The sequence below is a fragment of the Papio anubis genome, chromosome 6 (genome assembly GCF_008728515.1).
Source record: "Papio anubis isolate 15944 chromosome 6, Panubis1.0, whole genome shotgun sequence".
Taxonomy (NCBI): Eukaryota; Metazoa; Chordata; class Mammalia; order Primates; family Cercopithecidae; genus Papio; species Papio anubis.
This window is the reverse complement of record NC_044981.1, coordinates 45502600-45646778: the sequence shown is the minus strand read 5'-3', so window position 1 is coordinate 45646778 and position 144179 is coordinate 45502600. Positions and strand designations below refer to the sequence as shown.

The 144179-nt window shown below is 41.4% G+C and overlaps 1 protein-coding gene across 1 annotated transcript; it reads left to right on the top strand.

Moving 5' to 3' along the window:
• The first annotated feature begins 24426 nt into the window (after positions 1-24426).
• On the top strand, positions 24427-98865 carry TNFRSF21 (TNF receptor superfamily member 21). The gene is made up of 6 exons (XM_003897699.3): positions 24427-25016; positions 46931-47582; positions 49085-49579; positions 75374-75639; positions 95092-95320; positions 97440-98865. Exons 1-6 carry the CDS (start codon positions 24921-24923, stop codon positions 97667-97669), a joined length of 1968 nt encoding a protein of 655 aa, XP_003897748.2. The 5' UTR covers positions 24427-24920; the 3' UTR covers positions 97670-98865.
• The last annotated feature ends 45314 nt before the right edge of the window (positions 98866-144179 follow it).

The following is a 144179-nucleotide window of genomic DNA, read 5'->3' as shown; positions in this document are numbered from 1 at the left end:
TTAAGGCAGAAAATTCTCTCTCTCTCTCTCCTTAAAACAACACAAATTTATTCTCTTACAGTTTTAGGGGTCAGAAATTCGAAATCAGTCTTACTGGACTACAGTCAAGGCATAGGCTGGGCTGCATTCTGCTGGAGGCTCTAGGGGAGAATCTCTTTCCTTGCTTTTTTCAGCTTCCAGAAGCCACCTACATTCCTGGCTTCATAGCTTTCCTCCTCCGTCTTCAAAGGGCATCACTCTTGTTGCTGCTTCCATCAACATATCTTCTTCTTCCTTTGACCTTCTGTCCCCCGTCTTATAAGAACCCTTGTGATTACATTTATAGTCCACTAGATAACTCAGGATAATCTCATCTCAAGATCCTAAGCTCAGTTACACCTGCAAAGTCTCCTTGTCTATATAAAGTAACATTCATGGGATCTGGCCATTTAAGACGTGAATATTTTAGGGGGAGGTTATTCAGTTTACCACAACCATCCATGGCCTGTCCCCACTTCCACACTTCCTCAGGTAGACTTCACAATCTGTCTTTGTGAATCTTCCACTGCATGCACCCTTAACACGCTTGCCCTTCCCTCTTTCTGTTGTAAGCTTCACCCCTGGGTAACCTAGCCCTCCACCTACTACAGGTCTGCACCCAGGCAGCTCAACAAGTCTGGACTGAAACACAATTATGCCAGTGTGTCCACCTGACATTTTAAACCCCAGATCTCAGGCAGGTTCTCAGTGCTAAGGCAGAATTCTTGACATAGGCAGGGCGCAGACAGTCTGGGGTGAGGAGAATAATTCAGGCTTGAGATAATTCACAAAGCCAATGTATGATAGATAGGAAGGGTTAAACAGGGTAGGAAAATCCCATGTGGATTTAAAAAATGAATTTTGAGAAACATTTGCTCTGATTGTGAAGACTTTGTGTGTGAAGGCTTCTTGGTGATGAAATTCTAAGGCAAAAAAATTGTGCAGTCAGCCCAAAACAAAGGAATCAATTCCAAGTCTGCTAAGAAGCTTGTGGAAAAAGGTCTTGTAAGTACAGGGCTTAACTTCTTATGGGGGAAGACAGAAAATGATAAGATAAACACAGAAAGAAAAAATGTAATACCAGGTAGAGAAAAATGCTGATAAAGGCAAAATAGGACAGTGGATGGAGAATGACAGGGATTGCTCTTTTAGAACGGTGGCCAGAGAGGGCTTCTCTGAAGTGATGACTGTGAGTGCAGAATACAGTGAAAGAGTGAGAAAAGAGGTCGGCAGGCAGAGAGAACAGCAAGTGCAAAATCCTCAAGGCAAGGTTTGTTTGGCAAGTTTAAGGAAGAGCACGGAAGTCAGTGTGGCTGGAGCAGAGTGAGCACAGAAGGGAGTGATACATGAAGTTGGAGGGGATTCCAGAGGTCACACCATGGAGGGGCTTTGAGGACTTCACGTCATTGTTTGGCTGCTCCTTTGATGTAGGAGACAGATGCCCTTCTCCCTGTATCCACTGGAGAGTCATACTGCATTCAGCAATAGCCTGCTCATGTGTCACCTCTGCCGAGAAGCCATCTGGTATCTCCTAGAGGCGTTACCGACAGGCCTCCTGCATTCTCGCCTGGCTCTGGGAGTATGTGATGGAAAACCAAGTGTTTTTCTTACACACCCAATATAGAATACATTACCTCTGGTCACCAAAATGTGTGTGGGGATTTTTTTTCTCACACACCAAAAGCAATTTTCCAGTGAACACTGTTAAAGCAAACTCAATATGGGCTGAGAAGGACTCTGTAATTTTATATTTGAGACCTGGTGGATGAACTGTAACCTTATTAAGATAAGCAGACAAGACTGAAAACCTAACTTAGGAGTATGTGCCTGTAACAATAGCTGAGTCTTGACCAATCCCAGAGGCCATACTTCAACCACTCATAGACTGTTAAGTGTTCAAACTGTGTTCAAATAAGGCAAACACCAACCTGTAACCAATCCAGCTGTTTCCGTACCTCACTTCTGATTTCTGTACGTCACTTCCCTTTTTTGTCTGTAAATTTGTTCTGACCACGAGGCATGCTTGGAGTCTCTCTGAATCTGCTGAGTCTGAGGGCAGCCCTATCCGCGGATCATTCATTGCTCAATTAAACTCCTTTAAATTTAATTCAGCTGAAGTTTTTCTTTTAACACCACCAACTGGGTGTCCTATAATTCAATAATGACACTATCTACCTGGAATTAGAGTCAGATTTCACAGGTTAAGAGCACAGTCCCACAAAACTGCCCTCCAACTTCAGATGCCCATCACAAGGAGTAGGTCACCTATACTTCTGACCAAATGGCTGTAAATCGGAGTTCCTCCTCCTTGAGTTTGATTAATTTGCTAGAGGCTTACAGAACTCAAGGAAACACCCTACTTAATCTCTCCATTTATTATAATGGATATTACAAAATATACAGATGAAGAGCCAGATGGAAGAGATGCATACATAGGGCAAGGCGTGCGGGAAGGGACACAGAGCTTCCAGGCCCTTACTGGGCAGGAGCCTCTACCTATTCAGCCACCTGGAAGCTCTCTAAAACATAGTCCCTTTGGATTTATATTGGATCTTCATTGCATAGATATAATTGATTACATTTCTGGTCATCGAGGATCCATTCAACCTTCAGCCCCTCTTGCCTCCTCTGAGATCAGGGGATGGGGCTTAAAGTTTCAACCTTTAGTCATATGATTGGTTCCCCCTGCAAACAGCCTCCATCCTGAGGCTATCCAGAAGCCCACCAAAAGTTGCCTGCCTCACTAGAACAAAAGATGCTCCTATTACCCAGGAAGTTCTGAAGGATTTAGGAGCTCTGTATCAGACACTCCTATCACTCAGGAAATTACAAAGGGTTTAGAAGTTCTGTGTCAGGAACTAGGGTCAAAGACCAAATATTAGAACAAAAGATTCTCCTAGTACCTCTATCTACAAGATAGAGCACTTCTATCAAATCAGGAACAGAGACCAAACACATGTTTCTAACTAGATGGCGGTATCACAAGTACCTTACCTTGGGGGAAGTTAACACTTCTCAAGATCACAGTCTCTGTATAGGACAAAGTTACCTTCCTGTGAGAGTTGAAATGACCCATCCCTCCCCAAGCCCCAGTATCTGAGTCACCACCATGTAATAGGATCTTTTAGAGGATTTGTTTTTTCCTCCTTTATTTGAAAAGCTATTTTGCTTCCTTCTCCATTGTCTGATTCTGTTTACATCTCATATTTTTGCCCTTTTACATAATTCACATTCTTGGCATTTGGGGTGGTAAGGAGTTCACAAGTATAGGAGGGGTCAGGTGGGAGGAGCTTGGACAAAGAAGCTGAGAGCATAAGATCAAAAGAAGAGTAAAGAAATGAAATAGAAAAAAAGAAGGGGCAGTCTGATCCCTGGGAAGTCAGCCCTCACGCCATTGCTGTCCATGGGAGTGGGCCTCCTTGACTCCTGCCTGCTGTAGCTAAAATGCCAGAGGGCTGCGGGGCTCATATTTGAGGATATGAAGGGTGAAAATAAGCCTCGTGTTTTAAATGCAGTCATTAAACTGGCTAACATTAAGGACTAAAAAGGCAAAATCCAATGTTAAAAATAATAAAGATAATATATAACTTTTTTTTGATGGATCTCATCACTCTGATGTATTTTTTTATTATTATTATACTTTAAGTTCTAGGGTACATGTGCACAACATGCAGGTTTGATACATAGGTATACATGTGCCATGTTAATTTGCTGCACCAATAAACTCATTTATATTAGGTGTTTCTCCTAATGCTATCCCTTCCCAAGCCCCCCACCCCCAACAGGCCCCAGTGTGTGATGTTCCCCGCCCTGTGTCCAAGTGTTCTCATTGTTCAGTTCCCCACTATGAGTGAGAACATGTGGTGTTTGGTTTTCTGTTCCTGTGTTAGTTTGCTGAGAATGATGGTTTCCAGCTTCATCCATGTCCCTGCAAAGGACATGAGCTCATCCTTTTTTATGGCTGCATAGTATTCCATGGTGTATCTGTGCCACATTTTCTTTTTTTTCTTCCATATCTTGGCTTTTATTAATAATGCTGCAAAGAACATGGGAGTTCAAATATTTTTCAACATATCAATTGTATTTGCTTTGTATTTATACCCACTAGTGGGATTGCTGAATAACATAGTTCTTTTTTTTTATATATATATACTTTAAGTTCTAGGGTACATGTGCACAATGTGCAGGTTTGTTACATATATATACCTGTGCCATGTAGGTGTGCTGCACCCATTAACTCGTCATTTACATTAGGTATATCTCCTAATGCTATCCCTCCCTCTTCCCTGCACTCCACAACAGGCCCTGGTGTGTGATGTTCCCCTTCCTGTGTCAAAGTGTTCTCATTGTTCAATTTCCACCTATGAGTGAGAACATGTGGTGTTTGGTTTTTTGTCCTTGTGATAGTTTGCTGAGAATGATGGTTTCCAGCTGCATCCATGTCCCTACAAAGGACTTGAACTCATCCTTTTTTATGGCTGCATAGTATTCCATGGTGTATATGTGGCTCATTTTCTTAATCCAGTCTATCATTGATGGGCATTTGGGTTGATTCCAAGTCTTTGCTTTTGTGAACAGTGCTGCAATAAACATACATGTGCATGTGTCTTTACAGTAGCATGACTTATAATCCTTTGGGTGTATACCCAGTAATGGGATGGCTGGGTCAAATAGTATTTCTAGCTCTAGATCCTTGAGGAATCGCCACACTGTCTTCCATAATGGTTGAACTAATTTACATTCCCACCAACAGTGTAAAAGCATTCCTATCTTTCCACATCCTCTCCAACATCTGTTGTTTCCTCACTTTTTAATGATTGCCATTCTAACTGGCATGAGATGATATCTCATTGTGGTTTTGATTTGCATTTCTCTGATGACCAGTGATAATGAGCATTTTTTCATGTGTCTGTTGGCTGCATAAATATCTTCTTTTGAGAAGTGTCTGTTCATATCCTTTGCCCACTTTTTGACGGGGTTGTTTTTCTTGTAAATTTGTTTGAATTCTTTGTAGATTCTGGATATTAGCCCTTTGTCAGATGGGTAGATTGCAAAAACTTTCTCCCATTCCATAGGTTGCCTGTTCACTCTGATGATAGTTTCTTTTGCCATGCAGAAGCTCTGTAGTTTAATTAGATCCTATTTGCCAATTTTGGCTTTTGTTGCAATTGCTTTTGGTGTTTTAGTCATGAAGTCCTTGCCCGTGCCTATGTCCTGAATGGTATTGCCTAGGTTTTCTTCTAGAGTTCTTATGGTTTTAGGTCTAACATTTAAGTCTTTAATCCATCTTGAATTAATTTTTGTATAAGGTATAAGGAAGGGATCCAGTTTCAGCTTTCTACATACAGCTAGCCAGTTTTCTCAGCATGATTTATTAAATAGGGAATCCTTTCCCCATTGCTTGTTTTCGTCCGGTTTGTCAAAGATCAGATGGTTGTAGATGTGTGGTGTTATTTCTGAGGCCTCTGTTTGGTTCCATTGGTCTATATATCAGTTTTGGTACCAGTACCATGCTGTTTTGGTTACTGTAGCCTTGTAGTATAGTTTGAAGTTGGGTAGTGTGATGCCTCCAGCTTTGTTGTTTTTGCTTAGGATTGTCTTGGCAATGCAGGTTCTTTTTGGTTCCATATGAACTTTAAAGTAGTTTTTCCAATTCTGTGAAGAAAGTCTTTGGTAGCTTGATAGGGATGGCATTGAATTGATAAATTACCTTGGGTAGTATGACCATTTTCATGATATCGATTCTTCCTGTCCATGAGCATGGAATATACTTACGTTTGTTTGTGTCCTCTTTTATTTCACTGAGCAGTGGTTTGTAGTTCTCCTTGAAGAGGTCCTTCACATCCCTTGTAAGTTGGATTCCTAGGTATTTTATTTTCTTTGTAGTAATTGTGAACGGGAGTTCACTCACGATTTGGCTCTCTGTTTGTCTGTTATTGGTGTATAGGAATGCTTGTGATTTTTGCACACTGATTTTGTATCCTGAGACTGCTGAAGTTGCTTATCTGCTTAAGGAGATTTGGGGCTGAGATGATAGGGTTTTCTAAATACACAATCATGTCATCTGCAAACAGGGACAATTTGACTTCCTCTTTTTCTAATTGAATACCCTTTATTTCTTTATCTTGCCTGGTTGCCCTGGCCAGAACTTCTAACATGATGTTGAATAGGCATGGTGAGAGAGGGCATCCTTGTCTTGTGCCAGTTTTCAAAGAGAGTGCTTCCAGTTTTTGCCCATTCAGTGTGATACTGGCTGTGGGTTTGTGACAAATAGCTCTTATTGTTTTGAGATACGTTCCATCAATACCTAGCTTATTGAGAGTTTTTAGCATGAAGTTTGTTGAAATTTGTTGTAGGCCTTTTCTGCATCTATTGAGATAATCATGTGGTTTTTGTCGTTGGTTTTGTTTATGTGATGGATTATATTTATTGATTTGTGTATGTTGAACCAGCCTTGCATCCCAGGAATAAAGCTGACTTGATTGTGGTGGATAAGCTTTTTGATGTGCTGCTGGATTTGACTTGCAAGTATTTTATTGAGGATTTTCACATCAATGTTCATCAGGGATATTGGTCTAAAATTCTCTTTTTTTGTGTGTGTCTCTGCTAGGCTTTTGTATCAGGATGATACTGGCCTCATTTTATGAGTTAGGGAGAATTCCCTCTTTTTCTATTGATTGGAATAGTTTCAGAAGGAATGGTACCAGCTCCTCTTTGTACCTCTGGTAGAATTCGGCTGTGAATCCATCTGGTCCCGCACTTTTTTTTGTTGGTGGGCTATTAATTATTGCCTCAATTTCAGAGCCTGTTATTGTTCTATTCAAAGATTCAACTTCTTTCCGGTTTAATCTTAGGAGGTTGTACGTGTCCAGGAATTTATCCATTTCTTCTAGATTTTCTAATTTATTTGCATAGAGGTGTTTACAGTATTCTCTGATGGTAGTTTGTATTTCTGTGGGATCAGTGGTGATATCCCCTTTATCCTTTTTTATTGCGTCTGTTTGATTCTTCTCTCTTTTCTTCTTTATTAGTCTTGCTAGCGGTCTATCAATTTTGTTGATCTTTTCAAAAAACCAGCTCCTGGATTCATTGATTTTTTGAAGGGTTTTTTGTGTCTCTATCTCTTTCAGTTCTGCTCTGATTTTAGTTATTTCTTGCCTTCTGGTAGCTTTTGAATGTGTTTGCTCTTGCTCCTCTAGTTCTTCTAATTATGATGTTAGGGTGTCAATTTTAGATCTTTCCTGCTTTCTCTTGTGGGCATTTAGTGCTATAAATTTCCCTCTAAACACTGCTTTAAATGTGTCCCAGAGATTCTGATACATTGTGTCTTTGTTCTCATTGGTTTCAAAGAACATCTTTATTTCTGTCTTCATTTTATTATTTCTCCAGTAGTCATTCAGGAGCAGGTTGTTCGGTTTCCATGTAGTTGTGCAAGGTTTTGAGTGAGTTTCTTAATCCTGAGATCTAATTTGATTGCACTGTGGTCTGAGAGACAGTTTGTTGTGATTTCTGTTCTTTTATATTTGCTGAGGAGTGCTTTACTTCCAATTATGTGGTCAATTTTAAAATAAGTGTAATGTGGTGCTGAGAAGAATGTATATTCTGTTGATTTGGGATGGAGAGTTCTGTAGATATCTACTAGGTCTGCTTGTTGCAGTGCTGAGTTCAAGTCCTAAATATCCTTGTTAACCTTCTGTCTTATTGACCTGTCTAATATTGACAGAGGGATGCTACAGTCTCCCATTATTATTGTGTGGGAGTCTAAGTCTCTTTGTAGGTCTCTAAGGACTTGCTGGGTGCTTCTCTATCGGGTGCATATATATTTAGGATATTTGACTCTTCCTGTTGAATTGATCCCTTTACCATTATGTAATGGCCTTCTTTGTCTCTTTGTTGGTTTAAAGTCTGTTTTATCAGAGACTAGGATTGCAACCCCTGTTTTTCTTTTTGCTTTCCATTTGCTTGGTAGATCTTCCTCTGTCCCCTTATTTTGAGCCTATGTGATCTCTGCACATGAGATGGGTCTCCTGAATACAGCATGCTGATGGGTCTTGACTCTTTATGCAATTTGCCAGTCTGTGTCTTTTAATTGGGGCATTTAGCCCATTTCCATTTACGGTTAATATTGTTATGTGTGAATTTGATCAATCATTATAATGTTAGCTGGTTATTTTGCCTGTTAATTGATGCAGTGTCTTCATAGCATCAATGATCTTCACAATTTGGCATGTTTTTGCAGTGACTGGTACTGGTTTTCTTTTCATGTTTAGTGCTTCCTTCAGGAGCTCTTGTAAGGCAGGCCTGGTGGTGACAAAATCTCTCAGCATTTGCTTGTCTGTAAAGGATTTTATTTCTGCTTCACATATGAAACTTAGTTTGGCTGGATATGAAATTCTGGGTTGAAAATTCTTTTCTAAGAATGTTGAATAAGAATGTTGAATATTGGCCCCCACTCTCTTCTGGCTTATAGTGTTTCTATCAAGAGATCTGCTGTTAGTCTGATAGGCCTCCCTTTGTGGGTAACCTGACCTTTCTCTCTGGATGCCCTTAACATTTTTCCTTCATTTCAACCTTGACGAATCTGACAATTATGTGCCTTGGGGTTGCCCTTCTCGAGGAGTATCTTTGTGGTGGTCTCTATATTTCCTGAATTTGAATGTTGCCCTGCCTTGCTAGGTTGAAGAAATTCTCCTGGATAATATCCTGAAGAGTGTTTTCCAACTTGGTTCCATTCTCCCCATCACTTTCAGGTACACCAATCAAACGTAGATTTTTGTCTTTTCACATAGTCCCATATTTCTTGGAGACATCGTTCATTTCTTTTTACTCTTTTTTCTCTAACCTTGTCATCTTGCTTTATTTCATTAATTTGATCTTCAATCACTGATACCCTTTCTTCCACTTGATCAAATCAGCTCTTGAAGCTTGTGCATGCATTACAAAATTCTCGTACCATGGTTTTCAGCTCTATCAGGTTATTTAAGGTCTTCTCTACACTGTTTATTCTAGTTAGCCATTCATCTAACCTTTTTTCAAGGTTTTTATCTTCCTTGCAATGGTTTCAAACATGCTCCTTTAGCTTGGAGAAGTTTGTTATTACTGACCTTCTTAAGCCTACTTCTGTCAACTCGTCAAAGTCATTCTCTGTCCTGCTTTGTTCTGTTGTTGGCAAGGAGCTGTGATCCTTTGGAGGAGAAGAGACACTCTGGTTTTTAGAATTTTCAGTTTTTCTGCTCTAATTTCTCCCCATCTTTGTGGTTTTACCTACCTATGGTCTTTGATGTTGGTGACCTACAGATGGGGTTTTGGTGTAGATGTCCTTTTTGTTGATGTTGATGCTATTCCATTCTGTTTTTTAGTTTTCCTTCTAACAGTCAGGTCCCTCAGCTGCAGGTCTGTTGGAGTTTGCTGGAGGTCCACTCCAGACCCTGTTTGCCTGGGTATCCCCAGCAGAGATTGCAGAACAGCAAATATTGCTGCCTGATCCTTCTGCTGGAAGCTTCGGCCCAGAGGGGCACCTGCCTATATGAGGTGTCTGTTGGCCTCTGCTCAGAGGTGTCTCCCAATTAGGCTACATGGGGATCAGGGACCCACTTGAGGAGGTAGTCTGTCCCTTCTCAGAGCTCAAACACCATGGTGGGAGAACCACTGCTCTCTTCAGAGCTGTCAGACAGGGACATTTAAGTCTGCAGAAGTTGTCTGCTGCCTGTTGTTCAGCTATGCCCTGCCCATCGAGGTGGAGTCTATAGAGGCAGTAGGCCTTGCTTAGCTGCAGTGCCTCCACCCAGTTTGAGCTTCCTGGCCGCTTTGCTTACCTACTCAAGCCTTAGCAATGGTGGACACCCCTCTCCCAGCCAGGTTGCCACCTCATAGTTAGATCTCAGACTGCTGTGCTAGCAGTGAGCAAGGCTCCGTGGGCATGGGACCCACTGAGCCAGGCATGGGGGAGAATCTCCTTGTCTGTCAGTTGCTAAGACCTTGGGAAAAGTGCAGTATTTGGGTGGAAGTGTCCCGTTTTTCCAGGTACAGTCTGTCACAGCTTCCCTTGGCTAGGAAAGGGAAATCCCTGACCCCTTGCACTTCCCGTGTGAGATGATGCCCTGCCCTGATTCAGCTTGCCCTCAGTGGGCTGCACCCACTGTCCAACCAACCAGTCCCACTGAGATGAACCAGGTACCTCAGTTGGAAATGCAGAAATCACTCATCTTCTGCGTCGATCATGCTGGGAGCTGTAGACCAGAGCTGTTCCTATTCGGCCATCTTGGGACCAATTGACCCACTCTGGTGTATTTTTAAAAAACAGTATAAAGCCAGGCACAGTGCCTCACACCTGTAATCCCAGTACTGTGGGAGATTGAGGCAGAAGGATCACTTGAGGCCAGGAGTTCAAGACCAACCTGAGCAACATAGGGAGTCTACATCTCTGCAAAAATTTTTAAAATTTAGCTGAGCATGGTGACTCACACCTGTGGTCTCAGCTACTGTGGAGGCCGAAGTCAGAGGATTGCTTGGGCCTAGGAGTTTGAGGCTGAAATAAGCTGTGATTGAGCCACTGTACTCCAACCTGGGCAACAGAGCAAGACCCTGACTCAAAACAAAAACAAACAAGCAAATGAAGGGCACAAATTTTCCAGTTAGGCAGACCTGGGTTCAAGTTTTTTCTTCTTTTAAAAATTTATTTATTTATTTGTAGAGGCAGGGTCTCAATATGTTGACCAGACTGGTTTTCCACTCCTGGCCTCAAGTGATTCCCCCCTGCCTTGGCCTCCCAAAGTGCTAGGATTACAGATTTGAGCCACTGCACTGAGGCTTAAATATATTTGTTATTAAATGACAGATAAAATTTTATGTATTTTTATTTACAACATGATATTTTGAAATATATATATATACACACAAACACATGTATGTGTATATGTATGCATATGTATATATACATATATGTATACATGTACATATATGTGTGTGTATATATATGCACACACACACAAGCACGCACACATGTATATACACAGTGGAATGACTAAATCCAGCTAATGAACATGCATGACCTCACTAAGCTGTCATTTTTGTGAAGAGAATACATTCACACTCAGCATTTTTTAGGAGTACCATATATTAATAACTGTAGTCACTGTGTTGTACAATTGAGCTCTTGAACTTATTCCTCCTATCTAAATGAAATTTTGTATTCCTTTACCAACATTCCCCAATCCACCCTTCCCCACTACCCAAGGCCCTGGTAACTTCTATAACTTTCCACTTATATGAGATCAACTTTTTTAGGTTCCACATATGGGTGAGATCATGCAGTATTTGTCTTTCTGGGCCTGATTTATTTACCATAATGTCCTCCAGCTTCATTTATGTTGCTGCAAATGATAAGATTTTCTTCTTTTTTATGACTTAATAGTTTTCCATTATGTGCATTTATTTTCTTTATGTGTTCATCCACTGATGGACACTTAGGTGGATTCCATATCTTAGCTATTGTGAATAATGCTGCAATAAACATGGGAGGGCAGACATCTCTTCAACACATCGATTTCATTTCCTTTCCATATATACCCAGTAGGGGCATTGCTGGGACATATAGTCATTCTATGTTTAGTTTTTTAGGGAACCTCCATGCCGTTTTCCATAATGACTGTGCTAATTTACATTCCCACCAGCAGTGTGCAAGGGTTTCCTTCCTCCACATCCTGGCCAACATTTGTAATCTTTTGTCTTTTTGATGCTAGCCCTTCCAACAGGTGTAAATTGATGTCTCACTGCAGTTTTAATTTGCATTTTTCTGATGATATGTGATGTTGAGTATTTTTTTCATATGCCTGCTGGCCATTTGTATGTCTTAAGAAATATCTGTTCAGATCTTTTTGACCATTTTTAAATTGGGTTGTTTGTTTTCTTGCTATTGAGTTGTTTGAGGTCCTTAGATATTTTGGATATAAACCCTTATCAGATGCATAGTTTACAAATATTTTCTCCTATTCTGTAGGTTGTTTCTTCACTCTGTCAATTGTTTCCTTGGCTGTGCAGAAGCTTTTTAGCTTGATATATCCCATTTGACTGTCGATTTTTGCTTTTGTTGCCTTTACTTTTGAGGTCACATCCAAAAAGCCATCACCCAGACCAATATCATGAGACTTTCCCCTAAGTTTTCTTCTAATAGTTATATAATTTCAGGTCTTACATTTAAGTGTTTCATCTATTTTGAGTCTATTTTTGTATAGGATATGGGATAATAATCTAATTTTATTCTTCTGCATAAGGATATTCGATTTTCCCAGCATCATTTATTGAAAAGAGTGTTATTTCCCCTTGTGTGTTCTTGGTACCTTTGTCAAAAATCAGTTGCCTGTAAATACATGGATTTATTCCTGGGCTCTCTATCCTGTTTCATTGGTCTATATGTCTGTTCTTATGCCAATACCATGCTCTTTTCATTACTATCTCTTTGTAGTGTAATTTTGAAGTCAGGTAGTGTGAGGTCTCCAGCTTAGTTCTTTTCATTCAAGATTGCTTTGGCTATTTGGGATCTTTTGTGGTTCTGTGTGAATTTTAGGACTGTTTTTTGCTCTTTTAGTGAATAATGTTCTTGCTATTTTGAAAGGGATTGCATTGAATCTGTAGAATGCTTTGGGTAGTGCAGACATTTTAACAATATTAATTATTCCAGTCCATAGAATATATTTTCATTTATTTATGTCTTCTTCAATTTCTTTTATCAAGGTTTTATAGTTTTCAGTGTAGAGGTCTTCAACCTCTTTTGTTCAACTATTCGTAACTTTTCTTGTAGCTATCATAAATGGTATTGTTTTCTTTTTTTTTTTAGGCAGTTTGCTGTTAGTGTGTAGAAATGCTGTATGTTGATTTCATATACTGCAACTTTACCAAATTCATTTATTGGTTTTAACTTTTTAATGATGTCCTTAAAATTTTCTATATATAAGATCATGTCATCTGCAAGTGGGGCAATTTAAGTTCTTCCTTTTTAATTTGGATGCCTTTTATTTCTTTCTTTTATTTAATTGCTCTGGCCAGGACCTCCAATAGTAACTTGAATAGAACTGGCAAGAGTGGGTGTCTTTGTCTTATACTGGATCTTAGAGGAAACGCTTGCAACTTTTTCCCACTGAGTACAGTGTTAGCTATGGATTTGTCATAAATGGCCCTTGTTTTGTTGAGGTACATTCCATCTAAACCTAATTTGTTGAGAGTTTTTTTTTTTTTTATCATAAAAGGATGTTGAATTTTATCAAATGCCTTTTCTGCATCTATTGAAATGATCATACGGTTTTAGTCCTTCATCCTGTTAATGTATCACATTTGCTGACTTACATATGTTGAACCATTCTTGAATCCCTGGGATGAATCGCACTTGTTCATTACATTTTTATTACTTAAATGACTCTGGATCCAGTTTTTTTTAATTGCTAATAAAGCTGTTTCTTGTTCATTTGTCAGAGGCTTTAACTGATGCCCTTACCAATTATAAAGGCTAACAATAGTGCTCGAGAGAGTAGGTGTAGTACCTGTTTATCCACAGGATCTTCTACAATAACCAACAACCAACAACCTATTACTGTGAGGCAGTTCTCCATGCATTAGCTAAAGAGATGAGCTATATAAAGCCACAAGACTTCGGTTTAAATTTTGTCCCCATCAGTGCCTTACATTTGTCAGAAAATCTCTTTAGGCCTCAATTTGCCCATCTACAAAATGGGAATGATGATACTAATAACACATATTGCAAAAGTTTGCGGTGTGGATCAAATGAGATAATGTATGTAAAGGACTTATATGGTGCCTGATACATAGTAAATGTTTCATATATGTGGTGATTAGTAGTACTTCAAACTATACTACCCTAAAGCTTTTCCTAGCTCTCATCATAAATAGAGTCAGATTTCTTCATTTGGAGTTAGCAAAAGGGAAAAACTACTCCTTTGTTTTGCAAAATGTCTAATTGAAAGGCACGCTTCATGGTATCAAGACAAAGGAAGTCAAGGAACTCTGTATAACAAAGTAAAACTTTCTTTTCTAGTATATAAAGGTTTTTCTACACAAAACAATTTGGAATTTTCTTGGGACACATCCCAGAAAGGTTTGGGGAAGTCCTGAATGCTGGGAAGAAGAAAGATGTGAGGTAGAATTCTATAGAGAGGGCAGGCTGGAGAAACACTGTGAGAATCTTCTGGAGAGAGAAGGTTGTTTCTTCCAGGCTCTCTTTATCAGGCAGATGGTTTTCAGAACAACAGCATCTAATTTAACTTTCTGTCAAGCCTGTGGTCTTACCTACTAGACTGCAGAGCCTCCCTCTGCTGGAAATCCAACTTCTTCTTTAGGCTTTCCCAGGTGGTGTCTCAGTTGAATGAATCCTTACTTCATGTATGCTGGTATTGCACTATTTGCATCTCATAAAATGCTTAATTATTCAATCATTCTACAAATCTGTGTGGGATAATCTCTGTGGCAGGCTCTATGCTAGACATTCATTACAGAACATGAAAATATGAAGATATTTATATATATGGCTGTCTTCCCAATATTGTTCCCAGTGCTCAAAGGTATGAGCACACCTCTGTATGGCACGCATTGCATAGAAAGTCCTTAATCAATGTTTGCTGAATTGAATGGAATCAATAATAGAGAAATATTAAAGGGAGAAATATTAAAATGAGTTTTGCTTGATAATGTTAACTGGTAGAGATTCCACACAGAGAAAATGGACTAAACAAAATCACTTAGTAGGAAAATGCAAGGTATTCTCTGGGGACAGTGAGATATTCATGTTTTCTGTAGCTGAGAGTGGTGGATAATGAGTTTGAAGCTATATTGTGAAGAGCCCTGAATGCTACCTTGACAATTTCATACATAGTTTTCAATCAATAGGGAGCTATTGAGGGTTCTTGAACAACTGTGAGAAATAATCAAGTCTGTTACTTAGGAAGATTAATTTAGCCATGGTGTTTAAGTGTCTTAGAGGAGAGGGACTAGTGAGGAGTAGCCCAGGTATAAAGCTAATGAATTTAACTAAGCAACGTTGTTCAAAACTTCAATGAGTTTGTTGCTAGAAAGAAATGGAAAGGCATATAAAGATATAACAGTCTTTGTTAAAGTACAGGTCTTAGCAGCAGAGTAGAGGTAGGAGGTATGAGAAAGCAAAGAAAACGAGGACTCAGAGACAATTCTGGGAACCAGGCCTATGAGTGGGGAAGAAATGTGTTGTCACTAAAAACAAACAAACCAATGAAAAAACAAAACAAAACAGAAACAGTGATCGCAAAAAGAGCTGTTGGTTTATTTAGAGCTGTGACCTTGTTAACAGGAGAATGGCTTCAGAGATGTTGAGTTTTTTTTTGTTTGTTTTTGTTTTTTGACGGAGTTTCACTCTTCTTGCCAGGCTGGAGTGCAATGGTGCAATCTTGGCTCACTGCAACCTCCGCCTCCCAGGTAGGTTCAAGCGGTTCTCCTGCCTCAGCCTCCTGAGTAGCTGGGATTACAGGCATGCACCACCATGCCTGGTTAGATTTGTATTTTTTAGTAGAGATGGAGTTTCTCCATGTTGGTCAGGCTGGTCTCGAACTCCCGACCTCAGGTGATCCACCAGCCTCTGCCTCCCAAAGGGCTGGGATTACAGGTGAGAACCACTGCGCCTGGCTGAGATGTTGAGTTTGAGGGCCATTTCCATACTGCAGAAGTGGCATTGAGCAAACTGCTAGAAATGAAAATGGGTCTTGACTGAATGATAGAGCCAGAGGTGAAGAGTTGAGAGTTAAAGGAATAGAAACAGCTGAAACTGTGATAATAAATACATAACCAAGGAGAAGGCATGGAGAGAAAAGAAAGGGCTGAAAAAAGAACATCGGGGGATGTCTATATTTTTAGGGAGAAAGAAAACTGAAACAAATAATAAGGCAGAAACAGAGAGAAAATTAGACACCTCAAGGTAATGCTACAACAGCAAAAGCCAATAGATGGCAATGCATACTCAGGAGGAAGATGGATTCAGCAGCACAAATGCTGAAGGATGTGTGGAGCAGGAGTACTGGGGACATGACAGGGGGTGGGGAGGTGGGGACTGCGGTTTGATGAAAGGAAATCTCAAGAGAGATAAAAAAACCGACTTGGAAGAAAACAGTTACTTTTCCAAAATGTTGATTCCTAAAAAGAAGAGGAAAGACCAAGGAGTAACTTGAAGAGGTTGCAGGGTAAAGTGTAAGGGATCTTACACTTTTATTTGTTTACATGCTTGTTTGTTTGTTTATTTATTTATTTATGATGGAGTCTTGCTCTGTCACCCAGGCTGGAGTGCAGTGGTGCAATCTTGGCTTACTGCAACCTCCGCCTCCCGGGTTCAAGCGATTCTCCTGCCTCAGCCTCCTGAGTAGCTGGGATACCAGGTGTGTGCCACCGTGCCCAGCTAATTTTTTTGTATTTGTAGTAGAGATGGGGTTTCACCATGTTAGCTGGGATGGTCTCGATCTCTCCTCCTCCTGATGCACCTGCCTTGGCCTCCCAAAGTGCTGGGATTACAGGCATGAGCCACCATTCCAGGCCTACTTAGACTTGTAAAGAAGGAAGTGGAGGGAGCTTACATTACAGAATCATGATCATCAAGATTACCTGATGAGAGTGAAAGGGCAAAGGAGGGTGGGTAGAGGAGTTGAGAAAAACAGAAAGAGGTTGGGGCAATCAACATAAGACAAAAGCTTGATTGTGGCTGGATGCAGTGGTTCATGCCTATAATCCCAGCACTTTGGGAGGCTGAGGTGGGTGGATCACTTGAGGTCAGGAGTTGGAGATCGGCCTGGCCAACATGGTGAAACCCTGTTGCCAAGACCAGCTTGGTCAGGGAGACCCTAACCCAGCGGCACTAGAGGAATTAAAGACACACACAGAAATATAGAAGTGTGAAGTGGGAAATCAGGGGTCTCATAGACTTCAGAGCTGAGAGCCCTGAACAAAGATTTGCCCACATATTTATTAACAGCAAGCCAGTCATTAGCATTGTTTCTATAGACATTAAATTAACTAAAAGTATCCCTTACGGGAAACGAAAGGATGGGCTGAATTAAAGGAATAGGTTGGGCTAGTTAACTGCAGCAGGAACACGCCCTTAAAGATGCAGATCACTCATGCTTTTGTTTGTGGCTTAAGAATGCCTTTAAGCGGTTTTCCACCCTGGGTAGGCCAGGTGTTCCTTGCCCTCATTACTATAAACCCACAACCTTCCAGCTTGGGCTGGAAGGCCATTATGGACATACCAGAGTGCTGCAGAGATTTTGTTTATGGCCAGTTTTGGAGCCAGTTTATGACCGGATTTTGGGGGGCTTGCTCCCAACACCCCGTCTCTACTAAAAATACAAAAATTAGCCAGGTGTGGTGGTGTGCACCTATAATCCCAGTTACTCTGGAGGCTGAAGCAGGAGAATTGCTTGAACCCAGGAGGCAGAGATTGCAGTGAGCTGAGATTGTGCCATTGCACTCCAGCCTGGGTGACACAGCAAGACTCTGTCTAAAAAGAAAAAAAAAAACACTTGATTTTCACAGAGCAGTGAGGACCAAGTTCAGTTAAATAGCATGGAGTTCTGTTAGTGTAGACAAGATTTCTTTAACAAGCCTGAATGTTCACAGGGTAAGATCTGAGAAAATAAAGGCAGGGCTATGCCAACCAGGATGAACCTCGTAAGATAGGAATGGTAGGCCACAGGGAGAAGACTTGTAGCATGGCTCTGGGGCAAGTGACTTGACAATAGGAGAAGGGATAACTAACAGGGAAAGCAGAGAGGTAGATAGATCAGAAACCATGATAAGAATACATGTCAGGCTCAGCAGGGCTGAAGGACAGAGAAAAGGGCATAGTGTTTGGTTAGATAGGAAACAGCTTAGAGTGTCAAATGGCAATGTCGTGTCTTCCTTGTTTCTGCACCTTTGCTTATTTTGCTTCATTGGCTCAGAAACCCAACTGATTTCTTCCAATACAAAATTTCCCCATATTCAAGAATAACTATTCTGCCTTGCCTAAGTACTCCAACCCTCAATAATCTTTTTTTTTTTTTTTTAAATCCTTCTCTATGCATATAACTTGGGTCACATATCTCGGTACTAAATTATGGGTCTGTACCATATGCTTTCATGTATGTTAATCTCATCAATCTGGTTTTGTTGAAAGCTTCTGGAAGGCAGAGACCTTGCCTGATATTCTGCTTGCAACTCTGCCTCTTACCACAGCACTCGGCCAAAGCGAGCCCTCAGTAACTACTTGGTGATTGCGCAGATGAAAGGAGATCAGAGAGAGATAACAAGTAAAAAGTTTGGAGATGACAATGACTTGATAACTCCTAAACTGGACAAACAGCTCCTGAACAGAAGCTAATTATGTTCCATGATCCCTCTACACTTCAAAGCATCTGCTTGGACCTCCCACTCCCCAAATAATTCCTTCTTCAATCTACTCTTTTCCTACTTCAAACAGCCCACAATTCTCATAATCAAGAGAAATATACCACATGATCCAATTAGTATCCTAGCACTTCAGTGACAGAAAAGGATCATAAAAGATCATTTAGTCCACTTTTATCATTTTTCACATGAGGGAGCTTAAAAATCCAAGCAGATACAGTGAAGTACAGTGACTTGTCCAAAATCACACTACTGGTTAATGCCAGAGCCAAGACCAGAAGTGAGATCTCCTGGCTATTACACCTTTTATGACATCACATTGCATCAATATCGAAGTAAGCAATTTTTCTATTTATCATAACCCTAAATTCTAATGTGTCTGAAGAAATTTCTAACTTTCCAACCCAATGTTTCTTCTTTAATCTGAGTAGTTTATAAAAGACTATACTTTCAAAAAGGGATTTCAGAAAGGAAGGTTAATTTATTGAGTAAATACTAAGGGACAAGTCCTGTGCTGGAAATTTTATAGATTTTGTCTCATTTATTCCTCATATCTCCACTATGAGATAGTTTTTGACTGCCTTACGAGTGAAGAGATGCAAAAAGATTAAGATACTTGCTTAAATTTACACAGTTAATAAGTAGTATAATGGAGATTTGATCCAATACCTGGTGGCTCCCCAAGCCCACTGCCTTTTGAGTAAACTTAAAATTTCTTTTAGCTAGAGCAGGGAAGGGTGAAGAACAAGGTCTATTTTCATACCAACTCTTGCAGTAAGGGACAAATGATTTAGGATTGTGAGAAAAGCTTATGGCAAAATGAAAACATTACACATACAGACTCCAAAGCAGATGGGGAATGGGCAATTCCAGATGAGCTCCCTTTTCCACAGTGCTTTGTATTTTGCAGCTTCTTTCCTAAGAGAAGGGAAATAAATGGCCCCACTGTTCTTGGGATTGGGATAGAAGTATCTTATCCTCAAGGGACTGGCCATCTTAGTTTTCAAATTATTCCTTTCTTATCATCCAAGAGAGAAGGAAGCTTCTGGAACTGTGCCTGCTTTGCAATTCTGTCCCCATTTTATCTTATCCAAGAGTGCCATCTTTGTAGCATGTCACCATGGAGACTTGATCAAACGCATGCTCATGCAGTTAATCTTGCAATCTGTTGCTCACTGACTGATGTTCCTTCTTAGGCCAAAGAACAGCAGGTTCTTAAATGAATTCTTCTAAAGAACCAGACTGCTGACAAATGTTTAACCCAAGTCTGGTACATAGCACTTTAGTAATACACAATATTAAATCTGTTATTGTTTGGATAGCACAACTCAGGATGTTTGAATTAAGACTTGGAAAAAGAAAAGGCACATCATGTGTGTTAACTCTTATGCTGCTTGTCAAACTTTCCAAGTTTGTTTCATTCAGCAAATATTTATTGAGCTAGGTAACTATCTCAAATCTCGAGTATGGAGATATGAAGATAACTAAGACATGAACTTTGACCCCAAAGAGCTCAAAGTCTGGCTTGGGACACACAGAAATAAGGCAACTACAGTATAATATCACATATGCTATAACAGACACACATGGAACTCACAAGAGGAACAGCTAGTTCCAAATGGAGGTAGAATAGGTGAAGAGAGAGCAATAGGAACGGCTTCTCAGATGAGATGCCATTTGAGTTTAATCTTAAAGGGTTGATTCATGCGAAGGGAAATGAAAAGAAAACAACTCCAACAAAGGCTTGGAAGCACAACAGGAAAAACGTAGTTAAGGAACAGAATAATCAAATCGGATTACTGTGCAGAATTTGGGGTAGGGATCCCCGGAGATTGGCAGGCAGTGGGAATGGAAAACTAAACTGGATATAGTAAGTAAAGGCTCTATGTGCCATATTGTAGCAATGCAGAGGGTTCAATCATAAGCAGTGATCAGAATATGGGTAGTTTTACTAGGACTTTGAACTTCAAATTGAGGATAATGAAGACTCTGCTGGATTTTTGGTGAGAAAAGAACATGATCAGTTTTGGATTCTGAAAAGCTCATTTTCCTTAGCATATGAAGAAGAGATTTTTGCAGGACTAAGAGGTCCAGACAACACTAGAGGCAGGGAGAACAATCATGAGGTTTGTGTACTCATCTAGGAAAAAGACCTAGGGCAGAAGGGATATTGTGAAGGGGCAGGGGACATAACTGGTAGAGATATAATTAAATTAGACTCGATTGAGATAAAATTATCAGGTCTCGATGACACATGGAATGAGAGGGATAATGGATAATTAAGTCTTAGCCAATGAGAAGGCTTCCCAGAAGGCACATATGACAATTCAGCTTGACCAGAACTTCAGTCACATGGCCATGCATAGCACAATTGGAAGCTGGGAAATGTAGTCTTTTTTTCTGGGGAGTCATGGGATCAGCTGAAAATAGGTATACACTTATCAAGTGGGATAAGGGCAATCTCTGCCACCCGTATCTGTATTATAGCTGCAGTATTTGAATCATCCTTTTATTTTCTCTTCTCTGGAGACGTTGAAGATTAGGCTTTTCAAGGGGAGATATTGTATCTGCAGTAGCCAATAGTGCCGGACACACAGCAGATACATAGATACTTAGTATGCATTGCAATGAAACAATCTTGCCACTGCCTAGATACATATCTTTTTCTTTTCTCCTTCCTTTTCTTTTCTTTTTTCTTTCTCTCTCTCTCTCTCTCTCTTTCTTTCTTTCTTTCTTTTTTTTTTTTTTTTGACAGAGTTTCAGTCTTGTCTCCAGGCTGGAGTGCAGTGGCACAATCTCGGCTCACTGCAACTTCTGCCTCCTGGGTTCAAGCGGTTCTCCTGCCTCAGCCTCCTGAGCAACTGGGATTACAGCTGCTTGCCAGGATGCCTGGCTAATTTTTGTATTTTTAGTAGAGATGGGTTTTCACCATGTTGGCCAGGCTGGTCTCGAACTCCTGACCTTCCAAAGTGCTGGGATTACAGGTGTTAGCCACCCTGTCCAGCCTTGCTTAGACATATTTCAAGTTCTTCCCTTTGAGCTTAAATTCAGCTAATCCATGCACCTTTTCTATGCTCACACCTTTTCCCATCAACTTTCTGTCATTCCTTCATAGATCAGCTCAGGATGTTTGTCATGCAGCAGTCACTTCTCAAAATGTGGACAATTGTTATTTTCATTATAAAGAATGAGTACTTAGATTTTTTAAAAATGAAATTTTACTAGAACTTCTGAAAGTGTGCAGGATAAGTTAAAAAAAAAATAAAGAGGTAAGATGGTAAATCTGGTGATTTCTTCAGTGTCCAGATGTGTATATCAGGTTTTTAACAAGAAAGACAGATAAAATAGAAAAAAATGGAAGGTTAGAAAAGCATTAATTGGAATGCACTGAGGAAGAGGAAAGAATTAGCAATGATTTTTGAGGCTGGAAAACTAGGACAATTGTACAACATTGGCAGAAAGACAGAAAGTCCACAGTTAGGATGGAGGGTGGAGACAGAGTAATTTTTATGGCAAAGATGACATTGGATTAACTCACTTAGGCCTTACTTTAAAATTTAGCTATAATTATGATTTATCAACACATATCTCCTCCTTCCTTGGAACTTGGGAAGGAACTTCCTTATGTATCATTGAATTTTTATCCTTTCCCAGAAAACAGACATCTTAAGTTACCATATTGAAAATGTGGCCGGGCGCGGTGGCTCAAGCCTGTAATCCCAGCACTTTGGGAGGCCGAGACGGGCGGATCACGAGGTCAGGAGATCGAGACCATCCTGGCTAACACAGTGAAACCCCGTCTCTACTAAAAAATACAAAAAAAATAGCCGGGCGAGGTGGTGGGCGCCTGTAGTCCCAGCTATAGGGAGGCTGAGGCAGGAGAATGGCGTAAACCTGGGAGGCGGAGCTTGCAGTGAGCTGAGATCCGGCCACTGCACTCCAGCCTGGGCGACAGTGCGAGACTCCCTCTCAAAAAAAAAAAAAAAAAAAAAAAAAAGAAAATGTGGTAGTGAGTTATTCAATGGTTGCAGCATTGTTACTTCAAAATGGAAGGCATTTATATATTTCAATTCAAAATAATAAAATTTCACACTGCATCTAGATTCAAATTATCTATAATCTGTCACTCTATAGAGGGACATGTATTTAAATGTTAGTAGTAAACAAAATTGAGTAGGTTTTTTCATCTCTCAAAATGTATATTAAATTTCAACTTGATGTGATCAATGGAACACCAGGAATTCATGAAGTTTCAAAGTGGTCCAAGCACAAGTGAACCATTTTTTTTTTTTTTTTTTTAGTTTTAGGAAGATAAATAGTTGAGAACTTCTTATACCTGCATAGTAACCCAGACACTAAACTCTAAACTTGCCCAACTTTTTAGAGCAAATCCATCAGATATTACTCAGATATGAAAAATGTGAGTTTGGATGCAAGGAGTAAAATGGACTAAATAAAAACGTATTTGAAACGCCTCCTCCTCTTTAATACCTATGTAACTTCTTAAAAAAAAAAAACAGCCTTATAATAGTATTGGCCAGTCATTTGAATTTTTGAAGAAAAAATTGATACTGTTATGCATGAAAACACAGCACCTATCCCTCATTCTTTCAACTTCTGAAAATAGCTAGAGAGTGGCAAGTGCAACCATCATCCTCTCCCCAAAACTCCATATTTAGTGGTAATATTTTCTAAAACTTCTTTGAATTTCACTAGAGGTTATATATTGTAGCTTTTTACCCACTCGAACATTTATAGACAATACTGACACATGTTTGAAATAATAGATTGGAATTAACCCTCATATTAATTTTAGTTTCTTCCAAAGTGTGCATAGAACAAAGAACCAAAGGACAACATGTTAACTAATAAAGTAAATCATTGGTACTTATGACTTAGCAAGTTACCTTCAGAAGCATTGGGTGTTGGATCTTGAAGCTGATAGTTTAAAGAGTGTGATTCTTTTGAAATGGGACCAAAGAAGGCTAAGATAAGCCCAGCGCCACAGGGCTCCCAACTTAGGGGTGTTGACTGGATGGCTGAAGAGGTAATATCAATACAGTGTGCCGTGTGCTGTCAGTACCTAGATGATGGATAACACTATACTAGAAATGGTGGACACAGTCAGGAGACTCGGCCTTCCTGCAGTTGAAACAAAGAAAGGGATAATAGGTGCTCTCTCACATTCAGAAGTGTGTGAGATGCCAGCATCCACGAGAATATTCCATTTCTCCTTCTGAAGCAGAGTGCTACCTCTTCTACCATCCACATCCTGACAAGGCCTTTGGAAATCAACTCAAAAATTCTTAGCATTATTTTTTGGGGAAAGTTTGATTTAAAAAAATCTCAGTGATAATCCGATTCTAAATTCTTGATTTTTAAATTAGGAAAATGCATCTTTGACACATTTCAAGGAGTCTCTCCAAGACCATCCATGGACCCAAAATCACTGACTCTGGGTTTTAAATCCTGTTAGTTTGGATTTCCTTAATTGCATTCATAAGCCCAGAGGTTCTCAAACTTTGCCCCATATTAAAATCACCTTGAAAACTTAAAAAACAAACCAACAACAGCAACAAATTTCAATGCCCAGACCAGGTCATGTCCTGTTCCAATTAAATCAGAGTCTCTAGAGGTGGGGCCCAGGAATAAATATATATGTTTTAAACTCTCCAGGTGATTCCACAGCGCAGCAAAGTTGGGGAAGCAACGCATAGGTCTCCTTTTTTGTCACGCAGTTGATCTAAGTGCTCTGTGGTCTATTCACCACCGCCGTCTGATTTAGTCATCGTGTCCGAAACAATGGAAAGGCGTCTGCAGCTGAAATAATTTAGTTGGAATTATCTTGGAAAAAAGAAGTAAAGTTAGACTAGGGGTGTAATGCTTTCTCAGCGCTTTCCCTGGGCCAACAGGAGAGTGCAATTCTCTCAGCGAACGCCAAGGGGCACCCTCTCCCTCCCCGCTGTACCTGGAACGCCTTCCTCTTTCCAACCGCACAAAGAGCCCGGCCTCCTCCCGGGTGACATCACAAAGGGCCGCTCCCCCGCCCCTTCGGCGCCACCACGTGTGTCCCTGCGCCCGGTGGCCACCGACTCAGTCCTCGCCGGCCAGTCTGGGCAGCGGAGGAGGGTGGTTGGCAGTGGCTGGAAGCTTCGCTATGGGAAGTTGTTTCTTTGATCTCTCGCGCCCAGCCCTCCTCCCTGGTTCTCCGCAGCCGCTGTCGGAGGAGAGCACCCGGAGGCGCGGGCTGCAGTCGCGGCGGCTTCTCCCCGCCTGGGCGGCCGCGCCGCTGGGCAGGTGCTGAGCGCCCCTAGAGCCTCCCTTGCCGCCTCCCTCCTCTGCCCGGCTGCAGCAGTGCACATGGGGTGCTGGAGGTAGATGGGCTCCCGGCCCGGGAGGCGGCGGTGGATGCGGCGCTGGGCAGAAGCAGCCGCCGATTCCAGCTGCCGTGGGGCCGCGCGCCCCGGGCGCCCCTGCGAGTCCCCGGCTCAGCCATGGGGACCTCTGCGAGCAGCAGCACCGCCCTCGCCTCCTGCAGCCGCATCGCCCGCCAAGCTAGAGCCACGATGATCGCGGGCTCCCTTCTGCTGGTGAGCGCTTGCGGGGACCAGGGGTGGCGGCGGCGCCGGAGCAGAAGGAACCGCTCTCCGGGAGCCGGGCGGATCTCCGAGCCGGGGCTTCGGGAGGCGCGGGGCCCGGCCGACTGGGTTACGGGCACTGAGGGGTTTGCAAGGGAAGGCAACACACCGGAGGGCCTCGACTAGGTTATTTAGGGGAATCACAGGGCTCAGCCGGGGCTGGGGAATGAAGACGAATTGTTTTCCTTGCAGTCTGGCTTTGCTGGAGGAGGCGCTAGAGGTGGCCGCCAGGCTTCTGCGCATTTGAGGGCTTTTCCCCCTACTCGGCCTACCTCGAGCTCCCCACGCCCGCAGCCACAGCCCTCCACCCATTGGCCACTGCCCCTCTGCGTGGTGTGGGGCCGGGGCCGCGGTGTGGGGCTCCGAGGGCCGGCCGAGCCCGGCGCTTTGTTGCAGCTGCAATGTCATGTCGGGATGCTACCGCAGTGGAAGAGAGTGGTACCGGTGCGCGCCGGACACCGGAGACCTCCGGGTGCTGCCTCGCGGTGCATTCCCGAGCAGAGCGCAAGCAGCCCCCGCCTCCATCCCTTTACCCTCTCGGCTTGGGTGGGGTCTCAGGTTCTGCCTGCCGAAATGTCACCCTTAGACCCACTCTCCGGCGCCTCCAAAGCGCCGGCTTCCAGCCAGCCAGCGCGCTGGCACTCGAATGGGGGGAGGGGGAAGGAGATGTGTGTAAAGGAAGATGAATTTTCTGCGGTCTTTCCGATCCCTCGTTTACCTGTGGCTAGGCAGGTGACCCTGCAGGGTGGTGCAGTCTTCCTCATCGCCCAAGCTGCATCCACATCTCGGGTCAATCATCTTGACCAAAAACTTACCCTCACTTCCCCCAAATTCCCTCCCTTTATTTCCAACTATTGGGGTGAAGGGGCAAGTTAGATGGAAGAAAATTTGAGATCAAACCCTTGAGCTTCCCTTGCCTATCTTTTATCCCTGCAGGAAGGATGGAGATTCTTAGGTAAAAACCAAACAAAAACAAAAAACAAGAGCTTGTTTTCATGGCAGGGCTGTGTAAGGGAAAAGCAGGCTTGCTGTCTCCTTCCCCAAAAGGGCTTAACGCCTGGCCAGCCAAGAACTGCTTAGATCTCAGGGCATTGCAGTTGCTATGGCCTGGGAATTCATCCTACAGACACTCTGGTTCCTTGTGTGTGTGTTTTAAGAGGAAGAGAGAGACTAAAGAAAAGTTTGTTACTGTTAGCATTTATAATGAAGCAAGTCACAGTCTCCCTTCAGAAACTCTTTTCTGCCCATTTATTAATGGCATGGCCAAGGTTTATATCTTTGAAACAAGTGTGGTGGATGGTAAGCAGTAGTGGGGGAGTCTCTTGGGACAATGAACCTGAATTGACAGTCTTGGTGTGGAGAGAAACACATCTAGGTCCATGGGAACACTGATCCTAGTTCAGTGGAGTGAGAATTATCATCGGTTCGTTTTTCACGGCCGTAGATCCACTGCTATCCACTACTATGTTTCAGGTGCTTCCAACACATCTGATTATTATATGCCTCATAGAGTCCATTCCCAGATTAAATCTTAAGTCATTGTGCAATACTCCATTTATTTTACCTTTTAGCATGAGGTAGGTAATTAAACAAAGATCTTGATGTAATCAAATGGTAGGTTGCTTTAACTGAGAAAGGGTCCAGCTCCTTTTTTTGAATCATCAGGCTAGGCGCCCTGGCTCATGCCTGTAACCCCAGCATTTTGGGAGGCCAAGGTGGGAGGATTGCTTGAGTTCAGGAGTTCGAGATTTGCCTGGGCAACATAGTGAGACCCCATCTCTACAAGAAATCAGGTGGGTGTGGTAGTGGTGTACCCCTGTATGCCCAGCTTCTCAGGAGGCTGAGGTGGGAGGATGGCTTGAACCCAGGATGTTGAGGCTGCAGTGAGCTGCGATCATGCCATGGCACTCCAGCCTGAGTGACAAAGTGAGACCCTGTCTCAAAAACCAAAATAAAAAATAAGTCATCAAACTCAACCTATCCTAAAAATTGTGCACTAGATTTGCAACTGAAGACCTGACAATTTAAGTTTGGCTGCTTTGAAAAAAATAAAATTTCTAACGGGGATTAGGAGCAGTCTCAAGATGATAACTAATACAGGATTCCTTATTCTTCTGCTAGCTATGCTAAAAAGACTTCAGTTAAATTCATAGAATGGCATGAGGTTGAGCCCTTCATCCTGAAGGGTGACTGGAGGGTGTGCCAGGAATCAGCAGAGACTATGTTATAATCCCCATCCAGGGTGGGGAGGAAATGCCTTTTGTCTTTCACATTCTTACTCTGCATGCCCAAGTCCACAGGACAGGCTTTGTTAATGTGTAAAATGATGATCTCATGATACTGTTCCAAGGAGTATTTATCCCATTGGGATCATTGGCCATGTGAACATGATGGACACCAGGTACTGGAGCCTGGGTACACGTGGCAGGGTACTCAGAACACTACTGGGGGAGGTGGGCAAGTTAGTGGCATGCCCACATATTGCAGTTAGATTAAAAAAGTAATAATCCAAATAAAGTGTTCTGTTTATTATGTCTCCTAACGCTCTTCTTTCAAATATCTCCCTTTTTGTGTGACAATATTTATTGTCGTCATTTTTGTGTTGCGACTTTTTGTTTGTCATGACTGGCTAACCGCATGAAAGATAGCTTACTATAAGCTTATAAAAATACAAATATATATGCACACAATATGACATAATATATAAACACACATATATAGCAATTGTATATGTATAGAGAGAGCAATTGCTACATGCCAGGTGCTTTGTATATGATATCTCACTTATTCATAGCACCTTTGTGAAGCAGGTGATATTATCTCTATTTTATAGTTGAGAAAATGGAAGCTCCCGAAATTTCATTGGTTTGTCCCAGGCCACATAGCTTGCACGTGATATTGCTGGGGCCAGAACTCAGGACTGCCCGGCTCTTCAGCTCATGTCCTCTTTTAGCCCTGTGCTACACTGCGTGTTTCACAAGTCCAAATTGCTTGGTAATAAAATGTAACAACAGAGAAGTTGTTGTTGGGGAACAGTTAAGATGGCGGTTTGGTTCATTACAGACCGTGAATGAGAATTACAGGAATGCTTTTGGAAGGAAGTATTCTTGCTGCTTGCACTTCTACTTCTGATGAGTGTCTGCATGATAATAGGAAGTAAAACATACACTGAAAGACAAGAGCTGGGTTCAAAAGTCTGGGGCTCAGGTGGACAAAACATTCTTGTTGCTCAACACCCAGTAAGTCTAATGTGCATGGACGTGCTTTGTCTTCAGAATCTAAGATTACCTTCCACCATCTTGACTTTACCAATTGTACTTTCTTGCCTGAGACACTCACCCTTGCTATATCATATCTCTGTAAGGCAGAGACAAGACCTTTAGGTTTGTTCCACTGATAAGGAATGCTCTAGAATGACTTGCCCAGCATGACAATACATAGTGAGAGACGCCTCTTGCCCTCAGGGAGCTTGCTTTAACTGCATAGATAGGATGTTCGCAGTGAGGCAGTCAGAAGAGAAGGGAGCCATAACTGGTAAGGGTATCAGGTGTGAAGCTTTAGAAAACACTCTTTTGCAAGCATTATGAATTCCAGATAGAGGGCTATTTGCTGTTATAGCCTGTCCAGCTGTGTGTTTGCCTAGAAAGTGCCAAGTAATAGTGTTTTTCTGTTACTGAAACTAGACATGTAGCTTAGTGCTACTTCCTGATCTTCATTTATCAAAGTACATTACCTGGCACATTGGCAATTCACTTTGGCTGTTTGGGCAGGCGTGGAGTGGTCTGGTGGGGGCTGAAGTTCTGAATCACGTCAAGACTTGGTGGCAAATTCAAGCAGAACTTTAAATTAGAGCTGATATTATATCCAAAAGATGTTCTCCCTCCTATATATCTTAGCTCTACAATCCTAGAATGAGAAAGCTGGAAGGGAGCATAAAAAATACTGATTTAACACCCTATATTTTTTGGTTCAGAGAAAAAAAAATACTCTATTGGGAAAGTGACTCATTTTTCATGTTTACAAATGAACCTGCATGGAGCACCCTTTCTAAGCGAGGCACTATCCTGGGCAGTGGGAACCCAGGGATGAACTGGGGTTTGGATCTTGCCATGAAGGTACAATATATATGGTATATAAAATGAACATGGCCATCACCAGTGCTGGTTGGGTTTTACTCGCTCATATGGAATCAGTGGATGAAGGTACTATACTTACCGTAATACACAAAATATGATTGATGTTAAAATCTTTAAAATACCTGAAGTAACTTTGGCTGTTGGTCTGAGAATCAGAGAAAAAAAAAAACAAACAACACTTTCAAATCTGAGAATGACATACATTAGCCTCGGTAGAGAAAGCAACTTCTTATCAGAGGAATGGGGAGTGCAAAACCTGTCCTGGAATGCAGGAGTCCTGACCGACCCCATGAGTTATCATCACATTCAAAATGTGTATAACGGAGTTGAGCTCTCTCATCTGAACTGTTTCCGAAGACATGTGTTTGAATCTTCTTCAAGTCTAGTCCAAAACAAGCAAACCTCTAGTGTAAATAAACTACACAAGTAAATCAAATCAGCAATAAAAAAAGTTCCTTGTAAATGGGATTTAAGGACTACCTTAAGGTGGGAAGGAAAAAAAGGGAGACTTGAAAAGGCATATATCCACCTAATGCCTGCTTGACATGTTTTAGTGTGGCTAAATGTTGACAAAGTCTATCAAGCAGGATATGGTATGCACAGTTAATGCTCTATTTTCTGGGGCAGTTTGCAGACAGTCCTTTTCTCCAGGTATGCTCTCATTGGGTCGGAACAAATAGGTGTGAGCTTCTGGGCTGGCTCTGGCAGATGGTCTTTGTCCTTTCTGCATTATAGACCAGAATGTGGAGACATCACACTTTAACTTTGCAGGCAACTATATCCACGAAGATGAGAGGTGAAGCCTCTTTGGAGGCTGCATAGACAGTTTACAAATTAATTTTGTGCTCCGCTGGTCCTTCATAAAGCATGTAAACTCTAATTGCCTTAAATAAACATCTTTTTTTTTTTTTGGTTTGGTTTTTGGTGACACAAAATGGTCAGGTGCATTATCAGACCATTACTATTCAGGGGCTGGTATGAATTGAGTGACTTTTCCTCATGCTTATTTTCCAGTAAGCAATAATATTCTGTTGGCTTTCTTTCCCCAAGCAGGCCTGGCAAATTCCGGTGATACCAGGTCATCAGCAACTTCTTGGCAAACTCAGGTGCTTCTCTTCTGTGACAGGAAGAGCCCAGGTTATCTCCGAGCTTTGGGCTTGTGTCCAGTGATCACTTGGAGCTGACTCAGTGTGGACCATTAGACAAAGATATGTCTGTTTGACAGAATGACAATAGGAGCCATAATAGGAATCAATTTGGTCCCCAAAGTTGGATCTTCATTTAGCATTAGCAGAAGGCTGGGTTTTGTGGCTGTAGCAGCAACAGCTGCTGAGCTTTGATTATTTAGGATAGGGGCGAGATCATGAATAAATACTGGCCTTGCCCCAGTGTTTGTGTTTGTCAAATACCAAAAAATAAAATAGGAATCCTAAATTGGCTTGCACGCTGCCACCTGGCTTTCTTACCACCTTCATTTCTAGCCTGAATCCAAGAGGGGAGGAGCTTGGGCAGAGGTTATAACCTGGGAGGAACCTGGCAGATATCAGTGAGTACAGGCAGGACTGAGGACTATCCAGAGGTGGGGTTCACTGATATTTAGGCTGCTGACTCAAAGCAATAGTGAGCAATAGTGATCTCAGTGAGATCAGTGGGCAAGAGCAATCTCAGTGTTCTTGAGAGGTGTTAAAAGCCACGAGAAGATTTATCCTGGCTTCGAGATGACAGATGTGTGTGGTGGTGGGAAAGTTGCGCTCAGAGAGATCTCAGGCAGGTGTGGGGCTGAGCAGGGTGTGGGTGGGGATCAGGACGTTGCCCTGTGGCTTCATATTTAAAAATTATACCTAAGACTTTGTGCTAAACAAAAATAAAAACAAGAAAAGTAAGGGGGGGCACTTAGTAAGCTAAGTCATAGCAAGGCTCATTATCTAATCTTTGTATACTTTCTATTTGTTCTGCTGCTCTCAGTACTGCTGTGTGGCTCTGTTGCTTGGCTCCCTTGCAAATCTATCTGTTTTGGGAAAAGGAGCATGAGCTTAATGGATTTAGGAGAGAGGAGAGGAGTGAGTCCATGAGTTCTGGAATCAAATGAGAGCAGCTGTGGATTCAATAGGGCTTCAGCTCTGAGAGCCCAGAGAGGGAGGAATAAGCAAGTGGGTGTTAATATTAATCATTGATATTGCTATCACTTATTTATTGAGTACTTATCTTTGACATTGTGTTGAATACTTTCTACAAATGATCTCAATACATCTGACAAGTCTATGAGGTAGTAGCATTAACCCCATTTTATAGATAAGCGAATGGAGTTTGAAAAATCTTATGGTCCTGCAGTTGGCAACTGCTGGAGACAGGATTTAAATCTAGGTCAATGTGGCTTTGTGCACACTGCTTTTTCTGAAAGTTGTTGGTAGGAGAGAGAGGTCACCTTAATTTACCAGAATTTTGTTTTCTGTAAAGAGAATGACTTTACCCTAGAGTTGAACATTCTCTTTCCAGAAATTCAATGAGCAATTCTGCTCCGTGATGGTACTTGGAAGTTTAACTAAAACTGCTGGTCATAAAGTGAGAGCAACGATTGAAAGGGGAGGGTATGCAGTCATTGGTAAGCTTTTTCCAGCATTTTCCTATGGTGTGACTCTGACGGGCAATGGTGCCATGGCTAAGATGGAAAGACACTCCTGTAAATTGAAATGTTATAAATAGGGAATGAATGCTTTGCTTTCCTGCTACTTGGGTCATTTTGAAAAATATTTGTTTAGTGAGTAACAGTGTGACATGGGTTCTGCTTAGCAATGTAGTTTTATCTCACTTATCCTGAGAACTTGAGGACCTTTTAGGGTGTTCTTTGCTGCCAGCCTAGTTATTTGTATAGGATAAGTGCACGGGCTTGTACCATCTGTTATTAGTATTTCCTTTTTTCACTTTTCATTTCAGGTCTCTTGGAAACCAGTTTAACTCCATGGTTTGAGGGGTGTCAGAGGTCATGTGTTTGTGTGTGGCTTATCATACTGACTGGTAGCACTCGCTTAAGTAAGCTTTTAAACATCGCTTTGTAGGTTGTAGAGACTGTGTAAACTAGGAAAAGGCAAAGGGTGGGGGGAAATCATTTAATCATTTGTCCTGGAAAACAGGTTGGAATTCTGGTCTCCCAAATAACCTTTGGGACAAGACCATTATTTGATTTCATCCTGTATACGGCCAGGTCAGCTTACCCAGGATGAGGAGAGGTAGGAGTGTTGGGAAGGAAGAAAGGGATTCCAAGGCAAATGGTAACAGGTCCCCAGAATAATTTAGCTGGATATTTTTGTTAATCCGTTTTGTGATGCTATAAAGGAATACACAAGACTGGGTCATTTATAAAGAAAAGAGGTTTATTTCACTCGTGGTTCTGCAGGCTGTACAAGAAGCATGGAGTTAGCATCTGGTTGGCTTCTGGTAAGACCTCAGGAAGCTTTTAGTCATGGCAGAAGGGAAGGGCGGCTGGTGTGTCACATGGTGAGAGAGGGAGCAGGAGAGAGGGAAGGAAGTACAGGCTCTTTAAACAACCAGGTCTGGTAGGAATTAAGAGAACTCAGTTATCACCAATGGGACAATGCTAAGCCATTCAGGACAGATCCACCTCATGACCCAAACATCTGCCGTAAGACTCCCTCCAACATTGGGGATCACATGTCAACATGAGATTTGGAGAGGACGTACATCCTAACTATATCATGATTCAATCTTTGCTGTTCCTTTATGTGTAGAAGTCCATGACTCCACTCTCCTCTTAGGTTTAAACCTTGCTGACCTGGTCAAGGAAAAATAACAAAATAGACAAGGTTTGTGTGTGTTTCCTCATTTGAAAAGCTCAGGGCTAATATTGTTTTTCAGCTTCTCGAAGACAATATGCTCTTCATCTTTGTGTTTCTGGCTCAATGTCCTGACACATAGCAGTTAAGCAATAAATGATTAATGAATTTCAGAAGGATTTTGATTTAAACTAACTGTTCATTCATTCTAGACAAGTTAGAGGTTAGTTGGAGCTAGAGTTACATCTCAGTCCTTTGAACTACAACTGAAGAATAGTTGACTTATTAAGTAAGAACAATTTAAACTTATGTAAGTTGGCAGACTAGAAGAACCTACTGGGTGTAGAATTCTCTTTATGTGTCATTTCAATTCAATTCCCTTTGTTTACAGTATTTATGTATAGTTAAAACTAATGTGTATGTACCTGCTTGTGTTCTACTTTTCTTAGTGTAGATATTTTCTGTTATCTTAGATATATTTATATTTAATACATTTAATAAAATTTATGGGGCATCTATTAAATGTCAGGCATTGCTAGACTTTGGGTATATGATAGTGAAAGGCTCTTCATGGGCTTTCTTCTTGGATGCCATAAAAGCGGTGATGCTTAATAAGAACCAGCCATTTAAAGAACAGAAGGAAGAATATGCCAGGAGGAAGGACGGTATGTGGGATGGCCCAGAGGGAGGAAAGAGTCTACATGTTCAGAGAATAGAAAGAAGATTTACGGTGGTTGGTGCTCAGTGAATGGGGACAATGGATCGAGCTTGAAAAGGCAGGCAGAGGCAAAATCATACAAGATCGTTTAAGGAATCAGGACATCACTCAGTGCAGTGGGAAGCAGGGTAATAATATGACTTGAATGCAATTAAAAAAAAAAAACTCACTGGCAACTCTGTGGAGAATGAATTAGAGAAGGGGAGCATAGAAGCTGGAGGCCAGTTAGCACCTTTTATAGTAATTCAGGGCAGAGATGATGGTGCTGGGGCAGTGACAATGAAGATGGGGATTACTAGATAGAAATTTTGGAGAGATTTGCTGATGGTGAGATAGGAAGGAGCAAGTGATATTGAAACAAAGTAGTGATCAAGGCTGATTCCTAGGTTCCCACATTGAGCAGTCTATGGTGGTCTGATTACTTTGAAAGGGAAGGCTTGGGGAGCAGTGGGTGAAACTGAGAGGCCTTAAGTTTGGATGCATATTGAATAAGTTTGAGGTGCCTGTGATTCACTCATTTCAAGCCTTTATGGCTGCCACTTTTTAATAGCTCTATCCCCTCCAGTTGGCACTGTGTTGAGCCATTCTACGGTTGTTGGATGCTTGGCTTGCTGTCTCTTTGGTCTTCCACTGCAAGCAGCACTAATGAAGTTGTCTCTGTATAAACCAATGGCTCTTTTTCCTTTTTGGTTTTTCCCCAAAGTGTGTTCCTCAAAGTGGAATTGCTGGGTCAAAGGAAATGAATGAACAGTTTTATGGCTTTTGCTGCACATTGCCAGACTGTAGTCCAGAAGAACTGAATTAATTTAGAATGCCACCAGCCACCTATAAATGTGCTTTCTAGCCCACAAGACTGCCAGTATTGGAGTTTATGACTATAATTTATTTATGCTGCTTTAATTATAGATATGTGAGGGTCCTTGGTTGTGCAAATTTGAATTTCAATAGCTCCTAGGGATATCAGACATTTATCCATAGGATGATCACCTTTGTAATTATGTACTCATGTAGCCCTCTGTCGTAACTATTGAGTAGGAGTTATGTTAGCCACATTTGCATGAATTCTTTATATACATTTTTAGTTTTATAAGCTTTTATTAGCAGTGTATGCCATATTTTTACATTCTACTTTTAATATTATTATATTTAATAACATAAAAGTTGAGATTTATGTTTTTACTTTTGAGACAGAGTCTTATTCTGTCCCCCAGGCTGGAGTGCAGGTGGCACGATCTCGGCTCACTGCAACCTCTTCCTCCCGGGTTCAAGCGATTTTCCTGCCTCAGCCTCCTGAGTAGCTGAGATTACAGCATGCACCGCCCTGCCTGACTAATTTTTGTATTTTTGGTAGAGGCGGGGTTTCACCATATTGACCATGTTGGCTGGTCTCAAACTCCTGACCTCAAGTGATCCTCCTGCCTCAGCCTCCCAAAGTGCTGGGATTACAGGTGTGAGCCACCGCACCCAGCTGAGATTTATATTTTTAAACCTTTTTCTTTGTTTGTGTCTGAAAATATTTTGTGTCTGAGAATATTTTCATTTTGTTGGTGCTGTTCATTTTAACAGAAATTGATCTCTTTGCAGGTGCAATGAACTATTCTGATAACTTTGAATTTTCTATGTGATGTTTTAAACGTTGGGTTTGTTGACTTTTCGGACTTTAGTGTCATATTTGTGGTAAGAACTACATTAGTATGTTCTGCAAGACAGTAATACTCATTGTATGAGGAAAGGGTTTTGTGGTCAAATATGTTTAGGGAGTGCTAGGTTCAACTAAGTCACCATTTCTGGCAGCTCTCCTGCAGGGCCTGCTGGAGCCGTCAGTAGGTTAATATTAATTGTGCCTTTCTGAGAGAAGGCTCTAATCAGGAGCACTTTCTAAAGTTTTAGGCCAGGGGCTGGTAAACTTTGTCTGTGAAGGACCAGATAGTATATATGTGCAGCTTTATGGGCCATGTGATTTCTGCTCTAACTGCTTAATTCTGTGTTTGAATGCTGAGAGCAGCCCTAGGCAATACCTAAGAGATTGGGTGTGGCTGTGTTCCAATATAGCTTTATTTGTGGACACTACAATTTGATTGTCATATCATTGTTATATGTCACAAAATATGATTATTTGTTTGATTTTTTAAAGAAACTATTTAAAATGTAAAAACCCATCTTAGCTTGTGAGCAGAAACAGGCAGGTACTGGAGCTTACTCACTCTTTTAAAATGTTTATTTATTTATTTTAATTTGGGACAGGGTCTTGCTCTGTCACCCAGGCTGGAGTTCAGTGGTGTGATCACAGCTCACTGTAGCCTCAACCTCCTGGGCTCAAGTGATCCTCCTACCTCACTCAGCTTCCTGAGTAGCTGGAACACCACCATACCTGGCTTTTTTTTTTTTTTTTTTTTTTTTTTTAATTTTTTGTAGTGATGGGGTCTCCCTGTGTTGCCAGACTGGTCTCAAGCTCCTGGGTTAAAGCGATCCTCTCCCCTTGCCCTCCCATGCTCACTCTTTTTAAAGACTGTAGAATCATTAATATCTCATGGGACTAGGTCAGGGAAACTCACTGTGGGACATGCTTACTTAAACTCTGCTCCACTTATCTAAAGTACTTATTTTTTTTTCTTTTTTTTTTTTTTTGAGACGGAGTCTCGCTCTGTCGCCCAGGCTGGAGTGCAGTGGCCGGATCTCAGCTCACTGCAAGCTCCGCCTCCCGGGTTCACGCCATTCTCCGGCCTCAGCCTCCCGAGTAGCTGGGACTACAGACGCCCGCCACCTCGCCCGGCTAGTTTTTTGTATTTCTTAATAGAGACGGGGTTTCACCATGTTAGCCAGGATGGTCTCGATGTCCTGACCTCGTGATCCGCCCGTCTCGGCCTCCCAAAGTGCTGGGATTACAGGCTTGAGCCACCGCGCCCGGCCTAAAGTACTTATTAACAGTAAATCCTTTCTGCTCTCTTGTGTTTTCTCATTTGCTGTATACCAAGTTTTTATTGTAAATGTTTTGAAAATGCTAGTGGACCCATGTTTCTCTTTTAACTCTTTGCTGTGCAGTCTGTATTTTTTGTTTCGTTATTTGCTCTTAGTCCGGGATGGTTTGTTTCAGGATTATAGCTTTTAAAAATCTGAAGTCTTTGATACACTTCTCAGGAATTGAATACCCGCATTTTAATTGGGGTGTTTTAAAAGATTATCTTGGCCAGGTGCAGTGGCTTACATCTGTGATCCAGCACTTTGGGAGACCGAGGCAGGAGGATCACTTGAGGTCAGGAGTTCAAGACCAGCCTGGTCAATATGGTGAAGTTCCACCTCTACTAAAAATGCAAACATTAGCTGGGCATGGTGGCACACGCCTGTAATCCCAGCTACTGGGGAGGCTGAGGCAGGAGAATTGCGTGAACCCAGGAGGGAGACGTTGCAGTGAGCCCAGATCGTGCCATTGCAATCCAGCCTGGGTGACAGAGCGAGACTCCATCTCAAAAAACTCAAAAAAAAAGAAAAGAAAAAGAAAAGTAAAAAGAGAAAGGATTTTCCATCACTGGTTAGAAAATTTGAAAAATAAAAGTAAAAAACTAAAAGATTGTTAAAATATAGTACATCGTTAAGTTGGCGGGATGGATAATTAAAATAACATTTATGGAATGCTTACTATGTGTCAGACACGTTTTGCCTGCTTTATCTGTATTAACAATTAATTCTCAAGACAGTCTTTGAAGAGTAGGTATTGCTAATTAACTCCTTTATACTAATGAGGAAGCAGAGACACAGAAGTGAGTCATTTGCCAAGGCCACCCAGAATTAAGGATAAAAAAAATCCAACGTGTTTTTCTACTCGCACACAAGGCTCAATACAACACCTTTGACACCAAATTCTCCAGCAGACACCAACTGAGTGCCCTCTAATTCAATTGAGTTCTGACCTGTCTACCTGGAGGTAGGGTCGGATCCCACAGTTTAAAGACACAGTCCCGGGGGACTGCCCCCAACATCTGATGTCAAGCACCAGCCGCAGATTATTTTGCCTGTGCTTTGGCCTGACCAGCTGTAAATCAAGGTTCCCACAAACCCTTCCTCAGGTTTGATTCATTTGCTAGAGCGGCTCACAGAACTCAGGGAAACACTCTACTTACTCAGCCTCCTGAGTAGCTGGGACCACAGGCGTGTACTTCCATGCCCAACTCCAGTTTCTTAATAAAGGATATAATAAAGGATACAAATGAACAGCCAGATGGAGGAAATGCATAGGGCAAGGTGTGTGGGAAGGGGCATGGAGCTTCCATGCCCTCTCTGGGTGCACCATCCTCCGGGAATCTCCAGGTGTTCAGCTGTCCAGAAGCTCTCCAAACCCCAGTCCTTTTGGGCTTTTACGGAGACTTCATTACTTAGACATGATTGATTATATCACTAGCCTTTGGTGATCAGCTCAACCTTCAGTCCTTCTCCCCTTCCCTGAGGTTGGAGGTGGGGTTGAAAGTCCCAACCCTTCAATCATACCTTGGTCTTTCTTATGACCAGCCCCTATCCTGAAGCTACTTAGCAGCCCCCAGCCACCAATCATCTCATTAGCATACAAAAGACACTATTATGACTGGAGATTTTAAGGTTTTAGGAGTTGTGCACCAGAAACCAGGGACAGAGACCAAATATATATTTATTAGATCACACTATCACACCTAGCTAGTACCTGGTAGATCTGGGCTGCTCAGCACGCTATAGGCTAAAATATTAATAGGTTTTGTTTATGTGTGCTTTTATACTGGAGTTGCTGCACTGGCTGGAGTCATTGGTTTTGCCTTGGTTTATAGGCTTTTCTTTAAATCCTTAGTGAGCACAGAGTAACATTCCTTCTGCATCTTTCCCCCTGTCTTGCATGGAATGCCAATTCATTTACTACTTAGTGACTAAATAAATGGGTAGCCTACTCTTGGCTTCTTCATGTATGCAGAAGTCTTAGAAATAGTTATTTCTAAGGACACGGAAGGAGATGAGGTTCTGTGGCCCCAGGACTGAGTGCTGCCGAGTGTACACTCTCCTGCATTGCAGGTTCCAGGGAAAACAGCACCTGGGTTAAGTCTCGCATGGCTTTTCCTTTTTCCAGTGTCCCCTGAGCTTGCCTCCTTCCAGTCCTGCAGTCAGCACATTCTAGCCTTGGCATCCTCTATATTTGCCAGTTTTAAAAACGGTCCCTGCTTTTGTCTTAGCAACAGAAGACTTTTTTTTTAAATCAGAGAAGATAGTAGCAAATGCAAGAGTTGACCAAATGTATGTAACATAACTGGGAACAGTTCTGTCTGTGATTTGTGGAAGCTCTGTCCTTGAAGCCTTCCTCTTTGAGCGTTCCTTTTCCCCCACTTCAAATCTACAGAATTCTAAGCAGCCAGTGTCTTGATATGACACATTTAATGTGATGCTCAAAATAAAATGATCAGAAATTCTGAAAGGTCTAGCTCTGCCTGGCTTTTTGCCTTTTGATCATCTGTTATCATGTTTTAGATTCACCATCTCAGGAATAACTTGGTTGCATTATCATCTCTACAGTAACAGGTTTCCTCTCCAAATATTAGTTTTATGCAGCATTAAAAAAATTCTACAACAAACTCATAGGCAGTCTCTCTGCCTGCCCTTTATGAATAGAAAAAAAGTGTATCGCTGCCTTGACTTTGCTCATTTTCCACTAAAAATTATTAGAGTTTGATAGGGAACAAGAATGACAAAAATATATTGTAACCATCAGCTGTGAGGAATCTTTTGTTTGTTTGAAGGATGAGGTCATGGAGTAAGAATTGTTAAATAAATAGGCATCAACATTCTGACATGTCTTTGCAGATCTGGGTGCTTCCTGTCCTTAGTCAGGCCCATCTCTGTGTCCTAGAATAGAAGTGACAACAGGAGAGGTGTGATGTGGCTCACCAGGGTGTATGCTGAGACCCAGGGAGTCTTTAGAGTTGGTTATTTAGAGCTACCTCCTCCCTTTTTTGAAATTTGTGTTGTTCTGGGTTTACCTTTTAATCAGTCATTCAGTAGGCATTTTATAGTGCTCATAAATCCTGTATAGTTTGGAATGGCACACTGATATTTACCTCATGTATCCATTGTTGGTGAAATAAATGTCTTGGATAAATGAAATTTTCCAAATAACTAAAGTTTAAACTAGGACAGAGCATAGATAACTTCCAGAGGATAATCTTATTATGCTGCTTATAATTCTAATCACCAAGTTAGTATCATCTTTTTTGAAGAAGTAAGAGGGGAGGCTGGGTCCAGTGGCTCATGCCTGTAATCCCAGCACTTTCGGGGACTGAGGTGGCAGGAATGCTTGAGGCCAGGAGTTTGAGATCAGCCTGAGCAACATAGTGAGACCCCCTGGCCCCCCTCAAAAAAAAAAAAAAAGAAAGAAACGAGGAGGGAATGTTCTAACTCTTTGATACATTTGCTTGTCACCTTAAGTACCCTGCAGAGTGTAATTCTTGTAAGCCATTTGTCATTCTGTTAAAACAGAGTGATGTCCTCAGGGTCTTTGGAGATGAAATGAAGTATCTGCCCTTGTACTGAAGGGTATAAGGCCAGACTGCTTTATCTCTTGAGTTATTGTGGCTACATTGTGGAGGCTTTGGGTTTTCTCCTGCTTGCTTTTAAACCTGCGCTCAGCTGGGCATGTTGGCTCACACCTGTAATCCCAGCACTTCGGGAGGCTGAGGCAGGCGGATCACGAGGTCAGGAGATGGAGACCATCCTAGCCAACATGGGGAAACCCCGTCTCTACTAAAATACAAAAAAGTTAGCTGGGCGTGGTGGCAGGCGCCTATAGTCCCAGCTACTCGGGGGTCTGAGGCAGGGGAATAGCTTGAACCCAGGAGGCGGAGGTTGCAGACAGCCTGGCGACAGAGCAAGACTCTGTCACAAAAAAAAAAAAAAAAAAAAAAAAAAAAAAACCTGCACTCATCTTTAGCAACTTCCTCTACCACCACTTCTAATATGCTGGTTCTAATTATGTATGGTCTGTAAGTCCATTCATTCATTTATTCAACTAACACTTGTCAGACGTTACCATGAGTCGGGTCCTTGAGGGCATGGATAGCACCAGTAAATGAAATAGACCTGATCCTTGTCCACATGGAGCTTGTGATCCATAGGGGAATACATGCTAAACAGAAAAATGGGTAAGTACAAAATTGTGGTAGCCATACTGGGGGAAAAAATGGGAATGAGGGGATCTTGTGAAACTTGTTTTTATTAGTGGAGAGGTGGTCAGGGATGGCATTCCAGAGAAAGCCCTATCTTTGTTAAAGACTTTGCCTTTCATCCTGAGTCATGTGGGAAGTGATTGAGAGTTTTAAGCAGGGGATGAAAGGATGAGATTTGGTGTGTGAGTTGGAGTGGGTGTCAAGAAAGGAAGCCAAGATCTCAGTACTCATTGCTAAACTCTCAGAGGTCTGACGATTTCTGTGAGTGAGCTTCTGCTCTCTGTATTTTTTGACATTTCTTTTGACTGCCCTGTGCAGGTGTTGACAGACTTTCTCCATAAAGGGCTGGATAGTATATTATCCAGCATATAGTATATATAGTGTATTCTGTAAAGGGCTGGCTAATATTTTAAGTTTGCAGGACATAAGGTATCTTTTGGAACTATCCAACTCTGCCACTGTAGCATGAAAGCAGCCACAGTCAATACCCACATAAATGGCTGAATTCCAATAAACGTGTTTATAGGAACAATTGGCATGTGGGATTTAGTTTGCTGACCCCTGGCTTGGAGAATGCTTTGCTTCTTATTCCCATGATCTTCATTATTGAGGTAGTGGTGCAAGGGGGGAAATGCAATCTATGTGGTCGTTCCTGGCCTTGAGCTGCTTGTAATCATTATGGGAAGATAAGTATATACACTTAAGTGGCCATCAGCAAACATCACAAGACAATATATAATTAGGCACCAATAAGATGAACAGAAACAGGAAATGTGATGAAGAGTTCACTCATCTGCTTGGAATCTGGGTGTCTAGGAATAATTTTAAAGGCTTTACGGGGAAGGTGGAACTTGACAGAAGTAATTGTAAACACTTAGAGGGTTAGAGGTGAATACAACCTAGTCCAACTTGCAAATTTTAGTGATGCAGTGTTAGAAGATGAACAAAAGCAAATCACAGAACACTATGTATCCACAGTCCCCTTGAATGTGTAAGGCAAAACAAAACAAAAATCAATGGGAACAGCCAATTTAAGGTATGCATGCATGTACGTATGTATTATGTGTAAATGCTCAGAAAAGGGTCTGGAAAGATGTGCACCAAAATTAACAGAGTCTCTCTGGAAATGAGTGCATTTGAGCAGAGACTTAAATGTTTTACTTTTTAGTTCCTAATTATTAGAATTATTACATGAATGTTTATTTTCATCATAAAAATATTAATTAATACAGGGCAATATTAAAACAATTAAAAGTGCCAGATTGGTTAAGAGGCTGAGAGAGTGGTACGGAGAGTGCGATTGGGCTGTCTCCAAAATGTGTCTCAGAACCAGAGATTAGAGCCCTTAGTTCAGGGTGTCCACAACTTGGATGGGCATCAGAATCACTTGGAAAGCTTAAAAAGAAAATGAACCAAAGCTACAACCAAATAAATTCCTGGCCCCATTGCAGACCCACAGTGATCTCAGATGATGGGGCTGGGATGTGATTTTTTTTTTAAAAGCTTTCCAGGTAATTTTGATGCTGCCTTTGAGACCCGAGGCTTTGGTGAGCCTCCGATCTAGTTTATCCAACTCTGTACAAATGAAGGAATTAAGGATCTTGACCAGGTAGGACTCAGCCTCAGATCTTTTGGCTCCCACTCTCTTGTACTTTTCAATGACTGCGTCCCCTAATTCAGGTGTTTTCCTAGCATTAGCTTTGGGTGGCGTCTCAACTTGTTGTCATATTATATGGAAAACATTCTTAAATGCCACTTTTGAATGGGGTCCACCTCATCCCCATTTCCCATTGCTTCACTCCCAGATCATCATTGGGAATAATTTCTACAGTGTTTTAATTTTCTTAGAAATCAGAGGGTTGCCACCAGGCTAGTGGGAAAAGCCCTAGTTTTAGATCATAAGTTGACTAAAAGGCCTTAGGAAAATGGCTTTTCTCAGGTGCCATCTGAGTCTCTATAAAGAGAAAGCGATATTGCCAAGTCTTCCTCTCAGCAGGGTTTCGCTCAGGCAAAAGCGCCCATGGAGTGGTCCCTCCAGCTTTGCAGCACAGATTGGGTTAACTGTTTACTTCAGAATTGGAAGAGGCCTTCGGGGTCCCTCTAGTTCAGTGATTTTCAGTTGTTTCAGGAATAAACCCCTTGCAAATAAATTCTTACTTGGAAAGCCGCATTAGCAAATTGATAAAGTGGAGATGCTTGGTTTAGGCAGAGATGGGGGGCTTGGAGCTTACCTCCCCTGCTCCCTGGTCTAAGGGACATCCTGAGAGCTGTGTTCTGTCCAGTGCTCGCTTAAGTCCTGTTTGAAAACCACTGATTTCTTCCTCTTTCCCCTTCCATAAGTAATCGTTCACCAACTTCAGCTAACCTGAGCCCTCAAATCTGTCACCTTCTCTCCATTTCCACACCCACCACCCTAGTCCGAGTCACCACCACCTTCCATGTTGGTTTTCACCCTCTAACTGAGTTTTCTCGTCTACTCTCCCATATACCCCTTTCACCCTCTGCTCTGGAGCAGACAACTTTTTTATTCACAGGTGCAATTATATGCCTCCTCCCCCCACCTATCATGTAAACATTTAATGACTTCTCATTGCATTTTGAATTAAGATCAGCACGTGGAGGCTCTTCAGATATAACTGTGGCCCCTCTGTTCCGTCTTGAGATAGAGCCACAAGATTTTTAGTTCCTGTACTGAGCTTCCTTCTGCTTCACACTTTTGCTCTGGTGCTCCCTCTGTCTAACCCCCTTTCACTGCTTCTGACCTGGAGTTAATTTCTGCCTCTCCATCCTTAAGAGCTATATCAAAATGTTTCTCTAACTTCCCTGAGCTAGGAAGCACCTGTTAAATTCCCTGTCATAGGATTCTATACTTCTCTTTCTCAGCAGTGATCTCAATTCTAATCGAGTAATTACTTTTTCTTGAGGTCAGGAGTTGAGAATTGAGTATATTCTTTTTCTATTCATCCCAGCCTAGAATGTGAACTTCATAAGGGCTGGAATAGAGTTCTCAAGGTTCTATCCTCAGCCCATGGCATGATGTCTTGCACACACCTATTAGATCGTCAGTAAGCATTTGTCCAATGAACTCATAGTGTCTAGTTTTTGCCATATCTCATTTCTAGTGTTCAGCCCACATGCGACTGCGGAAGGATCATTGTTTGTGGGCTCTGCTTGTGGGAACTGGAATTGTCTCTTGTTGTGTGAGGTAATTTAAAGGTTCTTTTTTAGAGACACATTGTCTAAAGTGGGTTACTCAGTATGATACAGTTTAAACAGGGCCGAGTTTTGCTTTAATTAGAAACTTGATCTATTATTCCAAATGAACAAAGAGCTCTAAAATCCACTTAAAGTCTGAGAAAGAGTGTGGAGGCTGTGGCGTTTGGAGGTGGGTTTTATGTATAGCTGGGAAAACCTCTTTGGTAACTCAGTAATCAGGGTTCCTTACTTTAGATTTAGAAGTGCATATCTGGGGGGAAATATAAAAAGCTGTAGGAAGCCTACCCCAACTCCATACCCAAATCCACACATGCTTGCTATTCATGACCTCCTGTGCTTGTTCTGCAGAGCCACCCTGGTGAGTGTGTGTGGGTGTGTCTGACCGCCCATCCTCCCACACAGGTAGGGAGGCTGACTTAGATCGCACAGCGCAGCAGACTGATATTCAGCGTGGACCACCACTCCCTGCCCAGATCTTGGGTTCAGTTCTCTTCTTTCATTAATTGAAGAGTAATAAGCTGCCATTTGGGTTACTAATACAGCTTTCAAACTTTCAGAACACCGCAGCTATCTAAAACTGCTTTTGCATGTAGACACGCCAGGAAGTACAGAGCAGAGCCACTTTTGCAACCTCTTGGGTTGGGTCTTTAGTGGGGAGATAGGGTCTAATCCCGTCGTTGGTATTCTTTTCTTCTTCTTCTTCTTCTTTTTTTTTTTTTTTGAGATGGAGTCTGAGTCTGTCGCCCAGGGTGGAGTAATGTGGCGGAGTCTCGGCTCACTGCAACCTCTGCCTCCCAGACTCAAGCAATTATCCCTCCTCAGCCTCCTGAGTAGCTGGGATTATAGGAATGCGCCACCATATCTGGCTAATGTTTGCATTTTTAGTAGACACAGGGTTTCACCATGTTGATCAGGCTGGTCTCGAACTCCTGTCCTCAAATGATCTGCCCACCTTGGCCTCCCAAAGTGCTGGGATTACAGGCGTGAGCCACTGTGCCCGGCTGGTATTCTTGACAAATGTAACTTGGGCTCCGCAGGATGGTTCCTTTTATCCAGTGCATCTGCTGTGCTCGGAAAAAGGTGGCTGGGGCTTATTTTGCAAATAGAAGGAACAAGAAAACAAAAGGTAAAGTCAGAAGGGAAAAGGGAAGACATTACAGATTTTATCATCAAGCAGGAGATTTTTTCCAGGCTCTAAGATGAGGTTAAGCTTCTTCACAAGAGAATCAACAACTGTCCCTTTTTTTTTTTTTTTTGGTGGGGGGGGGAGGGTCTCGACAGAAAAAATGAATATACCGTCATAAGCTGAAAATTAGTTTTCAATATTGTCATTTAACTAGATGGGCAGCTCTGGGATAGGGGAAGGGACTTCAGGGAAATACTTTTGATTCAAATAGTTAAATTTTGGGGTGGGAGAGAATTGAACCTTGAATTAAGTGTCAAGGTGCTAAAAAGACAGAAACTGATCACTATGAAAAAATGTTTTGATATATTCTCTTAGTCACTGCTATAGCAGCCAACTTAGAGGGAATTTGCCCTGCTGGGTAGCTGGTAGTTTGAGGCAGCCATTATTGGCCTGACACATAAACTTTGTGCATTTCATAAAGGATAGTGAAAACTGTTGGAACTTCTCAATATTGATTAATGCAGAAAAACTTTCTCTTAATATTCTTATTCTCCCCCACTGTCTTCTCAGAAGGACCTCAGGATTTAGTCCCACAAATATAATTTCCTTTCCCCTAAGCGCCTGTTGACTCCCTCTTGCTGGGTCTAGCTTTGTGCTTCCTCTCCTGGGTGGCTGCAGGCCCATGCTTTCGTAGCTATGGTCTTCGAAGGCTGAACAAACAGAGTGTGAATGTGAATCTAAAAGCATCAACTCTATTGTTTAAAGCACATTACAGAAATGCCAAAGGCCCACCTCTGTTTTGACAAATAAATAAAAGTTTAGCTTCACATAGGCAAACTGTATGAAAAAATCATGCCGCGACTGTCAGGTAATGCCAAGCAGGCAATCTGGTGCTGTGGAAGTGGCAGCTTGAATGCATGCCTTCCTGGTTCTCAGCTGCCCTATTCTCCCACCATGAAATGGCAGCTTAACAATGGGGTTGGGGAGAGGAAGAGAACTATTTAGCAAGTTATTTTCCTATTGCATTTGGATTTTGTCTAGTATATAACTTTTTTTTTTTTTTTTTTTTGAGACAGAGTCTCTTGTCACCCAGGCTGGAGTGCAATGGCGAGATCTCGGCTCATTGCAACCTCCGCCTCCCAGGTTCAAGCGATTCTCATGCCTCAGCCTCCCGAGTAGTTGGGATTACAGGCATGTGCCACCACGCCAGGTTAATTTCGTATTTTTAGTAGAGACGGGGTTTCACCATGTCAGCCAGGCTGGTCTCGAACTCGTGACCTCAGGTGATCCGCGTGCCTTGGCCTTCCAAAATGCTGGGATTGTGAGCCACTGCGCCCAGCCGTATATAACATTTTAAATCTCAGCTACGAAGTGTTTTCACATCCATATTCTCAACTGATTTTTATAATCAATTTGAGATGCATTGTCAGTTTCATTTTACAAATGGAAAAAAAGGAAGCTGAGGCAAAGGTCAGGCAATGAAACCAAAGTGTCACAGCCAGTAGATCAAGCTGTAGGATGGGATCCACGTCTTCGTTTCTGTAGTTCTACTGTGTTGCAGCACGCTGTCAAGAGGATGCAGTCCTGGTCGGATCTTTAACAGGAATGATGATGGTGGTGCTGGAATTGTTGACCCTTTTTCTCCCCTGCTCCTATGTAACATCTTCCTGGTTTTTGTTCCTTTCCCTTCCCTTCTGTTTCTTTCAGCTTGGATTCCTTAGCACCACCACAGCTCAGCCAGAACAGAAGGCCTCGAATCTCATTGGCACATACCGCCATGTTGACCGTGCCACCGGCCAGGTGCTAACCTGTGACAAGTGTCCAGCAGGAACCTATGTCTCTGAGCATTGTACCAACACAAGCCTGCGTGTCTGCAGCAGTTGCCCTGTGGGGACCTTTACCAGGCATGAGAATGGCATAGAGAAATGCCATGACTGTAGTCAGCCATGCCCATGGCCAATGATTGAGAAATTACCTTGTGCTGCCTTGACTGACCGAGAATGCACTTGCCCACCTGGCATGTTCCAGTCTAACGCAACCTGTGCCCCCCATACGGTGTGTCCTGTGGGTTGGGGTGTGCGGAAGAAAGGGACAGAGACTGAGGATGTGCGGTGTAAGCAGTGTGCTCGGGGTACCTTCTCAGATGTGCCTTCTAGTGTGATGAAATGCAAAGCATACACAGACTGTCTGAGTCAGAACCTGGTGGTGATCAAGCCGGGGACCAAGGAGGCAGACAACGTCTGTGGCACACTTCCGTCCTTCTCCAGCTCCACTTCACCTTCCCCTGGCACAGCCATCTTTTCACGCCCAGAGCACATGGATTCCCATGAAGTCCCTTCCTCCACTTATGTTCCCAAAGGTAACTTAACCTCATGAATTATTTATTTGAGGAAGGCTTTGAGCCCAGTGGCGGTACCAAGAGTGGGCTTATACCAAAGATGTTTTCTCCACTTTGTGTATTCCAAAGTCACCCCTTGGAGAAGAGGCCTTCAAATGGTGGCTAATTAAATCTGGCTTCTTTGGACTTAGTAGAAACATGTAGACTCAGAAGTTTTCTATTAGGGGAGATCAAATATCTAAAAACTAGGTCACATCAAGCTATAAAATATGAACCAAGAGAAACAAGGACAGTGTGTGACCTTATGTAAGTCACTTAACCTCTTCAGGCCTCGGTTTCAAAGTTGTCAAACAAATGAATGATTCAGATGTTTCAGGTTCCTTCCAGATTAAAAGTTTTCCAACATGGAGTCAGTCCCAGGCAGACACAGGCAGGAGCAGAGAAAGAGGGAGAAAGGGAGAAAATACCATTACATCTGGAAGCGAGGGATGAATTTTGAATCCAGGTGGGGCAAAGAATGGGTAGGAAAGTTAGAAGCATCAGGAAATAGGCAAATTTGTATCGGATTGAAGGTAACTAGCACTCATGTCTGGAAAATAATAACTTTATTTTTTCCCAATGATTTTAACTTTACTCCTTGTATCAATTATTCAAGTTTTCCATCAGAACCTCCAGCAGAATATAAAATTTATGCTTTATTTTCAAATCCTTTTTGATTGAATGTAATTTTCATGAGATGATGACCCACTTGAGTTGTTCCTCCTAGTGTCCTCTCATGCATGATTACACTTAGCCTTCATGATAACCCTGTGGAGAGAGCCATCTTACAACTGCCAATTGAAATGAAGAAACAGCCTCCAAGAGCTCAGATGGCCACTCCAGCTTTTCTTAGGCTAAGTCCCGTCTCTTGGGACTCAAGATTCCCATCTCTCATACTTCTTAATGAAGATTACTTGTGGAGACTTCTCTGAGAGAAGTCCGCTAAGCTGCCAGCCCAAATTTTGTTTAATTTCTTGTTAACAGATGCTCTTAATCACTGACCTGTCCCACCAAGTCTTTCACTAGTCAAATTTGCATTTGATTTCTTTTCTTTATCTTAGTCATAGTCTCAGTTTTACCACTGCATCATAAAATAGTCAAAAGGTGGGAGAAGGAGGATGGACAAAAGAATTAAATTTGAACTGGTTCTCTGAAAACTGAAAATAGGAATTGATTAGATCTCTGCACATGTATGTGCCTGCTCAGTATATGAAGTACAGGAGAAGCTGCTGTCAAGCTTAGCTGTTGGATCCTTAAGGATGCCCTTGGTTTTGGTGTAAGAAAGTGAGTTTAGTGGTTCAGTTCCATTTTTGCCTTCCACATAGGGTCTTTATGAAAATGTGCAACATAATTTATTCTTAAGCCCCAAAGGTCATCTCATCTTTGATTATCTGGCCTAGCTTGGAGATGACCTGGGAAAGGAGGGAATGTATAGATCCCCAAATATGGAAAAGCTCTTCCCCCCTCCTTACTCTTTTTTCTAGGCATGAACTCAACAGAATCCAACTCTTCTGCCTCTGTTAGACCAAAGGTACTGAGTAGCATCCAGGAAGGGACAGTCCCTGACAACACAAGCTCAGCAAGGGGGAAGGAAGACGTGAACAAGACCCTCCCAAACCTTCAGGTAGTCAACCACCAGCAAGGCCCCCACCACAGACACATCCTGAAGCTGCTGCCGTCCATGGAGGCCACTGGGGGCGAGAAGTCCAGCACGCCCATCAAGGGCCCCAAGAGGGGACATCCTAGACAGAACCTACACAAGCATTTTGACATCAATGAGCATTTGCCCTGGATGATTGTGCTTTTCCTGCTGCTGGTGCTTGTGGTGATTGTGGTGTGCAGTATCCGGAAAAGCTCGAGGACTCTGAAAAAGGGGCCCCGGCAGGATCCCAGTGCCATTGTGGAAAAAGCAGGGCTGAAGAAAGCCATGACTCCAACCCAGAACCGGGAGAAATGGATCTACTACTGCAATGGCCATGGTGAGCCTTCTCTCTTTTCTCCTTGCTCACAGATCTCTCTGCTGCTTTTTCCCTGGTCCCTGTTTTCTGAAGGAATGGGAATGCATAGTTTGTGGAATCTCTTTCGTAGACCAAACACTACTTGATCCAGTCGTGTTATAGAAAAAGAGATTGACTGTCTTATTAGAAGTAATACATTCAGAGAGAGTAATCTCTCTTCCTCCTTTTCCCCTGGTACCTTTAAAACAGAAGAATGTTGCAGAATCAAAGACCTGGGTGACCCCTAGGGACTTTGTTTGACCTTGTCATTTAACAAATGAGGAATTTGAGTTCAGAGAGGTTTGGCAACATTGATCCAAACAAGAGGCTAGTTGTTTTTGAGGACAGATGGGACGAGACTCCTGACTGTTGGAGCACTTGCTTTTTCTATACGATTAGGCTGTGAAGCAAGTAAAGGGGACAAAACCCGACTTGTCATAAGTTTGCCTTCTTCAGTCAGAACCTTGCTTTTAGATTCCTAACAATTTCCTCACATATATATTTTCCCCACTTAACTTTTTAGGATGCCATGTCTGTCAGGAGGGTAGGATGGTCTTTTGGATTGTAGACCCCAGAAGCATAATAGGTCAGTCATCATCTGAGGCTCAGTGTTACTTTCCTGGTAGTCAGCTTGTGTTGCATATGGGCTGGAATATTTTGGCCTTTCCTCTTTTGAGGGCAAAAAAATAGCTTACAGAACTTGTCCCAGAGCTCAGTTTGATCTGAAGACTGCAGTTTTCAGACTGTGCAGTAAATTCCCTTTCTTTAAATCCTAAATGAAACTTCAGCCCAGTTTTGATAACCCCATTCAGGTGTGTCCTCTCCCCTCAAAGAGAAAGGGGTGTATCTACTTTTCTAAACAGCAGTTTGGCTTTTTGTAGTCTTACAAATATTGATACCATTTGGCATGGCAATTCCATTCTTGTGACTCTATCATAAAGGTATAATCAGAAATATTGAAACAAAGTTATAAGCACAAAGATCTTAAACTTTTTTTTTTTTTTTTTTTTTTTTTGAGACGGAGCGGGACTCCGTCGTCCAGACTGGAGTGCAGTGGCCGGATCTCAGCTCACTGCAAGCTCCGCCTCCCGGGTTTACGCTATTCTCCTGCCTCAGCCTCCCGAGTAGCTGGGACTACAAGCGCCAGCCACCTCGCCCGGCTAGTTTTTTGTATTTTTTAGTAGAGACGGGGTTTCACCGTGTTAGCCAGGATGGTCTCGATGTCCTGACCTCGTGATCCGCCCGTCTCGGCCTCCCAAAGTGCTGGGATTACAGGCTTGACCCACCGCGCCCGGCCAAAGATCTTAAACTTTTAAACCAACATCATGTCTCACAGAAATTGAAAACAACAGAAGGACAGTTTTAGGGAAATAACTAAGTAAATTATGGTGTATTCATAGAATGGAATATTATGTTGACATTCAAGATTTTATGAAGTTTTTGATTTTAGCCAGGAAAGTGTTTATACTAGGTTAAAGGAAAAAAACAAACACCAAACCACATACTTTATAGAATATAATCCCAGCTCTCATAAAACTTGAGAATAAGACTGAATGGAAATATGCTAAAGTGACATTTCTTTTTCCCCAGTGTGGTGGGATTTATGCATGGTTTTCTTTTTTCTTTATTAGTTTTCTGTACTTTCCCCAAGTTGTCTGTACTAAGTACATGCTACTTCTATAACGAAAAATTTAGGAAAAGTTAAAGTCTTGCAACTCATTTTGCTTCCCCTTGTTGATTTGTGTAAATTAAGTTTGTCCAACCCCTGACCCAGGACAGCTTTAAGTTTTAGCTTTGAATGTGGCCCGACACAGATTCATAAACTTTCTGAAAACATTATGAGGGTTTTTTTGTTTGTTTGTTTTGTTTTTTGACAGAATTTAGCTCTTGTTGCCCAGGCTGGAGTGCAATGGCACGATCTTGACTCACTGCAACCTCCGCCTCCCAGGTTCAAGCAATTCTTCTGTCTCAGCCTCCCGAGTAGCTGGGATGACAGGCATGTGCTATCATGCCCAGCTAATTTTGTATTTTTAGTAGAGATGGAGTTTCTGCGTGTTGGTCAGACTGGTCTCGAACTCCCAACCTCAGGTGATCTGCCTGCCTTGGCCTCCCAAAGTGCTGGGATTACAGGCATGAGCCACCTCCCCCAGCATTTTTTTTTAAAGCTTATCAGCTATTGTTGGTGTATTTTATGTGGCCCAAGACTATTCTTCTTTCACTGTGGCTCAGGGAAGCCAAAAGATTGGACACCTATGATGTAAATGGTCAAAAGTCAAGTGAAAGTCGGACAGAGGCAAACATCCTAGTTGGGTCTTAGCAGTCTAATCCTGCATAAACTTGAATAAGACAACTATTTACTGGAAGCCTGTCTGGGGAAAGCTTCAATTGCCCCCTTCTTTTTAATTAAAAAAAAAATCTTATTTGTACATATTTCCAAACTTTTGAAAAGTTGCAACAACAGTACAAAGAATACCTATATACCTGTGCCAACGTTTACCTATTATTAACATGTTGCTCTTTTGCTTTATCGTTTGCTCTCTCTACATAAAAAATACACCTATAGGGCCAGGTGCGGTGGCTCATGCCTGTAATCCCAGCACTTTGGGAGGCTGAGGCACACAGATCACCTGAGGTCAGGAGTTTGAGACTAGCCTGGCCAGCATGCCGAAACTCCGTATCTACTAAAAATACAATGATTAGCCAGGTGTGGTGGCACATGCCTATAGTACCAGCTCTTCAGGAGGCTGGGGCAGGAGAATCACTTAAACCTTGGAGGCAGAGGTTGCAGTGAGCCAAGATCATGCCATGCACTCCAGCTGGGCCACAGAGTGAGACTTCATCTCAAAAAAAAAAACACACACACGCACACACACAGATTTTATATTATAAAATATGCATTATAGAATAGCTTATTATACATTATATAACATGTAATATATAATACATAATTATGTACATATATACACATACATACATGGAAAAAATATTTTTTCTTAATTATTTTATGGTCTTTTATCCCCTGATACTTTAGCATGTATTTCCTGACAATAAGACTATTCTCTGCAGAAAACATACTACAGTTTTCAACCTTAATAAATTTAGCAGGGTTACAATCCTTTGCCTTTCATTTGCCAATATTGTATGTTGACGCAATAAGGCCCTTGGTAGATAATATACTTTTTTTTCTCTAGCGTAGGATCCAGTCTAGGATCAGAATTGCATTAAACTGCCCTGTAAGTGGCTAGTCAGGATATTTGTTCTGTTGCAGATTTACCCAATTAGTAGAAAACAATGTGAACATCCTGGTAGATAATTAAATATCTGGAACTGTCCTCTCATTATTCACTTTATTACAAAAGCAACTCCATTCCTTTAGTAGTTGCTTTTATAGATTAGATTATGATCAGCTACATTTTAAAACTCTCTTTTGCAGTCTGGTTTTTAAAATTCTTGAGAACACAGCAAGTGGTAGAGTAAAAACTGGTCCAGCAGCAGAAAGCAATTTAATATAATGATCTTAGATGTTCTTATGACCATAGTAACCTTATAAACTACTATGCCTGTGTCCTTAAAACAATATCCTACTTCGTAAAAATAATGGAAGTGCCAAATCAAACAAAGCCCGATCCTACGCTTCTGTGAAAGCAGTACCTCAGCAATGTGCTTTTCAAACTAAATTACAGTAGTTTCATTGAGGCATAACTGTCTCTTCCAATAGTTTAGGCTTGTTCCTCAGATTTTTGCATTGGGATATTTATATTTAAGATGCTTTTCTAAGGAAAGTCTTTTCTTTCCAAATTGCTAGTCTCAAACATGCAACCGGGTAAAATCCTATTACAAAGAGAGGTTCTGTTTAGTAAAGCCATTCCAGGTGCTCAGAGTGGCTTCTAGAAACAGGGCTCTGTTGGTCTGATTGCACTGAGTTCTGGCCAGCAGATAATCCTGTATAATAAGATCTTTTCCTGGTCCTTGTCTATTTCACACTGAATTGTTCATGAGGATAAGGTGGGAAGGAAATGGCTTAGCCTTGGGTTGTTTTCTATCAGAGGTCTTCTAAAATCTCACTTATCCCTGCCTACCCTCAGTAGAACAAGTCATGCTCCTGGATGCCATATAGATCCTCCGAACTCTGAAGCTAGGCCATTGGTTTCCGTCTTTCTTGCGAACAGAAACCTCTTTTATTATTCAGCTCTACTCATCCATCTTCATCTACCATGGACTTACAGTTTTTAAAGTTGAAAAACTTTAAAAGCTACAATCGTACTTTCATGGAGTCCTAGTATTGGAAACATAAGATGAGGCCTCACATGGCTAAGAGATGGAAGAATGAGGGTGCTGTGGTATTTTGTACGCTTTCTTCCTTTCTGAAGTCAGAGCAATTTTATGTTTGGTAGATGTTGGTATGTGTTTGGGGACTGGACTGTGGTTTCATGTAGTATATCTACTTCAGCAACAGGAATTGGAAGTACTTCAGAATGTTTATATACAAAATTATAGTTAAGAGGTTGAAGTGTCAGCAAGATAAGAATATTGTTAATACTCAATTTGTCATGCTTTTATCATTTTTAAAAGATGTATTTCTTTATGTTGTATAACCTCAACATAATGGGGTAAGTGGCGGGGGAGTGTCCAAAAAGTTCAATTTAATTAAAAATTAAGGATATATGTGGATTCACATTAACCACTAGGTTACATGGAAAACATTTTTTATTTGATCTGTTTTGTCACAAAAGAACAAAAGTAAAGATAGTAGAACTTAATCCCTATACAATTGGCCGTACATGGCACTAAGAAAAGTCACCAATGAGCTGAAAACACTTTGTTCATTTCCTTATAGCTATGGAGGCTACAAAAGTGTATTCCAGTCCCAACTGAAAAACAGTGTAGCTGAGAACAGAACCCAATTGTTGTTCGCTCATTGCTGTTTTTAATTTGTGCCGTTACTATTTCCCTTTTCCTTCTTTCTTCCTCTCCTTCCTCCCTTCCTTCCCCATTCTTCCTCCCTCTTTAACCATTTGAAAAAAGTAGGAAGTCTTGTTCTCAGCAACGAGTTGGCCTAGAAATTTAGAGGGGAAGTTTGAAAAGCAGGTGAGGAGTAAGAATTGCCCTGAAAGTACTTATGGACAAAGAAGCTCTGCAAAGTGACTAAAGGAACAAAACATCGGCAGTTTCTGGCTTGGATCATATTTCCTTTTTCCTTCAGACTGTGAAGAAAAGTGAGGGAAAAAAGGTGGGAGACAAAGGAATCGGATATAGTTTAAACCTGCTCAGTTTCTGATTAGCACATTCTTCAGTGCTCTGCCTTGAGGAGACACTGCAGTAAGCATTTGTTAGAGACAGTGATCCCTCTCCACGTAGTTACATGAGGCACATGCTGTAGATAGGCAGCATCTCCTTTAAATCAGCTGCAACAGGGATTATGAAATCAGTCGGGGCAGGCACTGTTTCTCAAGCAGATTGTTTTGTACCCACTACAGCAAAAGGGCAAAGGTCTTACCCTGTAGAACTGGATTCTAAGATGCAATTTCTTCATTCCTTTAGCTCTCGCCATCTGTCACTGTTTAACTCTTTGTGGCTATGTGGTTTGTCTCCCCACATAGCTTCTAAGTTCTTAGAGAGAAGACATTGGGTCTTACTGTGTGTTTCCCTATGCCTGGAATAGGGCTCGAGGAGGGGTGGTCCAGAGCTGAGCTGGCACATATGGTAACCACTAGCGTCATGAGCTATTTAATTTAAAACTAAAATTAACTAAAGTTAAAAATTCAGCTCCTCAGTTGCACCAGCCACATCTTAAGTACTCAGTAGCCAGACATAGCTTGTGGTTACCATATTGGATAGGACAGATAGAGAACACTGCCATCATCATATAAAGTTCTCTTGGATAGCACTGGTGTACAGCACCCATAAATTAACTAATCTACATATACTTTTTAAAACTGGATTGTTTTAAAGACATTGCATTGGTTTTTTTATTGTTGACTTATACTGATGTTGGTGTTAGGGATTTAAACATAGAGACTTTCAGGTGGGTTCTTTATACTAAATTGCCATAGATGATAAGAATTATTTTTCAGAGCTAAAGGAGACTTCTATAACAGCACTGCTTTAATATACGCAAAAACTGACTAGGAAAAGATTGCTGACATCCCTTATCTGATTTGCTTATTTCAAAGTGAAACACATCAGCCAATGAACACTGGAGAGCAGAGTGATGCCAAGAGAGAGAACCCTGCTAATTCAAAGGCCAAGGCAGCTTTGTAAATGCTTGGGTGCTTATGTTTAACTAGTGTGGAAATGGATTAACCTTCAGTGACTTTAGACTTGGATGTAAATATATGCTGTCCAAAACAATATTTTCCCTAAGCTATCTATACCACGGGTCAGCAAGTTACGAAGTATTTTAAGAGAATCTAGGAGATTTTTAGGATTACAGGTTGCAACTACTCCACTCTGTTTGAAAGTCAGTAGTATGAAGTGGCCAGAAACACCATGTAAATGATGGGTGTGGCTGAGTTCCAGCAAAGCTTTATTTGCAAGAACAGGTGGTTTGTCCTGCAGGCTGTCGTGTACCAGCATCTGGTCTACACCATAGACTGGTCATCTTTTAGCAGCTTCTTTTTCACCTTCTGCTGGCTTGCACAGCTTGGATAAATAGTCTGATTCTTGGAGACTTTCTCAAATTTCAACAGTTCGAGCTCAGTTTTTCCTCTAGCAGTAACTGTTTCTAAGTCTGCTGAAGGGTTAAGTAACAAAGAAGAACCATCAGCTATGAGTGGGAGCAAGGAAAAGGTGGCAGCTGTCCTTGTATTTTCCTTTAAAAATTGTTCTATGCTTCCTCCATCTCCTAACAGAAGTCAGCTTTCACCGGGAGAGCTCCATCTTATGTATGGGTCCACCTCACAGGTGTACATGCCATGTACCTGCTACAATTCATCTCTTTGCCAAACTGGAGCCATAGAGGAGAGAGGAGAGGGTCTGGGAAAGCTGAGGTTCAGATCTATTCTGCTACTAAAAGGCTGGATGATCTCAGGCAAGGCACTTCCTCTCTTTTCATCTCGTCTTTCTTTGCAAAATCAGGAGACTTGAACCCATCACAGAAGGGCCACCAGATTTTGATCAGTGTGACAGTTTATTTGTGCCTTACCTGAGTGTGCCTACTGTCTTGCTGGTTTCTATCAGGAAAAACATTGGCCTGAGGGGTCCTGCAATGTGCTGTAGGGTGGAGAACACTGCGCTGCTAGTCAGAGGGAAGAGACCACGCTCAATGCCAACCTGAAGCCACAGAAGGATTGTGTGCTCACTGCAACATGAAAGTGCTTTCCCCCAGGTTTATGAGAGTGTGAGGGCAGGTTAGTGAAAATTTCTATTTAAATTAGGTCACAAGGTCCTCCTTTGGAGGAGAAGAGGTGCTCTGACTTTTATAATTTTCAGCTTTTCTGCTCTCGTTTCTCTCCATCTTTGTGGTTTTATCTACCTTTTGCCTTTGATGTTGGTGACCAACAGATGGGGTTTTGGTGCAAACGACCTTTTGTTGGTATTCATTTCTGTTTGTTAGTTTTCCTTCTAACAGTCAGGTCCCTCAGCTGCAGGTCTGTTGGAGTTTGCTGGAGGTTCACTCCAGACCCTGTTTGCCTGGGTATCACCAGCGGAAGTTGCAGAACAGCAAATATTGCAGAACAGCAAATATTGCTGCCTGATCCTTCCTCTGGAAGCTTTATCCTAGGGGGCAGCTGCCTTTATGAGGTGTCTGTTGGCCCCTACTGGGAGGTGACTCCCAGTTAGGCTACATGGGGGTCAGGGACCCTCTTGAGAAGGCAGTCTGTCCCTTCTCAGAGCTCATATGCCATGCTAAGAGAACCACTTCTCTCTTCAGAGCTGTCAGACAGGGACGTTTAAGTCTGTAGAAGTTGTCTGTGGCCTTTTGTTCAGCTATGCCCTGCCCACAGAGGTGGAGTCTAGAGGAAGCAGGCTTTTTGAGCTGTGGTGGGGTCTGCCCAGTTCGAGCTTACTGGCTGCTTTGTTTACCTACTCAAGCCTCAGCAATGGCAGATGTCCCTCCCCCAGCCAGGCTGCCACCTCACAGTTCGATCTTAGATTGCTGCAGTAGCAGTGAGCAAAGCTCTGTGGGTGTGGCACCCGCTGAGCCAGGCACGGGAGAGAATCTCGTCTGCCAGTTGCTAAGACCTTGGGAAAAGTGCAGTATTTGAGCAGAAGTGTCCCGTTTTTCCCGGTTGTCTGTCAGGGCCTTCCGTTGGTTAGGAAAGGGAAATCCCCTGACCCCTTGTGCTTCCCAGGCGAGGCAACGCCCTGCCCTGCTTCAGCTTGCCCTCCATGGGCTGCACCCACTGTCCAACCAGTCCCTGTGAGATGAACCAGGTACCTCAGTTGGAAATGTAGAGATCACCCATCTTCTGTATCGATCACGCTGGGAACTGCAGACTGGAGCTGTTCCTATTCGGCCATCTTGATCCTACTTCCGAATGTGAGATATTTTTGTAGTGATTGAAATTGAGCAGTTATTATAGAACTAGTAATGTCTTGAGTCTTTCATTCCCTTCAAGTGTGTAACCAAAAATTATAATATTCTAGCATGCAGCCTGATTGTAAAGGAATGGAAAAGTCCTATCCAAAGGTTTCATCCATCTCTGAATATTTATGATGAGGGACACTTTGGTTTCATATGAGCCAAGGAGCCCCAGCCATAAACAGAACTCCTGAGAACAACCTTGCATTGGTCACAAGGTGGGTCACGAGGTATTTACATACCTAGTAAATGCTTTACTTGCTTTGGAAAAGTTGCTCAATTCTTGTATGGGCTGGTAAGAGGTCAACAGGTCATATCCACCTGTAGAGAGTAGCCAGCTTCTGGGATACACATGTCCTGGAAGTAAAACCCTCCCAGTCTCTTAAGTATTAATAAATAGGTGCAGGTTTTGGCTATACTGGAAATCCTTCTTAACTTTAGTATTTCTGATCATGGCTTATTAGTGTGAACATGACTCTCCCCAGTAAAAACTTCCTTAAATTACATGTTTACCACAGATCAGTGAATCTTTGTAATTTGTTGGGACTACGTGCTTAAATTTTACAAGATAACATAAAAGTGATTCTTGCAAATGGAGAAAACTGTCACTCATATATGGGTGGAGGCTGGGGTTATAGAAATAATTTATTTCACTTCTAGAAAGGCAATGTCCACGTCTGGTTTCACATGCAGGTTACAGGCTAAGTGCTCTGCTGGGAAGAAGGTGGCTTTCCAGGGGCCCAGGCAGACCTCTTGTCCACAGGGTATATTTTTAGCTATGACAACCAAATTTCTTCCTGGAAAAATGCTTATGAGAGATATTAAATTAGAGAGGAATTATTCTCTGTCTTAGATGATATTTCTCCCTCTTTGTTCTGCTTTTTGGTGTATTATCTCTTGGTTGACAGTTATTGTTATCTATAGGTTGCATTATTTGCCTAAATAGAAGCTAAATGGTCAGTCTGCCCAATTCTGAATTAGTTGGAATTTGGCTAAAGCAGGGAAATACATTATATGAAGTAAACATGCTATCCTACTCTGAAATGATGGAGGGAAGTTTGGGATAAGTTTGTAACCAGGTTCACTCTTAAGGGATCTCAAGGCAAAGGAAAAACTAGAAAATAATCTTTAAAGAGACTTGTTATTCGACTGCTTGTGATGTTTTTATTTAATTATATATATTTGAATACCATGTTCAAGGCACTGTTCCAGGACTAGGGCTTACTAGGCTTTAGTAACACAGTACTTGTTTTCATTTTGTTTTTTGGAAAATTTACAAGTTGGAGAGCAATGAAGATCATGGGGAATGTGTGTGTGTGTGTGTGTGTGTGTGTCTGTGTGTGTGTGTCTGTGTGTGTTTGTATGTAAGTCAGGGTTAGAAGAGATTCACTTAGTCCAGTCCTCTCATTATACTGAGGATGAAGCTGAGGCACAGGAAGGAAGGGTGACTTGCCTGAAGTCACATGGCCAGTAGGGTTAGAGGGAAGTCAAGGCCTGGCTCTCTAATTCCCGAGACAGTGCTCTTTATATTTGACATGTTGCTTTCCTGGTCAAAGGACTGCAGGGTTCTTCTGCTCAGTGCAGAGGACATTCTGGTTTGTAAACAATTACTCAAGTTTCTTGAATGAGAAAACACACAGGTGATGCAAAAAACCTAGAAGATAAATGAGGATACTGGAGACTGAGGTTAGGGAAGCAAAGGAATGAAGGAATATAGCCCTTTGGCCCTTATCAGGGGCATAGGGTAGATGAGGAGGCAGGGATGGAAGGCGTGTCTCAGAGCCTGACCTGCTATCTCCCCCTGGATAACCTGGGTGACACTGGTAATGGTCCCCAGATGATAATCAAGCCAGAAGGGGAAGCGGTATGTGTCTACCTTTGATGAGCATCTTTTACCTGGATGATTTCAGGCTGCGGGAGGTGAAAGAACTGGTGGCTGTGAGATAAATTAGGCGGTCTTGGCTCCAGGTGAAAGCAACTTAAAGAAATTCTTGGCCGGGCGCGGTGGCTCAAGCCTGTAATCCCAGCACTTTGGGAGGCCGAGATGGGCGGATCACGAGGTCAGGAGATCGAGACCATCCTGGCTACAACACACGGGTGAAACCCCTGCCTACTAAGAAATACAAAAATAGCCGGGCTTAGGTGGCAGCTGCTCTGTAGTCCCAGCTACTCGGGAGGTTGAGGCCGGAGGTCGGCGTAGAACCCGGGAGGCTGAGCTTGGTGAGTTGAGATCCGCCACGACCCAGCCTGGCGATACAGCGCGAGACTGGCTCAAAAAGAAATTCTTAAACTCTTTCAACATGCATGAAACCTTCCCACCTTTCTCTTGAAGAGACAAAGGTATTCTTCTCATGTCTCCTTTCCTTGAACCCTCTTAGAGACTTGAGCACCTTTCTGGCTGCTTTTGACATTCTCTGACTTTAACTCAGTTTTACTTGAACATGTTCTCGTCCAGGATAAATCTATAAGAAAGTTCCTCTAGGAGAGCCTTATTATTGGTGAGGGAAGGGAGAGAATAATACTTCCTGTTTGCTGAATGCTTATGATATGCCAGGCACTGTTCTGTGGGATTTATATATATTTTCTTGTTGAATTCTCAGAATAATCTTATGATGTCAGGATCATGCCAGTTTTACACATGAGGAGCAGTGGCACAGGAAGATAAAGTAAGTTGACTAAGGCCACACCACGAGTCAGTGGTGAGCCGGGACTGGCTCTCAGGCATATGGCTTTGGATCCGGAGCTGGGAACTAGTGCATACACTGCATCTCACTCTTACCCTTCCATCCTTTGGTGAAGGAGGAGTGGAGGTGTGGACAGACGCTTGAAACCTAGACCATCACAAATACACTGTTGCAACATATTTCTCCTCAATTTCTACTTGTTTCCCTTTCTAGGACCCCATGATGAGGAGTGGGGGTTGATGGAGAGACATATTCAAGAGATTTATATTCAAAGAAGCAACCAAGATTCAGAAAGATGGGGTTGATAATTGTTTACTTCACCCTGGGAGGCAGCATAGTGCAGTGAAAGGTGAGGGCTCATGCGTCAGATATACTTGGGTTTTGAATATCAGTCCTGTCTATGCCATGGTACCAAGCCTGTGTCTCACCTGTAATGTGGACGTGACTCCTATCTCATGGAATGTCTATGCAGATTGATTGATATAATATGTAACATTGATAAAATTGCCAGGTTGGTTGCCCCTTTTTCTTCCCCACAAGGTCAGGGAGATGAGCCATACTGAAGCATTCATGGAGAGCTGAGGTCAGGCGGAGGGACATTATATCTGATTTTCAACCCAAGTAGAAATCTGTCTAGGGTCAAAATTTATAATGAGTCACATAGGCCAGAAGAAGTGGTTGCAGAGGCAACAACTGCACTAGGAACTTTGACTATAAAATGACTTAAAGATTGACCAGTACAAGAAGAGTGGAAAAGAAAATCAGAGTGTGAGGCCAGGTGTGGTGACTCACGCCTAAAATCCCAGCACTTTGGGAGGCTGGGGCCTGATCACTTGAGGTCAGGAGTTCGAGAACAGCCTGGCCAACGTGGTGAAACCCCATCTCTACTAAAAAATACAAAAATTAGCTGGGCGTGATGGTGCGTGCCTCTGGTCCCAGCTACTCAGGAGGCTGAGGCAGGAGAACCACTGGAACCTGGGAGGCGGAGGTTACAGTGAGCCGAGATCTCACTACTGCACTCCAGCCTGGGTGACAGAATGAGACTTCATCTCAACCAAAAAAAAAAGAAAAAAGAAAATCAGACTGTGGCATGGGTAGTCTGACTAACAATATTAGAGGCTGGAAGGAAGGAAATTTACTCACATGGGTCTGCTCCTGTAGGATGGGTGGCACCTGCTAAGTTGATGGGTGCAGCCTTGGGAGGCGATAGAAGGGAATATTCTGTGTACCAGTGAAAAAGCAAACCTGCTCATTGGGAGATGTGTGGAGTGGGGCAGCATTGGCTCGGGAGGGAAGCTGTGCAGAGGGAAGGACCCCGTGGGCCTGATTTTGCTCACCTTAATGATAACGGTCTTGGATTCAAATTATTTGGAATGTCTCTTTTCATCTTAAAATCCTTCTCTTCCGAGATGCAGAAACTGAAATTTGCAGTTGGAAACAACCTACAACCAACCCCTTCTGTATTTTAGGATTGAAATTCAAATACTAAGTTAAAGTACAGACCAGCTGGCTTGGTGGTCGAACCTCTTATTAGCATAACTTTGATGTCTCAATTTGAATGTAAAGACTGTTCTTTGGGGAAATAACGCTGCTTAACAACCAAGACATAATTTGCTTAGCGTACTTATTTATATATTGAATTAAGTTATATTTTAGGACTTGAGTTTCTGGTGATAACATTTTTTATTTCTTCCATTCTATCCCTTATCCACAATGTACTACTCAAGCAAAGCAAATCATAACATCCCTCTTTCCCTAGCAAACCAGCAAAAATGGTTTAATCAATAACAGCCCAGTTCAGAGTTCTAAGTTCCTATGAATCCCAACCACAGGCTTAGAAAAAAATGTTTCCTTCCTTCCCCAAGTGTGATTCCTCTTTTAGGACTGGTCAAATGTGGGAGAATTTGTCTTTATTGGGGGTTGTGAACAAAACCCATCTCCCAGACTCAGAACCCTGCAGACTTCTCCCTCTTTCTAGGGTAAGTAATAAGGGCCAGTCCAATAGTGGGAGTACATTTGCAACGCAGTGCAATTGTAGGAGTGGAATTGCATATTTCTTATACAAAGATTTCCTAGAGGTTTCAGTGGTTAGGTGACAGAAGTTGATCAACTGTAACCTGTGCTGTGGATATATTTGAACAATATTAATAAACTCTTCAATCAAGTATCAGGAATAGCTTAAAAAACTTTTATCTGAATCATTAAAACCACCATATGCAGTGTTTGAAAATGAACAAATCAAGTGTGTTAGGGATGATATGTTAGCACTTTGCCACTTTGGTTTTGCTTAAAATGAAGTTATGGGGTGTTTGTTACTACCAGCATAGGCAAGATCAGGAGGTGATTTGGAATGCAAAGATGACATAAAATGTGATTACTGTGATATACATTTTTAACCTTTATAGGAAAGGCTCCTTCTGCTACATTGTTTTCACATTCTACTTTTCTTTAACAAAGATTGATATGCTTCCTGAGTGCCATGTCCTGTTCTAAGTTTTTATAAATATCAACTCCATTTTCATAACCCTATAAGGAAGGCCACTACTATTCCTATTTTACAGATGGGGAAACTGAGGTTTGAAGAGTAACTTCCCCAAGGTCACATAGCTAGGAAGTAGCAGTGCCAGGTTTTAAAGTCAGGCACTGATCTGACGCTAGACACTGTCCCTTAATGATCAGAATCTGGATTTTCCCATAAATTACTTGGTGCTAGAAAGGTCTAACCTTTTGTGGTTGATTTAAAAAACAAAACAAAAAAACCCAAAACTGCTCAATCAAGAAAAAAATTATTTACCTTAGCAAAGCCCAGCTTGTTCTGAAATAAAACGCCTACAAAATTGTCATCAGCAGTAAATTTTCCTCTGTAGAAATCACTCAGAGTTCCTACTTGTTCATAAATTGCTTGAAATAGAAAAATTCTAAAGCCAGACACCCAATGGCTGAAGGCTCTACAAGGCTGTTTTAAGAAATAGAGGCTGTTTCAAGTCAGAGGTAATGGCGTCCTTCTAATCTGAACTCACTTCTGTTGAACTTGATGTTTTTCTCAGCACCAGACAGCAGTGGCAACAGCAGCAGCAGTTGCTGCAACCAAAGAAGCTTTCCCTCCTTTGCCAGGTAGACTTTTTGACTAAAAATTCCAGACAGTCATCCTGTCTGTCAGCCCGAATTTCCTATGGGAAGTAGGCTTGAAGTGTAAACAGCAGGAAGCCAGGCTGAAAGGAGCAGGTTATTCCCTTTAAGAGGCTGCTGTTGTCCTAGTGTTCCAGCTCCGGGCTGACGGCCGCAGTCATTTTCCAGCAGCGGGGTTGGACTGTTCTCACCCCCACCCCCATCCCACTGCCTTTTCCACCTCTGAGTCCAGGAATGCCATTTCCAGTAGACAGCACCTTTGTCTTTAACCTCTTAGGGTGTTTGAGGGATTATAAAGCACACAAAACTGTTGGCAGGAAAAAAGCCTCTCATGGTTGTAGCCTAAAAAGCATTATCTTATGTACAAGGTGGCCAGAGGCATGGCCTTTGACTTTGGGAGTCAGAGACTGTTATTCTCCTCAGACCCGCCCTCTAGTGACTTTGTTCTCTAGCCTTTAGGGTGAAGCTATTAATTAATTAATTTATTATTTTTTGAGACAGAGTCTTGCTCTGTCGCCCAGGCTGGAGTGCAGTGGCGTGATCTCGGCTCACTGCAACCTCTGCCTCCCAGGTTCAAGTGATTCTTCTGCCTCAGCCTCCTGAGTATCTGGGACCACCATGCCCAGCTAATTTTTGTATTTTTAGTAGAGACAGGGTTTTGCCATGTTAGCCAGACTGGTCTCAAACTCCTGATCTCTTGGTCTCCCAAAGTGCTGGGATTACAGGTGTGAACCACTGTGCCCGACCTAAGGTATTTATTTTTAAAATGTATATGTCACTCTCTGTTTTAACTAACAGCTTTTAAATTTAAGCTGTTTCGGATATTGAAAAGCAAATCAGCATTTCCCCCACATAGGACTCAAATACAAATAGAAAAAATACATCTAAAAATGTATGTCCTTGAGTCAACCTGGTCAGGTATTACATAAGCAGATTTTGCAGAAGAGGAGGAATTTCTGGAATTCTGCTGATGTTCTTCACGAGTAATTGGTGGTTAACATTGCAATGTATGTATAGAATTTGACATATTAGGCTTATTGATGATGTGTCAAATTTTAACGAATAGGTGAATTCAAATGTATAAGTAAAAAAAACCTCTTACTATATTTCAGCAAATCTGAGACACAGTTAACTGTGAGACATACCACTCTTTTACACACCACTAAGGAGAAAAGGGAAACACTACAAACAAACTATGAAAAGGCATTGATTAAAATATACATTCAGGTATCTTAGAATTAGTAACTATGGCGATCTTTCAGCCGCAGTCTCACCTTTTTTCCATAGAGTCTGACAACATGATTCTAACGCCACTTTTCAGTTCTCAGTTTTCCTCTGCTTGGCCTATTGGGCAGCAATTGACACTCTTACCTCCCTTTTCCTTGAAACACCTTCTTCCCTTTGCCTCCAAAACACCACGTTGTCCTGGTTTTCCTCCTCCATCTTGGGCTGTTTCTTCTCTGTCTCCATGGCGGGTTCCTCCTCATTTTCCTGACCTCTAAACTCTAAACAGTGGAGAGCTCCAGAACTCAGTGCTTGCACCTCTTTTCAGTGTACACACTCTCTCCCTTGGTGACCCACAACCTTAAATACCATCTATCTGCTGGTAATTCCCAAGTGCGTATTCCAGCCTGGATCTTTTACCTGAACTCACTATAGAAATATGCTCCTGCCTGCTTGACAGACCCAGATGTTTAACGGGCACCTGCTGCTTAAGATGTCTAACACCAAATTCCAAACCATACCTCCACATCAATTGCCCATCACAGAAAGTGGTCCCCTGCCTTCCACTTGCTCAGGCCGAAACCTTAGCATCCTTGATTCCTTTATTACATTCTTGCCCCATATTTGACTCATTAGCCAATCCTGTCTGTCAGCTCTACCTTCAAAATACATGCAGAAGTCCACCATCTCCCATCACCTCCACGGACACCACTTTGGCTCAGACCATTATTACCTCTGCTGGATTACTGCTGTGGCCTCTAACTGGTTGCTCCATTTTTATCTGTGCCCCGTTCAGTGTATTCTTGACCCAACACCTGGAATGATATCATTTAAATGTAAAGTCAGACTGTGTCATTTCTCTCCCCAAGGTCTCCAGTGACTTTCTATTGAATGCAGAGTAGCAGCTTAAAGGCCAGATGTGATCTGCACTCTCCCAACTCCAATTTTTTCTCTCTCTATGACTCCTACTGGTCCCTCTGCCTGGCCCATTTGCTCCAGCCATGCCAGCCTTCTTGCTCCATCTTGTCCATGCCAATACCCTTCCTGCCATTGCACCTGCTGCTCCCTTTGCCCAGAACCCTCTTTCCGCAGATGATCTGCACAGCTTTCTCCATTAAGGGCTTGATGCTACCTCTGTGAGGCTTCTCTTAGATGTGGCAGCCCCATCACCTTCTACCCTATCCTCTTTCCCTGCTTTGTTTTTCTCCTTAGCTCTCCTCCCTATCTAACACCATTTATGTTTTATTACTTCCCCACAATGGAACGTAGCCTTCACAAAGAAAGGGATTTTGTTTCACTTGGCATTTGTTCACTGCCATGAAAAGTGCCTGTACCTAGAAAAGTGTCTGGCACAAAGTAGATGCTCAATAAATTTTCGTTGAATGAATAAGTTAACAGCTTCAGGTATTTGGGATAGCTTCAAAAACAGACTAAGACAAAGAGGAAGGAGGGATAGTTTTGTTTTGGTTTTTGCCCAGTGGAATGAAATAAAAGATGATTCGTTTTCCTCGCAGTATCAGTGATATTTCTTCCATTTGGAAAATTGTCTACTGTTTTGATAGTCTATCATTGGAAAACATGTTGTCCATTTACTTCAAAAGATCTTTGCACAGTTTTTTTTGTTTTTTCTTTTTCTTTTTCTTTCTTAATAGTCCCCAGGGTTCATCTGAGCTTACGGTTATTGTCTATTAAACCTTCAACCAGATAGTGATAAATTCTGCTTCAGAAATAATTTTTTTTGCAGCTAAAGTAAAATCTAAACAGATCTTCTAACTTTTACACCTCAATTAGGAAAGGACTATTTTTAACCTGGGGCATACATAGTTCCCAGCACTAATAAAGCAGTTTCCTCTATAGTGGACGTACTGGAAGTTACTGCTGTTGGTACACAAATTTTTAACCACGCTATGGTATACTGGTTACTATGAATCACAGGTACATGTGGGTATGTTGCTTTTAGGAACACTTACTCTGTTATTAGGCCAGAGAGACCACAGCTTGGACAGCTGATCCCAGCAGAAGGATTCTGCTGCAGTGGGAGAATCTGGGAGAACTTCCCCGCTTGTGAGCTTTGACCACTAAAGTGGATGCAGTGGATCACTCTCAATGGGAAGAGGGCACTGGCAGAGGGAGAGGCCCTTGTACAAGAACAGGGTTCCTGGGAGCCCAGGTTTCACCCATTGGTGAGCACAGAACACCATAGAACCGTTGTTCTTTCGTCTCATTATTGTAGAGGCTGGAGATCTGGCAGGGCCACAAGGCTAGGGTGTGTGTGGGCCTGGGGCCACTCAGGTTCTCAGTGGCTTAGGTTACAGAAACTGATGAGATGACAGATGGTGAGGAGACTGAGTTAAGAGGATAGAGATGACAAAAAAAAAAAAAAAAAAAAAAAAAAAGGCTCTCATCCATTCATCCAGAGATATTTGTGGTATTCCTCTGATAAGTTCTGGGGATACTGCTAGTCAAAGCAGTGTGGACTTGGGCTTGGCCTCAAAGGCACCTTTGAGGACATGACCATTGTATGTGGCACATCAATTCCAGTAATGTTAAAGCCAGCCTTTTATTCCAATTTCTGACTTTGACATATGTTACTTTGTATATTTGCTGTATGTGCTGTGGCCATCTTTGTCCCTGTATCTGCAGCTTGTAAGGTTATGGACACAGTGCTTGCCTACTAGGAGCATGTCTTTTGAGGAGGTTTTGGGGGGTGTTAGAAGGGAGGTTGTCTTGAGTTCATGTCTCCCATCTTCCATGTGTACATCTCAGGAGACTGCTGGGTGTGTGTTGAGAAACTGGCACGGGGATAACTGTGGAGTCATCTGTCCTGGGAGGAGGTTGTGTATTAATTGCCTCCCCGGGAATTTTCTCATTATTTATCCCTTTACAACTCTCTTTCTAGAAGAATAATGAGAACTGACGTTACATGTAGCAAGATGTATTGGGGTTGCTTGAATCTTTTTATAGGATGAGTTTGATACCATCAAAAAGTTTATAAACCTATCTCTTAGATGCACCCATTCTGCATGAAGCGTGGTTGTGCAGCATGAAACTGAGTGCTATGTTGTGTAGTTTCGGGCAGCCTTTGCTTCCTCCGACTTTGTCTTCACTGTCCTTTATACTTCTTCCAAGGAAGGCTTTGATATGTTTTCTCAGTGATGACATTCATTTCAGATATTTATCTCCACAAGGAAAACAGCCTTCATATTTTCTCTAGTTATAAAGGTCAATTTGGGTTTTTATTAAAAGAGAAGGAACCCATTTTTGCATCCCGAAGCTGATATTCAGCTTTTAAAAAATGAGCTTCAAATTAGGATTGTCCCCCAGATAATACGTAATTCAAGATTTTGTACTGCACTGGAAATTGCCATTTCTTCCATAATAACCAGTTTATCAGCTCATACCTCAGTTCTTGAGCTCTCTGGCTGGGGATCAGGTCAGTACCAGCTCGCTTGGAAGAAGCCATTGAGTATGGCTGTGATGGCCTGCATGTGGCAGAGGTGGTGGCAGCGGCATTTTTCCTTCCACATTTCCCCTCCTGTGGATGACTTCAGCGATCTCCTAACGTGTACGTGTGAGGTTCCAAGAAACACAGGAACCCGGGAGTCTGGTGCTTGGCTCCATTGTTTAGCACCAGTAATCCCAGTGCTAAAACCTGAGTTTGTACAGAACTCTTCCCATCTTTTAGGTTCCTTGGCCCAATGACACTTGTCCAGGCAGAAATGGAGGGGCCGGGGAAGGAGAGCTGAACTGTACTGACGTGCCACCCTAGGAGTCTTTAATGCTTGATCGCATAAATCTCCTTAACCACTCTACCAGATAAGAGGTGGTGTTTCGATTTCACTTAAGTGAAAAGTGAAATCTGAGAGGTTGCCATTTGCCCAGGGTCACGCAACTAACAAGTCACAAAGCTGGAGTTTGAAACCATGTCTTGCAACTACTACCTATGATCTTCCCACTACCTGATCCTTCCCATCCTCGTACTTTTCTCCAGGGGCCAGGGCCACCTTCTCAGACAGTTCCTGACTAGTAGAGCCTCGGATGTATAGGGCTTGACTCCTTTGATGACCTCCCCAGAAACTTCATCCATTCTCCAGAACTCCAGGATCTGGCACCAAGGGAAAAGGCAATGTTGGCAGGGCACGGTGGCTCACACCCGTAATCCCAGCATTTTGGGAAGCCTAGGCAGGTGGATCACTTGGGTCCAGGAGATCGAGACCAGTCTGGCCAACATGATGAAACCCTGTCTCTAGTAAAAATACAAAAATTAGCTGGGCGTGGTGGTGCACACCTGTAGTTCTAGCTACTCGGGAGCCTGAGGCCGGAGAATCTCTTGAACCCAGGAGGTGGAGGTTGCAGTGAGCCAAGATTGCACCACTGCACTCTAGTCCAGCCTGGGTGACTGAGTGAGACTCTGTCTCACACACAGAAAAAGAGGCAACGTGATGTTCTATGCCCCTGTCTATCAGCCCTCCAGTGGGTTGAGGGTTGTGCTACTTTTCAACGTAAGGAAAAAGACACTTGGCACCACATCCGGTTAAACAATTTAGATCAATTCAACACAGCCACTGTCACCAATTTTGATGAAAACTCTGGGAACTCCAATGGGACAGATGACTGGGCATCCGGCCAAGCAGAGAGGTGGTCTCCACGTCACTGTCATTTCACATTGAGGTTAATAATTGCGGTGGGAACTTTCATTGTGTTCTGAGTGTGGTTTGTTTTCTTTGAATCAAATGCTTTTCTAAATCTTTATGCTATTTGACAGTCCTACCCAAGGTCTCTTTAAATTGCTGTCATTGCAGGGGCTGGAGAACTACAGCCCGTGGGCCATATCCAGCCTACTTTTTTTGTAAATGGAGTTTTATTAGAACACAGCCACATTCATCTGTGGTGTTGATGGCTGCTTTCATGCTCCAACAGAGATGGGGAGTCATGACAGAGACTGTATGGTTTTCAAAGCCTCAAATATTTACTGCTGTCCTTACAGGAAAAGTTTGCTGACTTGTCTCTTTCTCTCTCTTTTTCTCTTTCTTTTAGGGTATCATAGATTTAAAGAAAGGAAATAAAGGGTGCGGTGGCTCATGCCTGTTGTCCCAGCACTTTGGGAGGCTGAGGTGGGCAGATCACTTGAGGTCAGGAGTTTGAGACCAGCCTGGCCAACATGGTGAAAACCCGTCTCTACTAAAAATACAAAAATTATCCGGGCATGGTGGTGCGCACCTGTAGTCCCAGGTACTAGGGAGGCTGAGGTGGGAGAATCTCTTGAACCCAGGAGGCAGAGGCTGCAGTGAGCCGAGATCACAAGAAAAGAAAAAAGTCCCTGGGGAAACTGTTCCAGTGTCTATTAGGTGGTGCGAAAATTACTGTGGTCTTTGCCATTTTGGTGACCAAAAAAAAAAAAACACAATTACTTTTTTTTGAGACAGAGTTTTACTCTGTTGCTTAAGCTGGAGTGCAGTGGTACAATCCTGGCTCATTACAACCTCTGTCTCTCAGGTTCAAGCGATTCTCCTGCCTCAGCCTCCTGAGTAGCTGGGATTACAGGTATGCACCACCATATCTGGCTAATTTTTTGTATTTTTAATAGAGACAGGGTTTCACTATGTTGGCCAGGCTGGTCACGAACTCCTGAATCAAGGATCCACTCACCTTATCCTCCCAAAGAATTACAGGCATAAGCCACCCGCCCAGCCTGCGATTGCTTTTGCACCAACATATACTTGGTCAATAATAACAGACCAGGAGGCAGCACACACACTGTGACCAGCCTTGAGTGCATTCATCCTAGGCTGGATGGCCATTCCTGAGGAGAGTAATTCCAGCAAATAATAATGTTCCTCCACTACATCATATTCCCTATTAACCACTACTGAGGCACCACTAACTGGGTGGGTGACCTGGACTAGTCACCAACCCCTCTGCATGCGATTTCCTTGCCAACAAAATTGAACACTTAATCTTGTGTATTTACAAAGTATATATAAACACATCTTATATATGTGTATGTTATATATGTGTATGTTATGTAGACAGTTTAAAAAGGAATAGTAAAATCTCAAATAAAAGTAATAACATGAAAAGAAAACCGATTTCTCCACTGTCCAGCCTAGGAAACAGAACTTTATGAATACCTTTGAAATCCCTTCTGTGCTCCTTCCCCTCCCCAAAGAGGTAACTATCTCAATTTGGCAAATCATCCTCCTGTTTTTCTGTGTAGTTGATTGTTTTCTTTTGCCTAACACTTTTTCCTAAACAAAGAAGGCATTCAAAGCCCCAATCTGGTCTCCTCACTGGGGTTTTGTGATAATGTGCTAGACTAAAAGGTTGGTATCCCCTGAGGAAGTCATTGATTTATCTTTGATTTATCAACTCCATGGAGGGAGAGGACAGCAGTAAAGAACATTGGTGACCCCAGTCAGTTCATGGAGTTGACCTCATGTTTTCATAGTAGAGAATCTAGTTGAGAGAGAGAACAAGATGAAACCTGATTTGTAGACCTTAAATTTAGCTTCCAGTCCATTTTAGTTTATGAGAAATCTCATTGTATCTATTCTTTGTGGGGTTTTTTTTCTTTCTTTCTTTTGTGCCTTAAAAAAGGATAAATACAGTACTGGGTTTTGGAAGAAGGAATGGTTGTTAAACTTAAACCTTTTAAACTCTGTAATTACTTCGTAAAGGCCGTGTATTTGCATCTGAAATGTATTGAGCCTTAAGTTTAGTGCTCCGTATGTGGAGCTTTCATAATGATGGGAGCACTTCCAAAAATAAATTAACTCTACAGAAAATGTTAATCAGCTTATCCCCAGTGACCCTAGTGAGTTTCTCCATTGTATACATGAGGAAATGGACATGACAGTTAGAGGTTTGCCCAAAGCCACTGTCATTGGCATTATGAGGATTTAAGCAATGGTCCTACTTACCAGAAAACGCGGTCATGTTTTCATGTAAGACACTGTGGGCCTTAGTCAAATTGGTCTAAATTAAGATTCAGGGACTAACAAGACTTGGTGTTTGGAAGAGTCTACCACATCAACCACAAAGAGCTGGCTTATTCCTTAAAGCTACCTGCAGGGTTTTAAATCGGATATGGGTTTTCTGAGGCGTCTATTTGCTTGAAATCAAAAACTCTGTATCTAACTAAGCATTGCTCAGAAAACTGAAAAGCAATTGGTTCAAGTAACGTCACACTGCCAGGGAAAACTGTGAGAAGTACAGTAATGACTCAATTTGTGGCGTCCTTTTTTTATTTTTTGTGGCATTCTACATTCTTTTTTTTTTTTTTTTTAAGAGTCTCCCTCTTTTGCCCAGACTGGAGTACAATTGTGTAATCTTGGCTCACTGCAACCTCCATCTCTGGGGCTCAAGCAATCCTCCCACCTCAGTCTCCCAAGTAGCTGGGATTATAGGCCTATGCCACCACACCCGGCTAATTTTTATATTTTTTGTAGAAATGGATTTTCACCATGTTGCCCAGGATGGTCTCGAACTCCTGGACTCAAGAGATCCACCTGCCTCAACCTCCCAAAGTGCTGCATTAGCGGTGTGAGCCACCCTACCCAGCCAGCATTCTACTTTTATAGTTGACAAGAAAACAGCCTTCTACTAGGAACTTATTTTTGAAAACCATTTTCAGTGGATTGGTTCAGGATGTGTATACAGTCTTCCACATCATCTGCCTCAGTAGGATTGCTCGGCAGAGTAAGAATGCATGTTGAGGAGCCACAGTGTCCTTCATTTTTACGGACACTTTTATAATTATTATTGTTTTTATTGGCAATAATTGACAGCTCATTTTATAAATATTTTTCTGAACAACTGATGGATGCAAAAAAAATTTTTTTTTCTAGGAAACCTTTGATTGAGAAATCAGAACAGTAAGCCCCTCTTTATTCTTCTTTTTTCCTTTCTCTCCTAAGCCTCACTTGGGAATGTGACCCTATTTTTTTATTGATTAGTAAATATTTTTAAGATATTGTTAACTATAACAGCTATGTTATCAGGGCAAGTGAGCATGGCCTCATTCAAAGACGTGATATTGGCCAGGTGCGGTGGCTCACACCTGTAATCCCAGCACTTTGGGAGGCCGAGGCAGGCGGATCACCTGAGGTCAGGAGTTCGAGACCAGCCTGGCCAACATGATGAAACCTCATCTCTACTAAAAATACAAAAACTAGCTAGGTGTGGTGGCAGGCATCTGTAATCCCAGCTACTTGGGAGGGTGATGCAAAAGAATCCCTTGAACTCAGGAGGCCTAGGTTGCAATGAGCCGAGATGGCGCCATTGCACTCCAGCCTAGGTGACAAGAGCAAAACTTCATCTAAAAAAAAAAAAAACAAAGACATGACATTGATTCAGAGGGCTTACTCACCCATTGTAGTAAAATACCAGAGCCCTTACTATAAGGGTGATATATGCACCCCACATGTAAATCCTGGCAAAGCCGATGGTAATTGCAGAGAGAAGATGCTGTAAAGAGAGAGACACCAAAGTAAACTACTCAGGGAGAACCTCGCCTCACGAAGGGTTGGTGCCAGGTGCTTATCCTGAGTTTTTGAATCTTGAGATTTGATTTTTGCAATTCACCAGTTTCATCATCACCATTTCATCTGTTCATCAGATCTGGGGACCACAAATGCACACTCACTGGGTTTTCAAGTGACTGCTGAGCCAGAATAACAATATATTGAATCACTGGGGACAGCTGTCTGTCAGAATAACCAGTCATGGTCATTTATAAGCCAAGGCATTTCCTTCCTCTTGGAAGGTGCCGTCAATATTGTCACATTTCATAGTGGTTACACATACAGATTTCAATTGCAAACCTGGTGAGTTGGGTTCAATAACTAACTCAACTACCTTTGTGATATTGGGCCAGTAGCCTAACTTTTCTAAGTGTATTTTTTTTCTTACCTGTGTAATTGAAATATTAATGCCTTATAAAGATGTTCAGTGAGCTAATGCCTTAACATAATACCTGGAAGATAACAGCTATTGTTATTACACTGTCCTTTTGGCTGCTGTCTTCATTATAACTATGCAAGTCAAGTTGGAAGACTGAATAATGAATTAGAAAATTGCTTGTTGAACATGACTTTGAGCACAAGTTAGGTGTTCTTCAGGAATGCTTCCATTGGCCTGGAACAGCTGAGCACACTGTCAGTTGATATAAAGGACACCATTCCCAGAACTTGAACACCTTTTACCTAGACAGTGCTGGGTAAAGTCCATTGCAGTTTTAATTTGCAGCTTCCCTTTTTCTAAATACCATGAAGTCACCATGTTTTTTAGATGGGAGCCTCTAATTTACTTGGTTACTCTTGTATTTAGTACAGTAGTTAAGTTTTAGATTATGCACTATTCTGAGTAATGTGGTCAAATCTCACGGTCCTGTACCATCCTGCTCTGTACTGCTGGGGAAGGGAATCATCCCGTTGTCCCGCATATCCATGATGGAGACCTCACCTGCCTGTGAGTCACTTAGTAGCCGTCTAGGTTATCAGATTGACTGTCTGGGTACTGGTACCACAGTGCCTGTGTTCAAGTCACCCTTATTTTACTTAATAATGGCCCAAAGCTCGAGAGGAATGATGCTGACAATTTGGATATGCCAGCGGCCATAAAGTGCTTCCTTTAAGTGAAAATGTGAAAGTTCCCTACTTAATAAGAAAAGAACTTAAAGTATAATAATAACAATAATAAAAAGGAAAAAAAAAGCCAATTGTATGCTGAGGTTGCTAAGATCTACAAGAAGAAGGAATCTTCTATCCACGACATTGTGAAGAAGGAAAAAGAAATTCATGCATAGTGTGTAAAGGGCTGTGTACCATCCATGGCTTCAGGCATCCACTGGGGATCTTGGAACTTATCCACCCCTCTCCTTCAACAAGGGTGGATTACTACAGTAACAGAGAAATCACTGTGAATACCTTATTTGGGTTTGGCTTTCAAAACATCGTTTTGGGTCTGATTTATTATAATTCTGTGATCGCTCCTTCTTCTGGTTCCGCACTCAGGAAGTGAAATTTGTATGAGGGTACCAGCTAGTCCACAAGATGAGCTGCTTGTGCCAAGTGCTTAAGGGAGGCAATGCATTCCTTTGACACAGGGCGATAGGAAAGCGTGCCTCTTCTAGTTCATTCATTAAAACAGAGCTGCCTTAGATAAGAAGCTTTCCTTACAAGCCCTCATTTGTTTTTTATTTTTTCTCTGGTGTAGGTATCGACATCCTGAAGCTTGTAGCAGCCCAAGTGGGAAGCCAGTGGAAAGATATCTATCAGTTTCTCTGCAATGCCAGTGAGAGGGAGGTTGCTGCTTTCTCCAACGGGTACACAGCCGACCACGAGCGGGCCTACGCAGCTCTGCAGCACTGGACCATCCGGGGACCCGAGGCCAGCCTCGCCCAGCTAATTAGCGCCCTGCGCCAGCATCGGAGAAACGATGTTGTGGAGAAGATTCGTGGGCTGATGGAAGACACCACCCAGGTAATGGAGCCCTGGTTGTGTGTCTTTACCACTGACCTATTGCCCCTATGCTTCAAATTTTATCAGTTGTATGGGAACAAAGAAAAATAACATATTCGGTGGATAGGCGCACACACACACACACCCCCTAACTTCTAGGATGGGGGTTCTCAGTGGCCGTCTGTTAGAATCATCTAGAAAACTTTAAAGAAAATACTGATGCTCGGACCCTACCTGCAGACCAGTCACATCAGAATCTCCAGGGGGCAGAGTATAAATCAGTATTTTTAAAAGCTCTCTTTGTTACCCCATTTACCATATCATTTTGCGTGGCACACTTTGAACAAAACCAAGAAAATACGCTTTTTACTACACCCGCCTCTCCTCCAGAGGGTGTTTTTGTGAAGTGGCTTATGAAGGCAGCATTCTGGCGTCCTGAGGATGCAGGTGGTGCTAGCGGCAGTTGATGACAGAACTGATTCTCCTCCTTGGGTTGTTCGTGGAGCACATCAGATGGGAACTGAGGGGACCCAGGAGTGTGATTTCTTTATGGCCAATGAACCCTGGCTTTGGAGCCAGACAACACTGGATTTAACTCCTGGCTCTGGTACATATTAGCTTAGGTGACGAAGGGTAAGTTACTTCAACTTTCCTTGCCTCTGTTATTCACGTTTTCAAGCCTGCTATATAAGATTAAGACGAGAAATAAAGCATATAAAATGCCTGACTCATTGCAAGTGTTCTACAAATGGTAGTTAGGACCATGATGTAACTCATTTTACTTAACCTTTCTTTAATTGTATGTACTTCCCTGAAAGGCCATGAATAAAGTACAGATTTGGATATTGAATCATATTTTCCACAGACTTCGATTCAGGTTTCAGAACATATTCCCAAAGTAAAGAAAGTGCTGCCACTAAGACTTGATACAAAAGTTCCACTTAAGATTTGAAGGCTGCCAGTCGGCTGCCGGGTGGCTCAAGCCTTCCAAAATCCCAGCACTTTGGGAGGCCAGGACAGGCTGATCACGACAGGTCAGGAGATCGAGATCATCCTGGAAGCACGTGAAACCCTGTTTTACTACTAAAAATACAAAACTCACAGGCGAGGCGGCATGGTGCCTGTAGTCCCAGCTACTGAGGCTGGAGGCAGGAGAATGGCTGGAAACTGGAGGTATGAGCTTGCAGTGAGCCCAGATCCGCCAGCCACTGCACTCCAGCTCAATAAGAAAAGTATTCATCTCAAAAAGATTTAAAGGGTCAGTCTGTGTTATTCCGGTGGTCCAAACTTGTTACCTAAAAAGAGCCAGTAGCAGAGATTCAAGGACATCAATTTACTGTCATTCTATATCACATTTTGTGTATCAAAGGATTCCATTTTATATACTTTATAATTTATGTTTAAGTAGTTGCCTTTAGAGGCACTAAGAAGTCCTCAAAATCTCTTTTATCTTTTTATACTGATAGCACAGTACTTCTTGACAATTGATGTAACCATTTATCAGGTGAATCTTTTATCCAAGTAACTGGATGATAATAACTTATAGGTGCTAACTGACTTTGAAGGTGGTCTTTTAAAGCTCCTGGCATATTTTTAACTTCTTTGAAATGTGGAATTTCAGAAAAAATACTTATTAATAGACCCAAGTGATAAACATTCAAAGGCATACACCAGTGTCTTATGACTTTCTAAGAAATAATTTAGGTGTGAAATATTATTCAAAACTAAAACTAGGCTTTATGTAGCTGGATTTGGGGAAAAGTGAGGGAGATGTTAACCCTCCAATTAGGTAAAATGGCTGCAGTTTGAATATAGGGAGTTTAGAGGCAAAGCATTGCCATGCATTCTTAGAGACTGGGTTTAAGGAGAGAGCTGGAAGACAAGCCTAAGGCTCAAAGAAGGATTTAGATACGTGAGAATAGGTCACCTAATGTTCTTGATGATGCCTAAAAGAAAGACAACATGGCCAGGCGCGGTAGCTCACGCGTGTAATCCCAGCACTTTGGGAGGCCGAGGTGGGTGGATCACGAGGTCAGAAGATCGAGACCATCCTGGCTACAAGTCATGATCAAACTCGGTTCTCCCGCCTGAAAATACAAAAATTAGCCGGCGCGTGGCGGGCACTCGTAGTCCCAGCTACTGGAGGCTGGAGGCAGGAGACCCATGGAACCCGGGAGGTTGAGCTTGCAGTGAGCCGGTAGAGAGGCTCACTTTCACTGCACTCCAGCCTGGGCCATAGAGCCAGATCGCCTCAAAAAGAAAGGATAACATACAACTGATGGGCAGCTAATAGGATTTGGTTAACCCAAACCTATGGTGGGCCCATGGAAAAATAAAAAGGGGAGAGTGCGTGTCAAAAAGAATAAAATCATTAGGTCAACAAATAAGAGAACAAAGCACCTTCTTCCTAAGTGCCAAATTCTTGTACACTTTAATCCTTTCCTTCCCCTTATCTCTTCTATAATACCAAAATATTCTAATAGTAGCTATTTTTTGTTATTTATTTTTTGAGAACAGTAATGTCAAAGCACTCTACAGCTTTCTCTTTGGTTCTGCTATACCCTGTGAGTTATGATGGAGGCTCAGAAGGCAATATTAAGTTTTTTATTTCACGTTGTAATAATATACATCAATGTCTAGCAGCATTTTGGATCCAGCTCTAACTCTAATTTTAATAGCCAATGAACATGGATTTCTGGCTGCCAGTTCTTATTACAGGTTGAGTATCCTTTATCTGATATGCTTGAGACTAGAAGTGTTTTAGATTTTGGATTTTTTCAGACTTTGGAATATTTGCATATACATAATGAGATAGCTTGGAGATGGGACCCAAGTCTAAACATGAAATTTATTTATGTTTCACGTATACCTTATATACATAGACTGAAGGTAAGTTTATACAAAATTAGAAAAAGTGTGTGCATGAAGCAAAGTTTGTGTTAAGTACTCATGTGTGGAATTTTCCACTTGTGGCATTATGTTGGTGCTCAAAAAGTTTTGGATTTTGAATTTTGGGGTTAGGGATGCTCAAGTGGTAATTGCACAGTATGTTACTCTCTGTCCATAGTTTATTTCTGAAATTTGTCCTGGCTAACAAGAGAATCAGAAGGCAGGGGGCTTAATTGAGACTTCTTATTCTCATCCTGTGATGAGCTTGTACTCCCTCTGCGTAGTGGTACTGCTGGGGATTTGGGGCTTTGCCCCAGGAGTTAATGGACTCTTAATGGGTAAAAATGACCATTTTTTTTAATGGTCAATGTTTTTTCTCTTCATAAGCCTGAAGGTGCCTATGTTATGTTCCACTCAAAGGATTAACCCTGGTGTGGCTTTTAGTTGCCTCTGTCAAGAACAGCCAGTTCATTATTAACCATGGTGGCCTATTCACCATTTTTAAATTACACCCATTCAGAGTCTGACTCTTTCTTTATCTGAGGCATGAGCTGTATTTTTCAGCACCCTCTTCTTTCAAGTTCAACATCTAAACCGAACCCAGCCTTCCAGAATCATAGCTATTCTTCCCTTCTGGGACATGAGCATTTGGAAGAAGCAACAAAGCAGTGGGATGATAGTTGGAAGTTATTGCAATTTTGCCAAAGCTATTAAAAAACAAAACACTGCTCTAATACAGCATTCCAATTTATATGTTATCTCTTTTTCCATCCTTTTACTTTGATTTTTTCTCTGTCTTTATTTAAAGAGTGTCTCTTGTAAGAAGCATATATTTCAGATTTTTTCCTTGAATCTAGTCTGATAGCTTTTGACAATTAGAGAATTTCAGTGTGTTTACATTTTTAGGTAATTATATAATTGCTTTTTAAATGTAATTTAAAAAATGTAATTACTGAAATATTTAGGTTTAAATCTACCATATCTTTGTTTTCAATGTGTCCTGTCCTCTTTGTTTCCTCTCTCTCTCTCCATCTTTTCTTACTTTCTCTTGAAATAATCAAGTATTTTTTTCTTATTCCATTTTTCCTCATCTGTTAGCTTGTTAATTTCACATTTTTTACTTCACTTTTAATGAATACCCAAGGGATTACAACACACGTACTTAAATTATGACATATAGGTAATAAATGTACTTCTTACAATTTTACAGATACTACAACAACCTTAGAAGGCTTGAATCCTATTTATCCTCCTCTTACACTTTGCTTTTGTTTTCATGAATTTTCAGGTTACACTTTCAATACTGCTAAAAGGCAGAGTTGTTATGCTTTTACACAGTCAGGAGTCACACGGATTTATTGATCTTTTTCTGTTCTTAATACCTTCCTCCTGGAGCTTCAACTTCTACCTAAGATAATTTTTCTTTTGCCTAAAGAATACTTCTCTGTATAGGTTTCCAGCAGTAAACTCTGTTTTTCTTGGTCTGAAAAGTGCCCTCTAAATAAATAAATAAATTGCATTATTTCACCTTAGTTTTTTGAAGGATAGCTGGAAATAAAATTCTAGCTTGCCAGTTATTTTCCTTTAGTCGTTTAATGCCTGGGTTTAAGTTTCCCCTGCTAACCAGTAAAGGAGAGGATGTGATTTTATTTTTAAATCTATATTACATAACAAATTTTGTGCACAATATTATAACAGGCACTTTGGGCAATGCGAAGATGAGTAAGACAAAGTCAATGCCATCAAGGAAGCTTACACTTGGATGGAAGGAAGAAATTGACACATACTTAGATAATCTAAAGGAGTAAATCCAAGAGGTCGGGAGGAGGAATGTGCTGGATCGCCATCTAACCAGCCAGTAAGGCTCTGATCAGAACACCAGTATGGAGACGTGTGCCGGGTTAAATCCCTGTCCTGGCAACATAGTCACTTTGGGGACCTGAGTAAATTAGTTGGCCTCTCTGCCTCAGTTTCTTCATGAAGAAATAGGAACAACATGAGAGCCTGTCCTATGGGTGACTCTGAGAATGAGGTGATTGGGACCCACTGTAAGCCCTTGTCAGATGTTGACTATTAATATTGCAATTATTTCCAGGTTCTGGAGGCAAAAGAGATGGAAGAATGTTCCTAACTAGTGAAAACTCATACACATAATGGGTCTTTTAGATGCTGAATACTGAGGGTCACTTAGTGTTGGGTGGGGATGTCCACCCAGTTCCAGGACTGCTGAAAGCAGATGGCCGAGCAGGAAGGCTGCTATCTGGGTTCAGTGCCCCAGAGCTGGAAATCCCAGCTGACTGTAGGTATGTGTTGCTTACTGCCTGAGCACATGTTCCTAGGCTGGCTGGGATGTTTTCTCTAGCAAGGCAGATAATGGTCTGCTTCCTCAATAGCGGGCAGAAAAAGAGAAACAAAATTGAGCAAGTGAATTTCTGGTTTTCCTTATGATTTGGTTTTCCATGTTTTTGTTTTTTTTTTTTTTTTTTTCACTCCCTTCTTTTATTTTACAGCCTTTGTATGTGCAGAGAGACTTAACCAGTGCACTCTTTCCCTGCGCCTTGGACAGGGTGGGAGGAAGGGAGTCTGTTTCTTCTCCATAGGAAACCCTGGGCAAACAATTTCTCTAACTCTGAGATGTTTCCTTTTAAAATGGGAATTACAGGACCTGCCCTTCACACTCGGAGTGGTTATCAAAATTAATTTTAATAATCAAATTACTGTGGGCCGTACTAGAGTGAGATATTAAAGTGATGCTTAGCAGCTAGGTTCAGAAGTATTATATCTGTGGTTAGAGTTTCAGCCTCCCTTCATTGCTTCATGAGAGAAAGGGGCAGAAAAAGAAATGTTATAGATACTTAAAAAATGATGATATTAAAAACAACTGCAACAATTTAAAATAATATAAATTGTTCCTTTAGCTGTCTGCTTTGATCAGAGATTCACAAATATAAAGGACTGATGTTAAGCAGGCAGTGGAGTGGAGAATCCATGCTCTACTTCTTATCTCTCCTTCCATAAGATTCAGTAGATGAAAACTACACTATAATTTAACAGCCAGTGGACCCACCGCCAGTGTTTTGTGGTGGTGGTTGTTGATTTCTATATAATAGAATGATTCTTTGTTAGGGTATTTTAGTCCTTTCCAGAACCACATAGGAGACCTATGTCTCAGGAACAGAGCATTTGTGCACTTAGGCTCTCTCTCTCTCTCTCTACTATAGTAGACTCTGTGTTGGAGCCTGGATGGCTTTGCTCTGTATAATCAACTCGGAGAATCCCAACAGCTAGAGAAGTACTGGCCCTTCTATTTTGGTGAGAACAGCACTCCTGCCTCTGCTGCAGAGGGAACTACAGTTACTGATTTTTTGCTTACCAGCTGCAGGATGCAGCTGTCCTTATCTACGGGTCTGACTGAGACCAGCTATTTTCAGAAATTTAATACAGTGAGGCTGAGTTGAAGCAACTACCAGCTGTACATTAACTGTTGACTTTTTGGCTGTTCAAATTAGTCTTTGTCATTAATTTTCCTATTTGTCATCTCTTAGAAAACAGGGATTCTTGTCCTAAGACCTGAGGACCTAAGGTAACAGCTAAACTTGCATATTATCTAGCAGCTGCCCTCTGCCGTGTTACTACAGCATGGAGGGTTACTTAAGGTCAAGTTACTTAATTCGTAGGGTGTGACTGCGGGCTCTAGGGAACTTCTGGGGTGGTGGTGAGAAGAGGACGTTATAAAGGGATTGCTGACTGACACACTTAGAACCAGGAACATTTAGTGATGCTTGTGTTTAAAGTTGTCATTGTGCACAAAGGAGCAATGTTTATAAATAGCCTTTAGATTTTTAATGACACTTCAGGCTGTTCTATTATCATAGTCCAAGGTTTCATTCAGTTAGTCGACAACCTTTTGTCAGACGCCAGCTGTGTGCCTGGTACTGGGTAAAGAAGAGAAGTGGTCAGTGCCTTTCAATAACTCACTTGTGGCAATGGAGATGCATGTGCAAATAATTATCATTGAAGTGTGCATGAGGAATTATAAGCATCAGAGTGAAAGAGTACCTAACCTGCCAAAAAAATACATAGAAAGCTAGAGCAGATATATATTTGTCCATTTGAAAGTCACTTTAAAAAATCAGACTCGTGTTTTTTCAAGACTGTATTTTGGTCTTCTTTCCTGAAGCGTTCACATTTGGTTTCCTCCTAGGAAGCCCCACCTGCTTTTTCCTATTAAGGGCTTCTCAAATCTTTGACTCTGCAAAGAACGTCTGTTTTACTTATATTCTTGTTTTGCTCGGTAGCAAGCTTTTTAGAAACCCTTAACAGTTCTGTAATATTTAAGGCATAGAAGTAAGGTTTTAATATCCCATTGCACGTCACGTGCTAGAGATCGCACTTTGAATCTCCAGGAACTCCTAGAAGAAACTGATACATTCAAGAATTTGACTTTGTCCCTCTGAATGGGGTTTGAATTTTGCTTTTGCCACTCACTGTGTGACCTTGGGCAAGTCCTATAAAGTCTCCAAGCCTCAGTTTCTTTGTAAGTGTCTTGGAAAGATCTCGCTGAGAACTAGAGGTGAGTGTAAATGCCCAGTCCTGCACTTGACATAGAGTAGGGGGCTCAGTACATCTTAGCAACTGTTTTCTGTGTTGGAATTTGAATTCTACATTGCCCTTTTTTTGACTTAACAGCAAATGCATCCTGTTTTCAATAAGTGCCCATTAAGTTGAAAGTGGACCAGCATTTGCTAAGTATCTGTTTCATCCCAAACACTGTCTGGGTGCTCTATAACTGGTTTATTTAGCAAGCTTCATGGTCCTGAGAAGTATAAGTGGGTATATTCTAATTAAGATAGTGAAATGGTTTGTGTCTGTGTCCCTGCCCAAACCTCACGTTGAATTGTAATTCCCAGTGTTGGAGGTTGGGCCTGGTGGGAGGTGACTGGATCATGGGGGCAGATTTCCCACTTTGGCACTGTTCTTGCAATAGAGTTCTCACGAGATCTGATTGTATAAAAGCAAGTGGCACCTCTCCCTGTCACCACTGCTCAGACCATGTAAGACATGCCTGCTTCCCCTTTGCCTTCTGCCGTGATTATAAGTTTCCTGAGGCATCCCCAATCATGCTTCCTGTACAGCCTACAGAACCATAAGCTACAGAGCTTATGAAATCTCATTTCTTTATAAATTATCCAATTTCAGGTATTTCTTTTTTTTTTTTTTTTTTTTTTTTGAGACGGAGTCCCGCTCTGTCACCCAGACTGGAGTGCAGTGGCCGGATGTCAGCTCACTGCAAGCTCCGCCTCCCGGGTTTACGCTATTCTCCTGCCTCAGCCTCCCGAGTAGCTGGGACTACAGGCGCCAGCCACCTCGCCCGGCTAGTTTTTTGTATTTTTTTAGTAGAGACGGGGTTTCACCGTGTTAGCCAGGATGGTCTCGATCTCCTGACCTCGTGATCCGCCTGTCTCGGCCTCCCAAAGTGCTGGGATTACAGGCTTGAGCCACCGCGCCCGGCCAGGTATTTCTTTATAGCACTATGAAAACTGACTAATACAGATATATTACTCTATTTCATTGAATCCCGTGTCAATTGTAAGATGTACCATTGTCATTATGTATTACTGTGAAAGAAATAAAATACTGCTAATTATAATTGTGAGAGACATCCCCATTTCAGAGATGTTAAAATGTGAAAAAAAATACGCATCATAGAATTAAAAAAATGTAGTAGTTGAGCTTGCTGTATGCAGATCGTAAGGAGAAAAGTCTAGGAAACAGATTCTTGGGGTCTTTATATTAATGTACACTCCCTCCCCAACACACACACACACACACATTCTTATTAGTATTGCTTTTAAGGTTGAGATCATTTAACACAGACAATTTATTTGATAGATTATCAGAGCACCGATTATGTATTGAGCCCTGTACCAGGCACTGAGATACTAAATGAAACAAAACAAAATACAAAACAGAATCATCCCTTAGGATACTGACAGTTTTATAGGAGGGATAGATGTGTGAGCCAGACTTGAGAATATATTCTGTGAAGCTGCTATACAGAGGGATTGAAGTGGGCTTTAATTTTTTTCTGAGACAGAGGATCTCACCATTCAGAAGAGGCTGGGTCTATTAGTGGATGACATTTCCCACCCCTTTAATCTACACCCTTACTGTCTCTCTTAAAAAGTGCATTGTGAGGAAATCAGAATCAATACTGTGAAAAGAAACTTATTTTCTCCATCAGTTACCAGTGCAGGAGAGCACATTTTCATTTTTTCTTTTTAAAGCCAAAGCACCAATTTGGATAAAGTTGAATAGCTTCCAGCTTTGGCCTAGCTTCTCTGCTCTGTGTTTGTGAAAGTGTCCCTTATCCCGTTATAACCCAAGTGTCAATAACAGGTACACTTGCTGATGAGGAATTGCACATGGTCAGCAGTAGGTTTTATTTTGTATCAGTTAATTTCGAGGTTTTCATCATTTATTTGTCACCGTTTCCTTGGGAGAAACTAATGTCATTCCTGATTTTTTAATAAACAGTTGCCAGAGAGGAAACTTTGATTGATCTACAGTTGGACTTTCAGAGGACAGACTGAAATTAAATGCCCAACAACTAAAATAACTTATCACCAAAAAAGTATTAGAAAAAAAAAACTTGGGGGAAATGTTTTGTTTTTATAATCACAACAGTAGAGAATAACATAAAACACAGAAGCCGTACAAGAACAATGCAACTACTTAACAATAAATACACAAGCCAGAAAACACTATATGCAAATCAAAAGACAAAATAATCACAGGTAGAAATTGTTTGAAACATTGGGTTAAGTTTCTTGAAAAATAAGGAGTTTTTACACATTAAGAAAACCATGTGCAGTCTTGTGAACAAGACAGTTCACAGAGAAGGAAAACTGAAGACTTTTTAAACATGCAGATTTTTAACCTCTCAGGCTGGCACAGAGACCTGTGATTCCACATCTAGGAAGATATCTTACACAGGTTCACATGCATTCCGAATGATGCAAGTACACGTGTATTCATTGTAGTGTCATGTGTAATAGCAAAAGAATGAGGAGATCTACAAATGCCCTTCACTAGAGGACTGGTTACGTAAGTTATTGAACATCCATACAGTGGAACAGCATGCACTTGTCAGAAGAAGTGAGTCAGCTCTTCATGTGCTAACCTCAAGAAGGGTTAAGCGAGAAAAGGCAAGGTGAAGAGTAGTATGTAGGATGGGGCACAGTGGCTCACACCTGTAATCCCAGCACTTTGGGAGGCCAAGGTGGGCGGATCACTTGAAGTCAGGAGTTCGAGAACAGCCTGGCCAACATGGTGAAACCCCGTCTCTACTAAAAATACAAAAATTATCTGGGCCTGGTGGCGCGTGCCTGTAATCCCAGCTACTCAGGAGGCTGAGGCACGAAAATCAATTGAATACGGGATGTGGAGGCTGCAGTGAGCTGAGATTGCACCACTGCACTCCAGCCTGGGAGACACACAAAAACAAAACAAAACAAAACAAAAAACAGCATGTACATTGTGCCACCATATTGCAAATATATATACACACACAGTATATACATAGATGTTAAAAACTGTTTTAAAAAATAAGGGGGATGGAGAATATATGTATTTATTTGTTGGTATAAGTATAGACTATCTCTGGACGAGTATATTGTGACTTGGTAACAGTAGTTACCACCATGGAGGGAAACTGAGTTGCCAAGACTTGGAAGTCAGAGGTTAAAGTCAAAGGTAACTTAGACTTGTAGACCATATGCATTGTAATTCTAATGGCATGAATCTAATTAATGGACTTATTATGCAATGCTAATTTAATCAGATTTGTTGAGTTCAAAAAGCCTGAATCATAAAGATGAACTTAAGCCTTCTTACTTCAAGGTCTTGAGTTTCCTTTGAAATTTCTTTCCATCCTCCACTGTGTCTTATGGCAAGCTTTAAAAAGGTTTGTGAAACTTTTTCTCATGGATAGGATTATCGAAAGGCTTTTTTGTGGGAAAGATTTTCCAATAGAAGTTTAGGGAAACGTAAAGAATTTCCAACGGAGCATGATCTCCTCATGTTCTGATGGTGCTGAGCTCTCAGAAGGCTTGGCAACATATTCTAACGTGAGTGGGCTCCAGCTCTGAATCAAGAGAACCCACTTATTCACTGTCCTCACTTCCTCTTTTTGAGAAAGCTAGTCAGTGAGTCAGCTCAGGGCTGCAGCACCATTACCGTTGATGTCAGCAGCCTGGACAGCTTGCAGACACCCACGCCGGCAGCGGGGCGGTTGAGGGGGGGCCCTCCCCGCTTTTCCCTTCCTCTGGAGCCAGCTGGTTCTTACCAGCTTTGGCAGCTTTGTGCAGCACTATTCGTTGTGGCTTTTCTCCTGTACATACAGGAAAGGCACAGCTCTCTTGCTTAGGGCAAGGATTGGCTATTGACACTTTGACTTAAATGGGGGTGGATCTATAGACGTCGGAGCTCAATTTTGAAATTAACTCTGAGAATGAGAATTCTAAGACAAGGTAGATACAGACAATTATAGCCAACTACCTCGATTTGAGTTTGGGGTATTTAAGCAAGAAACCCACCGTGACCAGCTAACCTAGGCTAACTTCATATGCCTTAACTAAGGTTGCAGTTGAAACAAAACCTTTTCATTATTTTGTGCTTGAACGGATCTAGGGTGAGTGGGAGTTTTAAAAAATAATTCCCCAGTGGTTTTGGCATTTTTTTGGCCAGGTTAATCCTAGATTCCCTTGATGGTGGGTGAGTTTGTTCTGCAGGCTCTGCATTGGCTCCCAGCTTAAGGTTCACTCACCTATGCATCTCTGTGGTCTGGCTTAAGGGCTCCCAAGGAAGCTGAGCAGAACATCTTGGTGTTGTACTCCTGTTCCTTCTTCCTTCCCATGACATCCAGTGATCCCAGGGAGCTCTAGACAGCAGATGGCCCTCGCTGTCCACTTGGCAATGGACAATTTAGATTTAAGTGTTGGTGCTATTCCCTACTTCTGCAGTGGAAGCACCTCCTTGCTTCATGTACTAAAGTCTATGCTGCACAGGAGAAGAAGAAAGAAGGAAAGAAAATAAGAGGTTTTAACTCAACGATCAGAAGCTCAGGAAAAGTTTGGGGAATTTTTGTCTTAAAGTTACTTGACTCTTGGCCCTTCTCTTTAATTTTTTAAAATAACGTTTTAAGAGAAGCCTTACAAAGCAAAGAAAATTTGGAAGCACATTACCACAAATAATAAATCTACCATCTAGATTCAATAGTTATTCACATTTTGGCATATTTGCTTTATCTATGTATGTATACGTTTCCAGTCCATATTCCCGTTTCGAAGACTTTCCCTAAATTTCTTATAACTGATAATCCTTCTTTCAAGCATTTAGAAATCAGCGTTTTTCCATTTGCCTCTTAAGATTTTTGTTTGCAAAAATATTTGAGTATATTTGGGTTATACTTGCCAAGACCCCTTACTCAGGATTGAATTGAACAAGAATTCACACTCAGAAGAATAATTTTAAAATCATTGTCTCTCATCATTTGCAACTTTTTCTTTTTAGGATGATGTATTTGTTTTTATTTTTTAAGGGAGAAACCATTATATACAAGTATTCTACAGTGTTGGAACTTAGGAATTGAATAGATTCCGATAAATTGTTTTGTGATCAGGCTGGTACCCCCATTATATGAACCCTCATTTATATCTGAAATCCTGGAACCACATAGATTTGAATAAGAAAGCATTTCTTATTATCTGAATTCCTCTTCTCTAAAGACCCCATAGATTCATATATCAAGAAATACTTTTCTGGCGAAGGAAATATGCCTTTTTTTCCTCCCAGAGCCCAATCTTATATGCCTATATAGGCCTATAGAAGGTCTTGAAATCTAATTTGATTTTGATTATGTGGACAGCTGGGAAAGCAGGGGAAACGGGCTTGAGATAATATCATAATTCTTAAATAGTTGTAATTTTATATTTATTTGTGACTAGAATTCCTTTGAGATAAACTTTTAGTAGAAATTGAATTTTTTTTTTTTTAAACCAGCCACTGGTCTGTTGGGATCTGAAATATTTTCAATAGAAAACAAAGTTATTGACTACAGTTGAGGTATCTGGTATTTACAGAATCTTTCATATTTATCTCAGGGCAATCATCCAGCTGGAGTGTAAATCTGCCATTGAGTCCCAGGTACTTACAGATCTCACCTCTACCCCCTTCACTCTGGCAGAGGGGCTCAGGCAATGCCTTGTGGTCATGTGATTGCTTGTGATCAGATTACAGGGTTTGTCAATTCTCTCTAAATGCTGTGGGGTCCAGACAGGGAAGTGACTTGGCAGCAAAGAGGGTAACCTTGAAACTAGACAGACCTGGTCTTGAATCCTGTTTCTATGGCTCGGGGCAAGTTATTACCTCTTAGAGCCTCAGTTTCCTCATCTATAAAATGGGGCTGATACAACTTCCTTAGCAGCAAACGAATCACAGATGCTTTCCGCTGAGTCACCTAGCACAGTACCGGCAATGGCTTATTTCTTCGGGTCTGTTTTTGTTACCTCATGTGGAACAGCAGTAAGTTTCAGTTAGATTTAGCAAAGGGCTTTTAAAAACCATTATTAAAGTGATAGGGATTTTCACAAATGTAACATAGAACTCTTCCTTCTTTCTAAGTGTTGAATGAGGTCTGGAGGGAAAAGTAAATCAAAACAGCGACTTTACTGTAAGGAGCTTTCTGCTGGGGACTATCAGGCATATCTGGTTATATTAGGGAAAGGGGGCCTGGTGTTATTGAACTGGGTAGTGTCAGGAGCCAAGGGATTCAATTGAACCATGTTAGCAGGTTGGCAAAGAGCATCCATGCCAGGTAATTAGTACTTCATTTCAGGGGGTTACTGTTGCATCAAAGTCATTAATTAGTTTTATGAAAACAGATTGTGCAACCACAGGGAGATAGTAATTGGGTAGTAATTGAAAATAACTTTGTGGTAAACTTTAGTTGAGTAGGTAGTTCAGTTGGGGGTAACTTGGAAGGGGAAAGAGAATTGGAGTGGGGGATTAGGGCATGAGGAGAATGAAGTAGCAACAGTAAAACCAGCAATAAGTAAGACATAATTTGAACGGAAGGAACACAAAAGTGACCTGGTCTAACCTGTTTAGGTTAGAAATGAGACCACAGGTCTGATGAGGGAAGTGGTTTTCCTAGCACCACACAGTTAGTAGTGTTATGTCGTCTCTCTTTTCTTGCAATGCTTTTTCCAGGATTGTCATGACTTTGATTTTTAGGAGCTGACTATGGGGAACATGAAGTGCATGCCACACAGGTGGCAGCTGAGGCTGGAGTTCTCGCCCATTCCTGCTCTCAGAGTTTACTCAGGAATGCTGCCAGATCTTGCTGCCTCGAAATCTTATTTCATTTCTCTACCACCCTTGTCATGAATAAAACTTGGAAGGATTTTCCTTTACCATCCATGGCTCTGCCATCCCCAGGGCCTAGGGGAATACTGCAACCCTCACCAGTGTGTCATCTCAGGAAAGGCCAGTCAACAGGGAAGTGATTTTTCAGTTTGTTATTAGAAGTGGAGAATTATTTTTGAGCTAAAGTTTCCATTTCTTTTTCTTTTTTCTTTCTTTTTTTTTTTTTTTTTTTTTTTTTTTTGAGATGGAGTCTTGCTCTGTCGCCCAGGCTGGAGTGCAGTGGCATGATCTTGCCTCACTGCAACCTCTGCCTCCCGGGTTCAAGTGATCCTCCTGCCTCAGCCTCCTGAGTAGCTAGGATTACAGGCATGTGCCACCACGCTCCGCTAATTTTTGTAGTTTTAGTAGAGACAGGGTTTCGCTATGTTGGCCAGGCTGGTCTTGGACTCCTGACCTACAGTGATCTGCCCATTCAGCCTCCCAAAGTGTTGGGATTACAGGTGGAAGCCACTGCACCCAGCCTCAGTTTCCAATTTTGATTTGGTTGAGCACCTAGAGTGGGTACTTCAGTTTTTTAGAAGTCTGGTTGGTGTGGGAATGTAGGGTTGGCAAGGTCACAGCTGGAAATGGGGAAGGGCAATGATGACAGTCATGGCTCACTGTGGTACCATCCAGATGTAAGTTAAATCATTATTCTCATAAACACTGCTACCAAACTCAGTAGCCCAGAGATGTTCAGATTCCCAGATTTCCAGCAGTAGTCTGTTTACCTAATCCGTTTGGATGGTTCCTTGTACTCAGTGGTAGAGATGCTTGGAAAGGAAAATTGTTAGTTCAGCAGCAGAGCTTTAGGTGTGACTCAGCCTTGAGTAAGTTGAACCGTTTATCTTTCTTCCCTTATCAGTTTGGACTAATAAGTATCTGGAAGGACTAAGTGTGTTTGCATGGAAACTAATCAGAAGGACATTTGGGACTTGTTTGGCCAAAAGAAATGCCACGTTCTTGGAGTTCACAAAATAGAATTGTTCCCTTTTGGGCTGCTTTGGGAGCTCTCCATGCCCCCTACCATTCTGGTCTATTTACTGTCCTCACCTCATTTCTCATGTGAGTCTTCCAAGTTAGGATTACATCACAGCAGTAAGCAAAAAGAACTATAGTTTTCAAGTTTCTCCAAAGGAGCTTCAAAAAAGTGACAGATACATTGCCTTTACAGGACACATTTTCTTAATATCTGCCTCATTGAAATAAGTTGGGGCATGTATGAATGCCAAGTCCATGAACATTTCACAAAAGTATAGAGAGGAGCTCAGCCACATTGATAATCTTCCTGCTACCCTGTTTCTTGGCTACCCATATAAATAAGAGCTGCTACGGTAACAACATTTTCAAGGTAGCCGAAGGAAAATATACTTATCGGTGGTGACTGCTTTTAAAAACAACATTTATTGATTTTCTAGCTGTAAAAGTTAATATATCTTTTTTCTTTTTTTTTTTTTTTGAGACAGAGTCTCCCCCTGTCACCCAGGCTGGAATGCAGTGGCACGATCTTGGCTCACTGCAACCTCCACCTCCCGAGTTCAAGTGATTCTCCTGCCTCAGACTCCCAAGTAGTTGGGATTACAGGCACACGCCACCACACCCAGCTCATTTTCGTATTTTTAGTAGAGACAGGGTTTCACCATGTTGCCCAGGCTGGTCTTGAACTCCTGACCTCAAGTAATCCGCCCATCTCGGCCTCCCAAAGTGCTGGGATTACAGGCGTGAGTCACTGTGCCCAGCCTAATATATCTTTATAGAGAATCTGGAAAGCTCAAAGAACCTTAGGATATAAATTATTTTATTATGAGTATCTTGGTAAGTTTATGCTCAAAGTTTTTATAAGAGGATCCTCTTCTCTGGAAATACGGCTTTCTTGTTTAGAGTATTTGTCTTCTCTTTAATATCTAAATCTTATTGTAGGTGTTCTTCATTGGCTCTAAACTCAGAATACTGAACCATGAACTTTCAGAATTAATAAAACAAGCAATTAATTTATTCCACATATTCTGATGACTCCAGTGCTCTGATTAGAAAGCAGAAGTAACACAATGCTTAGTACAGTAGCAGTACTGCAAACCAGCTTTGATGGATATTGTATATATTATGGTAAAGCGAGGAAAGAAATTTCTATGAACATTATTTTTTCTTTTGAGAAAAAATGAAAACAACTTTAGATGAAGTCAGAATGCAACCAGCAACTGTTGCACAAATTAAGAGATACTTATACTTAGTAACTGAGTAGATTTTCTAGAAAGATGGTTTTTAAATGGTCTCTGACTTTAGCAATGCTTGTGAGCTCTGTTGTGATGCTAATATCATTTGTAGGGGCATTTTCATATTCACCTGATTCATTGCTAATTACAGGAGAGCATCAGTTCAGCATTCTGTCTTTCCAATTATGTTGGAAATCGTGTGCTTAATTTTTGCTATAAGACCTTTTGGGCCGGGCGCGGTGGCTCAAGCCTGTAATCCCAGCACTTTGGGAGGCCGAGACGGGCGGATCACGAGGTCAGGAGATCGAGACCATCCTGGCTAACACGGTGAAACCCCGTCTCTACTAAAAAAATACAAAAAAACTAGCCGGGCGAAGTGGCGGGCGCCTGTGGTCCCAGCTACTCGGGAGGCTGAGGCAGGAGAATGGCGTGAACCCGGGAGGCGGAGCTTGCAGTGAGCTGAGATCCGGCCACCGCACTCCAGCCTGGGCGACAGAGCCAGACTCAGTCTCAAAAAAAAAAAAAAAAAAAAAAAAGACCTTTTGGCAAAATTGGGGGGAAAATTAAACATTTAAAGTTTTCAAATGAATTTAGGAAATAGGTGGGTGGACTTTTTGGTTTGTTGGCATGTGATTTGTGGGTGGGAATTTCCTTTTTAAGCAAGAACAGTGTACTATGTTGACTGACCATGTCTTCCAATGTATTGTCCCCGAGAACCAGAATGTAGACAAATGTTCTTTGTCTAACTGAATGAATTTAAAAAGTGTGTTGGAGGTCAGGAGATTGAGACCATCCTGGCTAACACAGTGAAACCCCGTCTCTACTAAAAATACAAAAAATTTAGCCAGGCGTGGTGGCAGTCGCCTATAGTCCCAGCTACTGGGGATGCTGAGGCAGGAGAATGGCGTGAACCCAGGAGGCGGAGCTTGCAGTGAGCTGAGATCGCGCCACTGCACTCCAGCCTGGGGATGAGAGCGAGACTCTGTCTCAAAACAAACAAAAAACAAAACAAAACATAAATGAAGTGTGTTGGCATAAATGGCCATGTGCATTTTCAAGGAGGAGGGGCACGTGCCAGGGTCAATGGAATTAAAATTTTACAAGCGTATACATAACATTTGTCTGTAGATCAGAAAGGGACTGCTAGGTATGCACGTTTCCCAAGTCTGAAACTTGCACTGGAAGCAGCAGCAGGGCGTGGGTGGTGGTTCAGAGGAAAAACGCTGTTGGAACATTAGACATGTGCAGTCAGTCATCAGTTGTCTTTCACAATCTGAAATCAGTTGCAAGAATTTCTCAGGCCTTAAAATTTGTAAAAGAAGCAGTTGTGTTTGGTTTGTGCTTTATATAACTATTCCATGTAATACTCTGAAATATCAATATCTTCGTCGAAGAGCTTGAAAACATTTTACTTGAAGTGTGTGAGTGAAGGGCTGAGGATTCTGAGTGGTGATTAACAGCTTGGGGAGAGTGCCCATCATTCCCTGAACCCTGCTCTGTGTGATCAGGCCAGCTGGCTCCCAGGATTTTTAATCCATGTCGGAAGAGCCAATAAAAAGATAAAGTCAATTACTAGGAGAGGCCACAAGTGCCTGCCAGAGTTCTGATGTATTTTCTCAAATGAAAGGGCCAAAGAGAGATGTCAAGCAGGCCTGAGTTGCTTGCTTTCTCCCAGTAGCTGTGTGCTCTCTTTGGGCCCCAGTCACTTCACTGGTAAAATGAGGTCACATCACCTATCACTCCCCACTATCTCCACTGCACGCCCCCAGTACAAGTCATAGTCATACTGTATGTAGCCACTGTAGGAGCGTCCTAACTGCTCTCCCTACTTTGATTCTTGCCTCCCTAAAATCCATTCTCTACCCACCAGCCAGAGTGGTGGTGAAGCTCACCATCTTTATCTGAAACCATCTTGTATGTTTGGTATTGTCTCTCTGACCTCCCCACTCCAGAATGCAATCTTCACAGTCTCTGTTCTGTCCTTTCGGTCATTACTCTTTCCTCCCAGCCACTGACGCCTCTCATTTTCTCCTGTTCTCATTCTTAATTTTAGCAGTTTTTTTCCTGAGCATTTGAAATGGGAGTCAGAAAACCTGGGGTCTAGTTTTAGTTCTGTGACTTCCCTGTGGCCCTTAGTTAAGAAAGTCACTTCACTTCTCCAGGCCCCAGTTTCATTCCCTGTGAAGCTGAGTGTAAGAGTCAGCGAGCGCTTCGGTAACAAAGGACCACAGACTGAGGGCTTAAGCCACAGAAATTGATCTTCTCACAATTCTGGAACCTTAGAAAGCTGTCTTCTGAGGTCTCTCTCTTGGCTTGTAGATGGCTGCCTTCTCACCACGTCTTCACTGTGTCTTCCCTCTGTGTGCGTTTGTGTCCTCATCTCTTCTTTTTATTAAAGACACCAGTTATATTGGAGTGTAGCCAACCCTAATGACCTCATTTTACCATAATTACCTCTTTAAAGGCCCTCTCTCCCAATAGTCACATTCTGAGGTACTGGGGGTCAGGGCTTCAACATGGAGGGGCATAATTCATTCAGCTCATAATACTAAATTATATCTAAGACTCCTTTCGGCTCTACAAAATTATATTTTAAATTGGGGATCTTTCTCCTTACACCCATGTTCCCTTCTACTCCCCTGATATAATAGCTTGGTTCATATGCCTCCCAGTTTTTAGTACTCATGCATATCCTCACTGTAGTTTTGAAGGGTTTAAAAGTCTGTGTGTATGTCTAGTAATCATATAAATAAGTTATGGTCAACTGAAATGGGAGGATGAATATATAAAATATTAAATGGGAAAAAAATAGCCTCTGAGGAGGGATTTTAATTTTACGGTTTTTTTTTTTTTTTTTTTTTTTTTTTTGGTCTATATATAATAAAAAAAATGTTCCCTCCTACAGCTGGAAACTGACAAACTGGCTCTCCCGATGAGCCCCAGCCCGCTTAGCCCGAGCCCCATCCCCAGCCCCAACGCGAAACTTGAGAATTCCGCTCTCCTGACGGTGGAGCCTTCTCCCCAGGACAAGAACAAGGGCTTCTTCGTGGATGAGTCGGAACCCCTTCTCCGCTGTGACTCTACATCCAGCGGCTCCTCGGCGCTAAGCAGGAACGGTTCCTTTATTACCAAAGGTACAGGCATCTCAGCAGACCTCACACACGCACTTTAAACCCCCCAAAGAGCCCCTGGGATTTGTCCCTCCCCTTCCACAGTCCAGTTGTAGTTGAGAGGTGAGTCATCTGAATTACCTGCCCGGGAAGACCAGCCCAAAACTTCAGGATACGCTGGCCCGAGAAAAACCTCGCCATTGGCTGGCGAAGACACGCCTCCGAAATCTTTACAGCTCACACTGCCTGGTGGAGAGCTATGGGCCACCCTTTGGCCTCATGATGCTATCAAATGAGTGTGTCGGGGAAGGCCTGATAAAATGTAGTCTGGCAAGATTTTTGAAAATTATTTACCAAGCTTGCTGTGTCCAAAGATTTAAAGTTGAATTTATCTGAAGAGTGAGAAGTACAGGTTTTAGGCCGTTTGCAGCAGCTCATGCCTGTAATCCCAGCACTTTGGAAGGCCGAGGTGGGCCAATCACTTGAGGCCAGGAGTTCGAGACCGACCTAGGCAACAAAGCAAGACGTGGTCTCTACAAAAAATTAAAAATTAACCTGTAGTCCCAGCTGCTCCAGAGGCTAAGGCAGGAGGATCCCTTGAGCCCAGGAGTTTGTGCCACTCTGTTACCTGGTAACAGAGCAAGACCCTGTCTCAAAAACAAGCAAACAACCCCTAAACCAAAAAAACCCATTTCGTTGAAATTTAACTTGACTACTGAGTTTCTTGGTGCCACCTTAAATTTTGTACCAGGGGTGAGTGCCTCATTTGCCTCTTTATAAGTCCAGGCTCTGGCTGGCACCATATCCAGATGGTAGGCGCAATGTCCAAGCTTGAACGTCATTGATAAAGTGGTTCTAGCCGGGTGCGGTGGTTCACGCCTGTAATCCCAGCACTTTGGGAAGCCAAGGTTGGCGGATCGCTTGAGGCCAGAAGCCAGAGATCAGCCTGGCCAACATGGTGAAACCCCATCTCTACTAAAAAAAAAGAAAAATTAGCCTGCTGCAGTTCCAGCTACTCGGAGGCTGAGGCAAAAGAATCACTTGAACCCGAGAGGCAGAGGTTGCAGTGAGCTAAGATCGTGCCACTGCACTCCAGACCGGGTGACAAGAGCAAAACTTTGTCTCAAAAAAAAAAAAAAAAAAGAAAACTACAAGTTTTAGTGACTTAAAAATACCCTAAAATTCATTTTGTTAAACTACATTGCAAATACCAATATTTTAAACATTATGGATTGGTAGTTTTGGCAAAGAATTTGCAACTTTTAATTTTTAATATCGGTTAGGGAATTAGCATACACTATGACAGTTTTTAAAGAAATTTTCTAGGTTTGGGTAATTCCAGTTATATTTTAGTGAAAGGGTTACATTTGATATTTTATGTATTTATAAAATGTTTTATTTACATATTTATAATTTATATACTTTATATATTTATATTAATCTCTTTTACATTTACATAAAACATTTATATTTTAGTTTATATTTATGTTATATATTATATTTTAGAAAAGGTGCTTTTTGATAGTAATAAAAGTTATAGTTCCTCATCCCAATGTAAGGTATGACCTGAGAAGAAATAATATTTTCTTATTTATGTGCTTTTACTCTCTCAGCAGTTTAGTTCTAAAGTATCATAATGTAATTGGAAAGTCAGATAAGTAGACTACTTTGTCTTAGAATTTTTGATCATTTGGAAAAGGCGTGGGCCTATGTGTATCTTAGTTTAGTAAACACATTACAGATAGGGAAAGTAGTAAAAGTTTTTTAGTTTTGTGTTTTTGTTTCTTTGGTTTCTTTAAGTATCTCACCATTCACCTTCTGAATTCCAAAATAATTTAGAAGTTAGTTAAGTCTAGGCAAATGTCACAGTAACGATACCTCAGCAAGCTATTCAAGCAAGACCTTGTCTGCTCTCTATCAGGCAAATCTTGTTTGCTATCTTACACGCGCAATGCCAGTAAAAACTCTTGTGTTGTTTCGAATGTGCCAGAGGGTCACTCACTCTCTCACTGTAATGGAGGAAGGATAATAATAGGCTGGGGAGGAAACAGATGTATCTCTCTCCAGGACCCCCTCTCCTTCCCCCAGGCCTTGCCAGTACAGTCACCTTACAGCTGTCTTTGCTTCCCTCTCTTCTCTGCAGAAAAGAAGGACACAGTGTTGCGGCAGGTACGCCTGGACCCCTGTGACTTGCAGCCTATCTTTGATGACATGCTCCATATTCTAAATCCTGAGGAGCTGCGGGTGATTGAAGAGATTCCCCAGGCTGAGGACAAACTGGACCGGCTATTCGAAATTATTGGAGTCAAGAGCCAGGAAGCCAGCCAGACCCTCCTGGACTCTGTTTATAGCCATCTTCCTGACCTGCTGTAGAACATAGGGTTACTGCATTCTGGAAATTACTCAATTTAGTGGCAGGGTGGTTTTTTTTATTTTCTTCTGTTTCTGATTTTTATTGTTTGGGGTGTGTGTGTGTGTGTTTAACAGAGTATATGGCCAGTGCTTGAGTTCTTTCTTTCTCTCTTTTTTTTTAAATAACTCTTCTGGGAAGTTGGTTTATAAGCCTTTGCAAGGTGTAACTGTTGTGAAATACCCACCACTAAAGTTTTTTAAGTTCTATATTTTCTCCATTTTGCCTTCTTACGTATTTTCAAGATTGTTCTGTGCACTTTAAATTTACTTAACTTACCATAAATGCAGTGTGACTTTTCCCACACACTGGATTGTGAGGCTCTTAACTTCTTAAAAGTATAATGGCATCTTGTGAATCCTATAAGCAGTATTTAAGTCTCTTAACATTCACACTTACTTTTTAAAAACAAATATTATTACTATTTTTATTATTATTTGTCCTTTATAAATTTTCTTAAAAGATTAAGAAAATTTAAGACCCCATTTGAGTTACTGTAATGCAATTCAACTTTGATTAAGTTTAAATACGTCTTGTATAGTTCATATTCATGGCTGAAACTTGACCACACTGTTGCTGATTGTATGGTTTTCACCTGGACACTGTGTAGAATGCTTGATTACTTGTACTCTTCTTATGCTAATATGCTCTGGGCTGGAGAAATGATATCCTCAAGCCATCAGGATTTGCTATTTAAGTGGCTTGACAACTGGGCCACCAAAGAACTTGAACTTCACCTTTTAAGAATTGAGCTGTTCTGGAACACATTGCTGCACTTTGGAAAGTCAAAATCAAGTGCCAGTGGCACCCTTTCCATAGAGAGTTTGCCCAGCTTTGCTTTAACGTATGTCTTGTTTTTTATATACATATAGTCAATAGGTCCAATCTGCTCTCAAGGCCTTGGTCTTGGTGGGATTCCTTCACCAATTACTTTAATTAAAAATGGCTGCAGCTATAAGAACCTTTGTCTGATATATTTGCAACTATGCTCCCATTTACAAATGTACCTTCTAATGCTCAGTTGCCAGATTCCAATGCAAAGGTGGCGTGGACTCCCTTTTTGTGGGCGGGGTTCGTGGGTAGTGGTGAAGGACCGATATCAGAAAAATGCCTTCAAGTGTACTAATTTATTAATAAACATTAGGTGTTTGTTACTTAAGTAGTCTGAGTGTATTTAATCGTTAAATCTCTTGCTTTGTACATTTCCTCTAGTTGTGTGTTGATTAGTCTTTTGCAAAAGTATGTGTGTTCTAAAAACCTCAGCCATTCTAATCTGTAAATCGTGGAAATTTGCAAAGGTTTGTGTTTGGAAAGGTACCTGGAGTTTCGTAGGGAGAGACTTCAGTGAAAACTACCAAGCATTTCCTAGTCTTTTGGGTTAAATCTGAGAATTCACTTTTTGAGATTGTCCTTATTATAGGAAATGGGTAGATACCTCATTGTTCCTGAATAAGTTCAGAGGACTCTCATGGTATTGAGGCAGGGTGAGATCTCACGTTGGTATTCATTGCATGTCTCCCTTTTCTTGGGGACCATGGCTCTACAGAATTCCAACAACCAGAACCTCAGCAATTTTAAGTTCCTCTTTCCATGAGAAACTGGAAGTGAATGCCTTGCTTGAACATTTGGACACCCACATCAACGACATTAAAGGGTTTTTCTGGTTTCATCCGCTTCCACATGGTTGGTTTCTAGAGAACTATCCTGGTATTTAATGACACTGGTTCTTACACCGGCTTTCCCCTTCTTTTGTCGACAAAAGACAGAAACTCTGTAAGGAAGGAAAGCAAACTAGAATCGGTCACAGATGGTAGTGGAGGAGACAAGAGTTTGCATTTCAGAGGATTTCAGAACTGCCACTAATTTCACGTGGGGGTAGAAAATACAAAGAATGAACAAATTGTTATTACGGTTAAGTTTGTGGATTATTTGTACCTTGTATCTTGCGATGCTTTCATTAATAACTCACATTTACACAGGTTTATACTTTACAAAGTAATTTTTATATTACTTTATTGAATCCTCACAACTATAGGATAGGTACTATTATTGTGTCCATTTCATAGATTAAAAAACCGGCTTATAAAGGCCAAATAACTTGTCTAAGACCTATAGCAAAGTTGTAGAGATCAGACTTGAATCCATGTCTTCTGACTGTCTGTATCCAAGACTGACTGTTCCGTGTATGTAGGACCAGTGACCAGAAATTCCTTATTGGCTGAAATAGTGGGCAGAGATCACAGTGATGAAATTTATTTGGGTTATAAGTAAAGCCCTATATGCAAGTTCAGTCGGTACTTGTGAAAGTATTGGAATGAGGTGACATCAGTTGATGACCCATAGGGAAGGAACATAGGACATGTGGTTAAATGAAAGCTTAATATTGAACTAACATGACATATATCTTTTCTAAAACGAATGCAACCTCCAGCTGCATTATTAAAAAATAAAATGTTCTGATCAGAGCCGATGATAGTGTCATTTTTATACTGTGTGGCTCGCTTCAGAGCTTTCCTCTAGCTTTGGGCTGTCTTACTTTGAGGAGTATGGCTGAAGTGAAAGGTTTCCAGTGTGTCAGGGGGATATAGTGGGATGCCAAGAAGAGTAAGAAACAGAATCAGGAGCAACTGTCAGCAAATCTAAGCCTGACAATGAAGACCAGGCAGCAGGAGAAAGATGAGCTTCAGTTATTTAAAGGGCTAAGGAAGGGATGATGTAGTTTTCTCCAGAGGGTAATATACTTTCCTCTAGGCTGATGTAGGCTAAGTGCAATTAGACTGAGCTGCTTTTCAAATAAGAGAATGATTCCTGCTCTGGGAAAAAGTTGGGCCTGCATTAGTGGTTCTCAAACTTTCATGTAACTAATCACCTGGGAATAAGCCGTCAGTCAAAAAGGCAGTTTCGGAGAGAATTCAATTCAGGTTTGTGGTGAATTCCAGAATGAGTTTCCCACACTTAGAGAAAGTGCTTTAGATCCTTGCCACTGTGGATGAGGACCGGCAGTACCCTTAACACTAGGAAGCATTGTGTTAGGAATGCAGAATTTGAGGCCACTATGTTGTGCTCCCTAAACTTGAATATACAAATGAAACACTTAGGTATCTTAAAGGCAGATTGGGTTTTAATTGGTCTGTGGGACTGGGCTGAGGCTGCATTTCTTTTTTTTTTTTTTTTTTTTGAGATGGAGTCTCACTCTGTCACCGAGGCTGGAGTGCAGTGGCACAATCTCAGCTCACTGCAGCCTCTGCCTCCCAGGTTCAAGCAATTCTGCCTCAGCCTCCCAAGTAGCTGGGACTACAGGTGCCCGCCACCATGCCCAGCTACTTTTTTTTCGTATTTTTAGTAGAGACAGGGTTTCACTATGTTGGCTAGGCTGGTCTCGAACTCCTGACCTCGTGATTCGCCCACCTCGGCCTCCCAAAGTGCTGGGATTGCAGGCGTGAGCCACTGCAGTCGGCCTGAGGCTGCATTTCTAACAAGCTCCTGTGTGATGTGGATGCTCCTGGTCGTCAGATAACACTGGGTAGCCTGAAACAGGCCAATTATGCCTCAGTTTCATGCAAAGGGTAGCACTAATATGGGAGATTATACCACTTCCATGTGAGAGAAGTAAACAGATTCTGATGATCCAAAGAGATTTCCAGAACCAGACAATCTTGGGCAAATTCTACAGTAGTGGGTCTTAATTCTGACTGCACATTGAAATCAGCAGGAACACTTTGAGAGACCCAATGCCCAGGTCATACACAAAACCAACAATGTCAGAATCACAGGAGATAGGACTTAGGCAGCAGCACTTTTTTTTTCATTTTAAATTTTTAAATTTTTTTTTATGTGGAGGGGGAGCTTTAAAAAAAAAGGTTTACTTTAGGTTCAGGAGTCCATGGGCAGGTTGTATATATGTGTGTGTGTGTGTGTGTGGTGTAAACTCTTGTCACAGGAGTTTATTGTACAGATTATTTTGTCACCCAAATAATATACTAAGCCTAGTATCTGTTATTTTTTCTGATCCTCTCCCCCCGCCACTATCCACCCTCAAATAGGCCCCAGTGTCTTGTTCCCCTCTTCATGTACATGTATTCTCATCATTTAACTTCCACTTATAAGTGAGAACATGCAGTATTTGGCTTTCTGTTCCTGCATTAATTTACAAAGGATGGTGGCCTCCAGCTCCGTCTGTGTTCCTGCAAAGGACATGATCTCATCCTTTTTTATGGCTGTGTAGTATTCCATGGTACCACTTTCCATATGTACTACTTTTTCTTTGTCTAGTTTACCATACTTGGACATTTAGTTGATTCCATGTCTTTGCTGCTGTGAGTAGTGCTGCAATGAACATATGTATGCATGTGTCTTTATGGTAGAATGGTTTATATTCCTTTGGGTATATACCCAGTAATGGGATTGAGTAGCATTTTTTAAAGCTCTCCAGGGGATCTCAATGTATAGTCAGCTAAGAGAGCTTAGGAAGAGAGCCTTTCTCAAGTCTCACCCAAGATCTGATGAACAAACCTCGCAGGGAGTTAACCTGAAGATCTGTAACTGAAAAGTGATTTTGCTATAGCCTACTTGACTCTGCACGTTTGCTTTAGGACCCATAACCTTACTGTAAGATTTATATGATTATGCTTGATACACACCAAGCACTGATGAGGCAACACCTTCAAGCTCAATTGCATTGATGAACCTACCTGCAAGTACAGTAATCAATTCTTCATGGTTTTTAGCAAAATGTATAGGGTATTATTAGTCAAGAATATTTGGGAAATGATGTTACTATGATTTAAGTTACTGTATTTATATTTGATAGAATACCAATTTTCAAAGAGATATAGTGAAATATAATGAGTCAAGAAACTGCCCTGACTATATTAGAGTCTCAGACTGGGCCATTTGGAGCAGCAATCTATTGTACAATACTGCAGATACAACAGGTACCTATGCTGGCTTTTGACTGGAGAAAAAAGATGTGATCTCTTGTTGAGCAGAATTGAGGTCCTTACATTGGAAGGAGCCTTGGACATCACCTGGAGAGCCCTGTGGTTTTCTGGTGGAGGAGCTAGACTCACATCTGCTAGTTAGTGGTGGAGCCTGGTCACCTTAGCCCCTGTCAGCACTCTTTTATTATTCCAAGCTATCTCTTTTTACTTCTTTTCTTACTACCTTTCTTGAACATAAGTAGAAAACAAAATCCACTCATCTGAGTAAGGATTAAGTTTTTAAAAGGCTTTTATTGTACTTGACTTTGAAGTAGCTGTTTACATGAAACACATTTGGATTTTGGAGTCTTGGATTTCCAATATAGGTATTCATAGGATAGCTTGCCAGGATTCATAAGAAACATGCCAATGGGTGCCTCTAGGAAGGAAAATGGGCTAGCAAGGAGACAGGAGGCAAAGAAAGACATGTTCTTGTCATGATTTGTTATTTTGAGCGTTTTGAGTAGTACAATATTTGTATATATTATTGAATTCAAAAAGTTGTAAATAAAAACTGTAGAATGTTTCTATGGCTTCCAGGAAATGTGCACTGATGAAGCCCAAGGTAAGAGTCGTATGCACTAGACTTAAAATGCTAGCAATAGCTTTCTGAGGAGCATTTGAGTAAAATCTGCAAAGGGAATCAGCCTCTTGCCCTGCTCTCCGGGAGAAGTGGCCACCTTCCCCACCCCTCCACATCCTCTTCGTGAGAATTTGACATCCTTTTCTTGGGCTTAGATCACAAACACAAAAGTAATACAAAGTTCAAATGGAGAGAATTCAAAGTTTGAAATTTAGGGAGATGGGACAGAGTAGCTAATTTCTGGCCAAAACATCTTTTTATATTTCTTATCACAGAAATTTCTCATAATCAGGCCGGGCGCAGTGGCTCACGCCTGTAATCCCAGCACTTTGGGAGGCCGGGGTGGGCAGATCACCTGAGGTCGGGAGTTTGAGACCAGCCTGACCAACAGGGGGAAACCCTGTCTCCACTAAAAATACAAAATTAGCTGGGCCTGGTGGTGCATTCCTGTAATCCCAGCTACTCACGAGGCTGAGGCGGGAGAATTGCTTGAACCCGGGAGGCAGGAGGTTGCGGTGAGCCTAGATCGTGCCATTGCACTCTAGCCTGGGCAACAAGAGCGAAACTCCACCTCAAAAAAAAAAAAAAAGAAAAAAAAACATATCGCTCATAATCAATGTCTCTGTGAGGAAAAATATCAAAGATTTCTTAAGGATCCTTTAGCAGTTCATCTCTCCAAAGGAGATACTTCTGTTCTGCACTGGCACTGTCTCATGGTCACTCATCTACTGCTTTATCCACAGTAACATGCCAAACAGGAAATCTCAAGGGGAAGGGAGAGGCAGAAAGACAGTTCATTTCCAAGAATCCCATGACAATTGTTTCTCACTGCTTCCAGAAACTTAGAACAGCCAATTTCATAGTATGGGCTTTTTGTTGTTGTTGTTGCTGTTTAAATGTAGTACACTCTCCCACAGAAACATTCATTCCATCACTCTACTCATCTATCCATGAAACATTTGAGCAACTACAAGGTACTATGTTAGAAGCTAGAAGTACAAAGAGAAATGTGATACAAGATTGTAACTACCAATGAGAACAAGGCATTAGTTCGCGGCTGTATTCTCAGCATCTAGACCCATGCCCGGAACATGGTAGTTGTTCAGTCACTACAATGTTGAATAAATAAATGAATACATGATCCTGGCTTCAAGAATTCACAGCTTAGAAAGAGAAATAGACTTATGAACATCATCAAATATATCCGAGTGAAGTGATAGTAATATGAAGAAGATACTAGGAAAGCAAGAAACTAAACATGAATCAAGGAAAAATATTGCAAGATCCCCTACTGTAAACCTTCTTTCTTATTAATTTTAAAGAAAATTGTGTCAAAAACAAAGGGCTGACAGTTGCAGTTCCATGCATTTCAAAGCTTGAGGAAGGAAGATGTAAAGGGGAAGAAAACAAAGGGAAAAATATAGGCATACTGTAGACATGATTTTATAAGCAAGGATTTCGTATCGTTTATAAATTGGTTGTTCCACCATTTCCCCGGGCTTGTTGTTTACCATCATTACAAGATAAGATAAGATAAGACATGAGGCCCAGTCATGCTATTCCTTTGCGCATATCACATACTCAGAGGATAGAAAGGATATACGTCCCCTCATGGACAGACTCTTCCTATAAAGTATTGAAAGCACTTGGCATTACTCACTCTTCAATCTTAACCTGAATCCTATGATGTGGGGTCTGTTATTTCCATTCTACTAATGAAGAATCTGAGGCGAAGAGAGACAGTGACTTTCCTAAAGTCACACAGCTAGTAAAGGGTATAGCCAGGAAGGCTTGTGGTAGAAATGAGTGAGCCAGGCATGGTGGTAAATCCTGGAAACAAAATGGCAAATAAAGTGGATCTGATTCCTATTTTCCTAGAGCCTCTCACCTGGACTCAACTGAAATTGAATTTTGGGGTAAAGGGCTTTTTCCTTAGTAAAAGATTTTGTACTTTCAAATAATTTAAGACACACAAGTTTCTTTCTTTCTTTTTATTTATTTATTTATTTATTTATTTATTTATTTATTTATTGAGATGGAGTTTCGCTCTTTTTGCCCAGGCTGGAGTGCAAAGGTGCTATCTCGACTCACCACAACCTCCGCCTCCCGGGTTCAAGCGATTCTCCTGCCTCAGCCTCCCTAGTAGTTGGGATTAGAGGCTTCTGCCACCATGCCCTGCTAATTTTGTATTTTTACTAGAGACGGGGTTTCTCCATATTGGTCGGGCTGATCTCGAACTCCCGACCTCTGGCTGTCTCGGCCTCCCAAAGTGCTGGGATTACAGGTATGAGCCACCACGCCTGGCCAAGACACACAAGTTTCAAAAATACCACAGTGAGTTTCTGTTTCCTTCACCTAGTTTTGTATTTTAATAGTTTCTCTATTCTTCACACAGCTTTCTCTAAGAATAATATCTTGTGTAGCCATAGATATTACCAAAATCAGAAAATTGACATTGATACAATATTACTAACTAAAACTACAGAACACAGTTCATGTTAGCTTTTAACCTGCACTTTTTTGGGGGTGGATATGAAATGTTATCACATCTATTGATTCACTTGGTAACCACCACCATAACCAGAATATAGAACTGTTTCTTCACACAAAGAAACTTCCTTCTGCTAACTTTATACGCATGCCTCACTTTCCACGGTAAACCCTGGCAACCGTGTCCATCACTATAGTTTTGTGGTTTAGAGAATGTTAAATAAATGGAATCATACAGGATATAGCCTTCTGAGATTGACCTTATTTCACTCAGCATAATCCCCTTGAGACCTGACCACAATTGTTTTGCTTATCAGTACTCCTTATTCACGATTTTGAAATTCTTCACCTGGATGAGGCTGGAGACAACTTGATGCTTTCCACAGAATGAAGAGTCCCAACTTGTATATCAGTGTTAAGAAGAAAACAAAACAAATACTTACGGTGAGATTTTCGTGGACTTAAAACAAACAAACAAACAAACAAGCAAACAAAAACTTAACTTTTATTTTATGTTCAAGGGTACATGTGCAGGTTTGTTATGTAGGTAAACTTGTGTCACAGGGGTATGTTGTACAGATTATTTTGTCACCCAGGTATTAAGCCTATTACCCATTAGTTATTTTTCCTGATTCTCTCCCTCCTCCCACCCTTCAACCTCCAATCAGCCCTAATGTGTGTTGTTCTCCTCTATGCATCCATGTGTTCTTATCATTTAGCTCCACTTATAAGCGAGATCATGTGGTATTTAGTTTTCTGTCTCCGAATTCGTTTGCTAAGGATAATGGCATCCAGCTCCATCTATGTTCCTGCAAAGGAGATTATCTTGTTCTTTTTTGTGGCTGAATAGTATTCCATGGTGTACATGTACCACATTTTCTTTTTGTTGTTGTTGTTTTCTATTGAGATGGAGTCTCGCTCTGTTGCCCAGGCTGGAGTGCAGTGGTATGATCTCAGCTCACTGCAATCTCCACCTCCCAGGTTCAAGTGATTCTGCTGTCTCAGCCTCCCCCAAGTAGCTGAAATTACAGGTGTGTGCCACCATGCCTGGCTAATTTTTGTAATTTTAGTAGAGATGGGGTTTCACCATTTTGCCCAGGCTGGCCTCAAACTCCTGACCTCAAGTGATCTGCCCACTTTGGTCTCCCAAAGTGCCGGGATTACAGGCATGAGCTACTGTGCCTGGCCTTTATCATAGAATGATTTGTATTCCTTGGGGTATATACTCAAGTGATGGTGTTACTGGGTCGAATTGTATTTCTGCTTTTAGGTCTTTTAGGAATCACCACACCAATTTCTACAATGGTTGAACTAATATACTCCAACCAACAATGTATAAGCATTCCTTTTTCTCCACAACCTCACCAGCATCTGTTATTTTTTAACTTTTTAGTAATAGCCATTCTGACTGGTGTGAGATGGTATTTCATTGTGGTTTTGATTAGCATTTCTCTAATGATTGGTTATGTTGTTAAACTTTTGTTCATATGATTGTTGGCTGCATGTATGTCTTCTTTTGAAAACGGTCTGTTCATATCCTTTGCCCACTTCATAATGGGGTTGTTTTTCTCTTGTAAATTTACAAAAACAAAAGCACAGATCAATGGAACAGAAGAGAGAACTGAGAAATAAGGCCACACACCTATGACCATCTGATCTTGGACAAAGCTGACAAAAACCAGCAATGGCAAAAAGACTCCCTATCCAGTAGATGGTGCTGGGATAACTGACTAGTCGTATGCAGATTATTGAAGCTAGACCCCTTCCCCACACCATATACAAAAATCAACTCAACATGATTAAACACTTAAATGTGAAACCCAAAATTATAAAAACCCTAGAAGACAACCCAGGCAATACGATTTTGGACATAAGAACAGGCAAAGATTGCATGGTAAAGACAAAAAAGGTAATTGCAAGAAAAGCAAAAATTGACAAATGGGATCTAATTAAACTAAAGAGCATCTGTACAGCAAAGGAAACTATCAACAGAGTAAAGAGACAACCTACAGAATGGGGGAAAATGTTTGCCAACTATGAATTTGACAAAGTCTAATTTCCAGCATCCATAAAGAACTTGAACAAATTCCACAGACTATTTTTAAAAATGTGTCATTGATATAAAAACTATTTATATTAGCAGTATGTAATCGTATGTAATCATTATCACCTGTAAAGAAAAAGAAAAATAGAAGGTAAATGTTCTTACAGAGAGAGCAGAGCTTTAAGATTCATTTTCATTTTAAGTCTATTTTATTTTGCCAGTGTATTAACATTTAGAGGTCTGTTACACTAACATTAATTATTAATTTTTTCATTTCCATAATGGTTAAGAGCTTCTTCAAGCACTCATGTCTGTAAAAAATATTTTAAAGTTTCTTTTGTTGTAACAGGAAAAAAACAGAAAAATAAAGTTTGTTCTTTTTAATTGTTGAGTAGCATTCCATGGTATAGATGTACCATTGTTTGCTTGACCATTCAAACTTTGAAGGACATTTGGACTGTTTCCAGTTTCTGGCTATTATAAATAAAGCTATGAACATTCATATACAGGTTTTTGTGCAGACCTAAGTTTTCATTTCTTTAGGGTAAATACATCAGAGTAGGATTGTTGGGGAATATAGTAAATGTATGTTTAACTTTATAATAGACTGTCAAGCTGTTTTCGCAGTAGTGGTACTATTGATACGGCTCTGATCAGCGGAGGAACACCAGGGGTCTTGTCTCCAGTCTAATTGGAAAAAACAACACAGACACACGCGGAGTGGTTTTAAGGAGCGTAGAGTTTAATAGGCAAGAAAGAAGGGGGAAGAAAGAAAGAAGACTGCTGCCCTGTAAAGAGACAGAGGGAGGGGGGCTCCAAAGCTGAGAGAGGCAACTTAAGTGCCACGGATACCGGTCCGTTTTATGAGTAGGCTGGAGGAGACGGTGCCTGATTTGCATAGGGCTCAGGGGATTGGTTTGACCAGGTATGTCATTCACGTAGCCAGTGAAAAAGCTGGCACTCCCACTCTAGCCTTTTAATATGCAAATTGAGGGCTTGAGGTTCTACACACGTGGGGATATGTGGGGTTGGGCATGTTGCCAGGAACATGTGGGGCAAGGGCAAGAAGGCCTAGGCAATTGCCATGTTTGGGTGGACCCAGTTTCTAATAGCCTGTATTTGCATATCAAAGGTTGCTGGCCTGGCTCTAAGAGCTGCTTTAAAAACGAAAACTTCCCAAGGATCCTTTTTCCTCTCTATCTGGCTAAAATAATTTCTGAATAACTACTACAACACTATCTTGTAATATAATCCCATATTGATGTATAAGAGATTCACTTGTGCTGTATCCATGCTAGTCCTTGGTATTGTCAATATTCTTTATTATAGTCATTCAACTAAGTGTCTAGTGGTACAAACTTAAATTTATAAAGTTATGGGCTGGGTGCAGTGTCTCACACCTGTAATCCCAGCACTTTGGGAGGCCGAAGCTGGAGGATTGCTCGAGTCTAGGAGTTCAAGACCAGCCAGCGCAAGATGGCGAAATCCTGTCTTAACTAAAAATACAAAAAATTAGCCAGGCATGGTGGCGCACGCCTGTAGTTCCACCTACTTGGGGGGCAGAGGTTCAAGGATCCCTGAACGTGGGAGGTCAAGGCTGCAGTGAGCTGAGATTGCGCCCCTGTGTTACAGCCTGGGCAACTGGAGTGAGCCCTTGCCTCAAAAAATAAAAAATAAAAAAGTTACGAAGACATGCAACTAAGTAAGAATTTAAAATTGAAAAGTGCTATCTCAGCCGGGTGTGGTGGCTCACATCTGTAATCCCAGCGCTTTGAGAAGCTGAGGCAGGCGGATCACCTGAGGTCAGCAGTTTGAGATCAGACTGGCCAACATGGTAAAACCTCATCTCTACTGAAAATACAAAAATTAACTGGGCGTGGTGGTGGATTGAGGCACGAGAATCGCTTGAACCTGGGAGGCAGAGGTTGCGGTGAGGCGAGATTCTGCCACTGCACTCCAGCCTAGGCGACAGAGCCAGACTCTGTCTCAAAAAAAAAAAAAAAAAAAAAAAAGAAAAGGAAAATGCTCTGATGCTTACTTCTATTTACTTACTACAATTTCATTCTTATTTATTTTCTTAAAAAAATTCACTTTATGTGTGTTAAGAACACTTAACATGAATCTACCCCCTTAAAATTTCAAGTTTACAATATAGTATTGTTGACCATAGGCACAATGTTGTAGTGTAGGTCTGTAGAACTTATTCATCTTGCTTAACTGAAACTTTAGACCTGTTGGTTATTAATTCCCCATTTCCCCTTGGAAACACTATTCCAGTCTTTGCCTTTATGAATTTGACTGTTTTGGAGTCCTCATATAAATGGAATCATGCAGTATTTGTCTTTCTGTGACTATTTCACTTATCATAATGTCCTCAGGGTTTGTCCAGGTTGTCACACATTACAGAATTTTCTTTTAAGGCTGAATAATATTCCATTGTCTATATATGCATTTTATTTATCTATTCATGTATTGATGGACATTTAGGTTGTTTCTATATCCTGGCTATTGTGTGAATAGTGCTGTAATAAATACGGGAGCACTAACATCTCTTCAAGATCCTGATTTCAATTCTTTTGGATAAAGACCCAGACGTAGGATTGTTGGATCACACAATAGTTCTATTTTTAATTTTTGAGGAACCTCCATACTGTTTTCTATAGGGTTTGCATCATTTTGCATTCCTATCAATAGTGTGAAAGTGTTCCAATTTCTCCACATCCTCCTCAACAATTACCTTAAAATTTTCCATAACAGTCATCTTGACAGATGCAAAGTGATATTTCATTGTGGTTTTGATTTGCATTTTTCTAATGATTAATGACATTGAACATGTTTTCATATAGCTGTGGACCATTTGTACGTCTTCTTTAGAGAAATGTCTCTTCAAGTCTTTAGCCCGTTTTTAAATTGGGATATTAGTATTTTTTGCTATTGAGTAGTAGGGGTTCCTTATATATTTTGAAAATATATAGTTGGAAAAACTCCTTGTTGGATAAATGGTTTGCAAATATTTTTTTCCAATCTATAATTTGCCCTTTCACAATGTTGATGGTTTTCATTGTTCTGCAGAAGCTTTTTAGTTTGATGTAGTCCTACTTGTCTATTTTTGCTTTTGTTGCCTGTGCTTCTTGTGTCATATCTATGCAGTGATTGCCAAGAACAATGACAAGGGGATTTATCCCTATATTTTCTTTTTTTTCTTCAACTTTTATTTTAAGTTCCGTGGTACATGTGCAAGATGTTCAGGTTTGTTACATAGGTAAACGTGTGCTGTGGTGGTTTACCGCACAGATTAATCCATCACTTAGGTGTTAAGCCCAGCATCCATTAGCTAGTCTTCCTGATGCCTTCCCTCCCTCCCCGGCCAATAGGCCCCAGTGTGTGTTGTTCCCCCAATGTGTCCATGTGGTCTTATCCATCAGCTCCCACTTGTCAGTGAGAACATGTGGTGTTTGGTTTTCTGCTCCTATGTTAGTTTGCTGAAGATAATGACTTCCAGTTCCATCCGTGATGATCTCCATCAGATCATGCAAAGGGTATGATCTTGTTCCTTTTTATGGTTGCATAGCATTCATGGTGTATATGTACCACATTTTCTTTATTCAGTTTATCATCGATTGGCATTTGGGTTGATTTCATGTTTTTACTATTGTGAATAGTGCTGCAATGAATATGTGTGCATGTGTCTTTATAGTAGAATAATTTATATTCTTTTGGGTGTATACTCAGTAATGGTATTACTGGGTCGAATGGAATTGCTGCCTTTAAGTTTTTGAGAAGTCACCACACCAGTTTCCACAATAATTCAACTGATTTACACTCTCACCAACAATGTGTAACCATTCCTTTTTCACCAGCATCTGTTATTTTTTGACTTTTTAATAAAAGCCATTCTGACTGGTGTGAAATGATATCTCATTGTGGTTTTGATTAGCATTTCTCTAATGGTTGGTTATGTTGTTGAACTTTTGTTCATATGATTGTTTGATGCATGCGTGTCTTCTTTGAGAAATGTCTGTTCATGTCCTTTGCCCACTTTTTAATGGAGTTGTTTGTCTTGTTCTTGTAAATTTGTTTAAGTTCCTTGTAGCCTCTGGATATTAGACCTTCGTCAGATGTATAGACTGCAGAAATTTTCTCCCATTCTGTAGGTTGTCAGTTCACTCTGATGATAGTTTCTTTTTGCTGTGCAGAAGCTCTTTAGTTTAATTAGATTCCATTTGTCAATTTTTGCTTTTGTTGCAATTGCTTTTGACATTTTCCTCATGACATCTTTGCTTTTGCCTATGTCCTGCACAGTGTTGCCTAAGTTTTCTTCTAGCATTTTTATAGTCTTTGGTTTTACATTTACATCTTTACTCTGTCTTAATTTTTGTATAAGCTGTAAGGAAAGGATCCAGTTTCAATTTTCTGCATATGGCTAGCCAGTTCTCCCAGCACTATTTATTAAATAGAGATTCCTTTCTGCATTGCTTGTTTTTGTCAGGTTTGTTGAAGATCAGATGGTTGTAGATGTGTGGTGTTATTTCTGAGGCCTCTGTTCGGTTCCATTGGTCTATATAGCTGTTTTGGTACCAGTACCATGCTGTTTTGGTTACTGTAGCCTTGTAGTATAGTTTGAAGCCAGGGAGCATGATGCCTCCAGCTTTGTTCTTTTTGCTTAGGATTGTCTTGGCAATGTGGGCTCTTTTTCGGTTCCATATGAACTTTAAAGTAGTTTTTTCCAATTCTGTGAAGAAACTCATTGGTAGCTTGATGGGGATGGCATTGAATCTATAAATTACCTTGGGCAGTATGGCCATTTTCACAGTATTGATTCTTCCTATCCATGAGCATGGAATGTTTTTCCATTTGTTTGTGTCCTCTCTGATTTCCTTGAGAAATGATTTGTAGTTCTCCTTAAAGAGGTCCTTCATTTCCCTTTTTAGCTGTATTCTTAGGTGTTTTATTCTGTTTGTAGAAATTGCAAATGGGAATTCATTCATGATTTGGCTCTCTGCTTGCCTGTTGCTGATGTATCTGAATGCTAGCGATTTTTGCACATTGATTTTTCTATCCTGAGACTTTGTTGAAGTTGCTTATCAGCTTAGGAAGTTTTGGGGCTGAGATGATGGAGTTTTCTAGATAAAGGATTATGTCATCTGCAAACAGAGATAATTTGACTTCCTCTCTTCCTATTTGAATACTCTTTATTTCTTTCTCTTGCCTTATTGCCCTGGCCAGAACTTCCAATACTATGTTGAATAGGAGTGGTGAGAGAGGGCATCCTTGTCTTGTGCCAGTTTTCAAGGAGAATACTTCCAGCTTTTGCCCATTCAGTTTATTGGCTGTGGGTTTGTATATATGGCTCTTACTATTTTGAGGTATGTTCCTTCAGTACCTAGTTTATTAAGTGATTTTAGCACGAAGCAATGTTGAACTTTATCAAAGGCCTTTTCTGCATCTATTGAGGTAATCATATGGTTTTTGTCTTTAGTTCTGTTTATGTTATGAATTATGTTTACTGATATGCATATGTTGAACCAAACTTGCATCCTGGGGATGAAGCCAACTTGACCGTGGTGGATAGAAGTTTTGGTGTGCTGCTGGATTTGGTTTGTCAGTGCTTTATTGAGGATTTTTGTATCAATGTTCATCAGGAATATTAGCCTGAAATTTTTTTATTTGCTGTATCTCTGCCAGGTTTTGGTGTCAGGATAATGCTGGCTAAATAAAATGAGTTAGGGAGGAGTCCTTCCTTTTCAGTTATTTGAAATAGTTTCTGTAGAAATGGTACCAGCTCCTCTCTGTACCTCTGATAGAATTCATCTATAAATCCGTCTGTTCCTCATCTGTTTTTTTTGGTTGGTAGGCTATTTATTACTGCCTCAATTTCAGAACTCATTATTGGTCTGTTCAGGGATTCAGTTTCTTCCTGTTTCAGTCTTGGGAGGGTGTATGTGTCCAGGAATTTATCTGTTTCTCTAGATTTCTCTTGCCTAGTTTATGTGCGTAGAAGTGTTTATAGTATTCTCCGATGGTTTGTATTCTGTGGGGTCAGCAGTGATATCCCCTTTATCATTTTTTATTGTGTCCATCTGATTCTTCTTTCTTTTATTCTTTATTAGTGTAGCTAGTGGTCTATCTATTTAGTTAATTTTTTTTCCAAAAAACCAATTCCTGGATTTGTTGATTTTTTGAAGGGTTTTTTTTTTGTCTCTGTCTCCTTCAGTTCAGCTCTGGTTTTAGTTGTTTCTTGTCTTCTGCTAGCTTTGGGGTTTATTTGCTCTTGGTTTTCTAGTTCTTCTAGTTGTGAAGTTAGGTTGTCAGTTTGAGCTCTTTCTAGCTTTTTGATGTGGGGCATTTAGTGCTATAAATTTCCCTTTTAATACTTCTTTAGCTGCATCTCAGAGATTCTTGTACATTGTCTCTTTGTTCTTATTAGTTTCAAAGAACTTCTTGATTTCTGCCATGATTTCATTATTTACCCAGGAGTCATTCAGGAGCAGGTTGTTCAATTTCCATGTAGTTGTGTGGTTTTCAGTGAATTTCCAGTTTGAATTCTAATTTGATTGTGCTGTGGTCTGAGAGACTGTTTGTTACGATCTCAGTTCTTTTGCATTTGCTGAGGAGTGTTTTACTTCCAAATATGTGATCAGTTTTAGAGTCAGTACCATGTGGCAATGGGAAGAATGTATGTATATTCTGTTGGTTTTGGGTGGAGAGTTCTGTAGTTATATGTCGGGTCCACTTGATCCAGAGCTGAGTTCAGGTCCTGAATATCTTCATTAATTTTCTGTCTCAATGATTTGTCTAATATCATCAGTGGGGTGTTGAAGTGTCCCACAATTATTGTGTGGAAGTCTAAGTCTCTTTGTAGGCCTCTAAGAACTTGCTTTATGAATCTGGGTGCTCCTGTATTGGGTGCATATATATTTAGGATAGTTAGCTCTTCTTGGTGAATCAAACTCTTTACCATTTTGTAATTCCTTTATTTGTCTTTGTTGATCTTTGTTGGTTTAAAGTCTATATTGTCAGAAACTAGGATTGCAACTCCTGCTTTTTTCTGTTTTCCATTTACTTGGTAAATTTTCCTCCATTCCTTTATTTTGAGCCTATGTGTGTCTTTGCATATGAGATGGGTTTCTTGAATACAGCATACTGATGGGTCTTGACTCTTTATCCAGCTTGTCATTCTGTGTCTTTTAATTGCAGCATTTAGCCCACTTACATTTAAGGTTAATATTGTTATGTGTTAATTTGATCCTGTCATCATGATGCTGGCGGGTTATTTTGCAGACCTGTTTATGTAGTTGCTTCATGGTGTCACTAGTCAGTGTTTCTTTAGTGGCTGTTAACAGTTTTTCCTCTCCATATTTAGTGCTTCCTTCAGGAGCTCTTGCAAGGCAGGCCTGGTGGTGATGAATTCTTCAACATTTGCTTGTCTGAAAAGGATCTTATTTCTCCTTTGCTTTTGAAGCTTAATTTGGATGGAAATGAAATTCTGGGTTGGACACTCTTTTCTTTAAGAGTGTTGAATATTGTCCCCCAATCTCTTCTGGCTTGTACGGTTTCTGCTCAAAGATCCATTTTTAGTCTGATGGGCTTCCCTTTGTGGGTGGCCTGGCCTTTCTTTCGGGCTACCCTTATCTTTTCTTTCATTTCAATTTTGGATAATCTGATGATTATGTGTATTGGGGTTGAACTTCTCATGGAGTATCTTACTGGGTTCCTCTGGATTTCCTAAATTTGAAAGTTAGCCTGTCTTGCTAAGTTGAGAAAGTTCTCCTGGATGATACTCTTTTTTTTAATTTAATTTTATTTTATTTTTATTCCAAGTCTTACTCTGTTGTCCAGGCTGGAGTGCAGTGGTGCAATCTGGACTCACTACAATCTCTACCTCTAGAGTTCAAATGATTCTCCTGCCTCAGCCTCCTGAGTAGCTGGGATTACAGGCACATGCCACCTCACCCAGCTAATTTTTGTGTTTTCAGTAGAGATGGGGCCAGACTGGTCTTGAACTCTTGGCCTCAAGTGATCCATCCGCCTCAGCCTCCTAAAGTGCTGGAATTACAGGTGTAAACCACTGCACCTGGCCTTCTGGATGATATCTTAAAGTACGTTTTCCAACTTGGTTCTGTTCTCTCCCTCTCTTTCAGGTACCCCAATCAGTAGTAGGTTCAGTCTTTTCTCAGATGTTTTGTTTCTTCCTTTTCGTTTTTTTCTCTATCTTGTCTGCCTGTCATATTTCAGAAAGATAGTCTTCAATCTCTGAGATGCTTTTCTCTGCTTGGTCTGTTTGGCTATTGATACTTGTGTGACTGCATTGTGAAGTTCTCATGTGTGTTTTTAGCTTCACCAAGTCATTTATATTCTTCTGTAAACTGGCTATTATTCTGATTATCAGCTCCTGTAATGTTCTATCATGATTCTTAGGTTAGAACATGCTCCTTTAGCTCAGCGAAGTTAGTTATTACCCATTTTTGGAAGCCTATTTCTGTCAGTTCAGCCATCTCAGCCTCAGCCTAGTTCTGTGCCCTTGCTGGAGAGGTGTTGTGATCATTTGAAGGAGAAGAGGCACTCTGGCTTTTTGAGTTTTCGGCATTTTTGTATTAATTCTCATCTTTGTGGGTTTATCGACCTTCAGTCTTTGAGGTTGCTTACCTTTGAATGGGGTTTTTGTGGGGTCTTTTTCATTGATGTTGTTCTTGTTGTTGCTTTCTATTTTGTTTAACAGTCAGGTCCCTCTTCTGTAGAGCTGCTGTGGTTTGCTGGGAGTCCACTCCAGATCCTAATTGTCTCAGTCCCTCCCACACCTGGAGGTATCACCAGTGAAGGCTGCAAAACAGCAAAGATGGCAGCCTGCTCCTTCCTCTGGAAGCTTTGTCCCAGGGGGATTCATCTAATGGGGGCCCAAACGCTCCAGTAGGAGGTGTCTGGAAACCCCTGTTGGGAGGTCTCACCCAGTCAGGAGGAGGAAAATCAGGGACCAGCTGAAAGAAGCAGTCTGGCTGCCCCTTGGCAGAGCAGGTGCACTGTGCTGGAGGGGAACCCCTCTCATCCAGACGGCCCATACTCTCCAGAGCCAGCAGGCAAGAAAGGTTAAGTCCACTGAATAACAGAGACCATGGCCGCCCCTCCCCGCAGGGACTTTGTCCCAGGGAGATCAGGGTTTTGTCAGTAAAATCCTGGCCAGAGTTGCTGAAATTCACACAGGGAGGCCCCTCCCAGTGAGGAGGGATGGATTGGGATCCCACATAAAGAAGCCATCTGGTTGTGAACTGCCACAGCAACTGTGCTGCACTGTGGGGAATTCCTCATGGTTTGGACTGCCCAAACTCTCTAAAGTCAGCAGGCCAGGACCCCCAACTCGAGCTGCAGAGATGGCAGCTGCCCCTCCCCACTCTGGAACTCGGTTGTCTCAGGTATTCTCCAGCCTGCTGCCGCTGGCTGGCTGGAATTCCAAGCCGGTGGGTCTTAACTTGTGAGGTGCCATGGGAGTGAGGTCCACAGAATGATGCCACTTGGCTCCCTGGCTTCAGCCTCCTTCCTAGGGGAATGCACAGACCGATCTCTTGCCTCATCAGAATTCCTGGGGCCAGAGTATGCAAAAATTCCTGGGTTTCTGTGCATGCCTGAGAAGCTGCCAAAAGCCTGCACAACTCTGGGCATCAGACCCAAGGCCCTAGGGGTGCGGGACAAGTTCACAAGGAGATCTTCTGATCCAAGGGTTGCAAAGATCTGTGGGAAAAGTGTGGTTTCCCGGGCAGGGTGGCACAATCACTCACTACCTCCCTTGGCTGGTGGTGGGGACTTCCCTGGCTTCGTGCCACTCCTGGGTGGGCTGTCGCCCCATCCTGCTTTTCCTGGCTCTCCGTGGGTCACATTGATTGCCTAGTCAGTCCCAATGCAAGAACGTGGATACCTCCGTTGAAGGTGCAAAATTCACTTGTCATTTTCATTCTTCTCCGTGAGAGTTGCAGCTGCTTCTAAATGGCCATCTTGGTCTGTCCTCCACTCCTAGATCCCTATATTTTCTTCTAGGAGTTTTACAGTTTAAGGTGTTATGATTAAGTCTTTAATCTATTTTGAGTTGATTTTTGTGTGCGGTGTAAAATAAGGATCCAATTTCATTATCATATTCAGAGATGTCTTGACCAACATGCTCTGTTTAGGTTCTGACAGAGGGAAATTTCCCTGTTCGAGTGGACCCAGGTCAGTGTCAAAGGCTGGAGCTGAAATCACTCAGGATTTCTCACAAAGTGTTCTGGAAAAGTTTTGGCGAGATGTGTAGAGTGTTCTACAGGAAAAACTTCAGTAGGCCAGTACATTTGAAAAAAGCTGCGTACTCTGACCCCCTTCACCTTCCTTGAATATTATTATGCTCATTAGTAGCATATTAATAGACTCAAAAAGTCCTGCCATGAAGTCACCTGCTTAACATTATTTAACACATCATTTCCCAAATTCACATGATTATGAAATACATACTTCCTAACTAATACATAGTTTACAATTATCAGTTGTGTTTTTTTTTTTTTTTTTAAACCAAGGCCTATTGTCTCATGGAATAGTTATTTTCTTCAGAATAGAATCCAGTTGACACTGAGCTACATCATGACACTGAAATAAAGCTGGATTTGGGGTCAGAAGTCCTGGGCCCACAGCAGCTATTGGTTAAAGCCAGGAAGGTCAGAGTATATTCAAGCCAAATATCAGAGTAAGGTAATACTCCAGCAGTTAAGGAGACTCTGAGAGTTTCAAGGAAGCAAGAGGCATCAGACAGACGCTGTAACCACAGTCAGGTCAAGCTCCAGGTCAGGGACCAGTGACTGGACATATAAGAAAGAAAACTGACACCAGAGAAAAGCAATTAGAAAGTGATGATGTGATGCTGATAACTGAGGCAAGGCTTTGGCAGAGCTAGAGATTTCACCTTCACTTTCTCCTTGGGCAGAAACCAAGTCCAGGGTCATAAGTGAGGCTTCAGGCCTGGCAGGGGCTGGAGCTGACTGGGGAATTGTAGGATCATAAGCCCAGCTTATCCATAGAGTCAACGTAGTCTGAAGGTCCACATGCGAGCCTGGCTGGAGGACATGTGGGGCAGGTTCCAGAGGGCACATGCTAGTGTCAGGGATCTAGGACTTGATTCCTAGTCCCAGGGATCTAGGGCTTGTAGGTTGCAAGGATCATTTCCAAGATCTCACAGTATAACATTCAGACGTAACTCCAGGCAGGAATAGGGTGAGACGCCAGCTAAAGCTCAGACAGCAGAATGTTAGTATCAAAAAAGCTAGTAGCATATGTTGGGTAACTAGTGCCTGAAATCTGGAAATAGGAGCTAGAAACCCTCATAGTGGCAGTCTGAAGGTAGGAGATTAAAGACAGAGATTCTAGGCTCTCAGTGCCCTCCAAACAGCTCTTCCTCTCTGTCTAAAATCACATCTATACCTAGAGTTGGGGCGCAATTGAGTTTACAAAATAAGGGAGAGAGTTGGGTGAAATGTGAGAGTTAGGTCAAGCAAGACAGTATAATCAAAGCCTAGAAAAACATGAGTTGAAAATGAGAGAAATGGGTGAATAATCCCCTGACTTAAATGAGAGAACAAATTGGCGGAAATGATGTCACGTCTGGATGCAGAAAAACTGGCATTGTACTGGAACAAGGTTCTTGGTGGATCCTGAACCTAAATCTCATAAAGTGTGAAACTAGATCCCAGGATGATCGAATGCTTCCCTCCACCATTCAAACTGATCATTAAATCATCTTCCAGAAGTTTTGTTAAGTTTTACTTTAGAAAAACAAATGATCTACTAAGTAGCTCCAGACATCTGCGACTCAAGGACTAGAGTATTATGTAAATGGAATGTACATTAGAGGTCATTTAATCACATTTCTCACTCCAGAGCTCTCTAGTGCATACTGCACTGCAATTGAAATTTATGACCCCCGGAACTTAAAAACATTACCCATCCAGCCCTTGAGCTTTGAAACCAGTCAAGTGCAACAAATCAAGTGCAACAAATCAAGTGCAAAGTTTAGAATTTTTAACTGCTGAGCAAATGCGGGCAGTGACAATAGCCAGAACACATCATTCAGTGGCAATGATTATCTACACAACTCCAATTCAGCAGCCATTTGACAATACTAAATTTCATTTTGAGTTCTACAGATCTAGCTCAAAGTCTCAGCTACATGGTTAAACAAACAGCTCTTGTGCCATGAACTGAACATTTCCAAGTAAGTTTCCACAGGTGCACTGCAGATACAATCAACCTAATAAAAAACCAACCACCACAATAAAAATCATTATTTGCATTCTCACCCTTCCATCTTATAATTGTTTTGCCTCTATTTCGTTATACGAAGTAAAACAAATCTGTAAAAAAAAAAAAAAACGTAAGGTCTAGTCTAATTTCTGTTTTGAAAACATTTTCTGGGAAAAGAAATGTTTGCAAACTAAATAAATATGCATGCCATGGATTTCCCCAGCTGACATGCAAGTTCTTAATCAAGGAAAAATCTTTGGGGGAGGAAACAGTCTTTAGTTAATTATCAAAAAGATAAGTTAGTCTTGGGAGAATATGTTCTCATAGAAGATGATGTCAAAGTTGAAAAGTGCTTTGGTAAATTCAGGTGCTTGGGGAGTGCATCATAGTTATGTATCTTTATCGTAGCAGAATTCCCCCTCTCTCCCTAGCTCGACTCAAACCATCTCCCCATGACTGCAATCAATATTGTTATCGAAGCTCTCAACTATGCTTACTTCTACATTTTCCACCGTCCTTGTTTTCTACCCCCTCACCACTCAAATTTATTGGTCCAGTCACATGGTGCATTTTTCAGTTCTCCAAATGGACCCCAAATTCCTTCATAGATCCTTGCTGGAACTGCTGCTTCTGCCTTGAATGCCCTTACTCCATGTTCAACTGCTTGCTACCTCCTTTTTTTTTTTTTTTTTTTTTTTAATTGGCTAATTCATTCTTATTCTGCAAGACTTTCCTGCCACCTCTTAGTCCCAACAAGTCATCTAGATGTTCCCATCTCATTTTTACTTTGTCTACTGTATGCCAGGAGCTGTGCCCAGTAAATATGAGATTAATGAAAGGAAGGTATTAGGAAGTTAGGGGATTGGTAAGAAAGGAAGGAAGGACATTAAGAAGGAAAGACGAGAGGAAGGTAAGCCAGATGTTATGTGGCACACAAGAACATACAACATTAAATCCAGTAAGAAGATAATGTGGATGCTGTTAACCAGGTGTTTCCAATTCAACTGGAGTTGATGAGGCAAACCCAAGTGAGATCCTTAAAGTTACAAATTACAGGGCAACATATACAACAACAATGGTAACGAATACACTGCATAAATATAAAGTAGTGAAGCAATTAAAATGGAGAATTAGTCACTTTCTGTCCATCCTGGGAACAGGGTGTCTTGCATTCCTTTTTCCTAGGTCTCATCCCTTGTTTTAGGAAAAGTAAAATTTATGTAAAATGTATGTTTCCCTTCTCTCTTTCCTTTCTCTCTGAAATATCCTCATCAGGAAATGGTACAGTGTCTTGGATACGCTTTAAAATAATTTGAGTTTGGGTGAGGGGTGAATGGAACAAAGTTTAAAAGCTTCCTTAGAAGCTTTTTCTCTTAGAAAATCTGCAAGCCTAGCTGTGAGTTGATTATTGCTGAATCTGAGTTACAGGTACACTGGGATTTGTTAAACTCTTCTACTTCTGTGTATGTTTGAAATTATTCATCATAAAAAACACAAAATAAATCCTTAAAAGGACAATGAGTTCTGCTCCAGTGGAGGCCAAGGAAGAGTAATTGAATGTTTATACATGGCTTCAACAAAATGTAATGCACACATGTAATGTATCAGATATTTAACAAGACCTAAGATATTTACGATGATAAATGCAACTCTCCCTATGCTCCTGCTTCCCTCGCCTGAAACCTGGTTATCCTGGACCCTGAGTCAGGTCAGGGATGATTTATTTGGGGGGCAATGGCCCTATAGCTGAGAAGTGGAAATAGCTTTCTCCTCTCATTGGATGCCACCAAGGGCCTCTTATATATTAAATATCCACCAAATATGAAGACACTTACCACTGGAGTACTCTATCTCCTTTCTTGTTTTCAGGCAAGTAATGTTGGGATAATCAGAGTACATGTCTCTTAGGATTGTTGGAGGATTAAAGGAGCTAGAACACAAAATTACTTACAGTTTAGGTCAGCATAAGTTTTACTATCAGTGATAGTGTCAGCACTGGCATTAGTAACATAATTGGGGTTGGTATGGGTATTGGAGTGCTATAACAACATTTGGAGAAGGGAGAGATGGATGTGCATTGGTAAAGAAGAAGAATTCGTGGAAGAAGTGAGCCACACTTTGCTGAATAGATAGTTTATTTTTAGACAGAGGGAGAAGACAGGACTATCTGGGTAGAAGAGTGGGGGAAGACACCACAGAATCAGGAGGGAGCACAGAGTGCAGGGGACAGTAAAGTGGAAAGTGTGGAGGTGAGAGAGGAATGTAGGATGGAGAGTGAGGCTGGGCTGGATTGTGGAGGCCTGGAACGGAGCAGCAAAGTTTAGACTTGAAGCAGGAGGCAGGATGAAACCAGGGGAGTGATCTGATGACGGAGGGGTGAGATGAAAGCATACTTCGGGAGGGTTAGGCTGGCATGAGGCACAGGATATCTTGGCCTTAGGCAGGTTCAGACAAAAAGTTGACAAGAAGTCCCTAGGGAACTGCCATATTCTGAGGTTTGGCCCTGCTTTGGACTCCAAGTTGCAGCTTTGGTGGCCTCCTTGGGAAGGCTGGAGTTTTCCGATGGACCTCACAGTCTGTTTTTGGGTCTCATCTTACCATCAGCTTTTCCTCGAGGCTATGCTGTCACCTAACATTTATAGGTGATGTAAGCCAAAGGATTCTGCAGGCAGGGATTTTCAAAAGCACCTCCCAGAACGTGCCTCTTCTGGCTTTCCTCCCCTGCAGACAGGAGAAAACGCGTTGCTCAATTCGGCCAGAGGCCTCTGCAGTCATATGTCCATGACTGACCTTGGCTTCTCTTTGGCTCACCTTGTGTGCCCCTCTCCACTGAGGCATCCCTCTTCCCCACTTCTTCATACATTGCACTTATTTAAACCTTCTCTACCCACCTCTGATTCCCCTGTGGAGTCTCTGAGGAGAAGTTTTACTGCCAGGCCCAGTAGCAAGGTTTGGAAAGACAACATGTACTGCCAAGCCCAGGATGGCTAGTTAATGAGAAGCTGAGTCTCACTGCTCCTGTATTTTTGCATTGGCAGTGTTTTATAGTACCAAGGAAGGCTCCCTGTGGGCATGTGTGCCCCACCCCAAGGTAGTGCCTGAGTGGCTGTTCTTGCTCAGCTGTAGCCTGCTTGGTCCATGCTCTGCACCAGCTGCAGGCTCCACTGCTCCATTTGTGCAGTGGGTGACTTGGGATTCTTGCTCTCTAAGTCCTTTCCAGCTCTAGCCTTTCAGAATTCCCCCTAGGACCTTCTCAGTCTCAGTGTGCTGGCCTGGATGGAATCTTAACTCTAACCAGGGCTGTGGCTGCTCAGAGAGGTGCATGAAATCAATGACCATGGAGGAGTCATTCTGCAGACAACACACACACACTCACACACACACACACACACACCCACACACCCCTGTACTTCCTGTGGCTCTGACTCCGATCTCTCTCTCTCCCGAGAGGGGGATTTTGACTTACATTTTGCCCAAGAAGCTTCATGGTACATATGACCTGTATCCTTTCCACCTCTTGCACCTTGTTAAGGTCCTGAGCTGAGACAAAACAAAGGGAAAATCTACATGGTTAACACACTCATGTCATCTCAAAGTCACAGCACGTCCTGGTCCTTGTGCTCTTTCCATTTCCTTGAATTGCCAGAGCTTCTCCGCCGCTTTCCTCTTTTACACCTGCAGTGGAAACGCAGGGTGCTCAAGGCCCTGCCATGGCCCATGATGCTGTCTCAGAGACTGCAATTCAAACTTTCAGCTTAAAAGAAGATTTCAGTTTGGTTAGGGGAGACAGGTAACTGTCCCCACAGAGAATTTATGTAGTAAGTTCCTAGTGAGGGGAGAGACTGTCAATGCCTCACGAGTTTTCAGGAGCTGAGGAGCTTCCTGGTTTGAAGACTTCCAGAGGGCATGCCTGCTGTGGTAGAGATGCAAAGGCTTGGAAGGATTCTGGTTAGAATGGTGGACACTGGAGACTTCCCAAGGGAACCTGGACCAATATGCACCTGAGAAAGAGCAGGTCCATGACAAGCCTGAACTTTCCTGTTGGAGGAAGCGTTTCATGGGCAGTTGGAGATAACGTTGGACAGAGAGAACGGGGTCTTCAGTGAAGGACATTGGGGATAAGGTGAACAGTCAGTGCCTGGAAAGGTGGACGCACCCGGATGCATATGTAGCTGCTGTGGCACTTAGGAGAAGTTCAGTCAAGTGTTGTAACTAGATTATGAGTAAACCGTACTAAGGAGTCCTGAAACAGCTGTGATGAAATGAGCTTTGATAAAAGATCAGTTTATTTTTTTTAGGCAATATCTTTCTTTAGAGTTGAAGTTTACCTTCCTTTATCACCATTCTACTCTCTACAGTTGCTTAAAGTGACGTTTCATGGACTTTGGACACAGGTTCCCTGTGGGCAGAACAAGCTGCTCACAGTTTCAGGGTGTGTGTGTGTGTATGTGTGTGTGTGAGAGAGAGAGAGAGAGAGAGGGAGGGAGAGAGAGAGAAGACATCAAGAAGGCAGAAGAGAAAGGATAGTGTAGTTTCTTACTATTAGTGCTCATTGGAAGTGTTTAATTGATGCTGTGGATTGAACTGAAGGAGAGAGCAGAATTAAAGGGCTGTAGCAGAGCCACCATGCACTCTCTTGTTTTGGGGCCTCTGTCACCAACCAAATCCATCCCATCTAGCTACCTCTGTAACAACAGAATGCTGGCAAAATGAGGGCAAACTGCTTGACGATTAGTTTCTTTGGGTTGTTTCTGCTCTTTCTCGCCCTTAGGTCCTGTAGCTTTTCCTAGTCTTTGGATTCATTAACTTTGCTCTACAATACCAAGGCCATTGACAGTACCCATCCTCCTGGGTCAGCCACTGTACAAAAGCAGGGATCCTCCTCAGTAGGAGCTGTTTTGTGTTAAGTTGTCACCACTACTAAGAAGGTCATACAATGGTCTCCTGAGTTTGGGCCCACACTACCATTGTTGGTGATGAGCAGAAGGTGACATATGCCACCTGTCCCAAGGTGTTGAGCTTTTACTCCTATTAAATAAGCAACCAATTAATTGGACAAGTACTAATTGAATGTCTTTTATGCCAATAAATATTTGAAGAAAGCCTCCCTTCCTTTGATACCCCAGGAATTTTAACTCTGACTTGAGCTTTGACTTGGCCTTGCTCTGGAATCATTTGTTTTTTTCTTAACTATTTTTGTTTCTTCCTCTGAAAACCGAAGAAATATCTCCAACCTCTAAGTGCTCATGGGGCAAGTGGAGAACTTGGTTAATTAAAAATCAATACAAGAAACTCTTTCCCTGCTTCAGTTCTCTAATACTTTTTGGACTATATGGATATTTTCCACCTTATTTTAAATGTACAGGTCATGCCTAGAGAAAAGAATAGAGAGTAATATAGCAATTGCCTGGGTACCCATTATTCAGTTTTATTAAATATCATTATTTAGCCATAGTTGCTTCAGAATTTTGCTTTAAAAAAATGGACCTTTGTATTTTAATCCCAATTATATTATGTGAGCTGGGGATAAGTCGTTTATCTCTTTCTGCTTGATATTTAACATGCAGTGAAGGGTGGGACTTTACTGAAGGGAAAGTGACAAAAATTCCAGATTCTACTACAGAAGAATTGTGAAATATGCTTGGTAGAAATTCCAAAACACTTAAAAACTGGAGCTTATAAGTTGTACTGGTCAAACAGAATGAAAGTAGATCTTAATTTTGTCAACTACAAAAATTTTTAAATTCAACTACAAAAATGTTTTTCTGTGAAAATGTTCAACAACAAAAAATGTTTTAAGGTTTTGAAAATCCACCCACAACATAATAATTTATCCATCATTGTAGCTACTGTTGTTGCCCCCTTTAAATCAGCCTTTCTCAAATGATCATTGGGCGCTTAGGATTTAAGAATATGACTTCTTCCTTTGGTTGTAGTCCCTAGAAACCCAAAAGTTCAATGTTACTTTTTCTAGTTTGGCTTGGTTTAACAATTGCCTGGCATTCTTTGAAAAGAGAGCAATGTGTGAATAGATAACTCAGCTTCATTAATGAGTTGCTACATGAGGACTCAACTTAAAAGTTGCGTTGTTTCACTTGGATCACCGAGTTGATTTGCAGAGTATTCATTCACATATATTGAATTAACCAATCTGATAATGACTTACAGAATTTAGAATATGGAAAGCATGTGAATCATAGTGGAGATACTTAGAAAAGTTAAAAATGACTAGCAAATCCTAAGGTTTTTCATTTCCATTATAGATACAATTAACAATCATTGTCTCTAAGGACAAAGATCATGTAATGTGCTTAAATCAATGCAAGACCAAGAATAGTGAGTTAAATTCAATTTGATTGACAACAGTGCCCAATGCACTCAGTTGAGAAATATGAGATGTTTAAAAATGACTAATATGTAGCTAGTTCATTGTCATCAAGTTGTATAGTCAGGCAGACAGGTGTGTACAACTAAAAAGATTAAAAGGTAGCAAGAAGAAAGTATTATAACAGGCACACAAAGGAGATGTCATGTGATCAGTCAGATGGGAATAGTTTGCTAATTCAGCAAAGTTTTATGTGGCAAGTACGGAACACTACATTCTAACCACCAGGAATGCAGGAAAGTTTAGGATGTGATGGTATTTTATTTGGTCTCAAAGAATGGCTAGGATTTCAGTAGAAAAAGAAATTGGGTGTGAAGGGTATAGGCAAGATAGTGAAAGAAGCAAGAAAGGAGGAAAATGGTCCAGAATGAACAAATAACATAAAGATATGGTGTTTTAAAAAGATACCTGCACTCGCTTGTTTATCACAGCACTATTCAGAATAGCAAAGACATGGAATCAACCCAGGTCCTCATCAATGGTGGATTAGATAAAGAAAATATGGTGGATTGGAGAAAGAAAACTCCAACACCGTGGAGTATTACACACTCATAAAAAAAGAATGAAATCATGTCCCTTGCAGCAACATGGATGCAGCTGGGAGCCATTATCCTAAGTGAATTAATTCAGAAAACCAAATGCCACCTCTTCTCACTTATAAGTGGAAGCTAAACATTGGGTACACACAGACACAAAGATGGGAACAAGAGACAATGGGGACTACTAGAGTGGGGAAGGAGGGAGTGGAGTAAGATTTGAAAAACTACCCATTGAGTATTATGTTCATTATTTGGTGACAAGATCAGCAGAAGCCTAAACCTTAGCATTATGCAATCTATCCATAACAAACCTGCACATGGACCCCCTGAATCTGAAAAAAATAATGACATGTTTTAAATTTGCATGATTTGTCTACAGTTCCAGTCTCCAGTGCCTCATAGTCCTTTTGTTTCTCTCAACACTGACCTAACTTTTGTTCACATCACTGACTCAAAGGGCTTTTGGTGCAGTCATTAGTGATTTCTCCGTGGCTGAATCCAATGGACACTCTTTGCTCTCATCTTATTTGACGTCTTGGCAACATTGACACTGTGGTCCACTCTTGCCTTCTCATACAGTCTCATCCCCTGGCTTCTACAATACCTTGCTTTTCCTTCTTTTTCTCTGATCTCTATTCTCAGTTCCCTTTTCTCTTTAAATCCCTTCTTGCCTCAAGTCTTCATGCATATATTTTCCTGTCTTAATAGCCCAGTCCTTGACACACTATACCTGTATAATTCTTTTTTAACCCTCATGTATCAGCTCAATTATTATTTCCTTCAGGATGCCTTTCCTACCTCCTACTCCCCAAACCTTGCTCCTAACCATTTAGGAGCCTTTTATTAAGTGTTCATAGTACCTACCTATCTTCCCAGATTAGTACTTGCCATACTTTACTTCCATTGCTTGTAACACCTAAATCTAAACACAGATATCAGGTTTGAGTCTTAGGAAGATGACTCCAAGAAGAGCATGAAGGATGAATTGGAGGGCCATGAAAACTGGAGTGCAGAAAATGATAGGAGGAAATTTTATTTATTTGATCATAACCAGAGGGCTAGAGATGCAGATGGAGAAGAAGGCAGAAAGAAATCCATTTAAAAGGTGCCATTATAAGGTTTGATGACCCATCAGATGGAAGAGAGGTCTTGGGGCATACAAGGGAGGGAGCAATTAATACCCAGTGTTCTGTTGTGAACACATGGATTGATTTTTGTGCCACTAGCTAAATTAGGAAAAATATGGGTTTTGGAGTCAGATGGGCCTGAAGACCAATCTCATTTTTGTTGAATCAGCCATTAATTCTTAGCTAAGTTATGTGACCAGGCTGAGGTTTGATATTGTTCCCCTATAAAATAGGATTGATAAAATCAACCTTGCAGGGTTGTGAGGATTGAAATGAGGTCAGGTAAGAAACATGCCTTGCACAGGACGTGACACACACATAGTAGGCACTCAGTGAATTAAGATGATGATGGTTTGAGGTCTGAAGGTGCTAAATTCCAGATCCCTACACAACATCCCTGTGGACAAATTAGCTACCCAAAGAGACAAAAGGCATCTTAGACCGTGTCTCTTATAGCACTTATCAAGAGCTAGATTTTCAACACCGAAGCCCTCAAGACATTATCTTAATTTACTGTCTTACACCTTAGAATCTGGGACTATTGTTTTGTTAAAACTCCAAGGCTTACATGGATTCATTGGCAAGTGAGATGCCATTTAGATTTGAACAAGTGGAGATTGGTGAAAGGTCAGGAGCAGTAGTGAAGGGCTAGTACCTAAAGAGTGTGATTCAATAAATAGAAGACATGTTCCTACCTGTAGATAGGACTCAAGGTGATAGATTAACCTTTCAGCAGCTGTTTTCTCCTTAGCCAAGACTTAACAGAGCAGCAAGATCTTGGCACACATTTAAAATCTCACCCCAGAAACTTTCAAGGAAGACTCTCTTTAGTTCTGGTGGATAAAGGAAAAGCAGGCAGAATGCTTCATCTCAATGAATCGGATCGTTGCTATTCTTCTCCTGATGTGTAGAAAGTTTCCAAGCTCAGAGTGAGCCCTGTTGGTTGAAGAAACTTCAAAACTAACTTCAAAAGCAGTCCATCATGGCCTTTCAGTGATATTTGTTGAACTGAATTTGGATAACTTTAAGGGCTCTGTTTCCAGTTCACACTCAGGGGCAGGTCCTTGATTTTAAACAAAGAGAGTTGAAACTCTTCTGCAACCTGTAGACTGCCTAGTTAATCAGATAACATGTTCTGAGATAGAATCAAAAGGGAGGTTTCCAAGGGAATTTCAAAGTTACACCATAAATAGCTGAGGAGACTGTAGCTGGTCCAAACTTTTCTTTGATTCCTGGCTCTAATGTGGCCTTTTGGATAAACACCAGTTATTTCTCTGATTTATTTCTGAACTACAAAGAGGGTCTTCATCACCTGAGTTCTAGAAAAGAGAACGTGAAAGTGATGTATGCTCTTTATAGCATTGAGGAGCTAGATTTCAACATACAATGAATTGAACCATTTTCTTTTTGTTTGAATATCAACAACATACACTATAAGGCCAAATCAATACTAATCAACAATAGTTAATTATGACTAGACTCAAATAGTGACCCAGCTGACCATTATTAGACATTTATAACAAACTGTCATTTCATACGTGTCATCACATTTAATTATATTAATTTTCACAACAAATTAGGGAATGAGGTATTACTAGTCTCGTTCTAAAAATGAAGAAACTGAGTTTCAAGGTCACTTAGCTAATATCTTACTCTAACTGTAACCACCAGAATTTTTTGTTTAAAGAATGCTGTTTTTAATATAGTAAAACTCAGGTAGTCGTGAATCAAATGCAGAAAAATTTACAAATAATATATTTTAAAACTTATAAATTAAGGCTAATGAGATAGACTATAAACTACTTGAGGTCACAAGCTATGTCTTTGCTTTTTAGCCCCGGAGCTTAATATGAAGAGAGATGTAATAAATGTTTGTGGAACAACATGCATGAATAATAATAATTTTGGGGGCCTTGGATACATGTGTAACCTTGCATGAAATAATATAATTCCAGAACTGGAAGAGATTTTAGAAGCATCTACATGAGTGGTTCCCAAACTTTAGCATGTAGCATCAGAATCCTCTAAAGGGTTTGTTAAAACACAGATTGCTAGGCCCCAGCCTGAGTTCACAACCCTGATTCCACAAATTATTAGATGGGCAAAGTTGAATAAAACACTTGTCTCGGTCTCATTTTTCTTATCAATAAAATGGAGATGCTAATAATGTCACAATCTTACAGACTTTTTTGTAAGGATTCAATGGCCTGAGAAACTCGGTTCAATCATCCTAAGAGTTCCTGGTTCAGAAAGTCTGAAACGGTCTTGGAAATCTGCATTTTTAGTAAGTTTCCATGTGAAGCTGATGTTGCTGGTTCAGGGACCACACTTTAAAAATCACTGACCTGCAACAACTATAACATTTATTGAGGGCTTATGATACGCCAGGCACTATGCTAAAGTACATTACCTGCATTAAGTCATTCAATCATTACAATAAGTCTGTAAAATGGTGATATCATTAGCATCTCCATTTTATTTATAAGAAGAATGATACATAGAGAAGTGTTTTTTCCAACTTTGCCCATCTAATAACTGGTGGAACGAGCATTGTGAACTCAGAAAGTCTTATGCTAGATCCAGTACTTTTACATTATGCTATAGCATTCCAAGGAGTGAACTGCTTCTTGTGTCAACCCTGAGATGGAAATGAAGGCTCAGAAGAAGTGATTGCCCAAAGTCAGGCCATGAATTGGAAGAAGAGTATGTGAACAAGGACACAAGCTTTCGAATTCAGCATCTTTTAAGCTGCTGCCTTCTCTTGGCATACAGTACTAGTAGGAGTGGTGGGGGGGCGCTCTAATCCTTCTTCCGATTTGAATCTAATCAGTTTGAGTGTCACAGATGTCCTTATGATGAGCTGACATCCTAATAGTTTCCTCTATTTACATATTATTTCATCTGAGGAAGGGAGGTGATGATAACCTGAGAGACAGAATAGAAAGTGCCATGAGTTGTGAGGCTGGACGCTCAGTCCCAGAAAAGAAAGGGGTCAGAGTGCTGAGTGGCTAAAGAGTGGGTGGAAGGAAATGTGTCCATGTGTCTTGGTAAGCCCTTAGTTATGTCTCAGCCAACACATAGAAAATCTAGCTCTGGGCTGGGTGCAGTAGCTCACGCCTGTAGTCCCAGCACTTTGGGAGGCTGAGGCAGGCTGATACTTGACTTCAGGAGTTTGAGACCAGCCTGACCAACATCGTGAAACTCTGTCTCTACTAAAAATATAAAATTAACTGGGCATGGCGGTGCACACCTGTAGTCTCAGCTACTCAGGAGGCTGAGGCAAGAGAATCACTTGAACCCGGGAGGCAGATGTTGCAGTGAGCCGAGATCATGCCACTACACTGCAGCCTGGGTGACAGGGCAAGATTCTGTCTCAAAAAAAAAGAAAAAAAAAAAAAAGGAAAATCTAGTTCTGAGAGACTTTAGGTAATTGTATTCCCAACTCTGTGGTCTCTCAGGGACTCTGGGAAGAAAAGTGGAGGATGTGTCAGCAGCAGAAGCATGGACCTGGGAGGGCCCATAAAGTCACAGATTCAGTCTCCCAGATACCAGCTATCCACTATATCCTTTGCCCCAGAATGTGCCCCTGCCCTGGGCCAGGTGTTGGACAAATATTTACAGACACAGCACACTGCAGTGGGAAAAGTATGGGCCTCAAGCCAACTCTCTCCTCGCCACTGACAGCTAAATGAATTTAACCAGAGCCATCATCTTACAGAGCTGGCTCCCTTGTCTATAAAAGGGGGTATGGTAAGCAGAATAATGACCCTTTTCCCCCCTTAAAATGTTCACATTTTAATTCCTGGAACGTGTAACCATGTTGCCTTAAATAGCAAAAAGGGATTTGCAGATGCGATTTAGGATCTTGAGAGAGGAGTGTATCCTGGATTATACAGGTAGATCCAATGGAATCTCAAGAGTCTTTTTGAGGGAACAGAAGAGTCAGAGTCAGAGAAGGAGATGTGACCATGGAAACAGAAGTCAGAATGATGCTGTTGCTGGCTTTGAGGATGGAAAGTTGATGGAAACATGAGTTTAAGAATGCAGTGGCCTCTGTAACCCAGAAAAGGCAAGGAACTGATTCCTCCCGAGAGCCTCCAGAACGAGTACAGCCCTGCCAGTACTTTGGTTTTAGCCCCTTGATACCCATTTCAGACTTACTCCCAGAACTCTAAGATGGTATATGCTTGTGTCCATTTAAGCCACTAAATATGTGGCAATTTGTTACAGTAGCAATAGGAAACTAATACATGAGGCAAATAACAAAGTCTTTGTCTACCTCTTAGGGCTGCTGAGAGAGTCAAATGAGATCCTTTATGTGGTGACACTTTAAAAACTGGAACCCACTATCCAAATATAAAGCACTATCATTATTGGCATTACAGTGACTACCTGAGAGAGGAAACAGTGACAGATAAGCACAGTGGCACACTGGTAGATGTTTAATAACCAGCTCTTGGGAGCAGGATGGGTTGGGGGGACTCTGATTTGTAACATTTGCTTATTTCCAGGGAGTAAATACTTCCACCATGGCCCATTTCAAGCTACAACACGAAGTCACTGAAGCAGGAGGTGGTAAAAGATAGACACAATCAACTCTCACTGCTGCAAGGCAGCTCCAACACACCAGGGCATAAGCACAAATGCAGCCTCACCACCAAGCAAACAAGCATGGCACATTTGCTTTCTGGTGGTCTTTCAGTCACTGAAGCCGGAGGTGGTAAAAGATAGACACAATCAACTCTCACCGCTGCAAGGCAGCTCCAACACACCAGGGCATAAGCACAAATGCAGCCTCACCACCAAGCAAACAAGCATGGCACATTTGCTTTCTGGTGGTCTTTCACTGTAATTCTCAACAGGAAGGCTAGAACCTTACCGTGAGTCCAGATATACCATCAGAGAACAACCCTGTCTCAGAATCTGCACTGGGTTCCCGATTTTAATTTTCGGAATGGGATCATATGGTTATTATTTTCCTTTAATAAGGATGTGTCAAGAGGAAATGGAACCCTTCTCTAGCCTCAAGAAGAATTTGAATTTGGTTGAAAAAGAAACCTCTTAAATTCAGGACTGTCCCTACCAAGTTCCTATAAAGAAAATGATTTTTTGGGCCTGGGAGATAAGCTCTTTTGAAATATGGCTCCTTGCTTAACTTGGCAGAGTTCCATCCAACAAATACAAATTGGACACCTCCTATGTCCGAGTGCTGGGCTCATGAAAACATGTAACAACAACAATCAGACGTGGTCCCTGTCCTCAGGGAGCTCACAGTATAGTCCTGTGTTTCTTAGACCCCCGTTCCTCATGTCTCACACTCAGGTCTTCTGCAAGATCGTGTACTGCCTATACTTATAGTTAATTCATATTTTTAAGTTAAAATGTTTAAACTACCAGAATTGGATTTGGCTGGATATAAAAGAAACCCTACTTCAGTAGCTTAACTAAAGTGGGAGGTGTTTTTTGTGTAATGAAGAGACTATGGTTGGGAAGCAGCCTCCTTCTTCCTTCCAGCTCTGTCACCCTTAGCATCTTAATGGTCAAAGATGGCTGTACCTCATCCAACTATTTCACCTTATTTTCATGATGAAGACAGAGGACAGAGAAGAATCAAAGAGAAAAAGGCACCTGCCCATGGTGGGATCCGTTTTATCAGGAAAACAATAGTTTTCCCCAAATCTCCATCCAGTAGACTTTTGCTTATATCTCATTGGCCAGAACTGGATCACAGAGTCACCATAGCTACAACATAGTCTAGGGACATGAATATTTTAAACTTGGAACATTGCTTCCTGAACCAAACTGGGGTTCTGTAAATGAAGTAAGAAGCTGTTAGCAACTAGTAATAGCTGTCACAATCTCTCTCTACTTAGTCTCACTTGAGAAACATCTGTAAACCCATGTAATTACTGGGCCACTTCATTTTTTTTTTTTTTTTTTTTGAGACAGGGTCTCACTCTGTTGCCCAGGCTGAAGTTCAGTGGCATCATCATGGCTCACTACAGCCTCCACCTCCTGAGCTCAAACAATTCCTTCACCTCAGCCTCCCAAGTAACTGGTACTACAGGCATGTACCACCATGCCTGGCTAATTTTTAAAAATTTTTAGTAGAGACAAGGTCTCACTATGTTGCCCAGGCTGCTCTCAAACCCCTGAGCTCAAGTAGTCCTCCCACCTCAGCCTCCCAAAGTGCTGGGATTATAGGCATGAGCCACTGCACCCAGTCATATGTTTTCTAATACATGCTAAAATACAAAACGAAATTGAAATGTAAAATTCATGGCTATGGAGAATTTTGTAAACTCTGACTGTCACTGCCAGTGATTTTCTGGATTACTTTATGGGAGTGTAGAATTTGCTGAAATCTCTTCTTTGGCAAAGGGCTAACTCAGGCTCCAGACAAAAGATGGTCTCCAAGAGCATGTGGCAAAAACTGACTCTTAACTGCTGTTAGGGAGCAGGCATTTAAAGAAATTTTTAGAATCAAGGTATTTACAATAGGTATTTCTTTACAATAAAATACACACTAAGTGCACAATTTGATGAGTTTTAACTTATGTATCTCATCTGAAACTAACGCCCCAGTCAAGATATAGACCATATATACCTTTTTCTTTTCTTTTTTTTTTTTTTGAGACCAAGTCTCGCTCTATCACCCAGGTTGGAGCGCAGTATTGCAATCTCAGCCCACTGGAACCTCCGCCTCCTGGGTTCAAGCGATTCTCCTGCTTCAGCTTCCCGCATAGCTGGGATTACAGGTACATGCCACCACACCCAGCTAATTTTTATATTTTTAGTAGAGATGGGGTTTCACCATGTTGCCCAGGCTGGTCTCAAACTCCTGGGCTCAAGCGATCCACCCGCCTTGGTCTCCCAAAGTGCTGGAATTATAGGCGTGAGCGACCACGCCCAATCAAGATACAGAGCATTTCTATCACTCTAGAAAATTACTTTGTGTACCTTCCCATTCCCAGTCAACCTCCCCTCCACTCTGGGGTAACAATTATTCTAATTTCTATCTCCATAAATTAGTTTTGGCAAACTGATATCTTTGGTCTGCATTCAGCATGATCGAGATAAAAAAAAAAAAAGTAAGTGAATTTAACATCAGAATTACAGAAAAAATTTGCCACTTTTCAAAGGTATGTAGCTCTTGGCCCGAACAGACACTGGGTACTGAATACTTTTGAAAATTTGGCATACCTTTGCAAATAGCGGCTGCTTTTGGTTATGGCTCTTTTCCTGGCTGGGAAAGGTTTCAGTCAACGTATTGCCTGTGAGGAGCTGATTTTCCTAAAGGACTCTCTCACCCCCAATGCACATCATTCACACAGCTCTTCAATATTGAGATCTTGGGTGTGGTTATTAATTGATTAATTCTTTGTCTCTCTCCAGAGCTTCAGCTGGATGAGTAACTGGGTGAACGCCTATGTGGTAAGGTGCTCTTCAGGATGAGAAACTATGTGAAAGTGTAGCCCCAAGAAAGCAGGTGCTCTCAAATGAGTCATTGGTGACAAGCAGACAACACATGTTTGTCCACTTTACCTGCCCCAACACCTCCCGCCCTTACTCCAAAGTCTCCTCACACTCCACCCTCCAGAGGTGAAACAACTGGATGAAAGGACACATTTTTGCAACCCAGGTAAGGTTAGAATGACTATCCTCTCTAGCCAACTACTCATCAGGAAAGCATTTTTAAGGGTCAGCACAACTATGAGGAAGTTTGTTAAAGGGTTTTCCTTTTTTTTTCTCTGACTTACAAGGGAGATGCACTGTGCATTTTTTTTTTCTTTTTCTTTTTTCTTTCTTTCTTTTTTTTTTTTTTTTTTTTGGTAAAAACAAGTATAAGGTAGACATTGTACCTTGGATACAGACATCTAGCTGAAGCCAAATGCATCTTTGGCCAATAAAATGCCATGGGCCTTCTTGGTTCTATTACACCAAGTTACACTGTGGGACATGCTCACAGATGTGGGCCCAGGGGTGGCGGGGGCAGCATCTGGCTGACTGACCTGCTTTGGGGCTCTGGTTGTTCTCTTCATTCTCACTCCCAAAGGCTGCTGGAATCTCTCTGTTAGGTATGATCTGGACATGGAATTATCTTGAAAGGTTATGTGTTCCCTCATACTGAGTTATTTTTAATTAAGCCTACAGGCTTCAGCCTGGCATTCTAGTCCCTGCACAATCTGTTTCCAACCAACCGCTATTGCTGGTGTTTACCTTGTGAAGACCTCATTCTTCTCTAACTCATGAGATGAAATAGTTATGGACTTTGGACTCAGAAAAAGTCATGTTCTAAACCACCTCAATTCATTACTGAGTTATAACTTTGCTTTTCCCCACCTCCACACCCTTGCTCACACTGTTTCCTTGACCTGGAACGTCATCTCTGCTCTTTCACATACAAACAAACCCTATTCACCTTTTAAGGTCAAGCTCAAATACTACCTTGTAGCCCTTCCTAACTACACAACTAGGTACAATCTTCTTTTCTTCTGAGTTAGTTTGGCATCCCATCTGTTTGCCATTTCTCATACCTTGATTTTGTTTCCAGAGCTCTCACTTCCGTGTTTCTACTTTAAATCTCTGTCATAAAACCAATTACATGATAAAATACGGATAAAATACAGGTAAACAGATAAAATACAGAACACCCAGTCAAATTTCAACTTCAGGTCAAACAAATAAATTTGTTTAAGTGTGTCCCAAATATCACATAGGAAATACTTAAACAAATTTGTCTCTTATGTGAAATTGAAATTTAACTGAACACCCTGTGTTTTGTGTCTGGCAACCCTTCACACATGGCTCTTTTTAATAAATAGGTGCGCATTTATCTGGCTCCTTTGCGGTACTGCACATTATGTGACAGTAGGAACCTTGTCTGATTCATCTTGCTGCCCTGATGTTTCTTCCCCAAAGCAGTTGCTGGGCAAATCCTTGTTAATTAGTAAAGGGATTTTCACACCAGTAGGTATGGGCACACAGCACAGTTCTAAGAACCTCAGTGTTGGAATTAGATGGACCTGGATGCGTCATATTCCTACCACAAGACTAAGTGTGTGAGTCTTAGCAAGTTAACTACCTTTCAAAGCATTCTCATTTGTAAAATGGGAAGAAGAGTGTGTTTATTCCATATAGTTCTCTCTATGCATATAAAGGGCTTAGCACTATGTCTGGCACACAGAAAGTGCTTAATAGCTGTTAGGTATTACTGTTGGAAATTATGAAATACATTCAGACCAGAGCAGCAGCTACTCTGCCACAGGCAGTAAGAATTACATAAATGACCTAACTATACAGAGTTTGGAGCATAAAAATTCAAGACGGATCCCAGACCTCCTTTGGAGAGAGTCCTTAACTTGTTTGATTTTTCTTCCTGTTCCCCAAACCAACAGTCCTCATCTCAGGCTAATGTTTGTGTCTGGCTTTCTAAGATGTCAGTTCTTTGTCTTTGGGTCTAAACCTACCTTCCACAGCATCCTGAGATACTGTTGTAGCTCTTCATTCCGCCCTTCCTGACAGTATTTTACCTTCCTATTCTCCCTTTCCTCTGGTCCTGGGTGCTTAGTTTCCCAACTAGAAATTAATTGCTGCTTCCTTTGAACAGCATTGCCTTTGTGTGTGTGTGTAAATATATGTGTATACATGTGTATGTAACAGGGGAAGAAATAAGTCATTTTGGCGTCTCCTAATAATCCAGGCAGAGTTGGTTGGTGTGTGGCCATTGCAAAATCATTCAAATCTGATATGTATTTGTTGCTATTAGGACATGTGTAAAGAATAGCCTCAGTGACTTTAATGGCACCTCTCTGCCATATCAGGCACTCTGTTAAAGGCTGCATTTACATTGTCCTATTTACTACTCACAAAAGTCCTATAAGATTAATGTTCTCATCCCAATTTTCTAAAAGAGAAAACAGAAATAGACATTAGTAACTTGCTTTAAGACAACAAGGCTGGTAACTTCTACTGAAACTCACACTTCTCCGACTCCAACCCCCAGGCTCTTTCTTCAAAGCTAATGCTTTTTCACCCTGGCTACACATTAGAATCAATCCAAGAAGCTTACCTAAACTACTGATATCTGAACCCTATCCCCAGAGATTCCGATTTAAATATTTTTAAAAATAATCATTGTAATAATCTTTGTAATGATACTAATCTTCCCTCATCCCTTCTAAGACATAAGACAAACGCAATCTAATTTGATTCCCCATTGTTCTCTCTTATGGAACTGGGCCCTAAATCTCTGTATTTAAGGAATATTTGTCTCAATTGCTGTAGATGGATCCTAGGTATATACGTGCTCTGTGTAATTGTAAGTGTGGATACAACTTATCAGGAGTACCAATGTAAAAGCAATAGAACATCCTGCTATTTGGCTGTGTGAAAAGAGTTCTTAAAAAACAAAAAACAAAAAAAAACAGCACTTTGGTGACTTTTCCCCCCAAGATTATTGTCTTCTTTGGGAACCTTTTGCTTACATTACCCAATTTTCTGAGATGTGCTTCTTCTTTGTTGATCTTTACCTCTTGGGCTATTTCATCTTTCTCCAGGTCAGCAGGGTCACAGGCTAAGTCTGTACAATTTGTTTTCTGTGCTCAATTGAATTTGTCTTCTTTTTCGCTTCCATTTCAGTCTAAGGATTTTGCTGACTGCATCTGTTTCTGTTTTCTTTAGCCTTGCAAAATCTTGCCAACAAAGAAAACTACCATGTGCCATTAATGGTCTTCATTTTCAATTGATCTGTGTTTTAATCCCATTGGCATGCTTATTAGAACTGTTGCCTTTGACCAATTTTATTTTTGGGCATCTAGTTTTTTTCATTTTGCAATACATTATCAGGGATTAATGAAATCTACCACTCATGATTTCCATGAAAATTCATTTACTAAACAAAATTTATGTGTTCATTTGTTTAATGTATCTCCTCTACTAACCTGTAAACCCTTCTAGGCATCAAGTTTTGATTACCACTGTGTGTCAGATGCTTGGAACTGTGGTAGGAATTTAGTAAGTGCTCAGTAAATACTGGTGAAATGTTGATATTGAGTGGGGTTGGGAATCAGACTTGCCCAGTTTTGAGTTTCTGCTGTACCACTTGTGAGCTGCGTGATGTTGGGCAAGTTGTTTGACTTCTCTGAACCTTCATCTCCACATTTCTAAAATAATAATAATAACAACATATACCTCATGATTGTTGTGAAGATTGAATACATGCTTATAAAGAAATCAGTTCCGTGCCTTAGCACACAGAAGATCCTTATAAGTGCTAGTGAAAATGATGTTTCCTAGAAGTATTGATTTTCACAGTAATATTGTAGGTAACTAGAAATGTATTCCACATTCCATTTGCCTTGTTTTCTATGTATTTCCGTCTTGTCATGGGTTTTTCCATATGAAGAAAAAAGCTAACAAGTAAGCCCAATTCCTGCTCAGGCATGAAAGACTTCAGGAGTTATTCCAGGGATAATATTTGTATCTTAAAAGAGGATCCAAAGTAAGACCCATTAGTTTACTCAAGATCTGTGCATTTCATTGTATGTAAATAAAACCTTAAAAAAAAAAAGGAGTCATGAACAAATATTAAGCTTTAGTTAATGATATACATGCTGCAGAATTTGGGGGTGAAGTGTAGTGATGTCTGCAATTTACTCTGACATGCATAAAAATATGATGTATTGATGAAGGGATAGATGCTTAGTTTTGTAATAAATAAACACAGCAAAAATGCCCATTATAGAACCTGCAGTTAGAGGTGTCCACTGCACACATAGTTCAACATTTCTCTGTGTTTGAAAAATTGTGTAATAAAATGCCAAGAGGAGAAATAGGTGATCCTAGAGAAAGGCAACACCTACACTCAAGGAGGTTCATTCATTGGAGATTTCAGGCTTGTGGTACTTGTTGGTGTCTACATTTTAGGAAGACTTCCCTGATTCTCTTTTAATTACAGCCCATAAGAAACCTCCAACATTTCTTAAAGAACTTAAAACAGAATTACCATCTGACCCAGCAATCCATTACTGAATATATATCCAAAAGAAAACAAATCGTTCTATCAAAAGGACACATGCCCTCGCGTGTTCCTCACAGCACTATTCACGGTAGCCAAGCCATGGAATCAATCTGGATGCCCATCAATGGTGGACTGGATAAAAAAACGTGGTGCTTATATGCCATGGAATGTTGTAGCCATAAAAAAAGCACGATTCAACAAGAGAATAAATTTAAAATATCCAAGATTTAAAAAAAGAAAAGAAAAAGAATGGAATGATATCTTTTGCAGCAACATGGACACAGCTGCAGGTCATTATTCTAAGTGAATTAATGCAAGAACAGAAAACCAAATACTGCATATTCTCACTTATAACTAGGAGTTAAACATCAGGTACTCAAACATTGGGAACATAAAGATGGCAGCAATAGGGACTACTAGAGTAGGGAAGGAGGGGGGCAAGTATTGAAAACTAACTGTTGGGTACTACATTCAGTACCTGGGTGATAGGATTATTTGTACTCAAACTTCAGCATCATGCAATATACCCAGGGAACAAACCTGCACATGTGCCCACTGAATCTAAAATAAATGTTGAAAAAACAAAAAAGAAACCTCCAGCATCGTCTCTACATACTGCTGACATGGATGAAGAAAAACAACATCTGAAGTGGAAAAATAACAGTGAAAACGATGAAGACTGGAAGACAGAAGCAAACTATCTCCAGGCACTTGAAGAATAATTAACTTATTAGAGTCTTGGACACTCAGGGCTGCAGAGGGAACACGAGACCCTGATCTCCGGTTTTTATACCTTGTATCAAACCATTATTTACTATGTGGTTGAAACTATTATGAACAACTGACCATTTGGTCAAAAGTGAATGTATGACAGAATGAGCAGGAGTCAGGGAGACAGTAATGTTTTGGGAAACACGTTTATGATGCTAACTGGGGTTTTTGTAGTGGTAGTATTTTTCTTGTTGTGGGAAGACATAATAAAAGATTTGATAATTTTGAGAATATGTGTCATCTTCTCACAAGTCAGAATAGTATAGAAATGTGGTTGTAGGTTAAAGATAGATTTTAAGTTTACATATATGTAAATGATCAAGAGCATACCATGGTAATCTAAGTAACTATAAGTATCTTCTCTTCGTTATAAGAAGTTGCTGACAGGGTACAGGAAAACTTTAGAAAGAAGATGAAAAAGAAGGCCTATGCTATTGTACTTCTTAACAAAAGGGCCATGTTGCCATTTGAGTGGCAGTTATGGGGCCTGTTTGTTTGACTTTTCATTGTACAAATGGAAACACCCTGTAGGGTTTTTTTTTTTTTAAGGTAAATGTATTAAATATCAACACTGAAAACTGGTTTAACCAGGAAACAATGTGCATTAAACACACAACATGACAGAATGAACAGGAGTTGGGAAGATAGCAACGTGGCAACTTGTAGGAACTTTGTCCACGGAAACAATATCTAATCAAGGTTATATAGTCAGGTTCAATCAGTCACATAGAGAAGCATTAGCACCGACTTCTTCACCATGTGATTGAGGAATGGAACCAGCTTCCTGCCTGGGCTTCTTTGACAATTCCTTGATGCTCCCATGGCTCCTAACAGCAGAGTCCAGGGACTGGTTTTAGGGCAGGGTGCAGGTGACAAAACTGTGTCACTCTAGGCCGTGAAGTGCATAATAGAAAGGCCCTGGGCACTTCACAATCTAGCGTGTGTTATATGAGTACCCTTTTGGTGAATGAATTACAAAAATGTGTCCCTTCTTTCTAGCTGACACAAGATTTGGGGAGGGGAATGGTGTCTGGACTTCAGCCATCGATGCCCTGCCTCAGCTGGGTCCCCTTGTTGAGTGCACATACTTTATAACAAAACATGGGGAGAGTTTCTCATCTACCCTACTCTAGGTTCATCCCCTTTTCACCAATGAGATGATTAAGTATTAGAAGGTGTGGTGGTTAATATTGAGTATCAACTTGATTGGATTGAAGGAAGCAACATATTGTTCCTAGGGTGTTGCTGAACGAGATTAACATTTGAGTCAGTGAGCTGGGAAAGGCAGACCCACCGTCAATCTGAGTGGGCACCATCTAATCAGCACATCTAATCTAGCTGCCAGTGCAGCTAGAATAAAGCAGGCAGAAGAAAGTGAAATGAGCAGACTCGCCAAGTCTTCCGGCCTTCATCTTTCTTCCTTGCTGGATGCTTCCTGCCCTCACACCTTAGACTCCAAGTTCTTCAGCTTGTGAACTCTTGGACCTACACCAGTGATTTGCCAAGGACTCTTAAGCCTTCGGCCACGGCCTGAAGGCTACACTGTTGGCTTCCTTACTTTTGAGGTTTTGGGACTTGGACTGGCTCCTCAGCTTGCAGATGGCCTATTGTGGGACTTCATCCTGTGATCGTGTGAGTCAATAATCCTTAATAAACTCCCCTGCATATATACATCTATCCTGTTGGTTCTGTCCTTTGAGGAAATCCTGACTAATTTTGGTACCGGGAGTGATTGTAGAGGAACTGAATTTTTAAAATGGATTTCTTTAGTTGGTTTTGGGGCTTCTGGGGTTGCTCAATATGCTTAATATTATATGATTAGACCCCAAAATGCTAAGAACTCTACTTCTAATAGTATGGAGAACATTGATAGTCCTTGGCATAAACTGTTCACAGAGTTATGCAAAATAAATACATTTGATATTCCTGATTCACTGCTCATGAGAGGCAAGGAGTTTAGTGACTTTATACATAATACCTTTGACCATAAGTGGAGAACCAAGGAATATAATGAAGTTGGTTGCTGCTCTTAAGTTTGCTGGACAAGGTGACAAAAGAAAGGGATGAGCTCAGGGATTCTAACTCCGGGCTTCAGAAGCAGATACTGAGCTCCAAGTTTTCTAAGGGTGCTCTGAGTGAGTCTTATCTCCTGTAGACAAAGGGCTGAAATTGTGGAAAATCAGACACGAGCTCTTATCATGTGAGTGGCTGACCAGCAACAATGGTCATGTGAATGGCTGACCAGCAACGATAGCCTTGCCAGGTGTCTATTGTTAAAGTGAAGGTATTGATTGGAAAAGAATGAGATCCTTCAACTTGAAATGGGGACATGTGGGAGGACCCTGATGAAGCTGGAGAGACACTGAGCTTGTAAACTCTGATGAGCCCTTTTTGCCAGAGGAAACAGCCTCTCTACCCCCAGTGGTGGCAACATCCTCTCCCCTACCCAGGCAGCCTTTCCACCTTTTCTGAGGAGATTAACCATGCACTGCCTGAGGCATCAGTGGATGGCCTCCCTCGAGGCAGTTGCCATGCAAGACAATGTTGATACACCTCATGACTCACCCCTAACAACCTTGTTTGCTTCTAGACCTATAACTACACTCAAGTCCCAGGAGGCCCCTAGATGTGAGGTTCAAAGTGTGACTCACAAGGAGGTGCCTTACACTACAAAAGAACTGCTTGAGTTTTCTAATTTATATAAGCAGAAATTTGGAGAATAATTATGGGAATGGATATTAAGGGTGTGGGATAATGGTGGAAGGAATGTAAAGTTTAATCAGGCTGAATTTGTTGATATGGGCCCACTAAGCAGGGTCCTGCTTTTAATGTTGCAGTTCAGGGAGTTAAAGAAGGTTCTAATAGTTTATTTGCTTGGTTAGCTGACATATGGATTAAAAGTTGCCCCACTGTGAGTGAGCTGGAAATGCCTGATCTCCCATGGTTTAATGTAGAGGAAGGGATCCAAAGGCTTAGGGAGATTGGAATGCTAGAGTGGATTAATCACTTTAGACCTACTCATCCCAGCTGGGAGGGTCCAGAATATATACCCTTCATCAATACTTTGCAAAATAGATTTGTGAGGGGAACACCTGCATCCTTGAAGAGCTCTGTGATTGTTCTTTTCTGTATGCCAGATCTGACAGTGGGAACTGCAATCACTCAATTAGAAAATTTAAATGCAATGGAAATAATTGGACCCAAGGTGGCAGGGACTAAGTGGCACCACTCAACTGTCAAAGACAGGGTGAGCATAGTTACTGTAATGGACAGTGGAGGCA

Coding starts and splice junctions, on each gene's coding strand:
- TNFRSF21 (XM_003897699.3), top strand. CDS start 24,921: ATGGGGACCTCTGCGAGCAGCAGCACCGCCCTCGCCTCCTGCAGCCGC. Junction 47,583..49,084: donor CTCCACTTATGTTCCCAAAG/GTAACTTAACCT, acceptor TCTTTTTTCTAG/GCATGAACTCAACAGAATCC. Junction 95,321..97,439: donor CGGTTCCTTTATTACCAAAG/GTACAGGCATCT, acceptor TCTTCTCTGCAG/AAAAGAAGGACACAGTGTTG.